Source organism: Meles meles, chromosome 10 (assembly GCF_922984935.1).
Source record: "Meles meles chromosome 10, mMelMel3.1 paternal haplotype, whole genome shotgun sequence".
Taxonomy (NCBI): Eukaryota; Metazoa; Chordata; class Mammalia; order Carnivora; family Mustelidae; genus Meles; species Meles meles.
Window position 1 is genome coordinate 95,888,791 of NC_060075.1, and position 139,458 is coordinate 96,028,248.

Here is a 139,458-nt window from a genome sequence, read left to right on the forward strand (position 1 = left end):
CTGCAGATGCCCTCTGAGCAGGATCCCATGGAGTCCAGGAGGCAGGGTCGCCACGTCCTTCCAGCAGCCGTCCATGCATGGATACCTGTCGTTCGCACCTTTATGTAAATTCCCACCAAACTTCTATTGGTATTGTCTTCACTGAAGGCAGGACAATTTTCCCCATTCACTCCTAACTCAACGAAACAATCTGCAGAAATTCACGGTGATGACTCGGGATTCCCTCTGGAAAACAGTTTACTCACAACAGCCTTTCAAGCAAGGCTTTTTCGGGAGAAAAGTCTTGCAGGAGCAATGGGAAACTATTTCCTCATTGTGCTTGTGTCCGTGGCTGGCGTGAGCGGTGAGTCGGGGCGACCGGCGGTGCTCTCTGGGATGGCTCGTGGAATGTCCTGCTTTCGTCATTGCTGGAGCTTCTGTCTCCGTGCCTGAGAATGTACCTTGAGGTGGGGCTCAGAAGACACTCGGGCAGCAGCGGCCGGGCCGGGTGGTCACTGGGGCAGCAAGACAAATGGTGTCACCGAGCGGAAGGCAGTTCAATGTCTGCTCTGGACATTTGGTGTTCATGTGAATTTCTGTTAAGCAAAAAACCCCAAAGTTAGTTTCTCACTTTAGTTGCTACAGGTGGAGGAGCTCGTACAGGTCTTGACTTAGGTGCCGGCCGGCGGCGGCTTACATCCGGCTCGTCACCATTTCCACATGGGATGGGCCGCTGTGTCCTGAACGGAGAGGCTTCCAAGGAATTTTCTCCTGCTTAGTAAGTGTCCGCTGCTCGACAGTCTTGTCACGGCACTTGCACTGGCATTCTGCAGCCCGGGGCTCCAACACACACACTCATGGGCTCCAACACACACTCACGGGGCTCCAACACACACACTCACGGGGCTGAAACACACACACTCACGGGGCTGAAACACACACACTCATGGGCTCCAACACACACTCACGGGGCTCCAACACACACACTCACGGGGCTGAAACACACACACCCACGGGGCTCCAACACACACACCCACGGGGCTGAAACACACACACCCACGGGGCTGAAACACACACCCACCCACGGGGCTGAAACACACACACACTCACGGGGCTCCAACACACACACTCACGGGGCTCCAACACACACACCCACGGGGCTGAAACACACACACTCACGGGGCTCCAACACACACACTCACGGGGCTGAAACACACACACACTCACAGGGCTCCAACACACACACTCACGGGGCTGAAACACACACACTCATGGGCTCCAACACACACTCACGGGGCTCCAACACACACACTCACGGGGCTGAAACACACACACCCACGGGGCTCCAACACACACACCCACGGGGCTGAAACACACACACCCACGGGGCTGAAACACACACCCACCCACGGGGCTGAAACACACACACACTCACGGGGCTGAAACACACACACACTCACGGGGCTCCAACACACACACCCACGGGGCTGAAACACACACACTCACGGGGCTCCAACACACACACTCACGGGGCTGAAACACACACACTCATGGGCTTCAACACACACTCACGGGGCTCCAACACACACACTCACGGGGCTGAAACACACACACTCACGGGGCTCCAACACACACACTCCCACGGGGCTGAAACACACACACACTCACGGGGCTCTAACACACACACTCACGGGGCTCCAACACAAACACACTCACGGGGCTGAAACACACACACACTCACGGGGCTGAAACACACACACACTCACGGGGCTCTAACACACACACTCACAGGGCTCCAACACACACACCCACGGGGCTGAAACACACACACTCACGGGGCTCCAACACACACACTCACGGGCTCCAACACACACTCACGGGGCTCCAACACACACACTCACGGGGCTCCAACACACACACTCACGGGGCTCCAACACACACACTCACGGGGCTCCAACACACACACCCACGGGGCTGAAACACACACACTCATGGGGCTGAAACACACACACTCACGGGGCTCCAACACACACACTCACGGGGCTCCAACACACACACTCACGGGGCTCCAACACACACCCACGGGGCTGAAACACACACACTCACGGGGCTCCAACACACACACTCACGGGGCTCCAACACAAACACACTCACGGGGCTGAAACACACACACACTCACGGGTCTCCAACACACACACTCACGGGGCTCCAACACACACACTCAGGACGGACAACAGCACAGCGAGAACGGGAAAGACCTCATGGGTCATCGCATGCTGCCCGGGACTGGGGTCCAGACCGGCCCGGGTTGGGGACTGGCCCCAGGACAGGGCCGGTGAGGACGGCCAGGGCAGGAGCCTCCAGCAGCAGCGACCTGCTTGTTTTCAGATGTGGGTCCTGGGGGCGCGGGGCAGCTCAGAGCGCGTGGGCTGGTCTGAAGTTGGCTCTCGTGGGAGGCCGTGACATGTTTGTGGCTTGGGGCTTGGGCCATACCACAGCCTTCCTCCTGGAAGCTCTAACTGCAGAGTATCTCTCGTGGGTTGAGAGAATGGACTAGGGGAAAATTCGGGTGTCCTGAGAAAGACAGTATGGGGGGGGTGGGACGTAGCCATGGAATAGGGCCGTATCTTGTATCCACACCCCAAGTTGGGCTTCTCTGGCATGAGTGGGTTACGGCACTTCCCTTCACTATTGTGAGATAAAGGTGAAGTTTAACAACGAGGCGGGCCGTGCCTCAGAGCCCTGGTCTAGTCAGACACGATGGATGGCTCGGTGTCCCCGGATGGAAGGAGGACCTTCCCAGGCCTGCGGTGGCTGAGGCCACAGAGCCGGACTTGGGGTCTCCTTTCCCGGACTGCACACCCCTCGGGGCTGCTGTGCTCATGGCTGGGCCCCCAGGACTCCTCTGGACCGTCCGTGCCCAGGGCGCTCTGCTGCTCCATCTGAGGATGCCATGTGGCAGGTGCACGCCACAGTTCCTGCAAAACCATCAGACCGCGGACGGGCAGGGCAGAAGGAGCAGCTTCATGGCAAATCTGTAAATGAGAAGCCTTCGCTTCCCCAGGAACACCTGTCCGGGCGCGATGAGGAAAGGCATCCGGTGGTGACTAGGAACAAACCCACACAACGCAGGAAATAACAAGATTAATGAGAGCTGTCCCGGCCCCCAACGCCTCCCGGAACTCGGAACTCTTTGGAGGAGACAGAGCCCGGGGCGTGTTCTCCCACAAGCAGGTAGAATATTGCTGTTGTGATGGCTCGCTTCAAACTAATCTGCATCTTTAAGGCAAAGCCAACTCTTTCATTGTCTTTAGGGAATGAATGAAGCTCTTGAGAAAAGAGCGTGAAGACACAGGGAAGAGGACGTGCCGGCTATCGAAGCTTCTGAAACCAAACAGGATCAGGAGCTCCAGTCCTGGAAGACGGTGCCACCAGATTAGATTTACAGGAGAAGGCGTCAGCAGAGGGGTAGGCTCGCAGAGCAGAGGAAGACCCAGGAAACAGGCCCGGTCGGAGACTCCGAGATGGAGTTTCCAAGGAAGGACTCGTTAATGAGCGTTCTCAGAACAAGTGGGTAGCAGCCTTGGGAGGGAGCATCCTGGATCCACACCTTCTATCACCGAAATTAGATTCCGCTAAATTTAGAATAAAGAAATACATGGAAAAGTATGATTTTAAAAACTAGCAGAAAGCATAAAATTATATCATCGTGGAAGACGGTTTCCTCAGCACCAAAGCAATGGGAGAAATCATGGAGGAAAAGTTACATTTTTAACATGAACATGTTAAACCCGAGTATCATTAGAAAGATCTGGAGTCAGATGGAGGAAAGCTGATTGTGGGTCTCTGCAGGGTGAGATCGTCATCGTCATTCGCGGGGTCTGGGGGGCTGTGAACACGGCGATGGACAGAAAGCTCTGGGTGTAGACACTAGCAGAGCTCCTGTCACGGCCACGTTCGGGCTCTGTGGCCCGTGGAGCCGTCCCCGACTTGTTTGTGGGAAACACCGTGACTCTTTAGAAGAATGGGGCAAGGACTTGAAGGGAAGAAATTGTCCTTTCCCAGGTTATCCTTCGGTTTGAATTCTTTGGTCCCGCAAGAGGGAAGTACACACAGTAAACAGCCATCTGATAAACGGGTCCCCTGCTTTAGGGTTTCTTAATGGACAAATCAGAGCTTCTTTGAATCTTTCAAGCCAGTTCGAGCATCGCGTAAAAGTGGGGGGAAGGACACGGGTGGTGCTCAATGCTGGCCTGGAGCCGGTGCTCCGCCGGAGTCCGTTCCTACAAACCAGCGGAAGCAAAGGACAGAGGGCCGCAGCCCAGGGAGCCCCGGGGGCAGGGACTGTCACCCCTGCCCTGGAGGACACCGTCTGGTGGGCACCGCAACCAAGAACTAACTGAATTCTTTAGAGGAGAATTCATCCTCCCCCTAAAAACCAGGGAAAGACACCCACCTCCCAATCCCCAGAGTTTCTGCTTCACAAGACCTGCGACTGTAAGTTCTTTCTCTGCCCTTGGAAATCCGTTCACAAGCACGATCAGCTTCTTGCCAACGTCACAAACCAGGGGTGTTCTTCTCAAGGACCTGGTGCAACCTCTGTGGGATGGAAACACCCAAGAAAGACCACACCCCCCGTCCCCCTGCCGCCGTGTCCGCGGGCTGCTGGCCCCTGTGGGCGCCGTGCGATCTCCCTGTTGCTCTCTCCATCCGTCATGACAACAGGAGGCGTTTACTCTTCTCCTTCTAAGACCAGCCAGTGCAGGCAGGGCCCCGCCCAGCACGGTTCTGTGCGTCTTGAGAACCACGTGGAACGGGGGACGTCTGCAGACCCTCTCAAGGGTGGGCTTTCTTTCTGGCTCCTCAATCCCTAGCAGGCTCCTGGGGTGCACATCACATTCTTGTTACTGATTCTTCAAAAATAAAGCGTTTTCCTTACTGCCTCTGAGAGCAGGTTTTCTGTGCTGGGAGAAGCTTCAGTGTCCCTGAGCCATGAGCTGTGTGGGCGGCGGGCACCACGAGCCTTCGCCAGGGACCAAACCCTCCCAAAATGAAGCGCCTACCACCCTTCTGTTGGGCTGTCATGCAAATTAAATATAGTGTGCAAAATCCAGGAGTTCCGACTGCCTTGTGCTCCTGTCTCCACACCGGGCGGGGAAATGAGGAGGATCCAGGTGGACGTGGGGCCCAGTCCTGCAGCGATGGAGGGAAAGCCTCCCATCCACCCACCACCAGGGGCTTGCCAGCAGGGAAGAGACTCCATCCCCTTTTATGTTTTTGGGAACATCTGCTGGGAAAGGTGGCTATGGAGTGCAGGCATGGTGCGCTCAGGGTGGGGAGAGGCGTGGGTGGACAGGTGATAGCTCCTTGGGCACGTGCTGTCAGGGGTTAGCCCAGAGGCTCCCGTGCCTCCCTCTGCATCCTTACATCAGTGTGAGGCTGGTCCACCCTCGTTGGTCCAGAGGGGCCTGCAGGACCTGCGCTGTATTTAAGCGAAGGGAGATTATATGTAAGTCAGGCGTCTGCAAGAGGCCAGGCTGGGAGGGAGAGGGATGTCCTGCTGACAGTGCTTCGCTCCTTCTATTGTGGGGCGTGCAGGGAGGGGCCTCTTCTCCTGGGAGACCCACCTCCTCCGGGAAGACCCCCACCCTCAGGATAGAGGGGCTGAAGCGACCCGTCTCCTGGGGTCTCCCCAAGGAGAAGCCTCCAAGGGGTTGGGCCCTTCCCCCTCCCACGGCCTCAGAGTCCCCTGCTCTCAGGAGGAACACGGCACTTTTCATCAAATTGGGCTGAGCCCAGCAGAGATTTAACTGGCTCCCCGGGAACCCCGTTCTGCCTCTTGGGTCCCGGAGAGAACTATTTTTAGTGACTATTTAAGTTTTGTTTTCTAAGGTGAATGAACTTGGCAAAGGCCCACTGGGGTCTCTCTGATCATGATGCTCCTGCAGTCAGAACCGGCCCTGCTGTCTGGGGGGGCTGGCAGCTCCTGCTCTGGCCCCCCGCCCCGTCCGCCGGGGAAAGCCGATGCCTGGCAGACAGGATTCTCAGAACGCAGCGGGGGTCCCGCATTTCTGGCTCGACCTGACGCGACCTCCCTGAGTTGGCACAGACCCCACAGGTTAGGGGCGAGGTCCCCAGTCTGACGGCAGCCAGCAATGGGGGCCCCACCTTTGCCTGCTGGCTATGAATTCGGGGCTCCCACAATCCCTGCCCAGGCTTGGTGATTTGCTGTTGTTTCAGCAAATGGTGCCTTGGAAGGCACCATACTTGTGATCGTGGCTTTGCCACGAAGGCCACCGAGGGGCAGCGAGAAGGTGGGGAGCACACACAGTGAGACTGGGGAGCCGCTGTAAGGGGCACGTGTGTCCTCACCGAGCCCCGAGCTCCCAGCCTCTTCCGTGTGGGTGGTCTGAGGCTCAAAGCATTGTCCTTGGTGCCGTCTGCCCAGGGTCTGGCCCTTCCTGCCAGCCGTGCCATCTGTGGGGTACCTCGTTCCCGTGACAAAGGAAATTCCTGGGGTACCTGAAGCTCAGGGTGCCCCCACCCCGGGACAGAGACCAGGGGCAGCCTTCACTTACTTTACAGGCTGGAGAGAGAGGCGAGGTGTAAATGAACCCCCCCCACGGGACTTGATTCCCTCCCTGACCTCCTTCCCTCCCGCTTCCTTGCTCCGCGGGGCTCTTGGGCAGCCACTGGTTTAATTCAGCCTTGGAGGAAACCGTGCGAGTTCAATGGCCCGGATGTGAGAAATCTCTAGCAGCATGAGAATCACTCCATCTGCTCCGCGCCCATACATGCAGCGATAGCGGCCTGCCTTGGTGGTACAGGCGGGACTGTGCACCCCAAGTCCACGTGGTGAGGCCCTGACCCCAGGACCTTGGCCGGGCCTGTATCTGGAGACTGGATTCTCACCGAGAGGTGATCAAGGTCAACGAGGCCACCAGGGCCCTGCTCCTCTCTGGCCAGTCTTGTAAGAAAAGGGACCAGGACACAGACATGCACGGAGGGACGACCCTGTGAGGCCTGGGAAGGAGACGGCCGTCTGCACGACCAGGAGAGGTCTCTGGGGGTCCGGCCCTGCCGTGCCTGTATCGGGGGCGTCCAGCCTCCAAACCGGGGACAGTGGAGGTGTGCTGTCCCCCAGCTGTGGGACTCCTTCAGGCCAGCCTGTGGGACAACAGAGTGCCAGGCTGCTGGGTGCTGGCACGGGGCCTCTGCCTCCAGGGGCCGTGGTGGGCCGTCGTCGGCTGGGGCATCCACGGACCGGGCTTTCTTGCGGCTCTGGAGGCTGGACGTCCCAGACCAGCTGCTGGCCGGTCGGCTTCCTGGCGAGGGCCTCTTTGTGGCCCACCACGGGGTGCAACTCTCATGACCTCTTCTAACCCGGACCACCTCCCACACCATCTCCTGGGGGTTAGGGCTAGCTGCATGAACGACCACCAGGACCCTGTGCGAGCCTGAATCTGGTGCTCGCGGGGCCCAGTGTGGCTGACCCCTGCTTCAGGTGGCATGTGCGGTGCCGGCTGAGCCCTGAGCACCGGAGGAACCTCGGTCCTAGCTACGCACCAGCTGCTGGTCTAAGCGCTGGTCTCTGTCCCCTGCAGGCCTCCTGTCTGCACGCGATGTGGCCGTGGGGGCTGAGCTGCACTTGGCGGGACATTAGGTCAAATCCAGACCCAGGAGCGACTGATTTTGAGTCCATGGTGGGACAGGCACAGTTTTCCTTCCTGGGGCTGCCGGGACCAAGGAACACAGATTTGGTGGTGGAAGCAGTAGATGTGTGTCCCCTCGCTGTCTGGGGAGCCGAAGATCCAGGTGTCCCCACGTCCTCCTCATACAGACTCCCATCTGGACTTGGGACCTTCCTAAGTGCAGGATGGCCTCGTCTCCAGGTCCTGAAGCAAGTATGCCTGTTTCCGGATACGGCCCTGCTCTGAGGTTCGAGGTGGACGTGAGTGTGGGGCGACGCTGGCCCCCGGATGTGTGGGACGTCTGTCCTTCCGCCCGTGTCCTTGGGCTCCCCCGCTGTTTATCTCCACACTGAACAAGGGGTTATGAGGTCGGTTCTTGCCTTTACGGTCCCGTTTTCGCGAGTGTCCCTCTCCTCCCTCCAAGGGACCTTCCTGTTCTCTTCCTTGTCTGTCTTTCTCTCTCCTAGCCTAACTCCTCCAGGAGCCCTGCCATGGTGCTCGGGGGTGAGTTTCCTGGGAAGGGCGAGCAGAGGACCGCGGGCCCCGGGAGGGCGGGTCAGCAAGGCCAGCCTGGTGTGATGAAGCCCACGCGGCCACGGCCAGAAAACAGGAGGATGCTGGTGAAGGGGAGATGGGAGCAGACTGCTGGGTGTGGCTCGCACGTCCGGGCACCCAGAACAGCAGGGGAGCTGTGCTGGCTGCTGTACCGGGTGCGAGGCCCGTCCCCCGTCCCTGTTGGGTGGTCCCAGCTGTGTCCCTCCCCAGCTGAGACACCTGCAGGCTAAGCTCCCCTGCTCCCCTCTCTGTGCATGCAAATCCTTGTCCCAGAGTCCACTCGGGGCCTCCCAGCCTATGGCAGGGCCTGGCCATGATAGCGTCTTGGGAGGGGGCTGCCATGAGGACCAAAGCCGGGCATTGTCAGAATATGAACCCCCCCTCACCCCGCCCCGCAGGCTGTCTTCCAGGGCAGCTCCAGGGGAGGCAGGTAGATTTTGAGTGGGGGGCCAGGGAGTGAGGTGAGATCCCCCCTCATTAGGTGAGACGGGCTGGGGATCCCCCGCTCAGCTCCGCGTGGAAAGGAAGCCCGCCTCTACTTCCTCTGTGTGCCGCGGCTTTGCAGCTCCGAGGAGGGTCGCGGCTGGAATCAGACCCCATGTGGGCAGGTGGTCTCAGAGCAGGAGGCCCGCGGGAAGTCGGTGCCGGGTACCGGGTGGCGACGTGAAAAACCACACACTTAACTGCTGCAGAAAGTGCTGAGAGCATCAGATCTATATCTGGATTGGAATGGCTTATTGGCAAAATATTGGAGCAGATGCCGGAGGGAGCAGCTTAACGGGAGGAGGGTGCCCGCTCAGTCTCCAGACTTTCTGAGTTCGGCACAATTTAATTTTTATGAAATATAACATCTCTTAAAAGGTCGAGAGCTACAGTATAAGCCATTTGTAGTTGTTAGAACAGTGTTTTTCTTTTCAAGATAATTTAAAGTGATCCATAAGGACTGGAGAGGACGGCGGTTTCCGGGAGTCTCGGGAAGGACACGCCGCCACCACCACGTCCGCCCCATGATTTAATTTGCCCTTCACACGAAGCCCCCCAAAATTGAATAATGGTCTTGCTCCTTGCAAAAGAAACCAGGCATCACAGAACCAGTGAAGAAAATTGATTCTGTCGTGTCTAATGAGGACAAAGCATTGCACTTGAAAGCCATAGGATTCTCGAGGCCCGTTTGCAAACACCTTCCCGGGATGCGCAGTGAATGTCAGTGAGCCGGCCCCGCTGTCTTCCCCGGGAGCCGTCTCAGGGCTGGCCCCTTTGCTTTCTGACCCCCAGCCGGCTGCCATTGGACACAGAGGGACGCCCGACAGACTGAAATCTGGTTTCTCTGCTGGGCGGAGCGAGGATAGGCCAGGAGAAGCCACGCAGCCAGGCAGCGAGCTTGCAGAGGGACATGTTTGCTCCGGGCTGACGGGTCCTGCTCGGCCCTGACTCCGCATGAGAAGCAGAGAGCCTGAATCAGAGGCCCCGGACGTCACAGAGCTGCCCGGACGGCGTATGGCTGGGCCCAGCTCCACGTGCCTGAATCAGCAGGTCCGGGCGCTGCATTTCTGGTAAGTTCCCCCATGACGCTGATGCTGCTGGCCTGGGAGCCATGTCGGAGACCCACAGCTCTCGATAAACACGATGACGCTTCCCGTTCAAATATAGCAACACGCACGATGAGCGCAGAGATGCAGCCTGGAGCAGGGGACACTCCGGGAGGGAAGAGAGAAGAAAGTCATTGCCCTCTCCTGACATCATGGTCCTGACGCAGAACGGAGCCAGGACCTGCAACGGTTGAGAATGAGCTGCCCTCAGGTACAGCCCACTCTGGCCGCTCAAAATTTCTTAAAACAAGCCCAGATGAGGTTTCCAACTTAAAAACAGCAACAACAACAACAACATAAACACACATGCTTTTCTTAAGTGTACCGACTTCTTCAAAGGTTTTATTCATTTATTTGAGAGAGAGTGGGAGTGTGCACAGCGAGAGAAGTAGCGAGAGGAGCAGAGCTGAGCCAGGAGCCCGACGTGGGGCTCGAACCCACGACCCCGGGACCATGACCTGAGCTGAGGTCCGGTAGGACGCTTAAGGGACTGAGCCATCCAGACGTCCCCTTAGTGACTTTTTTAGCCTTCGTACCCATGACACCACCCCTATGACAAAGGATTGAATGTTTCATCACCTTTTACACCATCCTCCTCCCCATCTGTGTCCCCCAAACCGAGGCAGCTACTGTCTGACTTAAATCTCCATCGATGAGCGTGACAGTTCTTGAACCTCCCCCAAAACTGAAGCCTGCGGCTGCCCCCACCCCCCAAGCCAGCTTCATCCCATCCCGAGGTCTGGCCGCGTGGTGCAGGGGACAGCAGTCTGACCTCTTAAGGGGTGCGGTGTGGGCTTTTAAAAACCTTGCCACTTCAAAGTAACTGTAGATTGGCAAGAAGTTGCAGAAATAGTGCCGAGAGGTCTCGTGTGCCCAGCAGCTGGTTTCCCCAGTTATGGCCTGCCTGAGTGTGGAGCGGTGGCTGCAGGAGGCCGTCCTTGTCCCTGGGGCTGACCCTAACCCTTACAGTCAGGTGGAGAGACTTCTCACACTTCCTTCTTTTTTTTTTTTTTAATATTTTATTAATTTGACAGAGAGAAATCACAACTAGGCAGAGAGGCAGGCAGAGAGAGAGGAGGAAGCAGGCTCCCTGCTGAGCAGAGAGCCTGATGCAGGGCTCGATCCCAGGACCCTGGGACCATGACCTGAGCTGAAGGCAGAGGCTTTAACCCACTGAGCCACCCAGGCGCCCCACACACTTCCTTCTTTATCAAAGTCGTCCATCTGCTAGAGTTCTCTTGCCTTCTCTGTGGATTTTACATTCTTCCTCCTCCTCCCCTCGTCCTCCTCCCCCCCTTCTTTCTTTTCCTTTTCTTCTTCTTCCTCCTCCTCCTCCCCCTCCCCTCCCCCTCTTCCCTCTTCTTCGGGGAGAGAGAGAGCGCATTTGCAGGAGGGGCAGAGGGAGAGAGACTCTCAGGCCGGTTTTGCACTGAGCACAGAGCCCGATGTGGGGCTGGATCCCACGACCCTGAGATCACGACCTGAGCTAACACAGAGAGTCGGGTCTTCACTGACTGAGCCACGAGGTGCCCATATGTAAGTCGTACAATAATCGTGTCCAACCCTGTAAAAGGCCTTTCTGAATCTGAGTAGAATAGCAGCAAACCCGTATCTCGGTTTGGGACAGAACGACCTCTTTTTGTGCCGGGTTTTCCAGCGGAAAATGCCGTGTTTTGCTAGCAGAGGCAACCAAACTGCATTTCCACGCTGGCCTTGCATCCCGTGACCTTACCGAACCCAGTCCCTGGTTCTAGGAATTCTTCCCATAGATGCCCTGGGTTTTCGCGTCGTCTTGTCATCTGCAGAGAGGGACACCCTCGTCCCTGCGTTCGATGTCTGTGCTGTCTCCTTCCTCTCTCACCGGACGGCCCCGGAACAGCCATGCCTCGCAGAGAGTGAGTGGGGGGACTCGGGTCTCCGGCTTGTTTCCAGCTCAGGGGAAAGCGCTCCTGGTTCCCCTGTGAACTACAGTTTAGGTTTTTGTAAATCCTGGTTATCGAGTCGAGAAATTTTCCTGCTGTTCCTAATTTTTTGGGTTTTTTTTTTTACTTTTTTTTTTTCAGTTTTGAGTTTCTTGAGAGTCTTTTTTTTAAAAGATTTTATTTATTTATTTGACAAACAGAGATCACAAGTAGGCAGAGGCAGGCAGAGAGAGAGGGGGAAGGAGGCTCCCTGCTGAGCAGAGAGCTTGATGCAGCTCGATCATGACCTGAGCCAAAGGCAGAGGCTCAACCCACTGACCGCCCTCCCCCACCCCCGCCGCAGGCACCCGAGAGCTGTTTCTGAATTTTGAATGTTGTCAGGTGCCTTTTTCTGCATCCACTGACGTGACCCTGTGATGTTTCTTCCCTAATTCGCTCATAATGTGGTGGTTACCTCAGCTGCTCCTTTGAGTACGAGTGGCCCCCGGAAGCCGGACTGAGCCCCACTCGGTCAGGGTGTGCACCTTTAAGAACAGGAAAACACTCACCGCTCTTGGTGACTTGCGTCTGCTTCTGGTTTGTCGCGGGTTTTGCATCTACGCCCAGAGGAAAGCTGGTTTATGTCCTCATCTCTGGGCGAGTGCTCGTCTGACCGCTATCAGGGAGATCTGGCTGCGCGGAGGAACCGGGCAGAGCGCGCTCTACTCGCTCTTCAAAGCCCACAGCCACTGTCGTGTCCTCGGGCTCCCACCGTCACGTCCTCACCTGCAGCGGTTCCCCATAAGGATGCCCCCCACTTCCGACGCTGAGCCGTTCCCCCAGCACAACCCCAGCCCCAAGACTTCGGGGCAAGTAGATAAGCTTTGGACCGTAAAGGACAGCAAATATGCGCTCAGTCACAGCCTGGAAAGCGGCCCGGCCCGGCCTGGAGCCTGAACAGGACACTGGGCCTGCGTCTGGTCCAGAGAAGGCGGAGAGGCCATGCTGGGGTCGAGGGCCTGGTCATCAGGTCACCTTGAGCGGGGACAGTGAAGGGGACCAGGCCAGCAGAGGAGGCGCCCGATGCCCGCCCGCCGAGGCAGGGCTGGCCTCGTTCATTGTCAGGGGTCCCAGGGAGCGGGGCTGTTACAGGGGCGGGGGACCCTTTCCGCCCCCGCGGCTCCGACCCTGGAAGGGGGCTGTGGGAGCCGCTGGGCCAAGCGCAAGAGGACGCCGGCTGGCTCGCAGGGTGCTGCCTTCTGGGTTCTTCCTGGAACCTTGACAGGACTGCAGAAGCTGTTTGGGGCCCGCTCTGGGGACAGCAGCCCTCTTGGTTGTAGCCTCCAGGGACAGTTCCCAAGCAGACTCGTGCGGGGCTACATATTGTGTCCTGAGTGGTTTTCCCTTTGTCATGGGAACAATTTAAATTCTGCACAAGGTCCTGCCTCGGTCAGGCAGGCGTCACTATTCCTGCATTTGGCAGCCGAGGGAGAGAAGCAGAGGGTCTGGATGAGAGATCAAGTCGGGGCGTCGGAGCCGGAAGGTCAGATCCACAATTCTCGTCTGGGTCGTCACCAAGAGGTTCAGACCAGCACCAGCTCTGGCGCTCCCAGACCGCTGGCCCTAATTGACAATTCCCGAAGTCCAGGCTTCTGCAGGATTCCCCAGTGCAGCCCAGGGTGAGAGCCCGCGGGGCCACGTGGTGCGGAAGCTGGCAGGTCACCCCTGAAGCCCCCATCACTGCCCTTCCTCGGTCTCTGCAGCATGTGGGACACAACCCGGAGCCCCAACTTGGGCAACAGCGGGGTGAACACAGTGGAACCCTTTACTGTGACCTCATATGTCATCCCTTCCAGGGGCCCAGAGGGGTGGTCAACACAGTTGTCGCTCTCGGGGACATGGACGCTGCTCCAGCCTGTGAACAACTTCCTAACACAGGAGAGGAGGAGGGGCGGGGGTGGCTCAGTGGGTTGAGCGTCAACACTTGGTTTCATCTCAGGTCATGATTCGGGGTCCCAGGATCGAGTCCCGCGTCGGGCTCGTGCTCAGCTGGGAGTCTGTTTGATATTCTCCCACTGCCCCTGTGCCTCCCAACTGCACTCTCTCTCTCTCTCAAATCAATCAATCAATCAATCAATATTTTAAAATGTGAATTTTATGGTATGTGAACCATATCTCAAAAGAGGAAACAGAACGTAAAATGAAAAGGAAACTGGCCAGAAATTATTTGCCACGTTGACAACAAAGAGTCCTTATCCTCAGTATCCATAAGGGGCGGTTGACATCCGTTTTTTTAAACAGCATGGAGACATCAATGAAGGATGCAAGGAAACAGCCTCACGTGAGGTGAAGCAGAAATTTCAAAGGTAGGACGGAGATGGAGAGATTCTGTTTCCCCAGAAAAGGAAAAAGAGATACACATCGTTGATTTGTTCTCATGGTTCCCCACATTTTTTATTTTTTTACATCTTCTGCTGTGTGAGTTAGTTTTCTATTTTCGAATCTGGAAAATGAATCTTTTAAGATGTGCCATGCCATTAACTCCACGGCCTTGGGGGCCGTGGCGGGAGCCGGAGCAGCTGCGGAGGGAGGGGCGTTCGTCCGCCTGTTTCTGGAGGACACCTACCTGCCAGGTGCTCTCCGCAGGTGGCTGCATGGTCACCCTCACGCCCAGAGGCTTGGTGGGGGAAGCTGAGCCGCCCCCCGCAGACGTGACTCACCTTGGCCACGCGGCCACGTCTGTGTGGGAGAGTGGATCACTGTTCCCGTCCGCCCAGACACGGAGACTCCTGTCATCTGCCACCCCCTGAATCGCCGTCCCAGGAACCTCGGGGCCTTGGGGAGGGGCGGGTGCCCGGGCAGGTGCAGGACGGTGTCAGGCAGAGGGAACCTGCCCTTCACGGCGGGGGAGACCACACAGTTCCTCACAGGAGCGAAGGCAAGGACAGGACAGATACCGTATCACAGGGGGGCAGTGGCCATGGGGCCAGGAGAACCCAGGCAGCCCCAGGGATGGGTTCCCCTCACAACCGGGTGGGGGGCTGAGCCACAGAGAGGTGACCACTGGAACACCCAACTCCAGGTGGGGGCTGGGATAGAACCGCGGAAATCATCCGAGTCCTGGCAAGGACTGGATTATTAAGGGGCCGTGTGGCGGGGTGGGGGGCGCTCTAGGGAATGAGGGTGCAAGAGAGGGATTTGGCTTCTGGAGCATCCTGCTCCCAATGCTGGCCGGGCCCCTGTGTGTGTGCCCATGTGTGTGCCCATGTGTGTGCACGCGTGTGCATGTGCATTTGTGCTTGGGTGTGTGTGCATTAAGGGGCATCCTTGGGAGCGTATGGGTGCCTGTGTGAACACGCGTGTCTCCGCATCTGTGAGTGCAAGCGTGCGTGAGTGTGCACATGCCTGTGCATGCACGTGTGTGTGTACAGTCGCACGTGTTGAGGATGTGTGTATCCCTGTGCCTGTGTGTGTGCCTGCCAGAGATGCACCTGGGCTGGGGTGTCCCTGCAGGTGTGCGTACATGAACCCGTCATAATGCAGGTGTGCATGACGCACGTTGCCGCTGACACTTGCTGGGAGCCCGGGTCTCTCCCTGTGCACGTACTGGGTTCTCCCTCTGTGCTGGCTTCTTCCCAGTTCCCTAAATTAGGAGGGCGCCCTGATTGCTGCTGTGGGACTGCGGGCAAACCCCCCTGCACCTCAGTGTCCTCTCCTGTCCTGCTCGGGGATCGCGGGGAGGACGGCACGAGGTGGGGCTCGGAATCCAGCCACCGTTCTATGTTCACCATAGAGATTGTGACAGTGCGTGTGTGTGTGTGTGTGTGTGTGTGTGTGTGTGTGTGTGCCCGTGCATGCAGGGAGCTGTATCCTCCGTACGGGGAATGTAGCTGCACACCCAGAGTTGCCCCGAACGCACACGTCTGACCTTTACTTTCCCCCGCTGAACACGAGTTCATGAGAGCCCGTCGGGCCATTAATAACGGCCTGGCCGTGCATGCACCGAGAGCCTCCTGTTTCTGTTTGTAGGAAGGTCTGACCTAGAAACTGGGAGGCCGCGCGTCTCCTCCGGCGCCTCCTCGAGAAGCCCTCCAGGTGAGGAAGCGGGTTTGGGCAACATGGAGATCCTTGCTCCGGCTCCTGCCCCACTGTGCCGGGTGCTGTGGGGTCAGCTGGGTCCGCTGTGCCCAGGCGGCCACGCTGCGTGCGGGTCAGTGGACAGGAAGTGTGCAACCCTGCGAGACCACGAGGCTTCTGTCGCCATGCAGTTCAATATAGAACACACCCTGCCTGGCAGCGCGATGCTTTTTTAAAAATTTTTTTAAAAAGATTTTATTTATTTATTTGACAGACAGAGACCACAAGTCGGCACAGAGACAGGCAGAGAGAGGGGTGGGGGGGGAAGCAGGCTCCCTGCGGAGCAGAGAGCCCGATGCAGGACTCGATCCCAGGACACTGAGATCATGACCTGAGCTAAAGGCAGAGGCTTTAACCCACTGAAAACTCCAGGCGCCCCGGGACGCACAATGCTTAATGTCTGCTCCTGTCCAGACCACAGCAAATGCATATTTTAAGGATGGAAAATAGTTTCCCTGCGGTGCACAGTTCGGTCCTTTCACTTCATGGGCTGGTTGAGGAAGGAGAGAAGCCCGGGGTCCTCCGGCAAAAAGACACATTTGCAGGCAGCTCTGGGAAATTGGTTAAAAAGCGCTGTCTCGAGCCCCAGCCCAGACCTACTAAACCAGAAAGTGGGTTGGCACGGGGCAGTCCTCCAGGGCACGCAGTGCAGCCCAGGTTTCCCAGCCACTGGCTTACTGTGGGGGAGTGGGGGTGAAACTCCCATTTGCATCATTCGTCAATGTGCACACACGCACACACACACGCGCATGTGCGCACACGTACTTGAAGGCTCTCTGTACGACCTCAGATAAAGGCAGTGAGCAGGCCGTCTGTGAATGAGGTATAGCTTGAACTTTGCTGCCCCTTGGTCCCCTCACCCCCAAAACTTGTAAAATAGATTTGTTTTGTCTGTTTCTCACAGAGCAGGGAACCCAATATGGGGCTCCATCCCAGGACCCTGGGATCAGGACCTGAGCCGAAGGCAGACGCTTCACGGACTGAGCCCCTCAGGCGCCCCATGATTTTCTTGCTGCTTTTTAGTGGGCTGTTGGGTCCTGAGCTGCCTTTCCTGAGACTGGGTGTTGGGGTCGTTTCCAGGGTCCTGTCATGGCACCTTCTGCACCTGGCTTTTGGTGTGTCCGTGCAAGACCCCGTAGGCTTGCAAAACCCAGAGAGTAGTTCCAGGTGACCCAGCACATGGACGTGTACATTGACAAGATGACATCAAATCATTTTCCCAAGAGGCTTGGCTCGGTGGACCCTCCTGCTTCGGTACCGCTCCTCAGTGCTCAGGTTTTTCCCACCTGCGGAGGCTGGCGGGCTTTTCCCTGTGACCTCCATGGGCAGCTCCCTTGGGACTAAGGAGCCGGAGCATCTTTTCCTTTACGTTTATTTGCCAATTACAGTTCCTCGCCCTTTGAATATTTGCCCGTCTGCTCCCCATTTTCAGAGTATGGGTCGTTGGTCTTTCCGAGGGTCGAGAGTTCTGTGGGTAAGTTGGGGAGAACTCAGTCTGAGATGTGTAGGCGGTGCACGCCTTTTCCTGGCTCGTGGCTTGACGGGCAGAAACTTTGCACTGTAATGTCACCACATTTAATCAGCCAGCATCTTGCTGGGTTCTTGCTGGAACCATCGTTTCCGGATGCAGGACGCAGGGATCACGATCTGAGCCAAAGGCAGACAGCCAACCACCTGAGTCACCCAGGCGCCCTGCATTCCTGATTTTCAAAGAAAATGTTTCTAAGATTTTATCCTAAGGAATAACGGTTTCTGAACATTTTTGCTAGGCACACATTACCGGGTTAGGATGTTTCCTCCCATTTGTATTTAATTAGGTTGATCATGAACGAGGGATGAATTTTATCCAAGGCTTTTACTGTTTTAATGAAGATGATCATACGGTTTCCCCCTTATTAATCTGTTTATTTGGAGAATGATATTTGCAGATTTTGCTCACGCTGGCGGCAGAAGAGCCCACAGAAGAAACTGGTATGTCCTCCTTGTGGTCTGGAAGCCTGTGTGAGTCGGGGGGGGACTCACCACTCACATCCGTGGCCTCCTGTCCCCCCAGTTACCGATCCAGCCCTCCCAGCGGCTCTAACGTGACCGGAGCTTCTGTTTCCTGGGGAGATGTCTGTAGGTCACATCTTTCCAGGACCGGTTTGGTGTGCTTTTAAATCTATTGGCACAGATTTACTCCTGGTGACGTCTTCATTTTCTCTGAGCTGCGGTTTTTCTGAGTAAGGCCTTTTCTACATTCCCGACGCCCCCCCTTGAAGGCCCAGCCTCTCTGCAGAGGACTCCCCGTGTTTAGCTGTCTTTTCAAAGAACCCACCTGGCTTTGTGGAGGTCTCAAGATTGAATACTTGCTTTCTAATTCATTTTAGACTTTATTTTTTACGAACCCCGTCCTCGTGTGATATTTGAATTTGTTCTATAGTTCTTTATTAAAAAAAAAAAAGATTTATCTTGGGGGGGAGGGTAGGGAGAGAGAGAATCCAAAGCCGATTCCACATTGCGCACAGAGCCTGACGCAGGGCTCGATCTCGTGACCCGGGGATCAAGACCCGAGCTGAACCGAGATCGGAGGCTTAACCACCTGAGCCCCAGGCACCCTATGCTTTAGTTCTGTCTCCAGACTCTCAAGTGTGGTTCTCAGCTTTTTATTTTCAACCTCAGTTTTCCATCAAATGCCATACCCACTGTACCTCTGAGGGGTCGGTAGGCAGTAATTTTTATTATTTATGTATTTATTATTATTGTTTTTAAAGATTATTTATTTATTTGACAGACAGAGCGACAGTGAGAACACAAGAAGAGGCAGACGGAAAGGGAAAAGCAGGCTCCCCGCTGAGCAGAGAGCCTGATGTGGGGCTCGATCCCAGGACCTTGGGATCATGACCTGAGCCGAAGGCGGACACTTAACGACTGAGCCACCCAGGCGCCCTTGTTATTTTAAGTATTTTAGTTGTTTCTGTTATTTTGTTTTGAGTCATGAGATACTCAGACGTACGGGGATCTTAACAACATTCTTCTATTTACGTCTGTTCTCGTTTTCTTGTGGCCGGACGAACGGTCTGGGATTGTTGAGGTTTCTTCCGTGTTGGACTTTTGCTGACGCTGTGTGTGTGCCCAGAGGCACGTGTAAGGGATCAAACCGGCGGGTTCACGGTGTTGTTCAACTCTCCTCTGTCTTTGCAGACTGCCCGTCTGCGTCGTCGCTACGTAGTGGAAACAGGTGCATTACATCACCTGTCCTGACGATCTGCTTCTCGATTTCTCCTGGCAGTTCCGTCAACTCCTAACTCAGATTCCTACCGCCTCTCTGTGGGTAAGTTTAGGGGGATTTTATCGTGTGGACTGAATGCTCATATCCCTGCCCAAAGCATCCGCAGCGAGCTGGAGTCAGGAGGCGGAGTCCCCTCGGAGGGTCAGTGCCTTAGCAGGAGGGGCCCCTGAGAGCCCGTGTCACCTGCTGCTCCCAGGGAGGGGATGGCAGCCCGGAAGGGGTCCTCAGCAGACCCCACATCTGCCAGCACCCTGGTCGGGGGCTGCAGTGTGCAGGTCGGCTAGAATCAGCCTCTGCCTTCTCGGTGGGGGTCCGAGCTGAGCCCACCCAGACCCGGATCTCCCCGGGGAGTTGAAGCGGCCGTCACCGTGTGTGGGCGTGTCCAGCCTTCGTGGGGCTTGTCCTATTGAAGGTCGTCTCGGTGGGGCTTCTTGGCGTCGTCCTCCGACAGGTCCGCTCCCGGTCCCCCTGTGTCCACTGTCGGTGGCCCATGCTTGCGTCCGGCCCCCCTAAGATGTAGCATATTCAAGAGTTTGGCCGCTTTTGAACTCTGTCACTTTGTCGCGACACCTCCGCGTCCTCGTAGAACACACGCACAGCCGGCTTGTGCTCCGTGTGCGATCCTCACGGAGTCTCAGGTCCCTCAGGCCCCAAGTCCACGTTTGTGTCTCCTGTTGCGTCCACCTCAGTCGTGGGCTTCCTTCCGTCATTCGTGAGGACTCAGGCCGGCTTGGGTCCCTCTGAGGACAACCAGGGCCGCCGAGGAGCCAGCCCCCCAGGAGACTCCCTCCCGTGTCCCTTCCCGACTGCCCGCGTCAAACATGCAGAAAAGCAGAGGGAGGTCTTCTCTGATGGAAGCGATTCAGTGAAAGCTGCAGGTGCCACGTCCCGAGCGTGTGGCATCCACAGCCCGGGATCAGGACACGCCTTTACCGTGTCACCCTCCATGAGGAGGGCAGGCCAGCAGACACTTACTGAGGGCCTGGTGTCGTCGGAGGCCAGCTGTCCCCACACCCACCCCTTGCGGTGCCCTCAGGATCTCCCGGGGACTGTTAACAGTGAGGACCCAGCAGGGCTTCTGTGTCGCAATTGATCCTGGTGTCTGTTGTTCCAGAACAATCCCCCAGCCTTCCCGTACAAAAGAAGGGCTTTATTTCCCCCCCACAGAATTTCCTGAAGTGGGTGGCCCGTGCTGGCTCCAGCGCCCGCATGGAGGGAATATCACCCCCAGGAGTCCTTGCTGGACGTCACCTCTCTCCCAGCCACAGGAGGGAAGCTAGGGACATGGAGGACGGCTCCCAGGGCTGGCCACAGCAGTCGGGTGCCTGTCTTCACAGTGGGGAGGGGTCAGCAGGGACATCTCCTTTTTTCAGATGATCCTGTCAAGGCCAGATGTGAGGGGGTGGCGGAGTGCTCCCCTGCGCAGGGAGAGGGCTTGCTCTGGAAAGGTCCACGGCAGAACCAAACCCGTGCGGTGTGCCAGACCAGACCCTGAGCTCTGTGGGCTTTTGCTGTTTGAACCATGCCCCCGCCCTGGGAACCACTACCCAAATCAAGGTGTGCCGGGCAGCCCGCTCCCGGCGCAGGCGCTCATGCAGGGGGCTGGGGACGGCGTGCCGTTACCCTGGCTGCCCCCAGAGCCGTGTTTGGGAGACATGATGCACACCTGTGCCCGCGTCCTGATGTGACCCCCACCCCGGGGACAGTGGTGCCTCCTTGGGGCTTTGATCCCCACCCACAATGACTTCTTGGCATCCCAAGTCCCTCCTTGGGGACTTCAGTTCAAGCCTGATGGCGAAGTGGTTATGCCTGCTCGAGGAGGCACGAAGAGCGAAGCGGGAGGCACGAAGAGTGAGTGGGAGAAGGAAGGCTCACCTGCGTCTTGTCCGACAACCTCTCACCCGAGGAAAGGCGCATGGACCAGACTCCCCCCCACTCGCCGGGAGCAGGGCTATGTAACGTGTACCTGGAAACGCCAGCACTGGCCTGCTTTCCTCTCTGTTTGCAGCTCGTCTTGACCTCAAAAGAAATATTCTTACAGTCATATGTGTATTTGCCTACGCTTTGCCGGAGCCAGTGTCCCTCCCTGCACGTTGATTTTTTCACTGGTCTCATGACAAACCTGCAACATGCTGGACTTCGATTGGACCTCCTCGTATTAAACTACATTTTTCTGATTATAAAAATTTGTCGTAGTGCTTTTGTAAACCAGGAACTCGTAGAGAAGGAGGGAAAACATCCACATTCTCTCTCACCAGAGGCACATGGCTTCACGCGCTGTAGCCATCCGGGGAGCCTTGCCGCACCGTTCCCGGGTCTGCAGCATGTTGGCGAGGGCGGGTCCCCTCGTTGGGTGACAAGGACACGGGTGATTCAGTGACTCGCCCTGACTCAGTGGCCCTGCACCCTCGAAACGCTGGACCTTCAACGTTGTGAGACTCGATGCACCTTAATCTGTGCACGTCCACCCGGTCCTGGTGCTCAGAGGTGAGCCCTGGGGCCCCAGGAGTGGGACTTGTATAATGTGAGTAAGAAACGGTCTCTGCTCAGGAGCTCACAAGGGAGGGACATGGATGAAGCCAAGGAATTGTCCCTCGAGACCCTACCAGTGTCCTGAGCGTGGCTGTTCAACAACGCAAGTCCCTTCTCCCACCACCTGGCAGCCCGAGGTCCCGGTCCCTCCCCACCTTGGCCTTGTATGAGCTGCCAGTGGTTTGGGGCTTGTGGCAGGGTAGCTGCAGCCTTTGTCCTGTCCCCTCGGGGCTGCTTCCCTCTGTGTCCTCTGCTCCTCCTCCAAGGACCCCTGTCCCACGACTTGGGGACCACCCTGAATGCAGGATGCCGGCATCTCAGACCCTTAACTACTTTCACCTACAAAGACCTTATTTCAAGTAATTACGTTCTGGGGCTCCATGCGGACATGAGTTCTGGGGGATCCCGCTCACCCACACTGCAAAGATGGACACTTCTCCAACACTCCTTTACCTTAGGGTGGACACAGAGTCCTGGGCTGGGACTCAGGGTACAGCGACTGCCCTGGGGTGAGCTCGCAGTCCTGGCAGGGCAGAAGGCTCTTGGCCGAGACCCCAAGTGCATGTGCAGAGGGCACCTTCCCACTCAGGGGGTGACCCTGAGCAGGAGGCTGGAGCCGCTGGGCTATCTTCTCGGGCACGTGGACAGAGCTGACCTGGAATGACCCAGAGCACAGGGGGGACTTCCCTGTGCTGTGTCCCTCCGGCTGCAACACAAAACACAACTTGGGCCAGCACCTGTCACAGATGTGGGTGAATGAGCCCTGGGCTCTGGTTTCCAAACCTCTGGCTGCTGCAAAGGGCAGAACTCTGGGAGGCAGGGGAGGTTTGATCCCTGGCCATGCACGGATGTCCAGGAACAGTTAAAAAAATCACCAGGAGGGCCTGGGGCAGCAGGCAGGGGTGCGGGGCAAGGGTGCTGGGCAAGTGTGCTGGGCAGGGGTGCTGGGTGGAGGTGCAGGACCGGGGTGCAGGGCAGGGGTGCTGGCCTGCCCAGCCTTGCCTAGAGTGCCCTCATGCTAACCGGTGCCAGCAGGTAGGTGTCCTGGTCAAGTCACTGCCAGGCTTTGTGAAACCGAGGTCAGTGGGGTCTTGCCCAGGGCATCTGCTGAGTGGGTGCCACACGCAGCTTTCCTGAAAGTTCTCCCGAGGATGCCTCTGCTGTGGAAACAGGCTCGGGGAAGCTCTGAGGCAGAAGGAAGCCTCTTTCTTTTTAGAGCAAGGAATGGATAAGACCCTCCCTTCCTCTGCGTTTTAGGGAAATCGAGCAGGCGACTGGGTGGCTGGAGGGAGGGCGGTCCCCCGTCCTAGCAGGAAACCGCGGGCCTGGATGGAGGACCGTCTGTACCAGTGCAGTGCGGAAGGAGGCTCCGCGCGGCCGGCCGGGGTCCTTGCGCCGGATGCGCCCTGGCCAGAGGCGATGGAGGGTCCCGGGCAGCGGAGCGGGGGTGGGGGGAATGGGGAGCGGCTGACCGCCTCCGCGGCGGCAGGGTGGGCGGCTCTGCCCCGGCCCCGCCCCCGCCCCGCGCGCCCGCCGAGCACCCTCCCAGCACCCTCCCCGCGCGCTAGTCGCAGAGCGCACCGCACCCCTGTGTCGGTTTTGGTCTTCCTGCGAATCCCAGATGGCCTTCTCAGCCTCTGGCTCCTATATTTAACCTATTTAATGAGATTTCTTTTCCAGTAATTCCTGAAACTGGTAATCTCTAATTGGGTCAAATTCTCTACCCACAAGCCAGGGATGCTATTTTTAGCGCAAATCCTCCCGTGAAGCTTCCCTGCCTTTCCGCCGCAGCTGTCAGAGCTGACTCTGCGCTGGGCTCCCCGACCAGGCCTTATTCTCAGTGTCTGCTGAGGAGCCTGCCTGCCCGCCTGCCTCCAGCCTCCCCCCACCTCAGTCCCGCCCCCCCCTCAGGAACATGGACACAAATCCACTTAAGGCTCGTGCCTGGTCCCGTGCCACTATAAATAGCCCAGACGGGAGTCTTTGGGTAAGGCCAAGGCTTGCCGTTCCCTGGCCTTTTGTCCCCACCTGGCACGTTCCCCTGGAGGGCGAGCACTACGGCATTGTTTCATGAACCACAAGGACCTGAACGTCCCCGGGGACCGCGCTGGCGGGCATTAAATGGAATTCATAGAGAATCCTGTCCTTGTCCTCCTTCAGCCAGGGGACCCCGCTCCGTTCAGGGGCACGCCACCTTGTCTCCAGGGTGGGAGGCCCTCGTCCTCGCTGACTGCCCCGTCCCCTCCAGGCTTTGGTCCAGGAACAGAGCGGGCTTTCCGGTCCAGTCCCCCTACCCACTGGGTGCTAGTAGGACCACACAGCGTCCTTCCTGAGAGAGCAGCAGGGAGCGGTTCTGCGCCAACCAGCAGTTGCTCTCGGACGATGCTCCGGGCCGGACTGACTCCCCGACTCCGCCTGCCAGCACCTTCCAGTACTCTTGCCCCAGCAGCCAAGGATCGCTGTCCCTTGAAGCCATACTCAGACGTCAAGGCACATGTGGCAAATATCAGCACCCTTTGTGGAGTCCTTTGTCATGCTCAGGATAACCAGGGACAAGCGAAAACCCATCCGGGCCCTGGAGCCTGGCAAGGACAGAGTCACTGCCTGACGAGGGAGGGCACATGTCCCCGCACGTCCACCATCCGGCAGAGGGTCCCCTCCTTTTCGGAAAATGCCTGCCCAGAATGCAGCGTCTTTTGGATTTAGTAGAAAGCGGTTGTGGTTTAGAGGAACTGGCTGGGGATACACTAGGTTCGGCCTCTTGAGGGAGGTGTGGTTACATCCGGAGGAAGACTCTTCCTTAGAAGCCCCGAGTGCAGTGGGTGGGCTCGAATGAGGGGCATGGCCACCTGAGAGCAGTCATGGTCATGCTGGCCTCGCTCCGGGGGTCATTAGACCCCTCCACTGAGCCCATGGCGAGTGGCCACCATCCTTGGGGTCATCAAGAACCTTTCCACCTGCCCTTGCTGACCTCCACCACAGCCTTACCCCGGGTTCCTTGGTCTCTTCTGCCCGGCCACGGTCAGCATCTGCTCCTTTGAGGCCACTCTGTCAGGAGCAGGGGGGCGGGGGGAGGAGGACACAGACCTCGCAGGACCCCGGGCTCCGGGGAGAAGAGCTCAGGGCCCGCAGCTCTGTGTCTTGAGTTGTCTGGGTCTCCAGAGCTCAGGGTTCTATTTCTGCCCACTGCCTCCAAGAGCACACCTTTCTGGGGGCTTGGGTGCCCCTCTGTGCCCCCTCAGAGGGCGTGCCTTTCTGTGGGAGCACTGGGCATGGTTTTGAACACATATTTATCGGTGGGATTCTTGGGCTAGCCCCAGCCTGGAGGCTGGTCCCTCCCACTGCCCAGGGGTCCTGCTCCTCTCGGGGCCGAATCCTAGTGACAACGAGATGGCCAGCATGCGCATCATGCATACCTCCTTCTGTCAGCCAGGTCTTCCCGCAGACCAGGCATGCAGTCCGGTGTTATCTGGTGCTTGTTGCTCTGGGCTGGCTGGAGACCTGGCACTGAGGCAAGGATGCCAAGTCTCTGGGGACCCCTGAGCCCGGGGCCAGGTGCAGGAAGGTGGCAGAGCTGGCCGTGAAGCCCCAGTTGGTCTTCCTGGCCATCAAGGTGTGGGGACAGCAAGGTGTGAAGGAACAGAGATGTGGGCCCTGTCTTGCCGCTTCGGCTGTGGGGCTCAGGGATCACCACCCACCCATGCAGCTCCGGCCCCTGGTTTAGCTGGAGGACACTCTCACCCTCTTTTTTGGCCACCTGGGCCATGCACCCCAGTGGCCTCAGCCAGACTGGTCAGCGTCCTGTTGTAGGGGGAGGGTGTGACCACTTATTGCCCAGTGTGGCCCTCAGTCAGCCCTCCCAGCCTCCAGTGAGGTAAGCAGAAGTGGCCTCCAACTTTTGGGTTAAGGGAGCTGAGATGGAGTCCTGTCCCGTTCTTGTGGAGGAACCCCGAACAGACCCCTGGGGCCTTTTCCATCACTGTCTACACTGCAATCCCCCCCACCCCCAACAACCAGCCCAGCAGGACGCATCCAAGAGAGGTGTTTGTGGGGCAAATGCTGCATCCAGCCTCCAGGGGAGAGGAGGAGGCTGAGCCCCCCATGGGGGTTCTCCTCACACCCTTTGATTCCTGGAGACAGCTTGCATTTCCACGGGGTTTCCAACAGACCCACAGGGGAAATTCCACCCCAAACACAAAGTGGGAGCCTGCGAGGAACACTCGTCTGGAAGCTGCGTCTCTGGCAGAAGTCCCAGGAGCTCTGTGAGTGTCCCCAGGCAGAAGCTGGATTACGGCGACTTCCCCAGCTGTTGTGGCCCTTTGTGTCCGGAGGGCCTGACACTCACTCATCCAGCTCACGGGGTTAGCATGATGCTCGCCCGGCCCTGTGTGCACAGAGCACACACAGCAGAGGTCGTCCTTGTGTCCACCGTAACCTTGTGGGCCAGGAGCCACGACAGCACCCATTCGTGGAGGAGATGAGGCCCAGAGAGGGTGAGCAGCTTGCCCCAAGTCACACAGCCCGGAGGGGTGGCACGCGTCTGTGCTCTTAGCCAGGACACCGCGCGACGCCCGACTGTGCTCCACGCCGGGCCCCTGCCACACCACGCCACACCTCAGCAGCTGGGAACCTCAAATGCAAAGAGACGGAGATTTGCGATCCACAAAATATCCAAAAAGTCCGAGGGAGGCCTGGCGCTGTTATTGCTTAAGGAGGCCTGCACTCCTGTCTCAGACGAGGTGCTGGCGATTCTTGGTGGTGTCCTCCTGGGCCAGCTGGACACACAGTGACCATGATGCTCCCCTCCCTCTGCTCACCTTCCACAGGGAGGGGCTGCTTCCAGGAAGGGCAGAATTTCCCATCTGGGTCTGTGCTCTGCGTGGACCCTTTATGCCTGGTCGACATTGACACTCCGTAACAGGCAACGTTCTTCAGGGTGGACCCTAAGCCTGAGCGCTAGCAGGCCAGGGCCCCCTCCTGAGGCGCCGGAGCCCCAGCGTGGACAACACACATACATTCTCACAGCTGTGGAGGCTGGAAGGCTAGGATCACGGGTCGCAGGCCCGAGACCCCTGGGCAGGGGGGGCCCTGGGGTAGGAGCCTCCTGCTTTCCTGTAACTCTGCGGCTCATGGGCTGACCGGTCTTCAGGCTTGCTCTCCTCCCAAGGTCCCCTTTGTATAAGGACACGTGTTATACTGCATCAGGGCCCACTCTAGTCTAGGGTGCTCAGCTTAATGATGTCTGCATGACCTTAGTCCCACAGATGGTCACATTCCGAGGTACTGGGGGTCAGGATTGCAGCATATGAATTTTGGGGGGACATGGTTGAACTGAGGACACTCACAAGAGCATGGGGCATGTGCACGGTTTCTCAGATGGCTTGCCCATCATCCTTGGATGCAACCCGCCCACTAGTGGCCTTGTCCTTTCAACCCAGCAGACGGGGGCAGAGAAGGTGAAGGGAAAGCAGCCCCCACTCTGCCCCACGGTGGTGCAGTGGGAAGCTCCCACAGAGGTCTGGTACCTCCCGTCTCAGTGAGAGAGGTGGGTGCAGATCCCTCCCCATGAATGTGCTAGTGGGCTGGGAAGTGCAGTCGCCTTGTGACCTTGACCCCAGGATACTTTTTCATCCCTTCATTCCCAGGTGGCTTGCCCGATTTTGGACAGTACTCAGCTTTCCTTCCCTAGTACCACTAGGACATAAAAATACCTATTTAACAAGAGAGTCTATACGTGATCCTTGATGCTTGAAGGACCATGCAGACTTGCTACCACTGGGGACAGGTGGGGGACAAGGGAAGGGAGATGGGACCTCGGGATGTCAGTTAAAAACAGAGGTGGGGCAGATAACTTCCAGTTCTCCCTCGGCCCCAGGGGCTGCCAGTTCCAAGAGGGGATGGGGACAAGTTACCCGGTGACCAGACAGAGCGCCAGGTCCTGGGGGCACTGGGAACTGGTGGTCGGGAAGTCAGAAAGGCTTCACAGAGGAGATGCCCTGCATAGGGAGGCCTGTCCAGGAGGCGGGACCAGGAGGCCACCAAGAGCATGCTGATGTGAGCTGTTGGGGATGGAACAATGAGGGCTCTTGGCCAGGGCGACCGTGAGGTGCCACTTCTGATGGGTTCACGTTGTGTCTTGTACAAAAACAGCCACTTCCTGTGGTCTAATACTCAGTTCCCAACCTTCTAGACCTTGAGCCCAGATAACAGCACATGCCAATGGCTCTCGCCTGGGAGCCTACTTGAAATCCCCACAGTGCCTGAAAAACAGACCCATGCCTTCCACACCGACTAAATTCTGGTGTCTGGTCACCTGGGAAGGACCTCCTGCAGAGGGGCTAGCCTCCTGGTCTCTGCTGTCTGTGATTTTGTGGGATCCCCCAGGTCCTGCTCCATGTGTATGGAGGGGTGGGCAAGAAGCGGCCAGGGCTCCTGGAGGGGTCAGCGGTTTTGCCCAGTCCTTACCTCTTTGTAAGCCTCCCGGGGCCAGCTGTTTACCTCTCCTGGTGTGTGTGTGGGGGGGGGGGGGGACAGAGGCACGCCCCCAGGGGCCCCTGTGAGCACCAAAGAAGGCAATGCGGTTGAAGTGAGGTGCAAAACCCCTTCCCGAGCACAGGAGGCGCTGGGTGGGGCCCAGGCACGCGTGGACACCACCGCACCTATAGTTGTCCCCTGCCAGAAGCGTACAGCCCACTCTCACTTGGGTTTCCAGTCCCCCCCAGGGAAAACTGCAGTGTCCCTTCTTGTGCTTCCCGCCCCACCCCTGCACCCAGGGCTGCGCCCCCAGCCAAGACTCTGGCCTGACTCGTCTGTCTGTACGGCTGGGAGGCGCGGTCCCACGCCACGCGCCCCCGCGTTTGCTCGCGGGGTTAGCAGGACCAGGGCTCCTGGGTCCAGTGCGGCGGCGCCGGGGGCGGGAGGGCCAGCTGCAGGCCCCGGGGTCCCACCGCGGGCTCCTCTAGAGTCTAGGGGTGTCACCCGCTCGGCAGGATGGAGCCCCCCGCCCCACCCCAGGGGATAGCGCAGGATTCGTGCGTTTCCCACGCCCCGAGAGACGGCCCCGCGGGCTGCGCCGCGCGCCGGCGGGGAAACTGAGGCTCGGGGCGCGGCGGGCGCCGGGGTCACGCGGCCCCTCCGCTCGGCGCTCGGCGGGGCCGGCGCAGCTGGGCCGCGGGAGGACCGCGGTCGGGCGGGCGGGCGGCGCACTGCGCAGGCGCGGCGGCGGGAGGGGACGCGCTCGGGGCGCGCGCGCGGGGCAGCCGGCGCCCCGAGTCTGCCCGCCGCGCCCCGCGCCTCCCGCCCGCGCCCGCCCGCCCCGGCGCCCCGGCCGCCGCCGCATGGCGCTGAGATGGCGGGGGCGCCGCGCGGCCGAGGCGGAGGCGGAGGCGGCGGCGGCGGCGGAGGCGGAGGCGGCGGCGCGGGCGAGCCCGGGGGCGCCGAGCGGGCGGCGGGGCCGGGCGGCCGGCGTGGGCTGCGGCCGTGCGGCGAGGAGTTCGCGTGCCCCGAGCTGGAGGCGCTGTTCCGCGGCTACACGCTGCGGCTGGAGCAGGCGGCCACGCTGAAGGCGCTGGCCGTGCTCAGTGGGCTGGCGGGCGCCCTGGCGCTGGCGGAGCTGCTGGGCGCGCCGGGGCCCGCGGCCGGCCTGGCCAGGGGCTCGCACCCCGCGCACTGCGTGCTCTTCCTGGCGCTGCTCGTGGTCACCAACGTGCGCTCGCTGCAGGCGCCGCAGCTGCAGCAGGTCGGCCAGCTGGCACTGCTGTTCAGCCTCACCTTCGCGCTGCTCTGCTGCCCCTTCGCGCTCGGCGGGCCCGCGGGCACCCACGCCGGCGCGGCTTCGGGGACGGCGGCCGCCGACCACGGCGTCTGGCAGCTCCTTTTGGTCACCTTCGTGTCCTATGCCCTGCTGCCCGTGCGCAGCCTGCTGGCCGTCGGCTTCGGGCTCGTGGTGGCCGCCTCGCACTTGCTGGTCACGGCCACCTTGGTGCCCGCCAAGCGCCCGCGTCTCTGGAGGACGGTAAGTGCCGCTGCGCGCTCTCCGTCGGGTCTGGGATACACACCTGCCTGGGAGGGACCGGGAACACCGGGCGAGCCAGGCGCGCATCTGCGGATTGGGGGGGTGGGGAAACTGAGGCCGCGAGTGTGGGGGGCGTTCAAGGTCACTCGGCGAGCCGAGGACGCGGTGGGGGCTTCTAGGGCTGGGCTCTTTTCCTAGTCGCCATCCACAAAGCTCCCCTGGGTGTGGGCTGTGGAGAGGGGAGCGTGGAGAGGGCAAGGATTGGCCCAAGGTCAGGCAGCTGGTGAGCGGCCAAGCCCGGCCAGAGCCCTGGCTGGCGCTCTTTGGCTGCACACATCCCAGAAGAAGAACGGAAAGTGGGCGCGGGATGGGCCCCTGGCGGGCAGGGTTCCTCCTGGCTGTGCACGGCTCTGGGCTCCTCTCCAGTGTGCCTGGACCTCGTGTGGGGTTGGCAGAGTCTCCCTTCCAGCCTGCGGCACTCTGGGGAGGTTGGGAGGGGACGGGGACTTGGGTCTCCTCCAGTCTCCCTGGCACCCGTTGTGGACCCGTTTCTGGTCTAGAAAGACAGGTTTGCCAAGGTCGAACAGGGCTCCAGTCCTTGCCACCGCCGCCCTGCCGGGGTCTGACCAAGGCTGGGAGCATCGGAACTTTGCCACTGCCTTCCAGGAGGGCCAGCGAGACGGTAGCGGGGGACAAGGACGTTGCCTGCTCCCCATGGGCTCCTCCCCAGCCGGAGACCCAGGAGACTGGAGGCAGGTGTCCTTGTGTGTGGGGCTCTTCCAGCCTGACCCAGCAGTGAAACCCACCCCACCCAGCGGGGCTTGGAGGGCCCTGAAGGAGGGTTTTGTTTCCGCCTCTGGCAGCTTTTGGCAGGAGGATGGGGGAATCCGATGTGGTGGGCAAGCCCATCGAGGGAGAGAATGTGGCAGATGGAGGAGGTGCGGGAAATGGGGGAGATGGGGGAGAGGAGGGGAGGCTGCATGGAACAGGCTCTGGGAAGAAGAAGGGGGTGCGGGGAATCCGACTATGGCCTGGGGGCACCGAGGGCCCCCCCATGAGGACCCAGGGAGGTGTTCTCAGACGGTGATGTCAGGAATGCCCATGGTCAGAGGGATCATGGATGCACAGGGTAGACACGGGAAGTGTATTTTGGGGACCTAGAGAGGCCAGCACGTGCTGGGGGCTGGGAGGGGAGGAGGAAGGAATGGGGGAAGGGGCCTGTGGAGGTGGGGAGAAGAGAGGGAGAAAGTAGGGGGACCGCCAGAAGCAGAGCTGAGGCGGAGAAAAGGGAGGAGGGTAGAGGGCTCCCTGCATCCAAGGAGGGGAGGGGGGCTCCGTTCTGGGTGGTTCTCCAGCAGGCCCCTGGCTTGTGGCCTTGCTGGCCATCTGTCCTTAGGAGCTGCTCTTGGACCCTCCCCCCACAACCTTCCCTTCTGTTATGTGTTTGGCCCCCATGGTGTGGGGCCCCCCAGCCGGACGACCTCCCTACCAGGACCAGAAGGGAGGCCCCGCGGCCAGGTCAGCTCCGGGTGAGGAGGGGAGGTCTGAGATCTGGTGTATGAGGGGTCCGGCTGGTTCAACGAAAGGCAGTACTATTGTCTTTTACCGAAACAATTTTGTGTACAGTTTCTGGTCACCCCTTCTAGAGAACTGAGGGAGAGGAAAGGGTCTGTGAAGGTCTTGGGCCCAGGGAGCTCTGCTCCAGGATAAGATGAGCCCCTGTACTCCCGGGGGGCAGGGAGTCCATCCTGTGAACCTGGATTCTTAGGGAGCAGGCGTCTGGCGTTTGCTGCTGCTGGCTCCCTGGGCGACGCACACCCTTCCCGCCCGGGCCTCAGTTTCCCTACTGCAGAGCTGGCATGCAGGTGGAAAGCCTGTGGGAAAAGCCCTTATTCAGAGTGTCCTGTCACCTCCAAGTTGCTTTGGCTTCCAGAACGTTCCTGTTCAGATCCACACGTTGCTACTGGTAGCGGCGATGTGGACAGACAGGTGGGGTGGGCGCCGACAAACATGGTGAGGGGCCTGGGTGCTGCCCTGGGGCTGGAGTCCTCCATGGGCCGGGAGGCCGGTGGGGAAGGTGGGAGGCTCACGTACCCAGTGGGGCCTCTGCTGCCAGCTGCTCCACGGCCTCCGGCTGCCCTGCAGTGCGGTCATGTGCCCAGAGCCCCATGTTCCTCGGGAGCTGGTTTGGGGCAGGACCTGAGGTGGAGGCCCAGAAGGACATGGCGACGGTGAGTGGAGGAGTCTGTGCAGGGTGGTTGCCTTTGCTGGACCTTCTGGGCGGAGTGTCCGTGCCGTGGGCGGGAGAGAACTGCTCCTGCTCGGGGCACAGAGGCCGGGGGGATCACACAGGGTTGGGGGTCTCTCAGAGCCTCTGCCCCTCCACAGGGAGGCTCTGGGAGGTTCCTGCAGCCATCCTGCCCCGCCCTGGTAGGCCCCGTGCTTTGGGGACCCTGTGGCACCCAGGTTGGCCCAGGCTGACAGGCTGAGAGCGCCCAGGAGGTCGGTGACTGCAGGGTTGGAATTCAGGTGCTGCTCGACTGCCCTTCCCCGGGAGGCAGCAGGACCTTCTGGCTCTCGCTGGGCCCGTGCTGCTGCTCTCAGCGAGGGCACAAGGAGTTTGGGGAGACAGTCTCATTCCCCTCCAGCCCAGCGCCCAGGAGGAGCTGCGTAAATATTGACCAGGCTGGGACCTTCTTCCCGCCCGTTCCCTCCTGCCCACTGGTTGTATGTACACACAAAGCATGGAAATTCGTTTTAATTTAACTGAGCGATATGTCAGAACCGAAGGCATCCTGTTGGGGAACCTTGAAGTCTGCTCAGGGACTGTGGGGTGGCAAGCCAGGCTGGGGTGGGCTGGAGACCTGGGGTGGGGTAGGGGGACATGGGAGCGGTGAGGGGGAGGAAAGGGGGCGATGCCACCTGTGTGACCCTGCTCCCCGGTGGCGGCACTGGTGGACTTGAAGAGTACAGCTTGAGGACGGATGAGTGTGCTTGGGGACCGGGGACGGAGGGGGGTTGCTGGCAGTGGTGGCAGACAGAATTGTGCATGCCAAGGTCCTGGCCTTGGAGTGGTGGTGGGGGCAACGGGGTATGTCTGGAGAGGAGCAGTGGGCTCAGTGCCCCCAGAGGAGACCCCCGTGGCCCTGCCCCTCACAGCTGTGGGTGTGCGCATCGACCAGCTCCAGCTTCCTTCCTCCTGGGTGCCCTCCCCTCCCCCGCCCAGGACGGCCCCAAATGCCCACTTCTTGGCCAGGGTAGGGCAACATTGCTGTATCTTCTTGGGCTCATCCGGGGCCCCTGCTGTGGGCAGAATGGCTGCCTGTCAGTGGAAGGGACATGTATTTCCATGTCCTCTCTCCCCACTCTGAGCCCCAGGCAGGAAAACAGAAAGCACCATCGGGCAAGTGGGTGTTGGCGGGAGTTCCCCTGCGCCCCTCCAGGCCGTCTGAGCTCTGGGGAGAGCTCGAGTGCTGCTGGCAGGTGGAGCGATGTCACCGCCATCAGAGCCCAAGTACACAGGCGACCAGGCAGCTCACAGCGCGGCGCGCCCGGGTGTGGGCTGCCTGCTTCCCACCTGGGTTGTGCCGACTCCGGGCGCTGGGGCTCCTCCTCCTCATGGTAGCCGGCTCGCCCCGCCCCGCCCCCGCACCCAGCACACCCTCCGCCCCGTCCTCCCGCTGGCCCCTCCCCCTGACTCCTCTAAGTCCCCTCACCCCCCCCCAACCCACCTGGCTGGGCCCCAGCACCGCCTCCCCTGGCTCTTCCCCCCAAAGGCTGCGCCCCTTCTCCCCTTTCTTCCTGGTGGGACCCTTACCCAGCAGGACCCCTCCTTCAGCTGGACTCGCCCCTGCTGGACCCCCTCTCCGGGGCCTCCTGCCCTTCCTGCCCTCCACCAGGCCGCCAGGCCCTTTACCCAGGCTGGATGCTCTTCCCCGGGGTACCTCCCTCCTCCTCTTCCACCTTGGCTGGGTCATGTGGCTTTGTTTGCTCACCTGCTGGTGCACCCACCTGCCTCCGCTGACCTCGTGCTGCTAGGTGGAGGCTGGAAAGGGGAGGTAGACAGGTCGGACCTCCTGGCTCACCCCGGGCCATGTGAAGGTGAGGAGGGGGTTTCTCTGCCTTGGTTGGCAGTGACCCCAAAGATAGCCTCCCGGCCTAGGCTGGACCCCCCTGCCCCAGGCCTCTGGTCCCCCTGCAGAGCTCAGCTCTTTCCACCTTGGGCTTCCTGTTGCTCTGCTACTCCCTGAGCTGCAGGTGGTGGTGGGTGTCCCCTCCAGGCCTCTAGGTCTGTGTCTAGTGGGCACCCTGCTGGGACACCTGATTCCCACCCCCACATCTACCCGGTCAGTCCCTCGGTTCCCTTCCCATAACCTGGTCTGTTTCCCTGGAGAGTCCAGTTAGCCTCCCTCCGAGCAGCTGGCACTAACTCAAAGAAGTCCCTGGAATGGGTCAGGCCAGGGCAGAGGAATTGGGCTGCTGGGAAATGGGGCCTGGACACGGGGACACATCCCGCCTTCAGGCAAGGGCTGGCACCTGCTCCTGGCAGAGTCCTGGGGACTGTTGTCTGCTGCTCCCCTCACACCTGTCTACTTTCACACACAAACACACCCGCTTGCACACCCACAGGCCGTGCTGGTGCACACCGCACGTCACCCCATGTGTTAGCATTACCACGTTTTCGTGTGATGGGTATGTGCGTGGAGCCCTCCTGTCTGTGACCTTGGGTGGCATCAGAGACCACCAGGAAAGTGAGCGAGGCTGGGCTTCCTCGGGTTGGGGGGTTGGGCGAGTGGCCTAGAACATGGGGAGAGTGACAGGGCCAGGCCCCCTGGCCAGCCTGGGTCCCTGCCCTGGAGGCTCCCGTCCTGGGCCCCCCAGCCCCCGATGCATGGGACGAGGGCTGGGGCAGCCTGTCCCTTACCGCCATGCCTGGGTCCTCCCTGGGCCCACCTCTTTTCCCTAGACCCTGGACCCTCTGCTTCTGGGCTGGGGGCATCAGCGTCTGCTTTGATCTTTGGGGTGCTGGGGTCCAGGCTGCCTCCAGGCCTGCCAGGAGGAAGGCACCCAGCTGATGAGGGGGGCTTCCCGCTTCCCAGTGCAGTCGGCGTGGGCCTCTGTGTGTGCACACGCGGGTGTGTGTACGTGCGTGTACGTGCGTGTATGGCCGAGCACACGTGTAATGCGCGCACCTTGGTGGCACATGTATGAGTTTCGTGCTCGTGTGTGTGCAGCCTAGTGCGTACATGCATGTGTTCACACACACGTGTGCATGTGCGTGTGTGGTAGTGTTCTGAGGCCTGAGTCCCACGGAGACCTGCGGGGTCTGAGTATGTGGGTTTGAGGCTGCTTACTGTCCCCGCCGCACCCAGGACCCACCTTGCCCCAGCCCAGCTTTGCGGCAGGTGTGTGGGCCTAGAGCTTGGGAGCAGGGACAGCAGCAGGGCGGTTGGGAGTCTCCGTGTGGAGTCAGGGGGCCTCTCCTCGGTGGGGGCTGGGGCTGGGAGGGGAGCCTCACCAGGTAGGAGCAGCCACGGTGACCATGTGAGTGGTGCGACTGCGACCCGCCCACGGGGTCCTGACGAAGCTGCTGAGGAATCCCGGGAAGTTACCTGGGTGGGGGGACAGGACGCCCACGGAGGGACCCAGGTGCGGGCAGATTGGACACTGATGTGGGGGACCCGAGTGCGGCGGGACGGGACGCCCACAGGAGGACCCCGGCACTCCTCTGCCACCCGGGTGCCGACTTGTCCTCGGGAGGCGCTCCCCGCGCACAGGCTTCCTAGCGCCTCTGCCCGTGTGAACGTGCGCTCTTCGGGGTGGGGGCCTTGTGCCATGCTGGCATCTGGGTGAGGGCGTCTGCTTTGGAAGGTTCTGCAGCCCCGGCCACAGCGACCCCGCACCATGGCCTTCTGCGGGGCTGTCAGTGGTGCTTCTCCAGGGGTCTTTGCCTGGTTTCCTGTGGGAGGGAAGCACTCCTGTGAACGCCTTGCCTTCAGGAGATGGAGGGATCTGGAATCCTCACTCCGGGCGGAGCCCAGCAGCACGAAGGACCAGAGGTGGAGCCGTCTCCAGGATCCATCCATTTGGCTCAAGGGCTTAAAAATATCTCCGATTTTTATGTTGCCATAGATCTCCACTTAACAGACACCAGGGGGCGTGTCCCCCCCCCCCCCCCCCCCCCCCCCCCCCCCGTGATCCAACAGGGCCCTGGGGGGCCGTGGGCGGGGCTCATTTCCAAAGTCCGTTGTGTTCAAGCCTCAGACCTGGGCCGTGGTGGGAGAGTCCCTCTGTGGCTAGAGCAAGTGGGGGTCCAAAGGTACAGGAGGACGTCGGAACGTCCCAGGGCTGTGGCCAGGAGGTTGGGGACACAGAGACCCAGCAGTCCCATGGTGTGGACAGGCCGTGCCTGAGCAGGCGGTGAGCCGGGGCTGGGGTGCCGGAAGGCCCTTACGCCAGGAGCCGTGCTAGTAAAGACATCAGGGGTCACAGAGGAGATGCCACTGTGATCTCGCCGTGCCCCTGGGAATCTGCCTCTGGGTGTGGCAGCCACAGCCCAGACAGCCCTCAGCTTCAGGGCAGGAGCTCACGAGAGCCCATCGGGATCGTTTTTTTTTTTTAAAAAGAGGCTGTTCTTTTTTTTTTTTTTTTTAAGATTTTATTTATTTATTTAACAGAGAGAGACAGTGAGAGCAGGAACACAAGCAGGGCAGTGGGAGAGGGAGGAGCAGGGAGCCTGATGTGGGGCTCGATCCTGGGACCCTGGGATCATGACCTGAGCCGAAGGCAGATGTGTAATGACTGAGCCACCCAGGTGCCCCTTGTTTTGTTTTTATTATGGAAACTTCCAACACACACCCCAGTAGAGTAGCGAGGTTAACAGAGCACTTTCCTGGGGGCGGGCGGCAGCGTGGACACCTGTCCGTGTCCTTCCCTTCCTCCTGAGGATGCGAATCTCAGAACACTTTCATTAGTTAGACCACAGAGACACTCCCAAGCAATGACGTGAGCTTAGAAACACACTCTGAGCGATGTGGGAGAGCCGGATGGGAGCACGGGGAGGCAGGACCCCATGGAGCCCCTCTGCGTGCAGTGGGGTGAGAGGGACCCCGCTGACCAGACGCATGAGACCTTGCGTGGCATGGGGCCGTGTGTTGATTTAATAAATGGGATGCTCTGTGTGAGGTGGGGGCTCTGGGGTGCAGGCAGAGCTCCACCCTCTTTGTCCTGGGGACGAGCTGCCCCGGGGGAGGGTGAGCCCACCTGCCCGCCTGCGCCGCCCGCAGGAGAGGCTGTCATCCTGTGCTGGGCAGTGGTGGGTGGCAGCTTGAAACTGGAGTGAGTTCAGGGGGGATCTTGGGGCATGGAGGGGAAGGCACCTGTCCCCACACTCTGAGAGTTCCAGGCTGGGTGGCCCAGGCTGCTGGACAAGACCTGGCTCCGGCGTGAGCTCAGAGAGGCTGGGGTGGGGGGCCGGGGAGGCCTCGCGGGGACACTGGACGATGAAGTGCAGGCAGGTGTTCAGAATTTCTCGTGTGCACCATGTGCTCACGTGACCGGGGCTCCTGGCCCTGCCAGAGAACTTGGCCAGGAGCTGGCATCTGATCCCGGCTCTGGCATGGGGGCGGTGGGTGAGGTCCTGCAGATAGCTGTTCCAAGCATTCCTGAGTGATGGCGAGGCTCTGCTCTGCTGGCCGACCGTGGGGGTGTGGAGGACAGGGTCGGAGGTGCACCTGCTGGGATCGTTGCCCCGCACCCTGAGAGCCACGAAGCAGCGCAAGTGCTAGGAATGCTACGGAAAGATCACGGGTGCGGGGCACACTGTGGGCTGCCGTGTCCTGCGGCGATCGAAGCCATGCTTCTGGTGCCATCCCTGACCGGCAGCGCGGGTGCCCGGGAAGCCCCAGCCGGGTTGCTCGGGGCAGGAACCCCAGACACAAGGTGGTCTCCTGCTTTCCCACCTCGGCTTTCAGGTGGTGGCCCTTAACCTCTTGGCCGGGTCTATAGCTCTGGGGTCATGGCGGGAGTGGAATCACTTCCATGTGCCAGACCCAGTCCTGTTCAGTTTTCATCCCCCTCAGGCTCCGCTCAGAGCTCATGTCCCCCGATGTGGTCATTGTCCATGTGGGAGGGGTCTGCCTGCCACGGTGGACGTCGGGAGAGTTCATGCTGGTTGATGACCAGGGCTCCAGGAACATGTCGGCTTTTTCCGTCTCTGCACCGGCTCTCCCCATCATCCGAGGGACCCAGGTGCCCACTGCGGGGTGGGGCTGGGCTGCTCACCTAGGGGCAGAGGGCTGATGAGCCTGTCTGTCCATGCACACCTGTCTCCAGGTGATCTCATCCTCCCCCCGCGCATTGCCTGTCTCCCTGGCAGTCTGCCCCTGTCCACAAGGCAGGGGTCTACTTTAACTCATTCCTGCCCCTCCTGGCAACACAGGAGGGCCCCTGGGCAGCTATCCCTGCACGTACCCCCTGCAGCCCATGTGCCCTGCTGATATCCAAGGCTGTGCCTCTCGGTCAGCGTGCAGCGGAGCTGACAGGAGCAGGACTTCCTGCTGAGGCAGCGGAAGACCACGCTGTCCAGTCCCGTGGTCCCCGTGCTCTGCAGTCAGGTGGGAGGAGGACAAAAGACGCTGAAATGCTGTGGGCTGCTTTTCCTGCCACAAGCAGGCAACCTGGTTGACAGCTTCTAGAGGTTTGGTCATTCACAGTGATGCTGGTTCCCTGACCAGAGTCCACTTGCCCACAAGCCACGGCCATTACTGCTTCAGACATGTCTTGGGTAGTTCCCAGAGGGGTCAATGTGACACCTGCAGAGCAAGCAGGCCTGAACAGCCTGGAGCATACAGAGGCCCAAAGCCCAGCTCATGTTGTGTTTGAGTGGACGGATGAATGGGTGTATGGATGTACAGATGGATGGATAGATGGGTGCGTGGATGGATGGATGGATGGATGATGGGTGGGTGGATGGGTGCGTGGGGATGGATGGATGACTTGGATAGATGGGTGGGTGGATGAGTGGTTGGAAGTCTAGATGGATGGCATGGATGGATGGATAATTGCGTGGATGGGTGCATGAAGGATGGATGGAAGGAAGGATGACGTGGATAGGTGGGAGCACGGATAGATGGGTGGGTGGGTGGGCGGGAGGAGGACGGACAGATAGGTGGGTGGGTGGACGCATGGGTGTGTGGAGTTCTTCCTGGGGTGTCCTTCACAGCCCATCTAGGAAGGGTGGGGATGCAGGCAAAATTGAGAGTCTCCTCTGTTGTGTAGGCCTGCAGGGGGGCCGAGAGGGAGGGCCTGGGAAGGACAAGGACCTGCCCCCTCCCCCAGTGCTGATTACTGATCCCAGGGCAGTGAGATCTGGTCCACACATGCACGTGTCTGCGGGCCATGTCGCCATGCCACCGGGGGCTCCCCCCAGGCTCAGCCTGCTCAAGAAGGCATGTCACTTCCCATGTCAGGCTGCATCGAGGCCTTGCCTCTGTGTGCCTCTGAGGGTCATGGGAAAGCTGGGGTCACTGCCCACCCATCTGACCCCAGATGTGGGGACTGGAAAACGTCTCGCAGGATCCCATCCAGACAGCCCGGAGCAGGTGGCAGTGCACATCTCCCCTTGTCAGCAGCATGTCCCGGCCTGGCCCCTCGCTATCTGTGTGCCCTTAGTTATTCATCCAACAAACATCAGGGTGCCAGGTTCACGAGAGGCTCCATCCTAGGCTTGGGGGGCCGTCGGCAGGCCCGACAGGCCAAGACCCTCTCAAGGGGCAGACGGGGCCGGGAACGTGGTGAGTAACTGAACCCTCGTGTGTTGGAAGCTGGTAACAGCTGTTGCAAACAGCAGAAGGAAGGAGTACAGAGCTGGCTCCCGGGAGGCTCTGTGATGCACAAGGGCTCAGAGTCTGCTGCTCTGAGAAGGTCACGTCTGAGCTGAGCCCCTGGAGGCTGGGCATGAACCAGCATGGTGGGAAGAGGACTCCTGCCCAGGGAGAGGCTCTGAGCAAGGCAGACCAGGCCGGGAGCGCATGAGGAGGACAGGAGGGCTAGGGCCCACGGTGCTAGAGGCCGGGTGTGTGGGACAGTGCATGGAGGCCAGGTGTGTGGGGCAGGTGAGCTGAGGCCAGGTGTGTGGGGCTGCAGTGTGTGCACTGGCTCCTTCAGCCCGGGGCTGGCCCCACTTCAGCACTGGTGTGTCTGTGGAGTGGATGCTGGTGGGAGTGGCGAGGACCAGTTCTTGGCCCGAAGCCATGGGGTCGTGCGGCTACATGCCATGGACTCTGGGGGTGTTGGTTGGGGCCTTGCTTCCCGGGACCTCCTCTCCTCCCACAGTCCCCGCCAGAGGAGTGCTGAGCAACCAAGGCAGGAGCACAGTGCGTAAAGGACAAAGAGGGGCCTGGTGTTCCTGGGGGCAGCATGCCGGGGTGTGACCTGGTGTCCTGCGTCAGGTGTGGGGTCAAGAGCAGTGTGTGCCACAGCCCTCACGTGGCCGGGGAGCAATGAGGAGGGACTGGGCCTGGCAGCCCTGAGACCCCCAGAGTTAACAGCTGGAACTGGTGGGGGCCCGTGGAGGGGCGAGGTTTCCTCAGAGCCACCTGGGGAGGAGGGGGCCTGCCATGGGATGAGGGGCGGCTTAGGGCGCGGACCTCCAAAGGCCAAGCTTGGGGCCCCCTTGGCCTGTTTTGCCTGTGGGAGTCTGGCTGCCAGTGTGAACCGACACCACGTCTGGGCCACACCTGCCAGCAGGTGACTCTGGGCACTGGTCTCTGTGTTGTTACCCTCATCATGGCTGGTGGTGAAACCTTTCTGTGGCCCATTGGGCGGTGGCTGTGCCTGATCATGGGGTAGAGGTGAGTGAGGGAGGAAGGGGAGGGCAGATGGGCAGCAGACACTCAGCGACCAGCCTCTGGGCCTCAGTTTCCCTGAGTGGATCATCATGGTGGGAGGAAAGGGAAGGAGTGATGCGGGTGTGTGTAGAGAATTAACCCGGTCTGCCCTCACTCTCCTGGCCGCTTCTCCCTTGACCCCATGGTCTGCCCGGTGGCCTGTGTCCTATCTCTGCCCCACCTCCCTGGGGACACCACATTTCTGCACTCGCACTCCTGGCCGGGTGAGGCCTTCCTCTCTGGAAAAGCCTTGTTTGCTGGCCTGGGAGGCAGGGCTGGTAGCGTCTGGCCCCGTGCGGTACTGTCCGTGGTGCTGACCCCTCCGCGTGGAGGTTGCGGGGCGCCGGGTCGGGAGGGCGTCTCAGGACGGTTGGTGCCATGTCCCACGGGGTGTCCTGTGTCTCTCTGGTTCCCTTGCCTTCGAAAGGTTCCTTCGAGGCCAGGCGGGGGCACGCAGAGCCAGACCAATCACGTGTCCACCGGGAAGAGCCGTGTGCTCTGTGCGGTGACGCAGGACTGTTTGGATGTTTGGAAAAGTGCCTGTGATGGTGCTTGTGGGCGTCTTAGCCACGTGCAGTGTGCATTTAAATATTGACTCTGCAGAGCTGCCCTCCATCCTTCCACGCGCTCTGGGCGTCCTGCCGCCTGCGACAAGTGGCTTTGTGAACAGTGTGCACTGATGATCCATCTGCAGACAGAGCAGATGGACGGCCTGAGGGGACACTGCTCTGGTCACCAGGACACGGCATGGGCCCCGGGACGGCCACGCTGGCCCCCTGCCCCCACCATCCTGGGCCTGCTGAGGGGCTGGTACAGGCACCGCAGATGCAGGTCCCCCTGCCTGGCACCTGCTTCAGGCGAGGAGCGCTCCCACGAGGGTGGAACAGCGGGTTTAGAGGGACACGTGTGTGTGGGACGCTGTCCTGGTGGTACGTTCCTGCGTCCTTTGAGACATGATCTCAGCAGGCATACGTGAGCCTGGGGTCCCCCGCGTGCTGGCAGACTCTCCCGTGTTTTGGGGGAGGAGTTCTGTGTGAGGCCCTGGGGATTTGTGTCCCTGGCTTTCTCCTGTCCTTTTCACCTTTTGGAACAGCTCTGCTGTTTGCAGCTGCGGCCCTGTGTGTCCCTCCTGAGGGACATGTCATTGAGGCTGTCACACTCCCCAGTCCTCTGTGCCAGTCTGCCTGCTGAGTCTGTGTCCCTCGCCTGCTCCCAGCTCCAGCTTCTGGCCTCACCAGGTGCTGCGGGTTCTCCGTCCATGTGGCCTTGTGGTCTGCCCTCCCTTGTCCTGCTGCTTGTCCCGGGCAGGGCCCTCTGGCCAGGGACCGCTGCCCACCTGTCTCTGTTTGTTTCGTCCCACTTAATTGTGTGCGAGTCACAGAGCCTGGTGGAGAGCAGTGGGGACGCCCGGACCCTGTAGGAAGTGTGTGTGTCCCATCAGATGTCGAAATCCGTGCTCTTTGTGGAGGCCGAGGGCAGTGGCTTGTGCGATGCTCATACACACAGCAGCCCCTTGGGGAAGTGGGTGCAGAGCCTGGGTTGGTGCCATGGCCCTACTGGTCCTGGGCCCAAGACTGGTGGCACAGACCAGCAGAGGAAGCTAGGTGGGGAAGTGGGGTCTGATCCTCTCTGGGTCTGCCACGACCTGCAGCACGGCCATTGTGGGCTTCCGGGTGGTCTGGACGGGTCGTGAGTTAAGGTTGCTGAAAGCCGACATCCTGCTGGGCCCCCTTCCTGGTCCAGCAGATGCGAGCCTCCGAGTCTGGGCTGTGGCCGGTGCCTCAGGCGGGTCTTTCTCGCTGCCCCTTCCTTGATTCTCATCCTTGGAAGGGAGTGGGCGTCCAAGGGTGTGGGCCGAGCAGGGGCTCCGGACGCTGTGTTCCCTGGACGGTCACTCATCCCGACAGCTCCCTTCGTGCTCCCGTGTGATGTGGTCCTTTCTTTTGCTTCCCATCTGCTCCCCTACACTTCCCCATTTGCGAGCATCAGATCTCTCCTGGCGTCATGTTTTCTCGGATGCTGTCCTGGGGCGGCTGTCACGTGCAGCCCAGCCCAGCGGCCTGAGCGGCAGATGTCTGTCCCTCTCAGGCCTGGAGGCTGGACGTGCGGAATCCCGGAGTGTCCTCCCTGGGTCCTCCCAGGCTTGTTCCCCTGCATGCACGGCTGTGTCCTGGACCCTTCGTGTTAGGGGGACACCAGTCACACGGGCCTCCCCAGTGACCATGTTTTAACATAATGACCCCTTGGAAGACCTTATGTCCAAATGCAGCCATGCTCTGGGGTGCTGGGGGGGACGCTCCCTGCATGCCGTTCCGCTCTGTGACTGCAGGAAACGGCCGTGCACGGTGGGTCCCGCCGGCACACCCCGCCATCCTAGGCTGCACGGTGGTCACACGGGAGGCTCGGTGGAGGGTGTGGGAGCCGCTGCCTGGCTAGCGCCCCACGTGCACGGTGCTCTTGTTCTCTCCTTCCAGCTTGGTGCCAACGCCCTGCTCTTTCTCAGCGTGAACATGTACGGGGTGTTTGTGCGGGTCCTGGCTGAACGCTCCCAAAGGAAAGCCTTCCTTCAGGCCCGGAACTGCATCGAGGACCGGCTCCGGCTGGAGGACGAGAATGAGAAGCAGGTCAGTGCGGTGGGGCTGCGGGCTGCAGGGACGCCGGACATGGGGGCGTGGGGTGGGGAGCATGGGGATGGGGGGTGGTGCATGGGGGTAAGCAGGGGGGAGGGAGCACAGGGGGAGCACGGGTCAGGGAGGAGGGGAGTGGGGAGCACTGGGTGGAAAGCACAGGGTGGGGAGGGGGGCACGGGCTGGAGAGCACGGACCTGGGGGCACAGGGCTGGGTGCGGGGTGTGGAGGGTAGTTTGGGCCTAGCGTGTGGGTCAGGGAGGGGGGGAGTGCGGGCCTGGGGGGCGGGGCAGGGAGGGGGGAGTGCAGGCCTGGGGTGTGGGGCAGGGAGCACAAGGTGGGAGCACAGAACACAGGGTGAGGATGGTTGGGGCGTCGGGCCCAGGCTGGCCCCCTCGGTGAGTCCGAGGAGACCGGACTGCAGTGGGGGCCCCTAGATGTGGAGATGGAGGGTCTGCCACCCTGTGAGGCCCCCAAGCCTCAGTTTCCCCATAGGTGAGACAGGTGCGCCCAGGTGACGCTATAGGGCTGGGAGGTCAGGGAGCACGGCAGAGCCCGTCGTGGGGGGTCGTTGCCCTGGAGGGGGAGGAGCTGTTTGAGTAAGGACTGGGGGGGTGTTCTGCTTGTGGGGGCGGGTGTTGGGGTGGGAATCTGGTGGAATCCGCTTCTGCAGAGCTGGGAGGTGGGGGCGATGAGGCAGGTCCTGGCTGGCGCTGGTGCAGGTGTGCTGAGCCCTGACCTGCTGGCCAGAGTGCCCTACCGGGAGGCAAAGCCTGCAGTGACCCTGAGGGTGTCCCTGCGCTGGTGGTCGTCATGGCAGCCCTGCAGCAGCAGCTGGGCCGTTAAGCTGGGGCACACCTGCCTGGCTCCTACCACAGCCTTGCTGGGGCAGCAGGACCACCCCCAGTCAAAAGGGTGAGAGGGACCACCCCCCACCGCCCAGAGCCACTGTCAGCCGTGTGTCCCTGGACTTGTCCGTGTCAGCGGTGTCTCCTGGTCCACTGCTGTCCTGGGCCCCCATGATGGTCTGGGAGCTCCCGCCAAGGCCCATAACCGGGGGACGGGGTTTCCAGGCTCTATCGGAGTGTCGGTGGCCGAGCCTTGTGTCTGTGGGGGCGGCAGATGGGCTTGCTGGGTATGCACGAGCCCACTGGGCTGCAGGTGCCAGGCGTGGAGTATGGGCTGCACGTTTAAATGCACGCACGTGTGTTTCTTTATAGACACCGTAACAATACTTAGTGTTGACCGTGAGGGTGTGTGATGGTGTAGAAGCACACGGTGTGTGTGTGTTCGGAGCGTGTGTGTGTATCAGTGGATGGACTTGACTGTGGGAGTTACATATCTGTGTGTACGTGTACGTGCACACGTGTGATGTTCATGCATGTGCATGTGTTGGAGGCACACATGCGGATCTGTGTGCATTTGTATGTGTCTGTACATATATGTGTGTGTGTGTGGCATGGGTGCAAATGTACGTGTCTCTGTGTTCACATCCACACGTGTGGGTTTGCATTCGTGTGGACTCTGGTTGCCGAGGTGTCTGTATGTGGACAGGGGAATCTGTGTATGTACACACGTGGGGTGTGCATGTGTGCACACGTGTGTATAAATATGTGCAACAGATTTATACATGTGTACTATGTACATGGGTGTCGATATAAGTGTGCGCACGTGTGTGCATGCGTGTGTGCAGGTGTGTGTGGACGTGTGATGTGTGGGTGTGTGCATGTAACTATGTATAAGTGTGTGGAAGTGTGCATGCACACGTGTGGCTGTGTGTCTAAGTGTGTGCGTGACTGAGTCCTCGGCTGGGTCCCGAGCATTTCTGCTGCTGGTGTCACGCCCACTGATGAAGAGGCTCTTGACCGGTTCTGAGACACTCGAGTGTGGTGCTGTCATCCCCCCTTGAGCGCCTCCTGACGTCCTGGAAGAAGCGCCGTTTGGGGCCACCCCCGTGTGTTTCTGAATCTCCCTTTGCCGTCCCTCCTGGCTCTGTCTCCTGTGGGCTTCCTTTCCAGTGACTTTCCTTGCTGGGTGTGTGTCTGTTTTCATGTCTTCTCTTACGTGGGCAGCCTGTCTCCCAGACTGCGTAAGGTTCCAGCCCTAACGCGTCTCCCGGGGCTGCGTGCGCCTCCGGACTCGGGCTCGGCCGCTCGGCGATGGCTGCAGTGTGGACACGCCTGCGTGCACGGACTCCCATCCTGTGCCCTGCATGTGCCGCGGCCCCGGGAGCCAGGGGTCACGCGTGCTCCTGCCATCACGGGGCGGTGGTGCGGGCCCAGCTCGTGTGCTCTGCGTGTGCTGTTGCACGCGGGTTCGGAGCAGCTCTGCCCAGCAGGGCGCCCGGACGCGTGGTGGCTCGGGGCTGCGGTTTTTATGCGGGAAGTCTGCTCCGCAGTGAGCGCCCCCAATCCCGCCAGCTGGCGCGGTGCTCCGTGTCCTCCAGGTTTGGTCTCTGAGCATCTTTTCCCACGTGGTGGTCATGCTGGCGTCCGGATAACGATATTTTCGGCCTTTTCCGCCACGGGCCCACCAGTGCTTCAGCTGTAGCCCGAGGCGGCCGCTCCGTCTTCCGCAGGTGCATGCATGTGACTGCGCTCTCAGCAGTGACTTTTAGTCCCACGTGTTAGAAACGTTATCCGCAAGAGCACCGTGGCTCACAGAGGCTGGGCGTCCCCTCAGTTATGTTGCGGAGGCAGCAAATAGGACATCACTTCTTTCCCTGGGCCTGGGGGTATTTTCCAAATCATGCCGTGCTCTGTTTTATCTCTGCGTTACCCTCAATGGCGCCCGCCAGTCTGTGGGTGGGGAGCAGACGCGGGCCCAGTGGTCGGGTTCTGGGGCGTAGACCGGCGATGCCTGCCCTACACTGCTAGGACCGTGCCTCCCGGCCGCTGGGGCATGCAGATGGCCGCTTGTCCGTGTGCTTTTGTGCTTCTCCGTGGCGCGTGCTTTTGCATCCCTCCCGGCCCTTGCTCTCGCTGTCCCTGTGGCTGCAAACGAGCCGCTCGCTGTGGAGAGGCTGGGCTTCTTCAGGAGGGATCCCTGTGTCTCCAGCTCTGTTTCGGTGGCCTCGCTTTGCTGTGTGTAAGAATGCGCTTGTTCCTAGTTCCAGAACTATCAGTTACTTCTCTTGGTGGTTTCATCTGGTGCTTCGGGAACAGGAGGGTGAGTGCTGACAGGTCCCTTCCGTGTGTCCCTGGCCTTCTCAGGACTGGGTAAGTCAGGACCGTGACCTGCATGCCTTTCCTGTTGGAGCCTGGGGTTTGGGTCTGTCACACAGCAGCGGCTCCCAGGAGAGCTCCGTCCCCTCTCCTTGGGGTCGCTCCCTGCCCCTGGCTGGCCCAGCTGATTTCAGCTCCCGAAGCCCAGTCTCTGGGATGGCCCAGACAGGCTTGGCCCCTCTTGGGGGCTTCAGGTACCTGCAGGCACCTGGCCCCTCACTCCGCCTGGGGACGGCCCAGCAAGCAGGCCCAGGGCAGCAGGAGGTGGCTGCGGCGGCTGTGGGTTACAGGTGAGGGACATGTGACCGAACGGCCTTCTCAGGGTCGGTGTCTGTTTTCACGTTGTGACTCAATTAGCGAAGAACCCAATTTAATAGCCGCTTTTAGGAAAAAGCTCCACCCTGAGCTGGAAAGAGGGCACACTGGTGATGTGTGAGGGGATATTAGCAGATGTGCTCAGATTCCGGGGGCGGGGGGGGTAGGGCCACACCCCGATTCCGAGGAAAGTTTCGGAGGATATGCCCCAGTTCTGGGAGGGAGTCCTGGGGGGACGCAGCCTGATTCTGGGACAGGGTCCTGGGGGATAGGGTTTGGTTCTGGGAGGGGGTGCCGGCTGGGATGTCCAGCTCTGGAATGACCACTGTGTGGTGGCAGGTGAGCCCACTGGCTTCTGCAGGTGGCGGCAGATGCTGGGGTGGGGGGGCGTTTAGGAATGGGGTCTCGGGTGACGTGAGCTGGGGGAGGGGTGTAAGCAGAAGCCGATGCCGGTGTGCGCGGTGCGTGGTGGTTGGGGTGGACCTTCACGTGTGGCCTCAGCTGTGAGGACCCGGGAGACGAAGGAGGCAGGGTAGTGTGGGCACACGGCTGCATGCGGGAGCTCCGATGGGTCCTCGCAGGAAGGAGAAGGGCTCAGGCCGAGGTGAGGACTTGGAAGCAGGGGCGGGCGCCGTGAGCGTGCACGAGCAGGGCCGGGGAGGCTTCCCGGAGCAGGACACGTGGCGCCTCAGAGCACAGACCAGGTGCTCCATCCTCCCCTGGGCTGTGCCTGCAGGACTGACCTGGCTTGGGTGGCAGCGGGCTTGCAGGAGGAGGGAGAGGGAGGGAAGAGCAGGGCCCACGCTGAGGTGCAAACCCCTGGTGTTAGAACCTGTCTGTCCCAGCGGCGGGACAGGACACCGTGGGACGCACGGCTCTGCTCCAGAATTGGACCGGAAGGCACTCGTCTGTGATTTGCAGATCTGATGCCAACACGTTCTCCACATTGTTCTGTTCTGCTTTGGGGTGGATCGTGGGGTGTTTGGTGCCCCTCTGTAGGAGCTGCTAGTCGCTCCCCTCCCCCCACATTGTCATTTAGAACTAACAGCCTTGTGTCTGCGGAGACAAATCTGGAGGACAGTACAGCTGGTTTGCTTGCAGGACCTGAGTGAGCGTTCCTGCCCTGCCGGCAGAGCCACGGGGTCTGGGCGAGGTTGGGCAGGGCCGTCTGCCACACCAGACGCCTACCCTACTTCTAGAAGCGTCTCTGCCGTACGTTGAGAAGCTCCCTGAGTTGCCAGTGTCCCCCTGGCTGACTCCTCTGGGAGGGACTTGGTGTGTGGAGACCAACCCTCCCACAAATCAGCGTGGACACGGGCCACTACAGCCCCTGCGCCGGGTCGTGGCCGAGCACAGGAGGGTGTGTGATCCAGAATGTTCTTCCTGCCCGAGTTCACACCCCGATGCTTCTGTGCTGTGGTCTGGTCTGTAAGGAGTTTATTCCATTTTCCAATCTGGGGCTGGCTCAGCGTTTCTGACTCGGGAGTGACAGAGTAGCCATGGCAGTGTGGGCACAGTGGAGGCCCAGGGCCCCCAGACCAGCCATGTCCCCCCTTCCCACCCTTGGGTGTCCTGAGCCACGCTAGGCTCGGCTTACGAATGCCGAAGATCTAATCCTCCGAGAGGACTTGGAGGGTCTTTTCATAGGGGTCTTTCACTTTCAGAACAAAAACGTCCAACGTTGGGTCTTTGAAACAGAAAAGCCTTAGAGCAACTGACTGGGAAGAAAGAACAGACACCTAGAGGTCTCAGGGACGGGCAACGCGGCTGCAGACAGAGCCGAGCTAAAAATAGATACGAGGGAAACACTCAGGAGGCGTCGGCACCAGAGTATTTGAGAACGTAGACGAGAGGCGCCAATTCCCACAAGGTGTCCACTCCTGAAACTGATCCGAGAAGCAAACGAAGGGTTGGGAAAGCCTGTGACCTCTAACTTGTCGACTTGGTGCTAACAGTCACCTCCGGGTCGGGCGGTTCCCCCATGAGCCACATGGGCAACCAGGGAAGATGCCCTCCCTGCCCCCATTGTCCTGGGGACACATGCGGAGGGTAACCCTCCAGAGTCGCCAAAACGCACACAGGGGGAGTGGCCCCTGCTCCCAGGGCCGTTTTTGTGGGTGCGGTCACCCTGAGGCCCTTGGCCTCCTGGCGCCGAGCGGGGAGCGGGTTGTGTCTGGACCCCTCGGCACACTGAGATGCCGTGTATGGAGCTCTGAGGGGGCTGCAATGACCAGGTTGTCATCCCCACGATTGCCCGGACTCCACGGAAGCAGAGCTGAGGTCATAGTGCTCAGCCCCATGCCCCTGCAGCACCTCAGGCTCAGGTCGGCACCAGCCCTTCTGACTTGTGCCGTGGGGTGCGGCAGGCACGGGACACCCTCCGTCCCTTCTCCCGCACGGAGCCCGCTCTGGAGAGCAGGGCCTGCCCAGCGTCCCTTCGGCCGTGCGTGCGGGGTGCTTGCGGTGGGTGGTCCCACGGGAACAGGTGGTCAGCCCTCCTTCCCCCCGGACACTTCATTTCTGCCTGCACACGAGGCAGGTGCCTCCTGGGGGGTTCTTGAATCCCCTCGGGATTTTCTCAGGGCTCGGGCGCAGAGACAGATGTCGCTTTCTCTTCCTCTCAGGGCGCTAGTCCTGTCAGACTAGGATCCCACCCTTTGGCCTCTTTAAACCTTACTTACCTCCTGAAAGCCCCTTCTGCAAATACAGTCACGTTGGGGATTAGGACTTCAACCCAGGAATTCTGAGGGGACACGCTTCAGTCCGTGGCACCTGCCAAGTTCACGCAGAAGTCAGGTGCGTGGTGTGAAGGTGAGGAGAGGCTGGCCTTACGTCCTGGCTGGGTCATGGTCATGAGGCCCCCTGGCGCCCGGGACTAGGTGGGCCCCCGGCCTCGGGGCTCCCTACGTGGCCTCTTTCCTGGGTGCCACAGGAAATAAAACTGAGCAGTTGGAGGCGGAGAAGCAGGCCCGGGCAGATGGAGGGGGCCTCCGCATCTTGGCTTGTGGGGTTGTAAGTTTGACAGCTGAAGCAGTTATGGGATTCCCCTGTGGACAGTCATCCACAGCTCCACACATCTGAATGCATGGCTCATGGCAGGCTCTGGAGATGCTGGGCTGCTGGGAGGCTGATGCCAACCTTCACTCGGCAAGACTTGATGTAACTGTGCGTGGGACACAGGTCCTGCCAGTCTCCGCGGGGTGAGCCACGGGGATGATGGAGGGGGGCACCCATGGGATGTATAGTGTGGAGAAGAAACAGGGCATTATTTGGCTGGGGCTCTGAAGGATGTGTAGGAGTTTTCCAGGTAGAGGCTGGGAAGTGGGTGTTCAGGCAGCTAGATGGGGGGTCACTGGTGTTGTATATGACATAGGGCAGCAGGTGGTGACTGCATGCTGTTCTGTGTTCCTTTGGCTTGGAAGGGGTCGTGATGGGGCTGGAACGGCTGCCCTGTTGAGACCACTTGGGAGTCTCAGCATGTTCCTGGCTCCACACTGGGGTCTAACCTTGAGCTCCGAGGCTGTCACAGCTGAAGAGCATGGGGATGGGGTGAGAGGCCTCTGAAGGTCACCCCGGAGCTCCCTGGTGACCTCCTCCCCTGACACTCCCCACCCCCAGCCAGGACGCCTGTCAAGACCCTGATACGAGCTCAGCCTCATGCTCTGAGCACAGGGTCCTCCGCTCCCCAGGCCCTCCTGTTCTTCAGACACTGATCAGTCATGATTCCAGAACACGGTCTGGCCGTTTACAAAGCCCAGTCCCGGTTCGTCATCGTAACAAGGAAAATGGGCGTGTTTGATCGTCCCCTGTTGGAGGACACGTGTCAGGGATCTGGGATGGGTTTTCCACGGGGTCTGTCAATTCCTGCCACCCTCAAGAACTACAGTTGTTACTTATTTTTTAAATTAAGAAGAAACAAGCCTCACTGATCTATAGTTCACACACCATCAAATTCAGTTTAAAGGTCGAAACTACTGCCTGAGTTTCCCATATTTACAGTCATCCTCACAACGATCTAACTGTAGAATGTTTTTGTCGTGCCATTTGGCAGTGACTCCCCACTGCCCTCCCAGACCAGGCCACCCCTTGGTCTGTGCTGTGTCTCCGTGGACTTTCTTGTTCCGGGCACTCTGCAGGAACGGGGTCATGTGGTGCGCGTGTGGCCTCTGGCCTGTGGCTTCCCTCCCTGAGCACGGGGTCTGGGGACATGTCCACATTGCAGCCCGTGAGCCAGAGCTGCGTGGACGTCCGGTCGTCCCCACTCGGTGCCTGTCCCCAACAGGCTCCTGAGAACGCTCCCGTGTGAGTGTCGGGTGACAGTGGTTTTTGTTTCCCTCGGGTGGATGGCCCGGAGTGGAGTTGTGGGCCACGTGCAGGCAGTTCGCACGCGGCTTTACCATTTCCGTTCCCACCAGCAAGGTATGAGTGTTTTCTTCACACCGGGATTCATCGTTTTCCCTCAATGGAGCCTTTTAGTTGGCGCTCATTACAGGTGTATGTGGGGCTGTGAGCCACAACACGGAGGCATCCCGTGTCCTCTCCATCTCGCTTTCCCGGCAGCAGGGGACTGAGCAGGGGCGGCCAAGACACAGAGCACGCCTGTGCTGCATGGACCCCCACACCTCCTCCCCGCTGCCAGCTTGGAGCTGTTGTCCGTGTCCGTAAATGTGTCATCTCGGAAATGGACCTGCGTGGAGTCCTGTGGCATGCAGACTCGGAGTTGGCGTCTTCCACGGTCTGCCGAGGGTCCATCAGGTTCTAGCTGTCAGCGGCTTACCCCCTTTGCTTGCCAGCCGTGTTCCGTGGTGTGGATGGGCCTCCGTTGGCCTGACCGCTCACCTGCTGGAGGACATCTCGGTGGTTTCCAGTTTGCGGCGATTGTGAACGAAGTTGCTGTGAACCTTCCCGCAGTTTTTTGTGTGAACGCGAGTTTTCAGTGCTCCAGCGTGAACGTCTGAGAGTACAGTTGCTGGGCCATGTGGTGGTCGCGTGTTCAGTTCACTGAGAGATCGTGAAGCTGCTCTCCACAGTGTTTGGATGACGCTCCACTCCCAACACCAAAGCATGAGGAACCCCGTTTCTCTGCGTCCTCACCAGTGGGTGCTGGTGTCACTGGTGCTGTTGTAACACTTCTGATAGGTGTGCACCAAAGCATCAGGGCGACCTGAATTTGCATTTCTCTGGTGGCTGTGACACTGAACATCTTTTCATGCGGTTATTTGCTGTCTCTGTGTCTTCTTTGGAGAAATGTCTGTTGATGTCTTTTGCCCATTTTCTAACTGGATCGATATATGTATCATCTGTCTGTTTGTCTGTCTGTGATCTACCTATTTGTCTACCTATTATCCATATGTCTGTCTCTCGTATGTATCATTTGTCTTTCTACAATCATCATCATGTAGCTCTCATTATGGAGCGGTGAGGGTTCTTTATGTATTATAGATACTAGTTCTTTTGCACGTATGTGGTTTGCAAACATTTCCTCTCAGTCAGTAGCTTGTGGTTTCATCCTCTTAACGAGGTCTTTCGCCGAGCAAATGGTTTTGATTTTGATGAAGTCGGATTTGTCAATTTACCCTCTTATAAATCCTGATTTTGGTGTCAAGTCAAAAACTCTGTGGCCCTAGATCTCAAAGATTTCTCTTACATGTTTTCTAAAAGTTTTATAGTTTAGGTTGAAATATATACTCTGAGTTAATGTTTGCATCATGTGTGAAGTTTAGATCCAGGCTCTTTTTTTTGGGTCCGTGGGTGTCCAGTTGCTCCAATGCCATCTTTTGAAAATGCTACATGCCCTCCATTGCCAGTTTTATTGAGATATAATGGACATAAAACATCATCCAGGTTTAAAGCATGATGATCTGGTATATGTATGTGTTGGGAGGTGATCATCACAATAAGCTTAGCTAGCCTCCTTCAGCTCACATAGTTATACACCCCCTCGCCGATGGGAAAATTTAAGATCTACTCTTCCAGGTTTCCAGTATGGTTAGCTACAATCACATGCTGTACATCACATCTCCAGAACTGACTTATTTTATAATTGGAAGTTCAGACCTTTTGATCCCCGCCATGTCCATTTTGCCTCCCACCACCTGAACCTCCGGCAACCACACAATCTCTTCTTTGTATCTGTGAGTTCAGCTTTTAAAGATTCTGCATATAAGGGAGACTCTACTGTATTTGTCTTTCTCTGTCTTACTTTGCTTTGTGTAATACCCCATAGGTCCATCCATGTCACAAATGACAGAATTCCCTTCTTTTTTTACGACTGAATACTAGTCCATTGTATGTATGTCCTGTACTTGTTTTCATCCATCCAGGGACACTTAGGTTATTTCCACATCTGGACTGTTGCAGGTAATGCTGGGTTGTATCATAGTTCTGTCTGTCTCTACTGAATTGCTTTTGTACCTTTGTCAAAAATCCATCAGGTGCCTTTGTGTGAGTCTTTCCAAGGCTTGTGCTCTGTCCCATTGCTCTGTGTGTTTCTCCTTCCACACAGTCTTGGTGATTTTGATGATATAATCTCAAAATCAGGTAGAGTGATTTCTCCCATTTTGTTGTTCTGTTTCAAAATGTTTCAGTTATTATTGTTTCTTTGCTTTTCTGTATAAGTTTTAGAATAATCTGGCCTTTGTCTACTAAAATCTTGCAGGGATTTTGATGGGCTTTGTGATAAGCCTGTCTATCAATTTGGGGAATATTGACATCTTTACCATTTTGAGTCTCCCGAGTCCATGGACATAGTATGTCTCCCCATTTATTTGGATATTCTTCAGGTTCTTTAACCATTGTTTTGTAGTTCTCAGCATGCAAGTTCTATATGTGTTTTGATATATTTACTCATATTAATTCCATTTTTTGAGTAATTGCCAATGATAAATTGTAGTTTTGGTATCAGTGTCCATGTGGTCATTCTTAGTGTATAGAAATACAACTGATTTTTATATGTTGATCTTGTATCCTGCAACTTTCTGAGCTTTTGTTTCTGTTTTTGTTTTTCGATATTGTTTTGTTTTGGCATGGTTGTGCATAATCCTTCATATTTTTTACGTGGATCATCATATTATCTGCAAATATTTAGAGTATTATTTCTTTCTTTCCAATATGTGTGCCTTTCATTTCCTTTTTTTTTTTTTTAACCTTATTTCACTGACTGTACTTTCCAGTGCAGTTGAATAAAGTTGAATAAAGGTGGGAAAAGCAGACATCCTTGGCTTGCTCCTGGTTAAAAAAAAAAAAAAAAAGTTCAGTGTTTCAACATTAAGTGTGATATAATTTGTAGGCTTTTTCTGGATGTTCTTTATTAAGATGAGGAAGTTACCCCCTCTTTCTGTTTTTCTGAGGATTTCATTAGGAATTGATGTTGAATTTTGTCAAGTTCTTTTTCTGAATCAATTGTTGTGTGATTAAAAAAACCTTTTTATTTAAATATATGTTATAGTTGCAGTGTAATTACAACATACAACAATGTTACCTTAGTTTCAGGTGTAGAACATAGTGACTTGACAAGTTCCTAGTTATGCTAGCTATGCTCACCACAAGTGTAGATACGTGTTTTTTATTCTTTATCCTGTTGATATGGTGTAACATTGATTGATATTTCCATATTGAACTTGCATTGTATCCTCTGATTAAACTTGGGTCAAGTGTTATTATGATACGCTAATATTGTGTTAAGGGTGTTTACATCTGTATTTTTCAGGGATATTGGTCTGTAGTTTTCTTTTTATTTTGATCCAATTTTAGTGTTAGATAATATTAACTTTATATTGTGAATTGGGTTGTGTTCTCTTGGTGTAATGTGGTATCATATTCAGTAAAACCATCTGGATCTAGAGTTTTTTTTATATGATTTTTTAAATTAAGAATTCAGTTCACTTAATAGATTACAGAAGTATTCAAATATTTTATTTATAGTATTTATTTATTACTGGATGAGTTGTTGTGGGTTATGCTTTTTGAGAAGTTTGTCCATTTCTTTGGAATTGTCAGATTTATGTGTGAAGAGTTGTTACTATTCCCTTTATCCTTTTGGTGTCTGTAGGGTCTGTAGTGATATAATTTTTTCCTGATTTTGTGTATTTGTATCATGTCTGCTCTCTCTCTTTCTCTCTCACTGGTTTTGTTAGAGGTTTGTATATTTTATTGATATATTTAAAATATCACATTGTTTCATTAACTTTGTTTTTTTCCCTGTTTTCAGTTTCACTGATTTCTTCTTGTGTTTACTGTGCTATTCCTTCCTCTAATTTTCATTTATTTTGTTCTTCTTTTCCTATTTTCTTTAGATGGAAGCTTAGATTATTTATTTGATAATTTTCTCTTTTTTAATGCAAGCCTATAGTCTCCTAAATTTCCCATTCAGAGCTGCATGCCACAGATACTGGTGTGTTGTATTTTCAATTTCATTCAGTTCTGTGTATTTTTAAAAATTTCTTTTGGGATATCCTTTTGGCTCCTGGATTGCTTAGAATTATTTTGTTTAATTTCTCAATATTTGGGTTTTTTTCCTACTATTGATTTCTAGTTGGAGTCCATGATTTTCAAAGGCCATACTCTATTATTTGATTTCTTCTAATTTGCTAATGTTTGTGTCATGATCCAGGTAGGATATGGCTTGTCTTGCTGTGTGTTCTGGGAGTGCTTGAAAAGAATGTGTATTCTGCACTTCTTGGCTGAGGTGTTTTATAACTGTTGATTATATATACTGTTGTATGATGGTCTTCCTGAGCACTTTCGTATCATTGGTGGTCTTTGTTCAGCTTTTATATTGCTTAATTTCCCTCAGAAGCCCTCAGCTAACGTTGCAGATTTGTCTCTTTCTTCTTTTGGTCCTGTCAGGTTTTGGTTCACGCATGTCACAGCTGTGTTGTTTGGTGCATGCATATTTAGGATTGCTGTGTGTTTGGGTGGATTGACTTTTATCATGTGTAATGTCCCTATCTGACTTACAGTATTTTTCCTTGAAGTCTAGTTTATCTGATAATAATACAGACACTCCTGTTTTCTTTTGATTAATGTTTGCGTGATATATTTTTTCCATCATTTTCCATTGAGCCCGACTATTTTATATGTGAGTTTCCTGGCAATTCTATAGAGTTGGGTCATGCTTTCTTAATCCGGTCTGCCAGTGTCTGTCTTCTGTGTGTTTAGGACATTTATTTTTCATGTGATTATTATGTTAGAGCAGAAATGTTTCATTTTATGTTTTGTTTTCTGTCTGTCTTCTCTGTTTCTTTTTCCTGCCTTCCTGTGAGTTACTTGAACATTTTTTTTTTAGAATTCAGTTTTGATTTATCATCGTGTCCTTGAGCGTGTGTCTTCCTCAGTGGTTTTACACTATGCGCATAACATCGCATTCTACTGTTGTTGACATCTTACCAGATAAAGTGCAGAAACTCCACCTTCCCGTCCTTCAACCTCATCTGTGAGAAAACCGTCTTAAGTCTTTCTTCCTTATACATTTAGAGTCACATCAGGCGGTGGTGTAATTCTTCCTTCAACCAGCACATAAAGAAGGGAAATATATTGTACTCATGCGTATTTTTGCTCGCACCGTGTTATTTCTTCCTCCCTGATTCCCAGAGATGCTTCCTGTTCTCCTTTTCTTTCTGTTTGAAGGACTTCCTTTAACCATTCTTTTGGGGCAGGTCTGCTGGTGACAAATCCTCATAGTTTCCTTTGTCTGAGTTGGTCTTCATTTCTTTCATTCCTGAAGGGTTCTGGGTGGACCGTTCTTTTCTCTCAGCACTGGAAAAACGTGCCACTTTCTCATGGCCTCCAGGATTTCTGATGAGAAATCTGCTTTAATTCAAACTACCTTTCCTCTGAGGAAGAGACATTGTTACTCTCTCATTGCTATGAAGACCACTCTGTTGTCTTCTTTTTCTTTCTTTCTTTCTTTCTTTTTTTTTTTTTTAAAGATTTATTTCTTTATTTGACAGACAGATCACAAGTAGGCAGAGAGGCAGGCAGAGAGAGAGAAAAGAGGAGGCAGGCTCTCTGCTGAGCAGAGAGCCCGATGTGGGGCTCAATCCCAGGACCCTGGGATCATGACCTGAGCCGAAGGCAGAAGCTTTAACCCACTGAGCCACCCAGGTGTTCCTGTTGTCTTATTTTTCTGATGTTTGGTTATGTTGTGTCCTGGTATGGACTTCTTTGGTTTGTCTCTGTTGGGGTCTTCCCAGTTCCCAAGTGTGGAGGTTTATGTCTTTTGTCAAATTTGTGAACTTTTCATCCATTATTTCTCTGAATATTTTTACAGCCATTTTCTTTCTCATCTTCGGTGATTCCGTTGACATGAATGTTGGATCTTCTATTACAGTCCCATGGGTCACTGTGCTTTTGGGATTTTTTCTCCCAGGCTTTCTCCTAGGCTTTCCTTTATTCTCTGCCACCTGTCGAGCTTTTTATTTCATTATTTTTTTCAGTTCTAAAATTTCCATTTAATTCTCTTTTGTATCTTCTGTCTCTTTGCTGGAGTTTCTTTTTTTTTTTTTTTTTTTTTTTTTCAAGTGTGTTTGTGGCTGCTCATCGAGTTACTCTTGCAACAGCCGCTTTAAAGTCTTGTTAGTTACTCTGATTATTGTGTTCGTCTGGGTGTCACTGCCTGTTGATTATCTTCATTCATTTGCTGAGACCATTCTGGTTCTGAGATGCTGAATGGTTTTTAATAGGAACCAGGACTTTTGGGGTATAATGAGTGAGACTCTGGGTCCTGTTTGGACCTTCTGTTCTGGGCTGGTTTTCTGTGACTCCTTCACTTGTCAGGGGAAGGGGTCACCACTTGCAGGTGCGGTGGAGAGTCCGGGCTCCACACCCGGCCTTTGCTGGGGCTCGTGGTAGTTCCTCCTTACTGCCACACTGGAGGGGTGTCTGGCTCCTGCCTGGGAGGGAGGAGCAGGAGAGCCCTTGTTCTCCCCTGACTTGAGCAGCAGGCTGTGTGTACTACTATCCAGAAAGGCCGGGCTGCTGGTGCCCTGGTATGCCTGCTGGCTCCTCCCAGTGGGGGAATGTGGCGGTGTGTGGGAGTTTCAGTGGTCTGTCTGGAGTGGGACAGTTGTCTACAGTTTTCGTCTCAGGAGGCTGCCCCTCTCCTGGCCTTCCAGCCAGAGAGAGCTGGGTTTGAGGGGAGTATCCTGGGTGCCTGCTGGTGTTTCTGGGTATTTCTGGGCTGCCCTGTCTCCAGCTCCCAGTCTGGGGGACAAGGAGAACAGACTGCCTAGGGTCTCACCTCTGGGCTGCTCCTCTGTCCCCACGTCTGTGCCTCCTTCCCTCTGCCTTCCAGAGTCTTCTTGTGACTTTCACATGTAACACCTTGGACTTGAGTACACGTAGCGGGAGAAGGAAGGCAACGTCTCCCAGAAGCAGAGTCCTCCCAGCTGTGACTCAAATATCGAATTTTTTTTTTAGGAATCATGCATTTATTTTCAGCTCCATTTTGATAGTCAAGGTCAGTGTCGTCATGTTCACAGGACGCTGGGATGCTTTGTATGATCGATGGATACTTTGTAGGTCCATCTTCATAAACCTGCCCTTCTGATTTCTGGCTTTGTATTTTATTGTGCCGGTTAGAAGGCATCCGTGTTGTGCCGCCTGATGCCGTGTTCACAGTGCTCATTGCTGCCTGGGGCTTTAAGGCTAGGTTCGAGATTGGGTGTGGATTGCAGGTAATGTCTTTATGATGTCAGAGAATGACTCTGTCCCAGGTTTTGCTGTTTTTAATCGGGGATGGGCACTTGATCTTGCCAGATGGCGCTTTGCTCCCTATGGGAACGTGGCCTGCCTTTACTCCCGGTTGTGTGTGTGTCGGCTTTAGGTACCGTCCGTAATCTCGTGCTCGGAGCTGATGCTGAGCCTCTGGCCGGCAGCCTGCCCTTAGGAATTTCATATGACAAAGACTTATGCAGGCAAGAGCGCTCTTTCCCCCTCATCTATGGGTTCCCGGGAGTCCCTTTATGGTTGATGTGGCAGAGCTGATCTGTGTGACCCTGACAACCCAGTCTCCATCTGCTAACTGACCTGCCGTTGTTAGTGCGTGGCCCTCATCCTCGTGAATCAAGATGGTAGGTAGAGAGCCGGACATTGTGACTGTATTCCCAGCAACAGAGGGAGAAAGGGAAGAACAGGCTCTCTTTAAGGAACATTCCAGTAGCTCTCACATGACCTTTCATATTCCATCTCATGGGCCACCTCTAGCTGTGAGGGGAGCTTGGACCACGAAGTGTTTATTTTAGGTCACCAAGCCCCAGATGAGAGGAAGGGGATAGTCGGTCGTGCTAGAGGTGGAGAAGGGATCTGGGGACAGTGGCCAGCTCTGCCTTCGCCTCTGATGCCCCTGATGCCACTGCCCAGCACGTTGCCCTCCCTTCTGCCCACTCTGCCTTTTCAGGCCCTCCTTCCCTCGTGGCGCAGCCCTTGGTCTGTAGCTGTCTCTGTTTCCCTGTCCTAAGTCCAGATCGTGCAGGGCAGGTGAGGTGGTGGACAGACGAGGTCCCAGAGCTGTGTCCTCAGCCAGGATCCTCGGAGAGAGCAGTTCTAGAGCGTTAGGAGAATCAGGTATGTGTGTGATGGACGCGGGGGAAGCAGCCTCCCTTGTTAGATCTGATACACCATTTTTATAGGAGCTGATGAGGGATTTCAGAGCCAAACCCTGGACAGTGGGACTTGGAGGTTTGGCAGGCACGATGGGGAGTGGGGCCCCGCAGTGCCGTGACCCCTGACAGTGCCGTGACCCCTGACAGTGCTGTGACAGACAACACCTGCCTGTGTATCCGTCTCATGGGTTGGAACTCAGAAAGCGCTGGACTGACCCAAAAAGGCAGAGCTGGGATGCGAGGCCAGGCCGTCGTCCTTTTCCCCAGGGACTCTCCATGCAGGGCACTCCCTCAGGGGGTAGGTGCCACCCCCTGAGCCCCTAAATGTGGCTCGGTGGCCTAGGCTGCCCGGGGTGTGGGGCCCTGTGACACTGGGTCCTTCCCAGGAAAGAGCGTGAAGCTGTGTATTCTTTGGGCCCTTTGTGGGCGGCCTTCTATAAGGTCCAGCTCTGTCTATGTCCCCGCCTTGTGCCGTCCAGCATTTCCAGAAGCTTCCAAGTGTGTGTGCGTTGCTGATGCTGCTCTGGGCCTCTCCATGTGGCGGTGTGTGTGAACCCTGCCTGAGCTCCTTCTGCCTCTGGGCACAGCCAGCCACCCGCAGACCATCTCAGTCTCACCCCCCAGTCCTCCCGGCTAAGGAGGGGCTTGGCGTTCACCTGCCAGACCGCAGTCACCCACCAGCTCCCACACCCTCTGTCGTGGCATTTTAGCCCCTGGGGCTGTCCTCACACGCTCAGCCTGGGCACGTCCACGTCTGGAGTCCACGTGCTCGGCCAGGACTCCGAGGCCTCTCCCCACAGCTGACCTGATGTCCAGAGTGGCCATGGCCATCGCACCGTTGTGAGGGCCCTCCTCTGCGTCGGAGTCTGTCCCTTTGGCAGTCGTGTGGGTGGACCTCAGGGTGCAGCCAGGCCTCGCTCCGGGCACAGGCTCCGGGCCCGAAACCAGGGCCGGCCTCCCCTGACCCACGCTCGGCTCCGGCCACATCTCGTGGTGCTGGGCCCGGCCTTCCCCCTCGGCAGCTTATGTGGAAACACGGTCCCTGCGGAAGCGTCTCAAGTGTGTGGGGTATGTTGTCGCAGGCCCATGAAGGGCTCTGTGGAATCCGGAGCCTGCACACCCTGCCCCAGGCCTCCGTGGCCATTTCCCAGAGGACTGCTGGGCTCTGGGTGACTGTTGTCGCTGCTGCCGCTCCCACCGTCCTCCTGAGGTCGTCGCAAGGGATTGTGGCTGTTCCGGGCAGAGACGTGCCCTCACGGAATGGATCTGTGGTCCGGCAGGGTCACTGGCTGCCCGCTCTGGGCTGGGGGATGCCAGGTGCCCGAGGGCTTTGCTGGAGCTTCTCTGGGAAGGGAACTGGCTGCCGCTGAGGGCCTGGGGCCAGAGCAGAGCTGCCTGGAGGGCTGGGGCGAGGGAGGGAGGGAGGGGCTTCTCTTGCCCCGTCTCTGCCTGTTTGCTGTTCTAAGCCGGCTGTCCTCCCTAATTCTACAGGGGATCGCAATGCTGATTTTTCTCCCTTTGCTTTCGGAAGCAGGGTGGGAAGGAGTGTGAGAGGGACCGTGGGCGGGGCCTCTGATGCAGGTGCGCCTGGCTGGTCAAGGGGGGGGTGGTTTGAGGTCAGGCAAGGACCCCTGGGAGGAAGAGAGGTAGAGTCTGCATGAGGAAACTGAGTCTTCGGAACAACGATGGAGTCTCCGGGGCAGCCGTGCTCCTCTGGAAAAGCCTAGATGTGTATTCCACTCTCTGCGGGATAAGAAAATCTGACCCCCACAGAGAACGAAGAAATGAGAAGACAAGACCAGGGGGAAATGCAGTGTTGTCTGTCTGTCTCTGTGAGGTCAAGGGACCGTGTCGGTCCTGGGGAATGGGTTTTTGCCGCCCATCTGGAGGTCCGTCTCTGTGCCGTGTTGGGCAGTGGGGTGGCGAGTGAGGCCGGGCTATCCTGTGTTTCCCACCTGTCAGCCCTGCACAGGGCAGCTGGGGCACGTGGGTCGGGGGGCAATGGAGGAGGATTGCCACGGTGGCCTGGGTGCTCCGGCGGAGATGCGGGCCCCTTCCCAGTGCTCTGGGAGCGAGTCACCTGGGTAATGACCGGCTGGGCCTGGGCACAACCCACCAGGGCTTGGGGGCCAGGCAGGATCTGCAGGACCAGAACGCGTGCTGGCATGCGGGAGGAGGTGTCTGGGCCCTCATGCAGGCAGCGCCCCGGCACCAACCTCGGGGTGATTGGGGACTGGCGGGGAGGCCCCCGCTGTGTCACACGGGCCTGTCTCTCCTGTCCAGGAACGGCTGCTTATGAGTCTCCTGCCCCGGAATGTTGCCATGGAGATGAAGGAGGACTTCCTGAAGCCCCCCGAGAGGATTTTCCACAAGATCTACATCCAGCGGCACGACAATGTGAGGTAGGGCGACGCCGGCCTGGCGGTGGAGGGCCTCGGGGAGCTCCAGTGAGGGCGGTGTGGGAGGAGGAGGAGGAGGAGGAGGAGGGGGAGGCGACTGCAGGGATGGGCGTTGATGGAGAAGGTGAGGGGAGGGGATGGTGGGAAGCGAGGGAAGCGGAGGTGACGGATATGGAGCTGCTGAGGGAGGTAGAGAAGGAGACGGAGACGGGAGGCGATGGTGGGGTGGGGTGGAGGAAGGAGGGGAGGGGCAAGCGTGGGCCGGTAGGGGTGGAGCGTCCCCGTTTGAGGGGAGGAGGGGCGGGGTGTGGGTCGGGAGGCCCAGGTGAGCACCTGCCGGCCGGGAAGCAGGTCCCACGGAGGGCGGGCCAGGACACCTGGCGGACAGTGTCACAGCCGCTCTGCCCCCTACTCCTCACCTCCTGTTTCCTGCGTGGGCTCGAGAGTGGAGACGGTTGGCACTCTGGCCCTGAGCTGGTTTGGGTGGCGGAATTTGGGCTGGGACTTGGCCCACATCGGGGTGACAGCTGAACGTTCTTCTGCTCGGCACCGGGGCCTGGGGTTGGCCTCCTGTTGCCCACGCTCTCCCTCTCCCGGCAGCCCCGGGAGGTAGGGATTATTCCCATTTTACAGGGGAGGAAACAGCCGTGCCCCAGACACACTCTGGTGTTTGTGTGTGTGTCTTTAGAGACCCAACTAAAAATAACTGTGTTCCATTCCATCGTGCCTTCCCTGGGAGAGCATTTACACTAGCTAAGTGTGGCACTTTACATAGGTGTCACTCAGGCAGGCGCTGGTGGCTGCGACGCGGCCCTGCAGACACCACAGAGTAAAACCCTCCTGGTTGTGTTGAGTGCTGTGGACTGAGTCCCCAAAGGCGCTGACATCCACCTAGACTTCCCCTTCATCCCCTTTCTCTCTCCTCGGTGGGTAAGGACAGGGCACGGTGACCCAGCCCCCTGCTGAGACAAGACCACCAGAACAATCCAGGGAGGGCCTGAGGGAGGGGCGTATGGCATCTGCACACAGCAGGGAAGGCATCAGACGTCAAGGACCTCCTGGGGCAGCAGGTGGGGGTGGTGAGTCTGGTGCTCAGTGCCCTTGATGCCTTTCTCTCCCTCTTTTCTGGCCTGGGACAACAAACCCCCTTGTGCAAAATCACCATTTCCCTCCACCCACATCCCCTGGGGCGAGCCACATTCCCAGCAGGTGCACATGCGACAGCTCTGAGATAAGAGAGGAAGCCGAGACTGGGTCCCTGTCCTTGATGGCACGAGTTCCAGCCTGGCTCCCCTGGCCACCCTCGCACAGGGTGAGAGGTGCCTTCCTCCAGCCCAGATGTGAACATCTCACTGTCCTCCTCCCTATCCTTGTTAGAGTCCCTCACTGGTTCCCCACCCCACCAGGATTAAAGTCCCAAGTCAGTACTCCACGCACAATTAATAGGCGATGCCTTCAGGAACAGTGGCGTAAGAACATCTGCAAATCCTCTCCTCCGTAGAAGCCTTGACAGTACTGACAAAAACTGTCAGAGTCCACATTGTCAGAACACCGGAAATGAGCCAAAGCCTGAGGAATCCAGGAGTGGGTATTTAAGAGAAACAGCTAAATCTTGGTAAAAACAGCGAGCTTTGTAGAGTTCCACTTACCCTGTTCGCTGTTTTTTGCTCTGCGATGGCTTTGAAAACCACCCGCTGCAATCACAGTGAAAACCTGTCCACTGACAGCCACCTGAGGGGACAGAATGGGGTTAGGGTTTTGACAAATTCTCAGAAAACTGTCCTTATTTGACTGTCTGGGAATTCCCTGGAAAACCTTGCTCCAGGCTTGTCTTTATTTGACCTGACTCAACACTCAGTGTGAACAGCTTTTGCCCTGGGACATTTGTTAAAAACAATCAGTGACAATTGTTTTAACATCATAGCTGTCACAGGCAGTGATAGCAGCGGAGGCCAGCAGCAGGGCACTAAAATCTTAAAACTGGGGAATGAGATGTCTGTCAGGGGCTTTGAAAGGCTCTGCGAATGTTTCTGGGAATCAGAAGATCATGCCCAAGGGTAGGGCTGTGTGCATGCTCAGAAAGGACCACGAGGACTCTGGGCTGTCCTTGAAGTCTTGAGACTGACCTTGAGGCTGTCTGCAAGCAGGAAGAGCAGACTCAGACAGAGCTGGAATCTGCTTGGCTACATGCCCATCATCAAAGACTGAGAGACTTACTGGCTGCAGGCATGTGAGGAAATTTGTCTAGTCATTAACTGACCATTAGGCTAACCAACCAGAGATTTTAATGGCCTCACATGAGAATTTGTTAGAAAAGTTACTGAACAACAACAACAAAATGTCACTGAACAGATAACAACATAAATAGCAACAAGAACAATCCCAATCCTGGGGGGGGAGGCATTCTGATTTTCAGACTTGCCACATTATACTATGCAGTTTTCCATAAAAATATATACAATGTGCAAAAACCACAAATGTATGGCTCACACGGGAATGAAAAAAAGCATTCCACAGAAGCTGTTCTAGAGGAAGCCTGTACATCGGACTTCTAGACAGAGCTAATCCCCCATTTTTAAAAAAAGTTTTTATTTGAGAGAGAGAAAGAGAGAGAGAGAGCGAGCATGAGTGGGGAAGGAACAGAAGGAGAGGGAGAAGCTGACTCCCCGCTGAGCAGGGAGCCAGACACAGGGCTCCATTCCAGGACCCTGAGATCATGACCAGAGCTGAAGGCAGATGTTTAATTGACTGAGCCACCCAGGGGCCCTGAAACCACCTGTTTTACATACATTCAAAGAACAAACTGTGTCCAAATAAAGAAGAACATGAGAAAGACTTCCAGAAATTCGGACTTTGAAAAATACAGTGCTTAAAGCAAGAAGGTCACTGCGGGGTGGGGGAGGGGGTTCCACATTGAGCAGATGTGAGCAGGTTGAAGAAAGAATTGGTGAACTTGAAGACAGTTGCGATCGTGGAACCTGATGAATGTAATGAAGAGAGGGTGATGGAGAGAGAACAGAGGCTCAGAGACTCCAGGGGCACTGGCCAGTCCAACAGCACACCCATGATGAGTCCCGGGGGAGAGGAAAGGGGCAGAAAGAATATTTGAAAAAGAATATGGCTCAAAATGTCTCAGATTTGATGGAAGGCTCTCACCTACCTGTTGAAGAAACTTGGTTAGGACACACACAACGAGGACACCACTAGACACATCGTAATTGAGCCCTAAGGGCCAGACACTGGGAGCAAAGTGGAAGAGAAGGCGTGTCACAGGCCCACAAGACCAATGTGTGATTTTTCACAGGGAGGGCTGGAAGCAGGGGCTGGGGTGGCATGTTCAAGGGCGGAATTCTGTACCCAGCAGAATCACAGTGAGGGCACCGCTGTGCTGCGTGAGGCGGAGGGAGGCTGTGTGGTGGGGGGTAGGGGGTGGGCCCCGTTGTTTAACCCACCCCGCTCTGTAGGAAATGGACGCCCCCACACCAGGCTTCCGTTCCGCAAGGTAAGGCCCTGTCTGATGCACACCCCAGCTGGGGCTTCACAGCGAGGCTCAGACAATACCAGGGCTCTGTCGCCTTGTCAGCTGGCAGGAGGGAAAATGGCGAGAAGGCCCACTCGCACCCTACAGGCACGTGCCTTGTGCTCACTGGCTGCTGGTCACTGGCCTTCTTGGGCTGGGGGCAGTTCTGGTGGCCGTGGAGTGTGCCCCGCCCGTGTCCTGGGGGGTCAGCTGGAGCCCTGTGGTCGCATGGGCATTCCTGCTTCCCCCAGCCATGTCTATAATGGGAGCACGGACACTTCCCTTCCAGCCTGCCCTGAGGAGTAAGCAGGTTCACGTTGGGGGCTCATGAGGGCAGCCCTCTGTGCGGCTCTGGGCTCCCCGCGTGCCTGTCGGGGAGGCAGCCTGGTGCCTTTTTCTTGCAGCATTCTCTTTGCGGACATCGTGGGCTTCACGGGCCTGGCGTCGCAGTGCACGGCCCAGGAGCTGGTGAAACTCCTGAACGAGCTCTTCGGCAAGTTCGACGAACTGGCCACGGTAAGCACCACCCCCGTAAGCGCGGGTCCCTGGAGCGGCCGGTGGGGCCCCAGATGGCTGTGCCTGGTGGGCTCCAGGGTACCACAGCTCCCGCCCGGCCACCCGAAATTCCTTTGCACAAAAGAAGGTGTTTGCCCACACGTACCCCGAGTGCCTCTGGCTGGGTCTGAGCTGGAAGATGCTGGCTGGGTCGTGAGGCCCTGTGCAGGCTTCCCTGCGTTGAAGGTCACATCTGGAGTCAGCTGGTGACGTGTGATGATGACAGGCCCCCCCCGCCTGTGGCAGGAGAGTGCTGGCTTGCTGAGACCTCCCTGGGACAGGTCACGTTCAGCCCCGCACAGGTCAAGCCCAGGCCTCGCTAACCAGCCCAGCCTGGGCTTTTCGTGTGGAGGCAGCTGACTGCCTGGTGTTCCTTGAACCTTGACCTCTTCCCTGTCCTGTAAGGACTTGGGGGGACCCAGGGCCATAGAGCCACGCCCACCTGCCCGGCCAGCCTCCCTGGAGGTGGATGCAGAGGGGTCCTGAGCAGGTGGTTGTAGGGGAGAGGAAACTCTGCTCAGAGTAAGGGCTCTTCTCAGGGAAGGTCACCGTTAAAGGGCTTGCTAGAAAGCGTGGACCGACATCGTCACACTGGTTGCAGTCTCGGCACTGAGCACAGGCGGGAGAGCGCTCAGTGTCGGGGCGAACGGCATGCGGGACCTGGACGCTGGCCCCTGCCTCCTCCCTGCCGTTTCCTTGACGGGCAGCACGGGTCAGAGACGTCTAGCTGTGATGTCCAGATGGGTTGTGCCAGAACCCTTCCTCCTGGGGCACGCCGGCGAGGTCCCTAGCCTGTGCTCCGTGGGACCCCGTTGGTGGGAGGCTGCTTCCTCTTTCCCGAGGATGAAGGTAGGAGGCAGCTGGGCACCGCGGGCGGGCGCTGCTCCTGGCCGTGAGGTCGTTCCGCGGGGCGTGGAGCGGTCTGTGCTCAGGGGTCGGGACGCTGGGCTCATGCCCTGGGAGCTGCTGGGGCTCCGCCCACACGAAAGGTGCGGGTGCCTTCTCCCTATCTGACACCTGTGGTTTTGGGGAAGTACATGCAGGAGTGAGGAGTGTGAGTGTGTCCTGTGTGGCATGGGGAGTGTGAGCGTGTCCCGTGTGGCGTGGGCGGCTCGTTGGCACGTGGGAGCTCAGCACCTCCTGTGTGTGGGTTGGAATGTGTGTTCGTCCGATTCCCGGCCGCCCGGTGGCCCGGGGCTCTCTTGCTGCTGCTCTGTTCTTTCCTGAGCCACACCTGCCTCCTGCCCTCCCGAAGAAGCTTCTGGATGAGGCTTCTGTGGCCACTGGGCTGTCGGAGCACCTGCTGCTGGTGGAAGGCTGTGCCCTACCCCCATTGTCCCCGCCTGTCTTTCCAGCGACCAGAGGTCCGCATCCTGGCCGCAGTGGGGTTGTATTTGCTTGGTGACTCGGTGATGAGCAGTGCCACCCACCGGCCCCCCTCACCCCCTGCTGTCCCCAGGGGACTGTCACCACCCCACTCTGGTCTTCACAACAGCACCTGCCCCTTCCCCCAGGACAGTGGGGTCTGTAGACTCTCACTCAGCTGGTGTTCTCACTCTGCATCTCTGCTCACGTCCTGGCTACTCGTTTTCTCAGGCGCCGAGTGAGGGCTCTGCTCTGTCGGCGTCCCCTTCCGTCCTGCCCGCTTTGCTGCCTGCGTTCTCAAGCTCTGCTGTTTGATTCCTAAACATTTAGGGTTCTTGGGTTCTCTCGATGGATTAACGCTGTCTTTTTTGGAGGGGAGGGGCAGAGGGAGAGAGAGACAGAGTCATAACCGACTCCTGCTTCACTTGGAGCTGGATGAGGGGCTGGATCCCAGGACCCTGAGATCATGGCCCGAGCCGAAGTCTAATGTTGGGCACTCAACCGACTGTGCCACCCAGGTGCCCCTAATTAATTCTTTTTTAAGAAATGACCCTCCTGGGACTCCAGGGGAGTTCAGTCAGTGAAGCGTCTGCCTTCGGCTCAGGTCATGATCTCAGGGTCCTGGGATCGAGCCTCGCATCAGGCTCCGGGCTCAGGGTAAGAGTCTGTTCTTCCCGGTGCCCCTCGCTCCTGCATGTGTGCTCACACTCACGCTCGCTCTCAAATAAATGAGATCTTGAAAAGAACTGTTCCTCTTTACCTGGAACCTAATTTTGTCCTGTGTTAGTATGTCCATTCCAACTTCCTTTTGATTATTGTCAGGAAGCGTCTCTTTCATCCTTTTCCACACATCCCCTCCCCCCCGCCCCACCATCAGTTTGTGTCTTTTTAAAGGGCTGGGTTTGCCTTTTCTACCTGGAATCTGACAGTCCGTGTTCGCCGGGCTGTGCAGCCCACCGTGGTTCATCCCCTCTGTTCCTTGTCATTGTTTTACTTTTCCTGCAGGTCTGTGTGTTCTGTGACGTGGCCCTTGGGCCTGTGGCGGCCGACGCGTTGGCGCCGTAAGTGTGGGGACTGCTCGTGGACTCTGTCTGTGAGGCTCACGGGACACGCCTGCCTGCTTGGCCCTTGTGATGTTATGCACATTGTACGTTTTGTCATAAACCCCGTTCTGAGTTGTTACCGTTTTGCTTGTTCCCCTTTGATGCAAGAAGGCACAAGGGCAAGGTCGTGGGGATTCGCTCCGCCGCTCTCAGCCACGTGGGATCGGCAGGCGTGTCTCCACGCAGTTCTGCTGCCCAAAACAGGGCGCACGGGCTGGCCACGAGTCCTCGGTGTCTGTGTTTCTGAGAAAACTCTTCGTTTTGTCCTCATGTGTGGAATTTCTTGTCACTGGTGCAGAACATGGCCGACAGGCGTTTGCTCCACTGCACTCTCGCCGAGGACGGCGCTCTGGTCCTCCCAACAAAACATGCAGAGGGCGTCTTTTTTCTCTGACCGCCCGCAAGATTTTCCCTTCACCGGTGGCTTTAAGCGATTTGATTTGGACGTGCCTCCGCATGGTTTCCTTCCTGGGGTTTGGGGTCCCACCTCGGTTGGTTTATGGTTCCGTCATCTTGGGAGGAAGCTCTTGGGTTTTCCTGATGGGCCTTGCCCTTGACTGTTGTGACCTGCCTCCGTGAGGGCGTTAGTTATCTTGGTTTCTCCGAGTGTTCCCATGGAAACCAGTCCGAGGGCGGAGCTCGCCAGGGTGTGTGTTCATGTCCATCCTTCCTGTGCCCGTCCTTCCTCCTTCTCCGGCTTCCCTTGGGCTTGAGCCAGAGGCTGGGACCCTCAGGGCAGCTGCAAGGACTCACTGGGACCCTCGCGTCTCGTGCCTTGGCTTCCTGGCCCAAGAAACGTGAGAGGCCCGATGGCCCGATGGCCCGCCGTCCCTCCCTGCCCCGCTGTCCTCGTCCTGGGAGCCGCTCCGAGCTGTTGGTGCCACGTGGCTGGAGTGTGCCCGCCCGTAGGCTGGGGGTCATGGCTGGGTGGCCTCTTTCCGCAGACGTGCTGTGCACGCGCCATTGGGCTTGCACGCGCCATCGGGCTTGCATGCAGTGAACCGACGGGGGAGCGAGGGGCTCTGGCTGGCACATCCAGCGCAGGAGGAGGCTGGAGCGGGGCCAAGCGCGGTCAGGACCGGGACCAGTTGGGAGGAGGATGCAGCACGCGTGTCGTCCATGCTCTGCTTGGGCTGACCCCAGGGCGGACGTGAAGCGGTCGGCGTGTGTGTGGGATGGCCCGAGGGGCGCGACCCCCGCTTCCAGAACATGGGTGCACTCATCGGTGTGGGCCGTCAGGGGAGGCTGGAGGGATGGTCCCAGAAGGACTGTGGTTCCCGCAGAGTCGTGTGCCCCGAGTTTTACTTTTTGGAGCTTCCTGCATTGCTTGGGATGAGACTTTCTTTATTTCTTAATGAGCAGGAAATCAACATCGTTTCCTGAAAAACCAGTAGGTGTCTGGATTTCCGAGGAGCCTGTCGTTTCTGGGAGGCCACCTGTAGAAACTCGCCCTCACCCTGCCTACTGGCGGCCGCCCCGGTGCTCCTGTGAGGTCCCTGGGAGGCGGGAGTGGCAGCGAGAATCAGGGCGTCATGCCTCGGGCGCTGTTTCCTTGGGCAGACACTGTCTTTGCTGCTGGAGGGCTGGCTGCATGCCCATGGGGCACGCGGGGTTGTGGTGGCCCAGGGACCACCCAGGACCGTGTGAGAGCATATCCCTTGGGGGCCCTTGAAAGTGGAGTCCCAAGCAGACGGCTCGAACGGCGCTGGTGTGTCCTTTCTGGGAGAAGATTCCGTGGTCCCTGGAGTGTGACCGTCTCTGCCTGGACCATGGGTGTTGGCGGGGGGCTTGGGGACCTTCTCCCCAGGGTCACTCGGCTGGTCCTTCCTGCTCTGTCTGCTTCTGGGGGCAGAGATGTAGCTCAGGGTCGTGCCTTCACACGGGGTCCCCGGGGGGGGGGGGGAACGTCCACTCCACGTCCACGGTGGCTCAGAGCTGTGGCGTGGCTCCTCCTGGGAAGGTGTGGGGAGCCCGGCTCATGCGTGGCTCCTGGGCACGTGGTCAGGGAAGATGCAGGGAGAGGCATGGTGGCCTGGGCGGGTGGCCGTGCCTGCCGTGCAGGGAGGAACGCGGGGGCCCCTGTGTGACACGGAGGCAGGGCTCACTGCGGTGTGCCTACTGTGGATAGTCCAGCCTAGATGACGGGAGCAGCCTGCACGGGTCAGACCCGGCCCTGCCCTCAAGGGCTCCAGAACTCGTGTATGGAAATTTCTCTCGTGCGTGGAGGCAGGGAGCATGGCAGCCTCCGCTGGACACCCATTCCCCCCCCCGTTGACACTGGCCGACGTCTGTCCTGTGTTGCTTGGTCACGCCTCTCCTCCCGGTCCTGGACATCACCACACCTTGTGCCCACAGCCTTGGCCCCCGCCCTTCTCTTGAGCACGACTGGCCACAGCGATGCCTTGTCCCCCGCCCAGTGGACTGATTCCCTCTGGGCCCCGTCACCTGCTTGTCACGTCAGGTGTCCTCCCCTCAGCAACCTTGTTCCAGGCGGGTACGTGTCTGGGTATAATTTGTGGAGGGCACTGACGGCCCGCCCAGAGCCGGTGCCACATGTCACAGCCCCTCAGTCCCAGAGGACGGGCACAGCAGGGTGTGCGGGAGGCTGAAGGGCCGGGGGAGCATGGCCGGGGCTCGCTCGGGGTTTCCATGGAGGGAGAGGTGAGGCAGGTGAGGGGACGCGGACGCTGGGCTTTGGGTGTACCCTGTCCTGGCAATCTGGCCTGGGGGATGGCCGGCGGGTTTGTGGCTGGGTGTGGGGGTGCAGAGAGGACGTGGGACTGTGGACTCTGGACCCCTGGGGTTGGTGGAGTTGGAACAAGCAGGACCTAAGTCAGCAAGGTCCCTCGATGCCCATCAGGACACAGCAGAAAATGGGAACACGCACATCGGACCCTTGGGGGCGGCCCCCTCCTGTCACCTCCCCTGAGCCCGCAGGCCACCAGCGCTGGGGCTCAGCTCCCCGGGTTTTTCCTGTGTGTTGGGGAACCATCTAGGAGCTCCAGCGGTCTCCCATTCCCCCTGGCATGCCCATCACCAGCTCCTGGCCAGGTGCAGCGTGGCTCGTGGTTCCTGTGGCTTCCACGTGTGTGACCCCCCGCCACCTGCTTCCCATCACGTCACACCCGGGTGCTGGGGCAGGTGCCCTTAAGGTGGGCCGCTTGGCATTTCACTGGGGTGCGTGTTTCCTGTCATTTTTCCCGCTCTTACTAGCTTGTGATTCTCTAAATAGAAGAATGTTCACACGTCCGCTGATGAGTGATCCTCCAAAACCATACATGCTTGGCTTGCCGCACGGGTCCGTTTTCCAGATGAGGGATCTGTGCCCTAGAACCCGCCAGGGGCGAGCGGGGAGGTTCTTCCTCCTGGTCCTCCGTTCCCGGTGTTACTGGGATCTGTGGACTGGGTGTGTGTGGACACCTTCCGTCCATTCCCACTGCTCATGCTCACGCCTCCCACCCATGGGTGCCTGTCCTAGCGCCTCCGGTCTCCCTTGGACAGGACTGTCCCCCACCCATGTCCAGGGACAGTGCCACACAGACGTGGCTTCTCTGGGAGCCCGGCTTCCTTCCAGAGCAGATAGGTGGCCCGCTGGTACTCGGCATCTCAGGGCATGGGGATGGGCATATTTTTTTGAAAAATAACACCAAATTCTGAGTTTGTGTGGATGTTTTCAACTCAACAAATAACTTCACTCCTTTGATTTTCAATCCCGTGTCTCTGCTCCCTTGAGGCTGGAAGCCTGCAACAGTGAGGTCATTGGCTTGTTTTCGTGGGTTTGTATACCGTTGGGTCAGAAGAAGGTCGTCAGCGCCAACACCCACAAGACCGCCACGTGTGGTTTAGGTCTCTGCCAGCTGTTTCTTTGTTTTGTCCTTGGCCGACATCCCACTGGACACGCAGTCATGTCCCCTGGAATAATGATCTGTGTGGCCACATTCGGACGCGGTCACCTTAGGCTTGTTTCATTTTGGTTCTGGGCATCGCTGTTTGCAACTTAATTTTTTTTACAAGGAGATTTATTTAGGTATTTGAGAGAGACGCAGAGGGAGAGAGAGCTCCCAGCAGACTCCCCATGAAGCACAGAGCCCAGTGTGGGGCTTGAACTCACGGCCCTGAGATCATGACCAGAGCTGAAATCAGGATTCAGACACTCAAATGATTGAGCCACCCAGATGCTCCTCATTTTTAAAAGCGTGTAAACTGTTTGCACGGCTCGGTTCCTCAGTGCAGACCCGAGACCAGGGGTGCGAGGGAGGACCGCCCTGCCCGCGTGGTCAGACATTGTGCTGCACGTGGGGCTGTCGCTCGGGCGCTCTCTCCGCCCCAGGCACTAGGAGCAGGTGCGCACGAGTGACAGTCTGCTGCCGGGAGGTGCCCATGACGGGCCTGTCTGGGGTTGTGAGACGGTCCCACAGCAGGACAGATGTCCGCTCCTGGACGGTCCCTCCTGGCAGGCAGAGGATCTGGGACAGCAGGCCCCCAGCTCATCCAGGGGCCCGTGCAGACGAACAGAGCAGATGCCGTAAGTGGAACGGAAGTGGAAGCGAATGGTGATGTGTGCCCCCTCCCAGCCATCGTCACTGCTTACGTCATGGATCCCTGCCCTCTGAGGCCCCCCAGCTGCCGCATGGCAGAGCTGGCCGGTCAGAGCTCGTCCATGAGCCTGCAGTCCCCACCTGGCGGGCTCAGCGTGAGGCCTTCCCACCTGGATCCCCCTACAGCCATCTCGGTTCCGCCGGCCACTCTGTCCCCTGGCCTGGGGGGAGGGACAGTCTGTATGCGGAGGACAGAGGTCTTGGGAACAGCTGTCCTGTCGCCGTAAAGGTTTGGGCTTAGCTCCAGCAGCCATGGGGAAGATTTTAAATCAAAACACTCCAAGGTCAATGAAAACACCTCTTTGGTCTCTCAAGCTGGACAACGACAGCCGGGACATCGGACAACAGAAGGACAAGACGAAGCGTTAGCCACTTACTGCCCCTGTCTGCTGGAGGCTGTGTCCTGGCTCGGCCCTGCAGCAGCTGGCGAGGAGGGGCGAGGCTTTGTGCTGGGGGATGGTCACCAGGGTCACGTCTGCCGCTGACAGACTGTAATCAGGAGGCCACGGCCCCTGGACGCTTCCTGCTAAGTGGCTTTGCCCCCTGCCCTCATGTGGGGATCGGCCACGCAGAGCAGTAACGGTCACACTCGGGGCTCCCTGCGGGCACCTCCCCACCTTCACGCAGCTCACACGCACCTGCCCGTCCAGACACAAGACACGCAGAGAAGGGCAGGAGGCTGCGAGGGGGCCCCGCAGGGATGCCCCATGCAGGGGCTAATGGGCACATGTCACTCTTGAGGTACCAGGCCCGGGGATGGGTGCCCCTCCCGAAATCGTCAGCAAGAAAAGTGCCGTCCCCTCTGTGGGCTCTTTGGGGGGGGCCTAGAACCCCAGACTGATCACTAGGAGGACGTCCCGACAGCCAGGAATGGGCTGAGGCTTGGCAGCGGCTCCTGGTGTCATGCCTGGGCCCTGGGCTTGGGGCCAGGGAGGGTGGGAGAGGAGCTCCCTGTCGCTGGCCTGCTCTGACGGTTGGGGACAGGGACGGTGGGGACAGTGGGTTCCATTGTCCAGCTTCAGTGTTGCCCGCTGGCCTGGAGGTCTAGGGAGCATGGCCAGAGAGGCCTGGGGGCTGACTCCCAGGGCCCAGGCCTTGGCTCTGCAGTGGGGACGTCTGCCACTGGCCATCTGCCTCTGGGCTCCCCGATGTCGTCCATGGGACAGGTCGCCCCCAGCATGGTCTTCCTGTGGGACGCCGGGACATACTTTCAGAGCGAGAGCCATGGGGCTCTGGGCATGCAGGACATCTCGGGACCTGTGAGGTTCTCCTACCCGGGATGTGCTGGTGAGGCCGGCCCCTCGCAGACGCCCACGGGCCCAGGGCCCACAGGACGCCCGCAACGTGGAGAGAAGCCTCGCTTCTCAATGCGTGTGTTCGTTCTGGGAAACGTCCTGTGTTCCCATGAAATTTGCTGTGTGAACGGGCAGGGATTTGCTGTCGCCTTTCCGTGCGTTAGTGTGTTTTGTAGAGCGTCTCCGCTGTATGTCGTGGTGGACGTCCGCGGACAGGACCCGCTCACGGGAAGGAGTTTTGTGAGGCCGTCCATTATTTTGGGGATGTGAACGGGAGCTTTCCGGGGGCGCTGAAACCACAGTCACAGCCATAATCACGGCCGAGACGGATGGGCTGGCCCACGGCAGGCGCCGGAAAGCCCCTCCCCAGCGGGACTGAGGGGGGTGCAAGCCCTCGGTGTTGGATAAATGCCGTGGGGGACGTTCTGGGTGTCCCTATGGGTGGCGAGGTCAGGGTGCAGACCCTGGCGGTCTCTTTGGGGCTCAGGGCCCTGGCAGCTGATTCTTTGGTGACAGCTGCCCACATGTCCCTTGGACCTCCCCCTCAGGGACACTCGGAGGTGTGCACCTGCCCGACGGCGGCTGGCGTGTGTGTGTGTGAGGGGTCTGACGTGATGCACAGGACCCATCACGAGGCCGTCGGAGCAGGAGGCCGGGAGGGACGCTGTGCCGGGCACCTGGGGCAGAGAATGTCCCCAGGAAATCAGCTGGCTCTGACTTGGGGCAGCTTCCCAACCTTGAACGGGGTGCGGATTTGGGCAGGTGGGTGAGAGACGGGCGGGGTGGACGCTGGTGTGGGGACAGGCCCGCGTGCCGGCGTGCCCCGGACCCAGGTGCGTCACTCATGTGCGCTCTGTGCTCTCGGCCCAGGAGAACCACTGCCGCCGCATCAAGATCCTCGGGGACTGTTACTACTGCGTGTCGGGCCTCACCCAGCCCAAGACCGACCACGCCCACTGCTGCGTGGAGATGGGGCTGGACATGATCGACACCATCACGTGAGTGAGCGCGGCCCCGGCCCCCTCGCACCCCCACGGCCTCGCGGGCTGTGCCAGCCGGTCCGTCCCGAGGGGCCGGTGGTCCCCCTGGCCGCAGAGAGCCAGGCTGCACAGTGAGGCGGGGTGGGGGAGCTCCCGCCTGAGCTGGGTGCCGCGAGACCTCCCGTCTGCGGTTTGCTGAGACATGTCCTCGTCCGTGGCCAGCCGGGGCGTGGTCCGGGATGCATCAGGGGTGCAGGAAGGTACCAGCTTCAGCGCTTAGCCAGACAGGACACCCAGGGAGTCAGCGGGGAGGTCTGGGCTCCAGTCCAGCCAAGTCCCACTGAACGGAGCTGCACGTGCTTGTCTTCGGGCGCAGGGGTGTGCGGGGGCTCTCTGCCGAGGGGGCTCTGAGGGAGCAGGGTTGCCTCCTGGGAGTACCACGGGCCGGCTGGACCTTCCAAGCCAGCCCCGTCCCGTCAGAATGGGATGAAGAGTTAGGGACCCTCTATCGGTCCAGGGAAGGCATGGGGCCAGGGGGCTGAGCTGGCGGACGGACCACCCATCTGAGCCAGCATGGAGCAGTGGGTGCGGTCCAGGGAGATGAGGTTAATGGGGACCGGTCGGTGTAAGCGTCCACACTTGGAGCCAGGAAGTGGTGATCACATGGTTGTACGGGAAACACGGAAGAACAGAGACAGAAATGCAAACCAGGAGGCTTGGCGGGGCTGACCTCACAGACGGGCCCTGCAGGGCAGGTGTGGGGGCATCCACGAGCGTCCAGGAGGGGGTCCCCGTGCCAGTGGTGGCCGATCTGTGGTGGAGAGAGATGCCCAGCGCTGGGGCTGGGGTGGAAGACAGCCCGGGGACGCCAGTGGTCTGCAGCTGGGGGGTCCTCTGGGTGGACGGGGGCTCCAGAGCAGGGGGATGATTGGGGCCAGTTCATGCAGACCCCGTGTGCGGTTCTGGGGAGCTCAGGATCAGGGGATGCTGCTCGTTCCGGCCTGGGGCGACACTCAGCAGCTGCACATCCAGTAGTGTTGCTCACTGTGCAAACATGACAGTCCTCCCACGTGTGCGCTCAGGACGGGTTGCGAGGGGCAGGCGTCTCCTGCCGCTGGACGGGGCGGCGCCGAGGATGGTAACAGGGAGGGGAGGGATCTCCTGGAGGGCAGGTGCGTTCAGGCCCCACCCCCTGACTGGGTGCTGACCACACCCGGGGCTGGAGAGGGGTCGAGCCCGTGTTCCCCGTCCAGCAGGTGTTGGGAAGGTTTCAGTTTCTGTGATGAGGACCACACCAGGCACTGGTGTGGAGGTGAAGGCCCAGGGCTCCCACCCAGGCAGCGGGAGCAGCCACGGGGCTAGGGCTCTCCCAGTGGGCGCCCGGCCTCCGGCGCTCTGATGCCCGCACTCCCCAGGGAAGCGTGTGGGCAGCTCCTCCGCACGGCCCCTCCGGCTGCAAAGTGTCAGACTTGCACACCAGGCCGGCGTGCAGGGCGAGGCCAGGCGTCTTGGTTTGCGGTGCTGGATCAGGGAAAGTAGATGGCATGGGCTCTGCCCTCCAGGACCCACCCTTGAGCTGGTGTGGCCGCCGTGGCTGCTGGCAGACCCTGACGCAGCCGGCCGGAGCAGGGGTGGCCCAGGGTGGGAGGCCATCTCCGTGGCTCTGGAGGCCACTCTCCCGTCTCCTCTGTTCGCGGCACACGTGTCTCGATGAGACCGTTCCCAGCACACGGTTTACTGCGACATGAGTGTCTGGGTAACTGTGTGCCTTCTGGCACCAGGATCCAGACGTGAGGCAGAACCTTCTGGAAGAGGTGAGGGTGTGCGGGCGGCAGGATTGGGTCCCCGTGCCCTTCGGCCCTTCCTGGTTGCCTTGGTGGAAATGCTGTAAAACGAGCAGCAACACCATTTCCTGTTTTCTTGCTCACGTTTCCTTGTGTTCCTTTGCAAATTTCAAAAAAAAAAAATTCCAAAATTTTAACCCTATCTTGTTTGTTTGTGCACCTCTCACTAGAGGTTGACCCATGACTGAGAAAAGTTAAAACTGAGAGAAAATGCATTTCATATGCACCAAGTTTGGTAGGTGTCAGGCCTCCGAGTAAACTTTGCTGTAAATCCCCGACTCGCGGACTTCTAGATGTGCACCGGGCACCCTGGACCCGACAGGGAGCACTCCGGTCCCTGCGGTCCAGGCTCCTCGTGGACCCTCTCCCAGTGTTTCTGCACCTGGGTCTGCCGGAGCGGGTTAGCGGCTTATGGGCTGTGGCCTTCATCCAGGTAGCTGGGCGGCTCTCGGAGCCCATCCGTGCTCGTTCAGCCGGCCTGGATTGCACACAGGGAAATGGAGACCGGGAGAGGGCAGGAGTTGGCTGGGCCGATGGGATGTCCCAGAAGTCAGGGCTGCCCCGCTCACGTGTGCTCCCCATGCGGAGTGGCCGCCTTTGCCCATTTGAGGTTCTGAGAGCCAAAGCCTCTGGATGGCCTCCTTGCCAGGCCCCATGTCCATGTCCTGTCCATGTGTTCCAGACAGAAGACCCCATGGTCTTTATTTCATTATTGAAGCCCCTTGTCTTCTTTTAGAGTTTCTAATTAAGATGTTTTAAGGGACCCGAGTCTCTGGTCATTTGGGCTGCCAGCCTGCCTGGTGGCCAGGGTGTGGCCGGGAGCAGTCTCTGATGGACCCTGTTGAACCCTCACCAGTGATGGGGCCTCAGGGATGGGGGTGAGGATCTGGGAGGGCTTCCTGGAGGCCGCATCTCAGCTGGGCCTCATCGTATTCGGAACAAGGCAGGCGAACCCACATCAGTGCCAGGTCTTGGAATAGGAGGGAGATTTGTCATTGAGCTCCTGGGCTTCCTGCTGTCCTGGGTGGGGTGGGGTTGGGCTTCTGCACGTGGCGGGGCCGCAGGGCATCTTATGCTGGGAGGGGACAGAGGGCAGGTTGTCCAGCGGGCCATCCCTGTGTGTCCGGTTTCCTGGTCTCTCTTCCCCCTCGTGACAAACCTCCTAACTGCGGGGCCCTCCGTGTCCCAGACCGCGGCTCAGCCTCCTGGCCCTTTCTGGTTGGGCTTTGCCATGGAGAGGGGAGGCCCGTTGGACACACCTGCCAAGGGTCCCCCTGTGGACAGGCTGCCGTCCCACGGCTCAGCGCTCCCTCCCACAAGGCCTCATTGCACTCCTGTCCCTTGGAGCCCCCCGAGAGCCCGCTGCTTCCTCGACGGCATGTTTTAGTGTCTCCGTAATAACGTACCTTCTGCTCGCTGGGGGAGAGTGGAAAACACAGGAAGACAGCGTCGGAGGGCCCTGGCACTGCCGCCACATGTCGCCTTTGTTCTGACTTGGACACTGTGTGCCTCTGACCGTGGCGGCGAGTCCTAGAGCTGGGGAAGGCATGCATGGTACCCCTTGGACACCCCCACATGACCGCTCGCACAGAGCTGCCTATGGCGGGCAGTGCCCCCGGATGCCGCAGGGACTCACACTGGCCTGTGTTCCCCAGCTGGGGGGGTGACCTCCTCACCTGGGCCTGCTGCCTGATTTCAACATCCACTTCTCATCCCATAAAGTCTACTCAAGGGTCAGGTCTGGAGCTTGGGGTTAGACCCTGGCCGTTCTCAGGATGCTGCTGGCGGTCGTCACAGTGGCCTCTGGCCAGCGAGCAGGCACGAGCCCCTGACCGGGTCAGGGGATACAGAGCAGGTTGGAGGTCCCAGCTCGTGTCCCATGGGGGCTGCTCTGGGTGCGGAGGGACAAGGGATGGCATGGACACACCATGAAAAGCCCGGGGGCCGGGGAGCTGAGGGTCCCTGCCTGGAGCAGCCCTGCCCACCTGGGGCCATGCTCGGGGATCGTGGTCCCGTGCTCCCACCTCTCTAGGCTCCCCTGCATGGCGAGCTCATGGGTGCGGACGAGGGCCCAGCCCCACACCCACGACGTGTCTGTTGCAGGTCGGTGGCCGAGGCCACAGAGGTGGATCTGAACATGCGTGTGGGGCTGCACACCGGCCGGGTCCTCTGTGGGGTCCTCGGCCTGCGCAAGTGGCAGTATGACGTGTGGTCCAATGACGTGACCCTGGCCAATGTCATGGAGGCCGCCGGCCTGCCCGGGTGAGTCGGGGCGAGGTGGTGCACTCTGGGCCGGAGGGGCCTGCACGGGGCCCCCGGGATCCCTGGGCTCCACAGGAAGCCGGCGGTGGAGAGGAGGCCCGGTGGTCGGACCACCCTGTGCTGTCGCTCCCCGGGGAAGGCTGGTGTGTTTCCACATGTCCGTGCCATGCTCCTCTGTCCTCGTCTTCCTTCAGACAGTCCCCAGCGCCAAGGCCAGGTGCTCCCGGGTGGCTGGGAGTGGAATGGAGCCGCAGGAGAAGGGCTCCGGGATGCTCAACGCTGAGCGTCAGTGGCGCTCGCCCCTGTGGTGGCCTGTGTGGTGCGTCTGTTACATGTGTGCCTGCAGGGACGCCCCTGGCTCTGCCCCTTCCATCCCCCACTGCCTGCCCTCTGCCTGCCCCAGAGGCCGGCTGTCCCTGGGATGCTGCCTTCCTCTTCCCTCCTGGATGGCCCATGGGGGACGTGGCTGAAACAGGCATTACCTGTCCCGACACTGACGCTTTTCAAGGTGGGCTCAGAGATCGTGCCACTGTCCTCTGTGGGCCTGGCTGTCTCTGGGCACCTGACTCGTGGACCCTCACAGCCACCCACAGACCTGTCCCTCCCACACGCCATCCGTCATCCTCCACCCGTCCATTCTGCAAACACCCACCGCCTGCCACTGGGCATCCAGAGAATGTGGCCAGACTCCGAGGGGTGGATGGACGGACGGACAGATGGAAGGATGGAATTCATCACCTTGTGACTGCCCATTCCTGATTTCACGCTGGGACCCCTGCAGCTAGGTTTCTGGGCTCTTCCTCGAGGCTTGATTCCCTGAGCAGTCTGCCTGGAAGGACCACGGCCAGGCTGGGGCGCAACAGAAGGTCTCACACACGCCGCCGTGTGGCCTCGAACTGCCATGACTTCCCCAAACTCGTGTGCCGGTGCACGGGCCAGGCTGCCACAAGCAGAGGACCTGGGTCCTGAGCAAACTCTGCCTGCTCCAGGGGTCCCGGCGGAGCCACGGCGGGAGTTACCTGCAGCACCCCCACCCAGCTCCAGACCTGCGTCCCCTTCCCCTTCCAGCTGGGACTGTCACACGCATAGCTGGGTCTCCAGTCCCACAGGACTGAGAGGCAGTGGACGCTGGGCCTCTCCTCCCCGTCTGTGTCCAGGGAAGGGGCTCCCGGGCTGACTGTCTGGGCTGTCCAGGCTGCGCCTCGGCTGGAACCCCCGGGGGCGTCCACTCCCACCATGTGCTTACGCCCGAGACCCCTGCTCCGTCCCCGAGCCTGGAACGCTGGCTGCTGACAGTTCTGCAACTTGGCAGCTGGGCGCGCCTCCCATGCCTGTTGCGGGTGGAGGACCCTGCACGCAGGAGCAGATGCCCATGCACCTCCTTGCAGATCTCCTCGGTGCTGGGTGTCCCTTTGCAGTTCAGGGCCAGGCTGGCGGGTGACTGTGTCCCAGAGCTCGGAGGCTGGTGGCAGGGGCTCTTGTGCTTCGGTGCCTGGTTTTCCCTGCAGGAAATGGAGGGGACACAGTGGTGTGGGGACTCTGGGCTCACAGGAGCTGCTTTGCACGCTGTGGGCGGTGGCTTTGGGCCTCCTCTGGGAGGAGCCAGAGCTGTGGGGTTCCCGGGGGCCACTGTGGCTGTGCTCAGGAGATGCCCACTGAGGGTTTCTGCTTCTGTCACCCGGAAACACACTGGGGTGAGCACGAGGGTCGTCCCACCTCGTGTGGGGGAGGGGCAGCATGGTATCCTTTCCCCTCCCCCCACTGCCTCCCTTCTGCTGATGCTGGGCCCCTCTGCAGGCCAGTACAGGCTCTGAGCACCCCCCACACACAACTCCCCCCTTGCTGGGCTCCCTCCCCCTCTTCTTCCCAGGTGACCCGTGCCGCCCGGTGACCCGGGGAGTGCCCCTCCGGGTCCTGCCGGTGGGGAGGGACGTGTTTGCCGCCGCTGCAGGCCCCGGGCATGGCTGTGCTGATGTTTTGCAGGAAGGTCCACATCACGAAGACGACCCTGGCTTGCTTGAACGGGGACTATGAGGTGGAGCCCGGGCACGGGCACGAGAGGAACAGTTTCCTGAAGGCTCACAACATCGAGACCTTCTTCATCGTGCCGTCACACCGGCGGAAGGTGGGCTCCGGGACCCACTTGCCTGGGCTTGGGCAAGCTCCTGGACCCCCAGTCGGGGCCCGGGGTCCGCTCAGGCTCTCAACCGTCCTGCATCCTCCCTCTTCCCTCATCTTTACCCCGCTCCTGCAAAACAGGTCAGGGATGGGGTGCACTGAGCAGAGGGGTGCTGGGCACGCAGGGGGGCCTGTGACCATCATGTGGGGCACTCGAGGTCTCTGTGTGTAAGGAAACCGACCTGGACATGATTGGGAGGTGGTGGCTAGTCCTTCCAGCGTTCAGGGTAGTGATGGAGGGCATGGGGGAGGGGCTCGGAGATCAACTGGGGGATACAGGGTACAGGGGAGGGGCTCAGGGCACAGATGGCCTCAGTACTCCTTCAGGACATGAGCAGGGGGGACAGGAGGGAGAGCTTCAAGCTTTGCTGTCCTGTGTCTGTGGATGAGGGCTGTGCTATCCCTTGTGCCCTGGGGACCGTGGCTGTGGGGGGCTCCAGGCCAGGACAGGCTGGGCTCAGTGAGCTCACTCTGGAAGAAGGGGGAGGAGGGTATGGCAGGTGTTGGTGGTGTGGAGGAGGGCCGGGTGAGGGGTTGGTGCTGGACCCCAGGATAGCAGGAGTCACCCATGTGGGTATGGAGGGTGGGTCTGAGGGTCAGGGAACCTGGAAGAGAGTGGGTGGTGGTCCGTAGCCGGCTGCTGGCCCAGCCAGTGATGTCCAGGCTCCAGGATCCCCCCGTGGCCTGGACCCAAACCTTCCCACAGCTCCACGGGATGACTGAGGCCTTGCTCTGGTTTTCAGAGGCCCCGGGTGTAGCTGAGAGCCGTGTGCTGTGGGCCCGGCTTGCTTGTTCCGTCCACTTCTGTTTGTCCTTGAGCACACGGTCCCTGTGACCTCCCTGTCCCCATCAAGTTCCTGCTCCCAGCCCGGGGACATGGGGCGCAGCACGGGTCTGCTGACCGGTGTCTGCGTGCCGGCTGCCGGCACAGATATTTCCAGGGCTGATCCTCTCTGACATCAAGCCCGCCAAGAGGATGAAGTTCAAGACCGTGTGTTACCTGCTGGTACAGCTCATGCACTGTCGGAAGATGTTCAAGGCGGAGATCCCCTTCTCCAACGTCATGACCTGCGAGGACGACGACAAGGTAGAGGGGCCTCCCGCCCCTGTGGGGACCTCCCTGCCTAGGGCTGCCTGGCCCTGTGTGCTTTCCAAAGTGTAAATGCTGTTCAAAGCCAGGCTGCTTGTGTTTTCCTGGAAAAATCTTTCTATCGTCTTGCTTTTTTTTTTTTTTTTGCAATTTGGCCTTCCATGTGTTTGTGGGTAAACGCATGCGTGGACCCCAAGCAGCTGTCCCTGAGGTTATCCATGCTGGTCAGATGCTCTGCTGTGAGGTCTGGAGCCTTGGAGATGGCCCGTGAGCCCCGGCGCCATCGGGCAGGCTTGTCTCTGGCTGCCCCCGCCGCTGGGTCTTCTGCTGTGCACCTGCTCGCCCCTCTTCGTGTTCAAAGCCGTCAAGTCCATGGAAGGTGGCCTCCCCTGGGGGTGCCTGCCTCGTGGCCTGGCTGCCAGGATTTCCCCCCTTTCCTCTCGGGTTGGTCATAGCTGTCTCTGGGTGTTCTGGTCTTCTGCTGGGTTTGGGGGGGCAGTGCTGCTCCGTGGGGGTCCCAGAGTCCACTTCAACCACGTGGGTCTTGTGTCTCAAGGGGCAGAGACCTTGGTCATCTAGGGCAGGGGTTGCATCTCAGGAGCCCGGGATAAGCCTGGAGTTCTGCCCCTTTCCCTTCTGTATCCTCGTGTCCTGGGCCCCCCAGCCCAGTGTGGCTCACTTCCATGACCCATGTCTGTTTCACGAGACTGCGCTGCTATCCACCTGCTCCTGTTTTCCTGCCATCCGGGATATTGTGTGGTGACACGGAATTCCGTCCCTGCAGTTCTGGGGCATTTCAGGAAGAAGCGAGATTCTGCCTGGCACTCCTGGGGGGTTCTTGCCACACAGGGTTTTTTGTGGTTTTGACTGTGAGCTCACATTTGCAAGAATTTTGCTGGAAAGTCTTGAAGAGCTGCGCTGACGTGGGTTCTATCGAGACTGGCCTTCTCCTCGGCCACGTACCCACGGGTCTCATGTGCTCGGTGGATTCTGGAAGTCCCAGGTGGGCAGACATGTGCAAATGTATTCCTGTGGGTCTCCTTGGTGCAGACCTGGGTCTAAGAGTGTTCCCCCATGCAAGGGCTCCCCTCACTGGTGTTTGTGACGGGGCCATTGGAGGCAGGCTGTCTTAGAGCTTTGACCTCACTGCCTGCCACGCTCTCGCCCCGTGTCACTGTGGTTGGCTCATGAGGGATAATGGGCTCTCGAAGCTATCCCGGGTCTCAGATGGCAGCGGTACATCAGCCGCCTGCCCAGCCTGGGTTCCCACATCTGGATGTTCTCTAGTGACTTCCCTTTCTTACCAGCTTGCTGTGCATTTGAAAGTGCACACTTGTATGAGTGTGCGTACTTAGGTGTATGCATCACTGTGTGCACACGAGTGTGCATGGACTCAATTGTATGAATCATGCACACACGTGCACTTGAGTGTGCATGCATATGTCCATGCAAGGGTGTGCTGATGTGAACACTGATGTATGCACGAGCGTGCACATGTGAGAGCACATATGAGTGCACGCACACACATGTGTGTGTCATGTGCATGTATGAGTGTGCACATGCGAGTGTGCTCCCATGTGCATGCATGTATCACTGGGCACACACAGGTGCAGGCACACATGTGATTGCGTGCATGAATGCATGCATGGAAGAGTCCACAGGAGTGTGTGCATGTATGAGTGTACACACATGAGTGTGCACGCACACGTGTGCCTGCGTGTATGGGTGTGTGCATTCATGAGTGCACACATACATGCATGCACATGCATGTGCCGGTGGGGATGAGTGTGTGAATGCATGTGTGCACATGTATGAGTGCATGTACAAATATGCATGCACGCACCAGTGCGTGTACACAAGTGTGATGCACACGTGCGAGTGTGCATGCACGACTTTGTGCATGCAAGTGTCCACATGAATGTATGTATATGTGCACACACGTGCCTGTGTGTGGGCTGTGCATGTATGCATGTGTGCAAGCATGAGTGTGCACACGTGCGTGCACGCATGTGTGTGCATGTATGAATGTGCGCACGTGTGTGCACGCACACGTGTGTCTGAGCATATGGGTGTGTGTGCATGCATGCACATGTGTGTGTGGCCCCTTCCCTCCCTGTTGTCTGCAGTCGCTGCTGGATCCCTCACCCCCGTCCTGCCCCTCCTGGGAGCACAGAGCCATGCCAGGTTTCCTCCCGTCTCGCTCATCCTGATCCTAGCCCAGCCTCTGACACTCCGAATCTCTGAGTGCGGGGGGGGGGGGGGGGCTCCCAGGTCAGGCTCCGCCCACCTTGAGACTCTGCTCCTTTATCTCCGTGTGCTCCAACCTCCCTCTTTGGGGGACACCTGCTGCCTCACTCTTTACCGGGTGTGTAATGCACCGTGCAGGTGTGCGCCCTTGCCATCGTCCCTGTCACCATACCCGGTGCCCCAGGGTCCAAGGCCGAGCCCCCCAGCCATCCTGTGGCTTCAGGGCTCCCCATCTGCATGCAGCTCCCCGAGCTGAGAGGGTCTCTGCACCTCTGGTGAGCTGCCTGCCAGTGCGTGGGACTCCTGAACCCCAGGCTTCTCCCCTCGTCTGGTCCCTCCCCCATAGCCAACATTCCCAGCCTCCGTGGCCTGGGCGGTTCCCCTGCTGGGGAGATAGAGGCACAGCCAGGTAGTGGGCTGGGGGCCCGCGGCTTCCCTCATTGCCATCTCCTCGTGAGGACTGAAAATAAGTCCCACCGGGCAGGATAGCAGTGTCTACACCATGGGAGGCCCCCCAATAGTTGGGACAGGGCAGTGACAAGGCTGGTGGTCTGGACAGGGTAGAGAAGCGCAGAGGCAGGGCCGGCCTGCTAGTCAGGGCACCTGGGGAGGTGACCGTCTAGTGACCTGAGGGACAGGCCTTTCTGCCTGCAGACACTGTCCCCATGGCCCCCAGAGCCTGCATCCCCTTCAGGACGAGGTCTCTCACTGGCCCTGCGTCCGCTCTTCTGCATCCAGGCCTGACTCCCGTGCGGGCGCCCTCGCGTGTGGTCAGGGTGGGCCCCGCGGATAGCGCTGGGCTGGTCCGTCCTGCTGCTTAGCGCGTGTCCCGTGTGTGGATTTAATGAAAGTCAGCGGGATGACCTACATGTGGTTTGGTTGCTTGTTTTCGTCACCTGCCAGTACGGCATCACAAACATTTCTCATATTAATAAATATTCCTCTGAAATATGATGTTTATGTCACTGTGGGGGTCTCCAGCCTGAGGACAGACTGTGTGTTGATTCTACGTCCATTGACGTTTAGGTCATTTATGATTCTTTTGTTTCTCGGGTGGCGTGAATAACTCACAGCGTTTTTCTCACGGAGCTCGCGGACGTCTGTGATCACCTTGGGACACGCACGTCTGTGGGTCCCGGGTCCGCGAGAGCAGCGTGCGGTCCGTGTCCACACAGCTCCCTGTGCCGTGCCCAGCGCTGCGGGTCCACACACCTGCTCCCGCCTCTGTGTTTCCATCCTGGCCAGCAACTTTGCAAACACCGTTTCTACCATTTCAGTGGGAATTTAACAGAGAGAACGTTTCAGCTCATCCGATACTCATCCTGGTAACTTCCTCCTCCGCTCTCGGGTGTTCTTGGACACATGGTCAAAGTCGTGACTGGCTCCTTCTCCACCGCGTACTAACTGTTACCAGCAGGAGAGGCACTCTTTTTCCTTCTGGCTTTGCAGACTGTCACTGTGACGCTTTTGGTCAGAAGCAACCACCCACGTGAGCAAGTGTTTGCACTTCTGAAGATGAGTGGATGTGGAATTTCAGGAACTGCGTTCAGTAGCTACTGGGATGGCCCGTCCAGGGGTTTTCTCCCTGACTTGTATGGTGACGGGGCACAGGAACCTCTGGCGTCTCCGGGACGCTGAGTAGCTGCTCTCGCTGTCTGAGCCACGCAGTCAGGAAGCCCGAGCTGTACACGCAGCCTGTGCTCATCTGCTCTCTGCCCCGGACAGCGCCGGCTCCCCTCTCTGCCAACATAGTCACGCGTGGGCCCCTCTCATGTGGCTTCCAGTTGTTGCTGGAGTGGACGCTGTGAGCCCTGTGGCCACCAACAACCCTGGGCAGGTCTGTGTCTGTCAGTCCTGGATGGGTCAGCCCAGGGGCACAGTGGCCGTCAACCGCTCACCACTCACCACCTGGCACCCCGGCTCAGGCAGGCGCTCCCTGACTATGGTCAGGTCTCAGGCTAGGTCTGCCATCTGGTGACAGCGTGCACGGTGCTGGGAAAGCCAGGCAGAGTGTGGCATCCTTCCTTCTCAAGCCTCAGCAAGGACTGTTCGAGCATGGGCATGGGGTCTCTCAGTGCCCTCCGTGCCCCTCCCCTCCTGTGTGTCCCGCCCGTTCCAACAAGAGGTTCTGCTCTTCTCACTGAGGGAACTTTGCAGCTGCTTCACCAAGGCCTTGGGCTCCCAGGCCTGGCCTCGCCCTTGCTGCGCCCCATCCTGGGTGGGGAAGCCCCCCCGTTCCCAGGGTGACCGTCATTTCTAGAAATGATTTCTAGATATCACCTGTGAAGTATATCTTCAGGTCAGGGCCTGGAGTTCTGGGGCATTTCTGCAGCATGAGGGTCGACCACAAGGTCCTGAGTGGGCCTGGGAGAGCAGGGAGGGAGGGAGACAGGGGTACAGGATGGGAGGGAGCAGCCACATGCTGACTGCACCCCAGAGGGGCCAGTGTCGGGCAGGGCCGTGCGTCACAGTGTGCTGTCCCCAGCTTGTGCGTCGTGGATGGGAGGTGGGAGATTCGCTCGTCTTTGCTGCTCTCCTGCCTCAGGGAGCAGCGTGTCTAAGCCGAGCCCCAGGGAGTGCCCTCTTGCCCAGCCCCACCCAGACGAGGCCATCACTGGGCACTGCAGGAGGAGCCGTCCTTCCTATCCCCCAGCTCACCACCCGTGTCTCCCAGCACCCGCATCCCATGGCAGGGGGCGACTGGGAGTGGAGGGGCAGACAGGCACCAGCCCCCAAGGACGACCCTTCACACACAGGTGTGCTCAGACGTCCTGCTAGCCAGCAGTGGGCTCCGTGGCATCAAAGAAAACCCCAATCATGGCAGCCTGAACTTAAGAGAGATTAGCTTTCTTAGGTTTTTCTGGGCCAGCGTGTTTCCAGCTCCTCCAAGCATGAATGTCTCAGGTCATGTGAGAATGCCCCTCGGGGGCCCCCTTTGTTCTCATGTGTCAGACCAGGAAGTTGGAGCCCAGAGAGGTTAAGCAGCTCACTCACGGTTGCACAGCCCCTGGTTTTCAGGTCTGCACCGAAGCCGCCAGCCTTCCCTTTCACAGGTGCAGAAAGACTTGGGCAGCCAAGTTCCACAGCAAAATGAGCACCAGTTTTCTCTTAACCTTGATTTTGAATCATTTTCCAAGGAAATACATGTTTGTTGTGGGATGTTGAGAAAAATATGGAAAAGAGGGAGACCGTGATCCCGCCCACAGGAGGTGGCCACAGCTCCCGTCCGTCCCATCAAAGAGGCCGCAGGTCAGGATGCGGCAGGTCCTCCTGTCTCGCTGCCCGGAGTCCCCTGCATGCCCAGGATGGCGCGGCCCCCCACAAATCAGCCCTGCCCTTGTTGGCTTCTGCAGACCCGGGGCTGGCAGGCACACACCTGCTCATCCCGGAATAACTAGCACCGTCGTGGAGATCCAGGGGCCGTGGTGCCCGTCGGCCTTTCCGTGCACGCCGGGTGCTCACGGGACCCGACCCGCTGTCACGGGAGGTGGCGGGTGTGGGCATTTTTATCGTGTGCAAATGCGTTAGGTTTGGGGGGGCGCATTCATGGGAGCCCACCAAGGGTTTGCCGGCTCCGTGGGCCCTGTGCACAGGCGGGTCTTCCTGGGCTTGTTCTCGGGCCCCAGGGAGCCCGGGGCCGAGGAACGGGAAGGAGCACGTCCACAGGCTGGTGTTTGCATGGGAGCAACGCATGCTGCCCGCAGAACACCGGCGGCTTGCTTCCAAGCAGGGACTGCGGGAGGCGCCTCAAGGTCCATACCTGTTCAGCGTTTCCGCAGCTTTCTGGGGGTAGGGGTGACCCGCCACCCTGACTGCATGCGCACCAGGCAGCCTGCCCAAAGAGGCCCGGGGCCCCGGCGGCCTCCCCCAGGGTCGCAGCTCACCCAGCGTCCACACGGACCCAAACAATAGCATGGGCTTTGGTGACCAGTGTATGTGGCTCTGGCCTGTGTCATCTTGGCGGCCACACCCCAGATCTGGAACATTTCCTTCATGGCCACGGTCTCCCTTGTGCTGGGGTCACACCACCGCCCTCCCCAAAGCTCTCCATCCCGAGACTCACACTTTAGAGTGCCATATACATCCTGTGACCTTCCTCTTTCTTCAGACTCAGCACAAAGCCTGGGGCAGGGGCGGGGGGGGTGGTCAGTCCAGGCCATTCCCACCTCCCCAGCTGCCTCCTGGCCGTGGCCCGATGCGTTTCACAGTGGGGAGGGTCCCCACTACTGGTCTGGCCTGTTGAAGGACCTTTTGGTTGTTTCCAGCTTGGACTGTTGCAAATAAAGCCGCAGTAACCGTTGACGTTCAGAGTTTCACGCGCACATAACCGCGTATTTGCTGGGGAGATGCCAAGCTGTGCCGCCGCCGGGTCTTCGTTATTTGTTTTATTTATTTATTTTTTAAGAAACCGCCAAACCGTTGGCGGCGTGATTGCCCCATTTCACGTTCCCGGCAGCCACGTGTGAGAGATCCTGCTTCTCTTGCCAGCCCGTGGCGCCGGCACTGTTTCCAGAACGTTTTGGCCGTGCCAATAGGTGTGTAGTGACGCCTTAGGATTTTACTTGGCGTGTCCCTGGTGGTTAATCATGCTGGCCGTCGTTTCCAAGTCCTTATTTTCTGTGCACATAGTTTTCTCTTCTGTTTTTGGGAAATGTCTGCTTTGCTTTCTAATTCGAGTGATTTCTTGGTGCTGTGGAGTTCCGATTCTTCGGTCACACGTGTGGTTTGTACGTGTCTCCTCCCAGCCTGGGGTTTGTCTTCCACAGGATGGACGTTTTAAATTGCGAGGATGTCCAGTTGACCGACGTTTTTCCTTGTGAACGGTGTTTGCGTTTGGTGTTGTAGGAGCTCTCTACGTAGCCCAAACCCTGAAGATTTTCACGTTTCTTCTAAGAGTCGATACTTGTTTTATACCTGTTTTATACTTAAACCTATGGTGCGTTTTGAGTTCCTCTTTTATAAGGTGCAAGGTTTGGGTCAAGGTTTACTTCTTTGCGTGTGGACGTGCATTTGGTCCAAAGCCATTTGTGGAAAAGACTACCCCTTCTGCCATTGAACTGCTGTTGCCTTTTTGTCCAGAATCATTGCCCATACTTGTGGGAGGCTGTTTCTGGGCTGTCTTGTGCGTTCTGTTCCTCTGCCAGCAGCGAACTCCAGAGGAGCTACGCAGTAAGTCTAACCTTGGGTTGAGTGATTTTAAGAAAAATGTCTTCTAATCCATGAGCACGTGTCCCTCTGTGCCCTGAGATCTTTGATTTCTTTCACGAGTGTCACTGATACTGATGAAAGTATGTGATCGAAAATGATGACGGTGATGAGAAAACTGATCACGTTTTCAGCATACGAGTTGTGTATGTGTTTTGTTAGAATCGTATCTAGTCCCTCATTTTTGCCCGTGATTATAAACGGCGCTAGATTTTAACTTTGGTCATCACATGCTGATTGTTAGTTTAAGAAATATCTTTGTTTATTTATTTGTTTATTTTTAGAGAGAGAGAGAGAGAGCATGTGTGGGACCAGGGGAGGGGCAGACAGCGGGAGAGAATCTCACTGCACTGAGTGTGGAGTCTGATGTGGGGCTCAATCCTGCGACCCCGAGATCACGACCTGAGCAAAAACCAGGTCAGACGCCCAACTGACTGAGCCACCCCGGCGCCCCAGTAAATAGACTTTTTATGTTTATCTTGCATCTGGTGACCTTGTGGAATTCATGTGTCCTAGGACTTTTCCTCCCCTTGGAATTTTCTATGTAGACCATCATGTCATCTGCAAACAGGGCCAGTTTGGGTTCTTTCTTTCTAGTATTTGCCTTTTATTTCCTTTTCTTGCCCTATTGCAGTGGCTGGGTCTCTAATGCCGCTGAAAGTCAGGGGGAAGGTGTTCCATCTTTCACCAGTGCGTAGGACGTTAGCTGTTGGGACTGTGTAGGTCTCCATCTGGTTGGGGAATTTCCCTCCCTCCCTAGTTGTCTGACCGTGTTTATCAAGAATGAGTATTGGATTTTGTCAAGTGCTTTTTCTGTATCGATTGAGGTGCTATGGGATTTTTTAACTGGTGGTTAATAGGGTGTTACCGTGGTGTAGGCATCGGTGTACGGATGTGTAAGCAGACTTGCGTCTCTAGGAAAGGTCGTGGCCTGTGCCGCTGTTCATACACTACTGAATTCTGCTGATGTTTTGCGGACAATATTGAAAGCCATGGCATGTACTCTTCCTTTTTTTGTAAAGTCTCGGTCTGGTCTTGGTGTCAGGATACCACCGAATTTATGAAGTACGTTGGAAGGTGTTACCTTTTCTGTCTTCCGGAAGAGATTGTATAGAATTGCTGTTAATTCTTACTTAAATGTCTGGTGGAATTCTCCAGTGAAACCCTATGGGCCTGGAGATTGAGTGATTAGGAGTTTTCTGGTTAGGAATTGAATTTCTTTAGTAATTACAGAACTAACCTTATACTCTTCTGCGTTGGGTGAGGTGTGGTCGTGTGTTTTGAGTAGCTCATTGATCTGAGTTGTCAAATCAGCGCGTGTCACTGTTCACAGTAGTTCCTCCTTGCCTTCCTGACGTCTGCGCGGCCTGTAGTGGAATCACATTCCATTCCCGCGTTTGTGAGCGCTGTACTCTTTCCTTCTTTGTCACGCCTGCTAGACGTGTGTCCACTTTATTGACATTTTTGAAGGACCAACCTCTGTTTCATTGCCCCGCTGGGTCCCGTCTCTATGCACACGGGGTGCCACGTGAACGTCGCGTGTCCCCATTTGCAGACGCGGTGGTCCCAGTGGGGATGACAGGCTCCGTGACCTGGGATCTCAGCGCCAGCAGGTGGGGGAGCCCAGACCGTGTCCGAGCCCCGAGCCCGGCCCCCCAGCCTGCAGCGGGCGAGCCCACGGGCGGGAGGGCGCTTTCTCCGCAGCAGATGGGGTAACATTCTTTCCTTCCTCCGTGGCGCAGCGGCGGGCATTGAGAACCGCGTCGGAGAAACTCAGAAACCGCTCGTCCTTCTCCGCCAACGTCGTGCACACGGCGCCGGGCACGCGGGTCAACAGGTATATAGGCCGCCTCCTGGAGGCGCGCCAGATGGAGCTGGAGATGGCGGACCTGGACCTCCTCACCTTGAAGTACAAGCAGCCGGAGCGCGAGCGCAAGGTAGGTGGCCGGCCTGGGTGCGTGCGGGTGGCCGGGCCCTGGCCGCGGCCCCGCGCTTGTCCTGCTGGCTCGGGGCAGCCCTGCGTGCCTCGGGCCACCACTGCCGCTGACGGCTGGGCCCGGTGTCTCCTAGTACCACCAGCTGCCCGATGACTACTTCACCTGCGCTGTGGTGCTCGCGCTCGTCCTGGCCGCCGTGTTCGGCCTCATCTACCTGCTCATCATCCCGCAGTAAGTGCAGTGGGCCCCGCGGTGGGGGGAGACAGGCCGGGACCCCCCTCTGGGTCCGCCGCCGGCTCCCCCGTGGTCCCCACTTGCGGGGATGGCGCCAGCCAGCTGCGCCGCCTCCCGTGTGTGTGGGGCGCTCGCTCCCGCTTGTCCCTTGTCAGGCGAACAATCCTAAGACACCCGCCGTTTGTGGCATTTCCATCCGCACCACGGGTACACTCGACTCCTGGACTGATGTTGAGGGAGAAAAAGCACACGGGATTCTGGGTGTGCATCTGTTGCAGACACGTGAAAAAGAGAAAAAACGGCTTCTGGAAAAGGAGGAAAGTGTAGGAACTTAATGACATTCGGTTATCCGAAGTCAAAGTGAGCTTGGTTGGCAGTTCGGTGGGAAGACCCACTCTCCTTCCGGACAAACCACTTTCCTGACAAGTCCTCCCTAGAGGAGTCTCTCCCCTTTGTGTTTCCAGAGTTTCCAGAAAGCACAGGAAGCTGCCCTGTCCCCAGACCTGGGAACACAGCGGCCACCTGCTGGCCCTGTGTGGGGACTGAGCTTTTTCTAGAAAAGCTGCTCCAGATGACATCCAAAGGGAGGGCAGTGTACAGTGGCCTGTCCTTTGGGAGGGAGGACTCACGGTGCACCTAGCCGGAGGGAGGTTGGGGCAAAGACAGGAAGGGACATGGCGGAGAGCTCAGGGGTTGGAATCACAGGCTCTCCTTGGGCACGCCACGCTTGGCCCTGCCCACAGTGACCTGTGGCTTCTGTCCTAGGAGCGTGATTGTCCTGCTGCTGCTGGTGTTCTGCATCTGTTTCCTGGTGGCCTGTGTCCTGTACCTGCACGTCACCCGGGTCCAGGTGCGTGTGTGCGTGCGTGCGTGTGTGTCCCATCCCAGCGCATCACCCAGTTCACTGTGTGAGCACCACGGAATGAGGGAGGCTGGCTGGCGGGGCCACGTCTGCTCACCTGCAGACTGGGGACAGCAGGGTCCTCACTATCCTGCGGGAAGACGGCGATGGGAGGCAGGTAGCCCCACGGTGCCCTGGGCACCCTGGCTGGCTGCGGGTCTCGTGAGTGCCTTGTGCAGACTCCCTGCCGTCTTTACTTAAGTTTTTGTGTCAAATTTCACGAGTGTGACTCTGAAAAGAACTTGGCTCTTTTACCCATGAGGTCACCTGTTGAATATTGCAAAATGTGCTTAAATGGGTTAAATAAAATTTCTCATAACAAAAATGACTGCGAAGCCTCTGTGAAGAAAACGATAGAGTGTACTTGAAGCCGATAAAAGAAGACCTAAATAAGTGTAAATTCTGGTTATTTCTGGGATGGAAGGATTTCCTAGGACAAAAATGTCACACTGGCTGATTGTGCTCCTTTCAGCGCTAGAGTCACAGCGTGGGGTACGTGGTAGCAGGAGGGGTTCTTTTTAATTAAAGACCTTTGTTTTTGTTTCTTTTAATGTGGGCAGTTCGTTGACCTGGGAGGGGAAGCAGGAGCCCAGCCCAGGACTGGCAAGGAGGGGAGCCGCGCCGGGGTCCCAGCCGCTCGTAGGGCGCTCTGCACCGTCTGCTTCGTGCCTGTTCATAAACGCCTGTTTTTACAGTAACGTTTTGTGTGGTTCAGTGTTTTCCAGGATGCCTGACCATCCAGATCCGCACCGTCTTGTGTATTTTCATCGTGGTCCTAATCTACTCCGTGGCCCAAGGCTGTGTGGTGAGCATTGCAGCAGGGTGAGAGGAGTGAGATTTGGAGGGCGGTCGAGGGGGCGGCCGTCTCCTGGTGCAGGGACACCGAGCTCCTTTAACACGTGCAAATGATGGAAGCTCTGCAGAGAAGCAGGACAGACTGGGGCCAGAGTGCCAGGAGGGAGGTGGGGAGAGAGTTCCAGGGGGGAGGTGGAGCTACAGTAACAATAGGGGAGGAGCGGGGGCACCCAGAGGAGGCTGGTGGTCTGAGGACGACATCGGGGGTCTCCAGCCCCTGGCCCTGCCCACCCCGCTGTGAGGAGCTTGGATGGCAGAGTAGGAGGGAGGGTCCTAGGCCCTCTTGAGGCCCTGGGGTGGGGGTAGGGGGTGTGGGTCACGTGGGGGGGCGGGTCACTAGGGGCAGGTCACCTGGGAGGGTCACCTGGGGTGCCTGTCCCAAGCCAGGGGCTGTAGCGGGCTGGAGGTGGAGGGTGGGCTGGTCCTAAGCAGGTGTCTCCCCACTCCTCTGTCCCCTCCAGGTGGGCTGCCTTCCCTGGACCTGGAGCTCCAGCCCCAACGGGTCCCTGGTGGTCCTGGCGCCCAGCGGCCGCAACGCCCTGTTGCCCGCCGCGCCCTGCGAGTCGGCGCCCCACGCCCTGCTGTGCGGCCTCGTGGGCACCCTCCCACTGGCCATCTTCCTGCGGGTGTCCTCGCTGCCCAAGATGATCCTGCTGTTCGTGCTCACGGCATCCTACATCTTGGTCCTGGAGCTCAGCGGGTACACCCGGGCCTCGGGGTAGGTGCGCTCCCCCAGCAGGACACACCTGGGTGGAGTCGCGTGCGCCCGCTTGGGCCCTGCCTGCTCCGGCGCACGGTCGGGAAGCACCTGGGCTCTGTGGCTTCTCCATGTGTCCGTCTGGGCCCCGGTCTCCCGGTGAGAGTGGCTCCAGCCTGGGTCCGTGGCAGGTGCTGGTGAATGTGGCATCCAGGGCTGCACAGGACCAGGTCTGGGGCTCTCCGTGCTGACAAGCTTCCCTTTCTTGTGCCCTGCAGAGGCGGCGCGGTCTCTGGGCACAGTTTCGAGCCAATCGTGGCTGTCCTGCTGTTCTCCTGCACGCTGGCCCTGCACGCGCGGCAGGTGGACGTCAAGCTGCGGCTGGATTACTTGTGGGCGGCACAGGCAAGACACGCCCTCTCCGCCCCGTAGGGGGGTGGGTGGCTCGGGCAAGACGTGCCCTCTCTGCCCCATGGGGGGGGTGGGTGGCGCGGGCACGATGCGCTGTCTCTGCCCTGTGGGGGGCTGTGTGACAGAGGGGCCCCTCGGGAGCGGGTAGGGCTCGTGTGGGTGGAGGAGGCAGGGCTGGGGCCCGGGAGGAGAACGGGCCCAGGGGCAGGCAGTGCTGGGCAGCTGGTGACCGTCTGGTGGGCCCTGCCCGGCGGGCACTTGTGTGTGGCGGTGTTTCGAGCAGTGAGCTCCCCATCCCCAGAGGCATTCCGTCCCCTGAGGCAGCGGCGCAGAGTGGCTCCGCCTTCGCTGGGCTGCCTGTGACAGCGGGTCTCCTCAGGGTCATGGGAAACTCTGGAAAACACCGACGCCTGCACCGTGCACCCCAGATTTAGTGGGTCTGCGGGTGGGGGAGGGCGGGAACCTCCATCATTTGCAAGCGCGCTGGCAAATTCTGGCAGTAGAGGCCTCCAGGGGAATGGGGAGTGCAGATGCGGGAGCTGCCCCTGGTCCCCGAGGAGGGAGGTGACGACAACTGGAGGCTCGCTCCACCCACCTGCAAAGTGACCAGCACCCAGGGCACTTCTGGGCCATTCCTGGGACGCGGGGCTGGTGTCTCCAAGACCCGCTCGTCACCTGCCGCGTCCTCAGCCTTTGAACAGGGAGGCCATCCGGGTTTCAGGGCCAAGTTCAAACTTTCTGTGCCACATGCAAGCTTCTTGACGCTGGGCAGGTTGCTTCTGCTCGGCTCCCCCGTCTCGGCGTGGGGAGGAGGCATGCCGTAGGACGGAGGCCCGGGAGTGTTAGCCCTCCAGGGTTTTCTTCTTCCAATGTATTAAGAAACAGCTTTGCAGCGTTGGGGACATGGAATTGTGTTTGTTCTCGGGGGGTGGGGCCTGCAGGTGGGGAGCGGTGCACAGATGTGTGGGGCCCGCACCCAGCCGGCTGGGACACAACTGAACTGGGATGACCAGGGGTCTGAGTGGGGTCCGGGGCAGGTGGGAGCCTCCTCACCCCGGGAGCCTGGTGTGCAGCCAGGGACCTCACAGGGGGTCAGGGCACTGGGACACCTGCGGCCCAACACCGAACAGGGGAAGCCCAGAGAAATGGGGGGTGAGGTCGCCCATGCCGGGGAAGGCCGTCTGCATCATTCAGGCAGCAGTACAAATGCTGATCCCTCCCGAGACCAGCGCCGACCCCCCAGAAATAATGTTCGCAGGCCGTCTGGGCACCCTGTGGCCCAGTCCAGGTGACATGTAAACTGTTCATCCCAGGGCAGGATAGGGTCACTGTAGTTTCCCACATGGTCGGGGTTGGTGGCAGGCCTGGCGTGGGACAGGTGGGCTCGGGCCGTGGAGCGGGACCTGCCTTGCTCACCTCCAGGGACGCCCCGCCTGCACTGGCTGGTCCAATTCTTCCTGGCAAAGACAGGTCGCGGCCAAGGACCTCAGGCCTTGGGGATGCGTATCCAAGATTCCGAAGGAGGATTCTGTTACTTTGGGCAAATGAAAGAGGGAAGACACACGCGTGTGTACGCACACGTCTATTCTGCAGACATATGTGTATCTGCGTGTGTCTACGTACACACACACGTATGCTGGGGGAGGACGTGTCTTAGTTACTCTGTTTTCCGTGTCACCGGGAAGGGTTGCCTACATGCAGCCCACAGACGTGTTTTTCCAAGGATGCATAACAAGAAATGCCAACTCACTTTCCCGTAAACCCAGCAAAACAAGGCCATTTCTACACTTCGCCTGTCTGCCCTCTGTCTTGCAGGCATCACGGTGTTTCACACTGTTGTGAAATGACCAGGCCAGAGCTGAGGGATTAATGAGTGACTGACCCTGGGCTGGCCACAAAAACCTGCGTGGTCGGGCTTGCCTCTCTCTGTGTGGCCGTCACGGTGCTTTTGTTCCAGAACTGTGTTTTCTTTGGACTCCCTAGGAATTTTGATGGTAATAGGGCAGCGGATGTCTGTACCAGAGAATGCTTGACTTGGGAGGGTGGTTCCTATTGGTCCTGGCGCCATATTGGTGCTGCTCAGTGGAGGGCAGCCCAGCGTGTGTGTGATGTAGGAACGGTTCTGCGTATTGTTGGATTCACTTGGCCAAAATTCGGTAAGAATATTTGCATCCCCGTTCATGAGTGTTTTTGTTCTGTAGTCTTGGAGGGCAGACAGGGCTTTGAGGTCCGAGTGAAGCAGGCCTCAAGAGTGGGGACGTGTGTCTCCCTTTTCGGGTTTCCGGAAGAGTCCATAGAGTTGGTACCATTTTTTCCTCAGATGTTTGGGGCTGTGAAGCCCGTGGGCTTGGATTTGTTTGTATGTATCCAGGGTGAGAAGATTTTAACCAAAATCAGTGTTTCTAAAGGTAAAGGGCTATCAAGGTTTTCCATTTCTTTCCGAGGCTTCTTTGGAAATTTATATTGTTCCCTGAACGTTGTTCATTCTGTTGTCACAAAATGGTTTTTATCCTTCCGTCCTTACCCGTTTGCCATCTATAGGATTTGTGGTGACGTCCCCTCTGTCCTGCTGAAGCAGAATTATGTAGACTCTTTTTTTTTTTTTGATCAGTGAGACCAGAAGTTCATACATTTTACTGATCTTCTCAAGAAATAGCATTTGAGGGGCGCCTGGGTAGCTCAGTGGGTTAAAGCCTCTGCCTTCAGCTCAGGTCATGATCCCAGGGTCCTGGAATCGAGTCCCGCATCGGGCTCTCTGCTCGGCGGGGAGCCTGCTTCCTCCTCTCTCTTTGCCTGCTTCTCTGCCTACTTGTGATCTCTGTCTGTCAAATAAATAAAATCTTAAAAAAAATAGCATTTGGTTTTACCGATTTTCCTATTATTTTTGAGTTTCCCGTTTCAGTGGATTCCACTCTCCTCTTTATGTTCTTCTGATGACTTTGGGTTTACTTGGCTCTTCTAGTTTCTCAAGATGATTTGTATCTTCTCTGATTCCGGGGTTTTGTTATTCATTTTCCTCCAAGAGCTGCTTTAATCCCATGAATTTTGACATTGTATGTCATTTCATTTTCCTTTGATTCAAGGACTTTTTGGTTTTGTGTGTGTGTGTGCGCGTGTGTGCGTTTAAGGTCTTCTTTGGACCAAAAGTTTCAAAGAAATACATTCTTCTTTCGAAGGTTTCCCAGATCTTCCTGTTTTTGACTTTCTACTTAGTTATATTGTTATCAGAGCTTATGCCTTGTAGCCTTGAATCCTTTAAGTGTCCTGAGCATTCTTATATGGTCCGTGCTCTGTTCTCTCGCTGTTGGGTGGTGGGTTTTTAAGTATCAGGCCGGCCGAGAGCGTTCCTTAGTCCCCCAGTCCCTCACAGACTTTCTGCCCATCCTGCCGGTTTTTGAGAGAATCATGTTGAAACCTCCCACTGTGCCTGTGCACGGAAGGCAAACGCCTTTTGAAAGGAGCTGCGCTGCGAAGGGGACAGCTTGAAAACAGCATGTTGCTTGTGTCTCTCACGCGGTGACAGGGACAGTGTGTACCGCCCACACCAGCTCTTTCTCACCCGTACTTAGCGTTTCTGGGTTGGTAGGAAAATCTCACAAAAAGAGAATTTCAGTGGGTTTTCTCGTATTTGTAAAAAACACAGTAACACAGCTTTTTCTGATTAATTTGTAAGAAGATGGACACTTAACCAACACACATCACGTAAACCTTTGCATGTGGAGATGCATTAAAAAAAACAGTAATTTTTTTACTCTTCTGATGGAAATAAATGTCAGTGAATTCCAGGTCATTTGAAAGACACCGGACTTAGAACCAAATCTTTTGATCACAAAGCGATAAACCAAGATTCTTTATTTTGCAAAGTTCAAGTGCATTCACTTGCGTTGTTTTCTTTAAAGGAACCTTACCACTAACGATATTTGGGGGAGAGCAAAATTTCTAGTGCCGTTAACAAATAAAACCGCTCCCTTAAAAATACGGACTTCCTCTTCATCTCACCCTGCAGAAAGCTTCTCTTGCATCTGTCGGTGTGCATGCGTTGAGAGGTAGACGTGCACGTGTCCAGGGAGAGGTTCCGGCTTCCTTCTCGCACCTCCCTCTCTCCCATGGCTGCAGCCTCCCTCCTGCAGGGGCCTGCTCGTCTCCACTCAGTCTTGTAGCTTCTGGGCTCCCTCTCCCATGTCCCCTGCTGTCCGATGGCGTGTTGCGAGGGGGACACAGCCCGTCCTGTTGCCTTCCCCAGCACAGCACCCAGAGGAGGCCCAGGGCTGCTGACCCCGCCCCTCATCCTGGCCGCGCCGTCCCCTGTGCTCCAGGCTTCCTTGTCCTTGTGCCTGGCTTCTGCTCTGCCGCCGGGATTCGCCACGTCCCACCTTAACTGGGGGAAGTTGCACTGAGTTAACAGTAGCGGACAGTTCCAGGCTTAGTAGGTACTACACGCACCCTAATCCTTGATAAGTAAGGGTGCGACCCTGAAATGGAGCATTTTCCCTCCATTTTATGATGAGGAAGCTGGAGCCTGTCACGTGGCCATGAAGTGGGACCGGAACTGGGGAGGGTTGCCTCCAAGCCCAACAGGCATCCCTGTGTCACTGTTGCCACCACCACAGGCCAATGTCCCCAAGCCTGAGGCAGCCCGAGAAATGTTCTCCAAACTGCTCCTTTTACAAGTCGGGCTGGTGCCAGGTTTGGGAGCTCGGGTGAGTGACCGACGGCCATCTGGTGGTTTTGGTGTCTGAGGGCTGGTGTGGCTGCTGCAGCAGGGCGGGAGTCATTGCTGCCAGCTTGGTTAGTCTGTGCAAAGGCCCTGTGGTCCAGAGGTCCTCCACCTGCCAACAGCATACCCTGGGAGAGCCCCCTTGGGCCGCACCACCTGCTCCGGGGAGTTTGTGCTTGGCTGAGTCCCGTTGGTGATGTATCTGTCCCAACCCCAGGTTCCTGCAGGTCTCCCTGTCTCAGGGCCCAGGATGTCAGTGGTGCTGGCAGTGCGGAGATTCTAGAGGAAATGGGATTGGCTGCCTGGCTTTGGGCGGCCTGAGTGACTGACAGAGGTGGCAGATGCCTGTGAATGTTCTGGGGCACGTTGGAGGCTGCCTGGGGGAGCCTCAGGTGCTGCAGGGGTTGGGGTCCCAGAAGGCGGTGGGGAGTGTACCCTGGAAATGGGGTGAACCTCCCACTGTCCTTTGAAAGTCACAACCGATCGGGGTGGGGACTTACCCAGAAATTCGTGGCTCCTCTGGGCCCCCAGGATGGCGATGCAAGGACTCTGCCCGGGGCGGGGTGTGGAGACGAGCCTGTGTAGATTATGGGCCGGCGCCCTAAGAGCCGGGTGCTGTAGGAAAGCTGCACCCGTGACGGGTGTGGGGCAGATGTCATTTAAAGCCATCAGCATAGGTGTGGCACGGGCAAGTAGGGACTTGTTGCCAAGGATCAGGTAGGGGTCGGCAGACAGAAAACCGCCAAGGGGAAATGTCAGGGGTGAGGGGTCCGAGGGGTCTGACCTAAGAGGCTTCCGGCTGAAGGCAGTGACAGTGTTGGGGGTCCCCCTGGGAGTCAGGGACTGGGGAGCCCCGTCTGATGTCCCGGGTGGGGGTCGGGCTGGACTCCGGGCTCTGCTGAGACTGTGATGCCGAGGAACTCAGATACCCATGAGGCGCCCGGCTTGGGGGTCGGTTCGGGGTCCGCCTGGTCTGGGGCAGTCTGTCACAGGGGGTGCCCAGCGAGGGGAGGAGGCCACGTGGGTGATGGAGGCTCTGCCCCCCAGGCAGAGGAGGAGAGGGACGACATGGAGAGGGTGAAGCTGGACAACAAGCGGATCCTCTTCAACCTCCTGCCGGCCCACGTCGCCCAGCACTTCCTCATGTCCAACCCCCGGAACATGGTGAGCGGGGCACGGCCTCCCGCCCTGCCAGGCGGGGCTGCCTGCAGCTGGGCGCCCACCCGGGGGGACCCTCCCATCACGTCTCTACTTGGAATTGCCAAGCATGGCTGCTTCTGAGCCTGGGCCACCCTGAGGCTGAGCGGGGCCCCCTGTGTCCACCCGCTCGGGCACTAGGAGGCTCCGGGGGAGGAAGCCCCCTCTCTCGGTCTCGGGACAGAGCAGAGCACCCGCCACCCTGCATGGAGGGAGAATGGGCTTCAGGAACCCGCGTTCAGGGCAGCCGGGGGTCCGAGCTTGCTGCGGAGGGAGAGAGGAAGCCCCCGCAGAGCAGGGCTCCCACGCGCCGACTCAGTACAAAGAGGCTTGGTCAGCGTTTTTGATCCTAAAGGCACAGGGCCCAGGGCTCAGCCTGACCGGCTTTACCCAGAAGCTCCCAGCTCCTGGGGCGGCACAGAGCCCCCGCGTCCTCACCCGCCGCCCCCCTCCCCTGCCCACACCTGCCGCCCCGCGCTGAGGCTGACCTCACCTTTGCCCCCAGGACCTGTACTACCAGTCCTACTCGCAGGTGGGCGTCATGTTTGCCTCCATCCCCAACTTTGACGACTTCTACATCGAGCTGGACGGCAACAACATGGGTGTGGAGTGCCTGCGCCTCCTGAACGAGATCATCGCTGACTTTGACGAGGTGACCGAGCCGTGGCCCCCAGCGTGGCGCGTCCCCCGCACACAGACCTGAGGTGGGGCGCGTATTCTGTCCCCTGGGGGGATCCAAACCGACCCTGACCATGCAGGAGAGGCCTCTGCTGCCTGCAGGCACTGAGTTCTGGTGGGGGGCGCTGGTTCCTTTCCCCTAATTAGTAAAGGCTGGTCTTGGCTGGTGGCTTCACTTCCAAGATGGAGGAGAGGGGCGGGCAGGAGCCTGAGGTCTGCTCCCTGCCCCAGGGCGTCTCCTCAGGGTGAGTCTCGGGCTACTGCTGTAGGGCAGGGTGCTCCGCTTTGTCCCTCCTGGGCTCCTCTTTCCCACGCCCTCGCGGGAGCCCCTCAGATCGGCCCAGACCTTGTCCAGTGCCCACAACGTAAGAGACACGCTGCTTCCCAAAACAGGCTCGCCGTCTGCCCTGGGGCTGCACCCACAGTGGCTTCTCTTGGATGTTACGTAATGTTTAACAGTTCTGTGTTTTATACCAAGCTCATGGACAAAGACTTTTACAAGGACCTGGAGAAGATCAAGACCATCGGGAGCACCTACATGGCTGCGGTGGGGCTAGTGCCCACGACCGGATCCAAGGTGGGTGATGTCCGGGGCTTTGCTGCCCAGGAACTGGGTCCCAGCTCTGCCCAGACTTCTCTGGGACTCTGTGCATGTTCCCTGATCTGAGCGCCAGTCTGCCCTATAACATCGGGTCAGGACAGTGGCCTGTGGGCTGTCCATTCAGGGACCAACCCTCCCCAGACTGTGTCGCATGGAAAGTCAGCCCCAAGGCCAGTCTCAGGGGGCTTGCTCTGGCCTGCCCTGCCCCACTGACCCTCCCTCACCAGCCCTGCCTCTTCCTCACTGGCCCTGCCTCCTCCCTACCAGCCACACCCCAGCCCTGCCAGTGCAGCACCATGGAGTGTCCCCTTTCCCAAAGCAGAATTGTGAATAAAGTTCTCAGGTTGCCCTTAAAAAAAAAGCAAGAAAATAAAGATAGATGTAAAAAAAAAATGCAATGAATGGAAAGCAGTTATAAATATGGGAGATGCTAATTCGACTCTATCAATGATCACTTTAAATGTGAAAGGAAATCTGCCAATTAAAAGAGACTGACAGAGTGGCCAGAAACACAGACCTGACTAGGTTTGCCACAAGAAACACACTTTAAATATAAAGACACAGATAACTTAAGAATATAGGGTGTAGAGGGAGGTCGTATTCCAGCACACATAAACGAAAATTTAAGTGGCAATCTTAAGACAAAACAGACTTCAGATCAAGGGAAATGATCAGATAAAGAGGGAGACTGCACGATGGTAAAGCAGTCAGTGCCCTAGGAGGACGTAACTGTCTTTAACATGGACGCGCCTAACAACAACACGTCAAAGTACACAAGGCAAAGCACAGATGGGACTGTGAGGCGCGACAGACGGACCCGCTGTCATGGTGGCAGACGTCAGCACCCTTCCCAGTCATGGGGAGATCCAGCATCACGAGGTGCCTGCATAAAATCCGCACCTACCGGCGGCTCCATGCGACAACAGCAGAACGCACATTCTTCCCGAACTCGGGTGGGACAGTCACCGAGACAGACAACATCCTGGGCCACAGAACGCACCTTAACAAGTTTAAAACTGTTGAAATTCTACAGAGTGTGTTCTCAGACTGGAATGGAATTGAACTAGAAGTCGATCGGTGGGGAGATACTCTGAAAATTCCTAAATATTTGGAGGTTAAGCAACACTTGTCCAGATGACATGGGTCAAAGAAGGAATTTCAGGAGAGGTTTAAAAATGTTTTGAACTAAATAAAAATGAAAATGCAATTTATCAAGGTCTGTGGGATGTGGCAAAAGCAGCCCTTCGAGAGAAATTTATGTCACTGAAGTACTATATTAGAAGACAAGAGCAACCCCAAAGCAGTCATCTGTGCTCGCGCTGTAGGAAACTACAGAAAGAACAATAGAAACCTCCAGTAAGAATGGGGAGGGAAAAAATCAGAGCACAAATCAATGAAATTGAAAATAGGTGGGCACTAAAGAAAATCAATGATGGGGCGCCTGGGTGCCTCCATCGATGAGGCATCCAACTCCTGATTTTGGCTCAGGTCATGATATCAGGGCTGTGAAGTCCAGCTCTGCGTTGGGCTCCCTGCTCAGCATGGAGTCTTCTTGAGAGTCTCTCTCCTGCCCCTCCCCTTGCTTGTGCTGAAAATATACAAACAAACAAACAAATAAATAAAATATTTAAAAAAAAGAAATTCAAGGAAACTAAAATCTGGGCTTTTGAGAAATCAATAAAGTTGATAACCTCTGGCTGTGCTAACCGAGGAAGGAAGAAAACACAATTCCTAATATCAGAAATGAAAGATGGGCCACTTGTACTGAACCAAAACATGAAAAAGTATGTTATGAGCAACTCTGTGCCCACCTGTGTCATAATTTCGATCAAATGGACCAATTCCCTAAAAGCCAAAATCTCAACAAGGGGAAATTAAAAATTCCCTAAAAGCCAAAACTCAAACAAGGGAAAATTAAAAATTTCAACAGGCCCATGCTTATTAAAGAAATGGAATCAATAAGTAGTAACCTTCCAAAAGAGGAGTAGATCCAGATGGGTCCACTGAACATTTAAGGAAGAAATTATACCAGTTCTCTAAAAATCTCTTCTAGAAAGTGGAACTTTCTAACTCATTTCTTTCTAACTCATTCTATGAGTCCAGTATTACAATAATAAGAAAGTCAGATAAAGAAACTACAAGGAAGGAAAACCACAGGTCAGTATTTCTCATGAGTAGAGATGGGTACGTCTTCAACAAACATTAGCAGGTTGAATCCAACATTGTATGAAAACAGTAGAGCACAAGGAAGTTGGAGTTGGATGTCAAGATACCAAAGCTGGTGCAATGTTTCAAAGTGAGTTCATGAAATTTACTATGGCAACCAGATAAGGAAGAGAAATCATAGGTGACCATGTCAGTAAATTCCTGCAGAACAGTCACTTGACAACATCCAGCACCGCTTCCTGATTTTAAAAAACAACTGTGGGCAAACTCTACGAATAGGAACCTTGTCAACTTGGCAAGGAACATCCACAAAAGCCCGGTAGTTTTCCATCACATGTGATGAGAAACAAAGCTTCCCCCTCAGGTCGGGAATGTGGTGAGAATGCCCCGTCATCACACCTATGTGACCTTGGTACTGGAAGTCTTAGCTAGTGCCCTAAGACAAGAAGAGGAAGTAAATGTATGTAGACCGGGGAGGAAGAAATAAAACACTCTTCACAGATGACATGATTATGTAGAAAGTGAAAAAGAATCCACAAAATGTATGTGATAAGTAACCCTAAGGCGGTAGTAGAAAAAAAGATTAACAGATAAGTCAGTTCCCTACACACCAGCAATAAGCAAGTGGAATTTGAAGTTAAAAACACAGTGCCATTGATCGTAGCCCCCCCCCCCCAATTAAATACTAGGTCATGTTTAACAAAGTAGCTACAACGCTATCTCTGGGAGGAAAACAATCTTTGATGCAATAAATCAAAGAAGATCTAAGTAAGTGAAGACGTAATGTTCCTCTGAACGTTGGAAGACCCATGGTCTAGAGGTCAGTAGTGGCCGTCGATCTTACGGATTTACGCAGTCCCACTCCAAAGTCCAACAGGTTGTTCTGTGATGTTGACCAACTGCTCCGGAGTTTACCTGGAGGTGAAAGCCCCGGAGTAAGTTGATGCAGTACAGTAGAACAGAGCGGGGTTGGAAGGCTGACACTCCACTTCAAGGTCAACCAGAAAGGGTGCCGTGATCAAAACAGTGTGGTGCTGGGGGAGAACAAACAGCTAGATCGATGGAACAGGATAGAGCCAGACAGACCCATCAGGAGAGTCAACAGATCCCCGACGAGAGGGCAGACGGAGCAGAGGTAGCCATCAACACACAGTGCTGGGACACCCGTACATCTGTCTGTGTAGCCGGATGTTAACGCAGGATGTGCTAAATTAACTCATAATGGATCTTGGGTCTCTGTGTAAAAGGCAGGCGTGTTAGACCTAGAAGAGAGAGTAAAAGAAGATCTAGGTGACCTTGGGTTTGGTGATGAGTTTTTAGATACAACACCGCAAGCATGATCCGCAGAAGAAAGCATCATTCTGCTGGATGTAATTAAGAATTTAAAATTCCGTGTGAGAGATACTATAATGAAAAGACAATCCACAGACCAAGGGAAAATCTTTGCAAACCATTATCTGATAAAGGACTTGGATCTAAAATACACAAAGAACCCCTGGGGCACCTGGATGGCTCAGTCGGTCAAGTGTCCGACTCCTGATCTCAGCTCGGGTTTTGATCTGAGGGTTGTGAGTTCAAGCCACACTTTGGGCCCCAAAATAGATACCAAGAACTCTTGAAACTCAGTGATAAGAAAACGAACAAGCTGATTAAAAAGTGGGCAAAAGATTGAACAGATCTCTTGCCCGAGGAAGGTACCCGTGACAGGTAAGTGTAGGGAGATGCTTTGTGTCACATGTCATCAAGGAAATGTAAATCAAGACAGAGAGACCTCACTGCACACTGATCAGAATGGCCAGCATCCAGAACCCTGGGACACCCAGCGCCGGCGGGATGCGGAGTGACAGGAAAGCCCCCCATGGCTGGTGGGGATGAAGAGGGGCACAGTGTGTCTAGAAGACAGTCTGGCCATTTCTTACAAAATGAAACAAACTCTTAACCCTGCGATCCAGCAATCACAGTCTTTGGCATTTACCCGAAGGAGCGGACAGCATGTATCCACACAGTACGTGACCTGGGTGCTTACCGTGGCTGTATTCAGGACTGCAGAAGCTTGCAAGCCACCAGTGTCTAACACACCGTGGTCCACCCAGACAAGGAGGCGCTATTCAGTGCTGAAAAGGAACGACGTGTCACATGATGGCAACACGTGGAGGAAACTTGGATGCATTTTCCGGAGGCAAGAAGCCAATCTGGAAATGCTGATGCTATAGGATTCCAGTTATGGAACGTTCTGGAAGAGGCACAACTGTGAAGATGGTCGAAGGATCGGGAGTTGCCAGGGGGCTGGGGGAGGGGGATGAACACACGGGCACGGGGGACGGGGTGAGGGACAGTGAAGCTGCTCTGTGTTGTGGTACAGTTGTGGGTGCACGAAATTCTGCGCTTGTGGAAACCCACAGGATGTACACACATACCTCCAAGCCCAGTGTGAACTGTAGTATTTAACCATTGTGGGTCACTGTGGGTGCTTCGGTGGTAAGGAAGGTCCTAATGCAGGAGGTGACTGGGAGGGGAACCATGTGAGGGAGGCAGCCGACAGGACTCTTACCAAAAGAAGACAATGGACGGTTGTCATCGTTTGGTGCGAGAGAGGTCGTGTAGCAGCACAAAGCAGTGGGAGCCATGGGCTCTGCGTGAGGGGAGACCGCCCTGCTTCCCTGTGCACCTCGGGCCATGGCACCCCCTGCTCCTGTCTGCAGGGGTGTCCAGCCCATTGAGGGGCTGACCCTAAGCCAGCACCCAGCCTGCAGGTGGTGGGCCGGGCTGTGCCTGCAGGGTCTGGTCCCTGACCCCCTGCGGGGGTGGCAGGGCACCTCCCAAGCATCCCTGGCTGTCAGCCTTGCCCTCGCACCCCAAACATGGTAACCTCCGTCTGCTCATGCACAGGCAAAGAAGTGCATCTCCTCACACCTCAGCACACTGGCCGACTTCGCCATTGAGATGTTTGACGTCCTGGACGAAATCAACTACCAGTCTTACAACGACTTTGTGCTCCGCGTCGGTACGTGGCTGCGGGTGGCCACCACTCGGGCCGGCACCCTGCGCCCACCCGCCCCCCCGGGCTGGGGGCCTGCCCGCCCCCACCTACTCCATGGCCCAAGAGGGAGGGTGGGGCCTCCCAGGGGCTGGCGTGGGGACACAGGGACCCTGCCTCGGAGCGCCGGCACCCCAAGGGGCACCGTCCAGCTCTCGAGACACCTCTGCCACATGCGGCTGGAGGAAAATGCCCCCAGAGGTGGTTCTAGAATTCAGACGTCTAGTGTCCAGAGAAACATCTAAGAGCCGGAGGCGTTCTGAGGCTCCGAGCACAGCTCTGTCTGAGGCCTGCCCGGCCTGCGAGCCGCATTCTGGCTTTGTCCTCGGACCGGAGCTCCGCCATCCATGCAGTGATGGGCTGGGAACAGACACTACCTGTGCCCAGGGACCGGGTGGGGTGTGAGCCCAGGCCCTTCCGCCCAGCAGGTGGGCTTTGTCTGGTCCACGCCCCCGCAGCCACGGGGTTGGGGGTGGTGGTGTGGGGGGAGCAGCCGCTCAGGCCCCTGTCGGGTCCCCAGCTCAACCCCAGGGCCATCCCGCCGCCGGGCCTGAGGCACAGATGAGGCCAGTGGCCGCCGGCTTCATTAGCACCCGTGCCTAACCCGGAAAAGTCTGCATGGGAGCAGAACAAGGCGACACGTGACGTGGCATCAGCAGAGCCAGGAAGCCCCGTTGTGGGATGGCTGCAGGGGTGACTGGTGCTCTTCTGGCAAGTTGGGCCCTGAGCCACGTGAAGAGACGGGGCCTCTGCTCCCTGCTTCAGAGATCCCGGATAACTGAACAGCTGTGGGCCCCACACCTTGAATGCCCTGCAGGGTGGCAGCCCGGGAAACCATCAGGAGCAACCGTGCCTCCTGGAAAGGGACTGAGGGGGGACTCACTGCCGTTCCGCAGTCTGAAAGGCTTCCTGGCTGCGGGCTTGCTGGTCCAGGAAACGGGACGCTCTCTGCTCCCAGGGCTCATGTGTAAGCAGACACTGAGACACGGGCCCCCTCTTCCCAATGAGGTGGGTCCCTACTTCAGGAAGGGGACCTGGGCTAGGTGACCCCAGGAATCCATGGCCCTGAGAGGGGCAGCTCCTTCCCCCGGAAGCCCTGCCGGTGCTGACGGCACACCGTGGCTGTCTTCCAGGCATCAACGTTGGCCCTGTGGTGGCCGGGGTGATCGGGGCTCGAAGGCCACAGTATGACATCTGGGGAAACACGGTCAATGTGGCCAGTCGGATGGACAGCACCGGTGTCCAGGGCAGAATCCAGGTCAGTCTGCTAGAGCTGCCTCGGGCACGAGGCGTGGGTGCTGTCCTGCAGGTGTGAGGCAGGTGCGAGAGGCTGGGGGAGGGAGGCGGGGTGGAGAGGGGAGCAGCTCAGTGTCCCTCCCCCTCCTGTCTCTTCTGGGCAGGGACACGAAGCCAAAGCCTCCCAGCACAGTGTGTCTGTGCCCTGCAGGGCAGGACCCGAGACCCGGGGGGGTCTTGGTGTGGTTTGTCCTGTGGCCCTGGGGGTCGGCTCCCTTGTGGCCACATGCCAAGTGAAGGGCACGGTGAGTGCTGGCGTCCCAGCGAGACCGTCCAGCATCCAGGACTCTGCCCACCTGCCCAGCTGCCTTCCACGGAGGGGCTTCCCTGGGTGCAGCAGCCCCCTGCCCCCCGCCCCCCAAAAGGTTCTGGGACGGTGCCTGCCCTTCCCTGGCACGCACAGGTATGAGCGGCTCTCGGGACCCCCCCTTCCAACCCTGCAAACCCAGGTCTGCCGGGGTCCGCACTGCAACCCCCGGGGGCCTCGGTGGAGGGGAGCCTGTCCCCTAGTGTGGCAGCGGTTGGCCTCTGGCCTCCCACTGGGCACTCTGAGAGACACTGGGTCCAGCGCTGGCCTCTCCCTCTGGCCTGATCCCTGACGAGATCCTCTGAGACCTGCGTGTACCCAGGTGGCGGCCCGCTCTCCTAGGAGCGTGTGTTCAGTCCCCGCCTGGTCGCTGGAGGGCGCTGCCTCCCTGTTGGGTGCCTGGTGGGCCCTTGGGGTCTCGGTTAAGGTTTAACCGTCAGGAGGCTCTGCTCACAGGGGCCACAGCTGTAGTCCTCCTTCGAATTTCTTGTATTATTGTGAAACACACACGATGTTTTCACCAAGTTCACCATGCAGGCGCATGCCGCGTGGAGGTGCTAAGTCGCGCCGCCGTCCAACAGCCCGTCCCAGGACACCGGGCCTCCCCGGGCCAGGTCACCCCCAGGGGGGACTTGGCAAAGCCCCATCCACTCTCCAGCCGCTCACGTGCAAGTTTGCAGTTTCCACGATCACATTGTGGCAAGCACCTCCCCTGCTCAGCACCAGGCCTGTCCCCTGTGGCCCCCAGGGCCATTCTCCAGGACGCGGCTGTTGCTCAAGGCCTGGCCTCCCCTGGCTGCCAGGCTGCTGGCGATGTGCCTCTCCGGTCTGTGTCCCCCGGCTACATGTGGGGCGCCCCCTTCCACAGCTCCGCCCCCTGCCTGTTCGCGGGTCCCCGTGTGGACTAAGAGCGAGGGCAGATCCACGGGGGTATCTTGGATGACCACAGCCCCATGTGCCCCCGTTCTGACTCAGGCATCTGCCACACGGCGTCCCGGGGGTCTGACAAGCCCTGTGAACCCCCACGTGGCCACTCTGTTTGCTGGGGTGGTCTTCCCACGTCCCCCACTGCTGCCTTCCTGTGTGTCCGTGTCTGGACTTCCCGAGGCACAGAGCTTTCAGCTGCCTCATTAACGCCCCGTGCCCCAGAGGCCCTGCGGTAGGGGAGCTCTGTGCAGACGGGGCCCCTCCCCTCCATCCAGCCCGGTGTCAGTGTCCAGGGTGCGTGCGCCAGGGCGGGACCATTGTCAGAGTGGGGAAGACGCGATCTGTCCGTCGGGCCGCCGGTGCTGCCCAAGGCACCGCTCCCGCCAGTGGCCCCATACATGTGCCTCCTCCTGCGTTGACAAGGAGCACGCTCCCACCCCGTTGCTCCTTTTAGGAGTCCTTCCTCCACGTCTGGCCCTTTCTGTGAAGTGCGTGCGGGACGCCGATGTTAGCGATCCAGCTGTGCTTGTCCCGCTCCTCTGTGTCCGGGCCGCAGGTGTGTGCCTGGGGTGCTCTGGGGCTCACACTCCGGACACGTGCTGTATCTGTGTCCTGTCCAGCCAGCCGCGCACCCGGGCCCTCCCCTCCAGAGAGCACTGCTTTCCAGAGCCTGCCCGGGGCTAGTGGGCGGCTGGGCCCCTCGTGTCCCCTGGCACTCTCTAATGTCGGGGACAGGTCACAAGGGGTGGAAGAGGGAACACTCTGGCGACCCTGCCCCCGGGATCCTCCCCTGCTGACCCCAGGGACGCTCACCCGCTTTCCTCCGCTGCAGGTGACCGAGGAGGTTCACCGGCTGCTGCGAAAGGGCACCTACCGCTTCGTGTGCCGTGGGAAGGTCAGCGTCAAGGGCAAGGGTGAGATGCTAACGTACTTCCTGGAAGGCCGGACCGATAGAAACGGCTCCCAGGCCAGGTCCCTGAACGCAGAGCGGAAAATGTGTGCTTACGGGCGACCTGGCCTCCAGACCAGACTGGGCACAGGCCCGCCTCCAATGGCCCCCATGGCTGGCCCCCCAGTCAGAGCCGGGCTGGGGGCTCTGCAGGGCTCGGGGCTCCCACCGGGCCCTCACGGCCAGCACCCGCCCCCTGGAGCGGCTGGGAAGGAGGCTTAGGGGAGCCCACACTGGCTGCTGGGGGCTCCAGCAGGGACCAGCCCGGCCCACAGAGCAGGGCCTGCAGCCAGAGGTTGGGCTGCAGAAGGGGTACCGTCCCGGCGTGACCCGAAGCAGCTGGGCAGCGATGGGCTGGGCGAGCCCTGCCCACCTGGATGCTGATGCTTTAGGGGAACAGCCCCCTTGGTCCTCTCCTAGGTGGCCAAGGAGCGGCTGCCTGGGGTTGGCTGGCTCAGTGTCCGGCGTCGGGACCTAGCGAACACCCGCCACGGCCCCAGGCTTCGGATCAGCGGGAGCCATGGAGCTGTGGCTGGCCAAGCGGGAGCACGTCCTGAGAAGGCCTGCAGCCGCCCGGGCCGGGATCCAGGCCTCGTGCGCTTGTCAGGGCCAGAAAGCCCGGCCCCCGGGCCCAGACGGGCCGGGCCTGCAGCGCGCAGTTTGGGGAGAAGCCGCGCAGCACAGAGGTAGGCTGCTGGCCTCCTTCGGGAGCCCTTTCTCGAGGGCCAGAGGCGGGTCTTCTGGAATTCTTGGGGCCCCGAGCCACGTCTCTGTGTCGTGACCAGCATCATCCCCGCTCTGCCTGCCAGTCGCGAGATGTCCCTCAGCCCCCGGATGGCCTTGGCCCTACACACCCTGGCCTCACTCGTCAGGGAAGGCGCCGAGATCGGGGCTGCTGGGCCCTTGCTGCCCCCGTGTCCGGGGCTCCTGCTCTCCTCACAGCAGCACAAACCTGCATGGATTTAGAAACAAGCGAACCATACCTCGCCACTGAGAGAAAGCTCCCCGCGGAGCAGGCGGCACCCGGACGTGGGATTTTGGACTGAGTTTGGGGGACACCTGCAGGGAGAGGCCTACAGGGGACTCTGGGGAGGCCTGGGGGTCTCCCATGTGCACAGGTGCATACCAAGGATGTGCTGCTAGGGGCGCTGAGTGGCAGCTCCGACCGCAGGAGGAAGGCAGCTTGGCACCAGCCAGCAAGGGCTGGGCTTACGCTGACTGAGCCCCTGTGCACATCCCCGGGCTGTTCCTGTGGTGGGCCTGTGAGGCGTGAGGTCCTCCGTGAGGCCTCAGCCCTGCCCATCTGTGGGGCAGCATGGTCGGCTGCTGGGCCGTGTGTGGATAGGCCAGCGATGCGGGACTCAGGACGGAGATGGGTGGGTGGACGGCCTCCCTCCTGAGAACCAGCTCTGCGAGGGGCCACCGAAGGCCATTGCTACCATCGCTACCGAGAAGGACTCTGTGGCCCAGCCATCCCTGCTCGCCTTTAGAGGGATATGGCATGATTCCTTCAGGGGAAACCGAGTCATCTTGGGAGTCCCATGAGCATGTGGCCCGTGTGGTGAGCCCGTCTGTGCCAGGCTGCAGGACTGAGGACCTGGCCGGGGTCCTGGAGCCCGCCTGCTGGTGGCCGCCAAGCTTCCACCAGTTGAGGGGGGCAGCGGACCACACTGAGGTCCTGACCCCGTGCCCTATTACATGGCAAAGGGACTTCACAGACAGAACTGAAGGTTGGGCCTTAGGCCGGGGCAAGATCCTGAGCTCTCCAGGTGGACCGCCTGCCTCCTCGAAGTGGACGCAGAGGCAGGGCAGTCAGGATGGCCCAAGGATGAGGTTGCTATTTAAAGATGCGGGGACCCAACCATCAGCCATCGGGGAGAGGAGCTGGCTGCCCCTGCAGAGACACGCTGCGGACTCCTTGTCTACCCGTGTGACCCGGGGGCAGGTGGATGCCAGCGAGAGTCTCGTGGCCCCCAGCCCTGCCGGTCCCGGACTGGGGGTCCACAGGACCAGGAGCTCTGGAGCTCTGCCTTGTGCGTGGCCGCAGCAGGAGGCCATGGGACCACCCACGGCGCTGAGGCCCAGCTCCCAGGAGCACGCGACACGTCGGTCATCAGCAGTCCAGACCCTACCGTTCCCGAGGGCGCAGGAGCCACCACGGCGTCCCTCAGAGGCGGGTGCACGATGTCTTCCTCTTTATTTGTGATGAGACTGTATGATCTTGCCTTATTTATTTTTAATTTTGTACAGTATTCACGGGCAAACATTAGCCTTTCGAGTAGGGTTCTCTCTAAATTATTTACGACGCTCTGTAAATAGTGCACTGTTTCAGGGGACACCTGTTCACTCCCACCAAAAATGAGAACAGCCCCCCCAGTCCCATGCGCATGGCCCTCTTTACCCAGATGTGTGACATCCCTAAGGCACCATGCCCCTGCTTGGGGGAGCCTCAGCACTATAGGGGGACCCGCGTGTCCCTCGTGCACCACTTTTACACCCAACCTCAGTAGTGCAGAAGGCAGCACCAAACTTCCAGGCGCTTCCACGGACCACCGGGCCTGGGGGGTCCGCTGCACGGTGTGTGTAAGCTACAGTGTGGAGCCCCCACCACCACCACACCAGGCCCTCCCAGGCTGCACATTAGTCAGACCCCAGAGCCACAGCGCTTCCAGACGCTTCCTGTCTCCAGAGGCAATAACTAACCTGTGGAGACAAGGCCAGTCCAAAGCCAACGGTGATTCTAGCATAAGCCATGCACACAAGTTTGCCCGTGTTCAACCACGCCATGGGGCGGGCGGGGGGGGTGCCGACACCCCTGTGGCCGCCCAGCCCCTCCTGCAGACCCAGCTCAGGCCCCGAGTTCTGTGGGGTTTGTCATCGGTGTCCCAGGCACAGGGAGCCGAGGGCCAGCCTCAGCCCTGTCAGTGAAGTCACTCTCGGTTCAGGAGCAGGTCTGTGCACACCTGCGACCCTTCTAACCTGTCTCAGCGCTCACACGGGGTGCAGTGAGCCTCCGGGCCAGACACCCGTCCTGCCTGGTGAGCCTGCTCCGTGTGTTGGGTCTGGGCCCTGATGGGATCCAGATGATACGAATGCCTGCTCTCGTCCCATCAGCACCCAGAAGTAGTGTGAATCCCCTCCTTTGTCCTGCTTCTGAAGAAGGAGGGGTTCTGTGGGCCTCATCCTTGTGTGTCCCAGACAGGTGGACCCGGCTTCATTCCAGCTTGTGTTCCTGGGATTCCCCAAGTCTGGGGTCCTGCGGGCCCCTCCCTGTGTGGCAGGCTCCGCCCATGACACGCATGCGCCGCCCACAAGGCAGGGGCTCTCTAAGTGTGCACCTGCTGCTGCGTGGGAGCTGGGCGTGGGGGATGCGGGGCGCCCAGTCACATGGGAGCCGGGTCTCCGAGATGGTGGGCGCCCTGCAGTGTGGGAGTCGGGTGTCGGGGATTGGGGGGCACCCCGCCGCGCACCAAGCAGGTCTCTGACTCAGCGGGTCACAGAGCACTGTTAACACTTGTAATTCTGAACCATGCGGGCCTGTTGGGTCCATAGAAAGTCACCCCGGACACCGACTTGACCTGATTTTGTAGCGGCTTCAGTTTTAAAAACAACAAAACTTAAAAAGCAACAAATCAACCTCCTTAAAGGAAGTTGGTTTCAAAATGTTTGGTTTGGGGAATGACTAAGGGACAGGGAGTGGTCAGCTGGAAGCCGGAGGGCACCGCCACGCCCCTGCACCTGCGTCATGTCCCCCTGGCTGCAGTGTGCTTTGAAAGCTGGGTGGGGAGTTGGAGCCCCAGCGCTCTCCAAGGGGATGTGGAGACCATGTGGGGACGCGACCTCTTCCCACAATATCTGGGTTTGCCTTTCCGTCTGTGAGTCTTAGACTGGGCTGGGTTGAAGTCTGGTTCAGGGACTGGGTTACTAGGGGTGGCCCGAGGACCCCCTTCCTGGAGGGCGGGGTGGGGATGAGATAGACGGTCAGGAAGGCTGTTTGGCTCAGCCTGAGGAATAAACTCCAATTATGCCAATTGAATTTTGCCAAGATGGACTTGGGAGGTGGGGGGTTGGCACTGACAGGCAGCCCCCGGGACGTGAGACAGAGTCCCTGATTCTGGGTGGTGGGTGGTGAGGAGCCAAAGGCAGTCCCTGTGCCCGGAGACGGTGTGGACCCCACAGCTGTGAGTGTAGGTGTGCAGAGGCGCCAGAGTGGGAGGGACGGCCTGCTGTGGCCAGGAGCATGAGGCAGGGCCCCTTAGCTCCTCCCTGTGCCCAGGGCCAGACTACACACCCTCAGGGCGCTCCCGGGACACCCCAGCTCCTGGGTGCGCACACTGGAAGCCGGTCCTGGGATGCTGGGGCGCGTGGGTCACCTTTATGCCCAGTTCAGCGAAGTAAGCCTGATTTCAGAGGCCACGTTTCGGGACTAGACCTCCCTAAACAACCTCATGGTAATGACTCACACATTTGCATTTCTTAAATTTCCCTGAAAATTGTCATCTATCCACTCCCCATCAGATCTGCTCATGGAGAGAAACAGTAACTCTTCCGCTGGAGCCATGCTGCACTCACATCTGTGTGCGTGTGTGCACACATGCGTACGTGTGCATGCATGTTTGTGAGCGTGTGATTGTGCGCATGCATGTGTGCGTGTGCATGCACGCATGTTCGTGTGATTGTACAGTGTGTGCATACACATGTACATGTGCGTGCATGTTTGTGAGCGTGTGATTGTACACATGCATGTGGGTGTGTGCACACGTGTGTACGTGTGCATGCACATTACGAGCATGTGATTGTACGTGCGTGTGTGCGTATGCATGTGCACTGTGCATGGTTATGTGTGTGCACATGTGGGTGTGCGCATGCGTGAGTGTGCCACACCTGGCAGGGAAGGGTGTTCTAGACATAACCCTTTCTCCCTTTATGAAATCCGTGCATTCCTTCCTACACTGGATTGTGTAGGTTCCGTGCTAAAGCCGCAGGAGAGGCCAGTAGTCATTAGCGTGTGTAGTGAAAATATCTCTTCTGGAATTCTCCACGTGGCCACAAACTAAGGGAACCGCCATGACCAAGACCCACATCTACTTGGCAGCCCCAGAGCACCTTCTCCACCTGTCACCTGTTGGTCGTTTACGGCCCCCACAGTGTTGTGAGGAATCTGGGGCTCAGAGAGGTTATTGACTTGAGCAAAGTCACACAGCACGAGTGGCAGGACCGAGACTCATGCCAGCCTGTCCCAAGCCCTTGGTTTTCCATCCTACTCAGTGGCTCTTTGCTGACACTGTGCTGGGTTTGATGGAACCCCCTGGCTGGTCTGCACCAAAGTGCCCACTGTGGTGGGGACCCTGGCAGCCTGGTTTGTAGGGTTGGCCCCACTGCCTGCCCCCGGGTGCGCCCTGGGGAGCTCAGAATGCTGTCATCAGCAGTGGACCCCCCAAGGACACTCAGAACTAGCCTGAGAAGTCCCACCTTGTGTCGCTTTCTATCCTAAATCTGTGTCATGCCCACAGCCTATCCTGTCTGAGAACACACAGACTCTCCTTCAGCAGGAGGGATGGTTGCCCATATCTTTCTGCACGGCCTCTCTGGCATCAAACAGGGGAAGGGGGCCCCAGAAGCTCCCAAACCACACATGCCTACCCACGTGCATGAAGCCAGGTGGCCCCCAAGTGCTGATCCTAAAGCATGTGAGGCCTAGCAGGCCGTGGGTCGAGCTGCCGTCTCTGCTCTCTCTCCCCTGGTGGCCGAGTTATCCAGCGTCTCACGCCACAGGCACAAGCTGGGTGGTCAGTGCCCCTTCCTGCAGGTCAGATGGCCGTGCGCAGGTTTCCCGGAGAATGTGTGGAAGGCAAGACGGGGGTTGCGGAGGCTGGTAGGAAACGGGGCTCCCTGGCCCCGACTGCTTCGACTCTGGGCACTCAGACTCCGTTCAGAAGCTTGGTTTGCAAACAGCTAGCATCCTGCCCTGAGAGCTGTTGTTTAAACAGAGAGGTTGTCCTAGACTAACGCGCGGGAGAGCTAGGCGACTCCGGGGCTCCCTGAGCGTGTGTGGGGATGTGTGTGGGTGTGCGCAGGAACAACCTTACAGAGTGCCATGTCTGTGGGCTCGCGCTCCCCACAGCGCGGCCTTGGGCCCACCAGCAGCCAGAACTGTTTCTTGCCTCCCACCAGCAGCACCCCCCAGCCCCCCGGGCCCAGAAGCACACGTCTCAGGGGACTGGCCCCTAGTTGTGGGAATCCCAAGGAAGCCTGCCACCACTTCTTGCATACATGGGGGTGCCCGCACTCCCAAGTGCCCGTCCCAGGGGGGCGCGTAGGCTTGCCTCCCCCCTGTACTAACTGGGCTCGCACGCATGTGCACCCCAAATTGCATGCCCTGAGATCCCCACGTATGTGAGACCCACTTTGAACTTGGAAACACGCAGCATGCGCGGAGGGACGGGCCCGCCTTGGGCCATCTGCCGGCTGGCCGCAGAGTGTCCCCGCGACCCAGCGCAGCCTGGGGCCCCAACCTGTGTGGCCGGCGCCTACACTGGCCACACAGCGTCTCCCAGCCCAGAGCCCCCGTCCCCGTCCCCCTGGCTGCACGACTGCACACCACCTTGCACAAGGAAGGTGACGTATTGATCGCAAACACCTTAAAGTAGCTTCATTCTCACCGAAGGTCAACCCACAGCCCACCCCTGATTCTCTTGCCTCGCCGAGAAAGGCCGTATTCACCCCTGCACCCTTACTGTCCAGCTGGGGGGTGGGCGCCGCTCGGTGGAATGCAGGGGCGGGGGGGGGGGTGGGCAGGGGGACACGCTCGCCGCCCACGGAGCTTGCTTGAGAATGGTTCTGCAGACCCAGAACCCTGGGATGGGGTCAGACGACGGCAGCTCATGGTCACCAGGTAGCTTCTGTCGATAGATTTGTATAATCAATACGGGTCTATTTTTATGCCAGCCCACACTGTACCTTCCAGTCTTTTCCAAGATTGTTTGACCGAGACAAGTCACTGAATAATGGGTCCTATTTTTATTAACAAACCAGTGAACAGACTGACATGTTAACGTGAATGTACATTTCTTAATTGCGACTTTTCTACTGAGTGTTTGCACTATACTTTCTGGAACCTTATTTAACAAAAATAAAGGAAAAAAATTGCTTGACTAAACCCTGTGGACATTTTACTTGCAAACCACGGGGTCGTGTGGCCTGTGTGAAGACGTGCCTTCCTCAGGGGAGACTGTGATGTTCTCCAGAGTCGGCGCTGCCCCTGGGCCGGGCTCTGCTCTTCCTGTGACCGCGGGTTGGGGGGCGCATGGGGCTCGGCTTCTGCTCCCAACCAGAGACTCCACGGAATATGATTCGTACTCCTTGGGGTTCTCAGACCGGTCTCGGACTAACCAGTCAGGGACTGTTGTTGAAGGCAAACCAAGGGTGGATAGCAGGGGTGGGGGTGGGCCATCAGGAGGCTGAGCCAGGACAGTTCCTAAAACCGGGGTCCACGGGCCAAGGTCAGGTGAAGGTCGGGGTCTAGTAGAGAAGAGGCCATGAGGCACCAGACCAGAATGTCAGGGAGGGTTTGCCACAGGCCAGCCTCCACCAGGACACACCTAATGCCATGATCCAGAAAAGCCCCGTCCTACCCCCAAGAGGGGGCAAGAGAAGCAGATTTGGTGCAGAGATCACAGGGACCCGTAGCTGGTGGGGAGGGGAGGGACTGGGCCAGACTCTGGGGAACATGATAATGTGGCCCAGGCTCAGCACATCTGGTAGAGTCCAAGACCCCGTCAGCAGGGGAGGGATGGCTCAGCAGGGGAGGGATGTGGGGAGTGGGGTGGAGGAGTTGCCGGGCTCTGCCTCCTCCGAGGACACCCTGAGCCCCAGGGCAAATTTCCAGCCCCTACTCACTGGGCATCTTCCTTTAGAGGTCTGGCACATGCATCACAGGGAATGCACCTCCCTGAGAGGTGTGTGTCTGAGAGAGACTGACCGTTCTTTCAAGGAATGGCTCCCCCAGTTACGGGGCTGCCTTCAAGTCCAGTCTGCAGTGTGGGCGGCAGCTGGAGACACAGGGAGGAGCTGATGTTGCATCCCTAGTCCAACGGCCACCTAGAGGAAGAACCCCTTCCTCCCCTGGAAGGACCTCAGGCGGTTTCTCTTAAGGCCTTCAACTGATTAGATGAGGCCCACCCACATTATCGAGGGCAATCTGGTTTTAATCAAAGTCCACTGCTGGAAGTGTTGATTTCATCTAAACCGTACCTTTACCCTGACAGCTAGACTGGTATTTGACCAAACTGGGCACAGCAGCCCAGCCAAGCTGGGACATAAAATGAATCATCACAAACCTGTATCTTTAGGTTCAAATAAAAGCAATCCAGAGTAAAGGAATTAAAAAAAAAAACCCTTATGAAAAAAACATAACATCGCCGGAGACACCGGGCGTGCACAGACTCCCAAGAAAGGGCTACCAGAAAACAGTGGACGCTTGTCCGATAGAACCATCCGTGAGACAAATGCACGGTGAGAACACGGAGGAGCCGTGTCACCTTCCCAGTTGGTACGTGTTTCATTTATTTTTTATGATTTGGTACATGTTTTAAAAGCCATCATCAAACTAGCAAATCTGAGGGCCCCCTCAGACACTGCTCACGGGCCTCCGCCACTTGCTGGGGAACCGCACAGCACCAACACCCTTGAACACACAAAATGACTTGTAGGAGGCTAACAAAATTGGTAGACATCTGTACAAAGCGCTCTGTGCCAAGCGGGCTCTTGTGCGGACTTGCACAAGCGGATCCCAAGATCCCACACTGCCATCCCCAACCCTGTGAGTGGGGTGCAGCATAGCCCTGCTTGTAAACTCGGCGAGGTGACTGGGCGCGCTGGGGCCCAGCCAGCCCTGAGCAGGGGATCCGCAGCACGGACAGGCTGGGTCCCACCGAGGCAGCCACGCACGCACGGGTGGGCCGAGGGCCCTTGTGCAGCCCGGCACAAGGGCCCTTTGTGGCCAGCAAAGGAACAGAGCCCCGGGTCCTACACCCCCTCATGGAGCCTGGTTCCCTCTTTCTTGCCCAGATGCACAGGGTGAGCATCTGCTTGGTGTCTGCTCAGAGAGCCCAGGCGGAGGTGAGCATGGGTTGTTTTCAGCCTTTGTTTTGGAGCAGAAAATTAAAACACCAGGTGGTAAGACTTAAGTGAAAAACGTTGCACAAACCAGATGTCCACAGCGAGGCCACCTGAGCCCCGGATGCCGGCAGCCCCTCAAACCAGATTTCTGACATGGTGACACGGGCCATGAACATCAAATATAGACACCCTGGGTAAATAGCTTATTTTAGGAAGAAAATGTACCATTCCGATAGAGATTAGATTAGAAAGGGATTCCTTCTCATTTCAGGTTAAACAGAAACCACACGAGGAGAGGCATCTTACGGTCGCTAACTGTGGTGCAGGTGCGGTCCTGAAGATGACCCCTGCTCAGAGACCCCATGGAGTCCCCGTCTGTGCAGCCTGAGCCGGCAGTGCCCATGTCCTGAGTGCTGGTCTGAGGCTGCCCTCCTGCTCATTCACAGCCCGGGTCCCAGGGACATGGAGGTCACGGAGGTGGCTGGCGTGGACAGGGCACCCTCCCCATGCACCACGTTCCGGCTTCGGGTGGTGGACTCGCTCCTTCCTTGGGCTGCTTCCCCACCACATCTTTGTGTGGCCAGAACACGCTCACGGTCCACACTGTTTTACTTGTGAAACGCCCCGCAGGATTGCATTTCAAACACCAGCTAGAGGGCCTATGCCCCCTGCTTGCACATGTTCCTTTGCACAAATATAAGAATGTGCACAAATGTAAGAATCCGTTGTGCTAACACGCAACAGGAACGTCTAGGAAAGTATCTTACCAACAAACCACTTCCTTCTGAGCCCTGTAATTCCCGAGCTTTCAAGGACAACTTTCCCGAACTCCCTCCATCCTCCCTGGCCTCATTCTGCATCTGAATTCGTCAAGGGGTGTCAGCGAGACAGAGAAGCCGCGTGATGACACATCTGGGTCCCTTTGCATCAGACGCAGATGCTCAGGAGAACCATGAACCTGCTTCCATTACTGCAGGTGCAAAGGGTTTGCACTGATGTGTCCCCCCGCGCGCAATTCCAGGCACACTTTCTGCTTTGTTGTATTTGAAAAACTAGTAAACTTATCATTTCCATAATCCAATAATAAATGTTATAATGAAGGAAGAACCGGGTCAGGACTCTTAAGACCATGCAGGCCCACTGGACAGTAAACCCGCTCTTCCCGCACGTCCACTACAGCAGCATGTGGCATTCGAAGTGACTCACCATGTGACTGCAGCCTGTTGCCCCACCCCCGCCCATCCCCCCAGACCTGTGAGGACTGGCCTCCTTCCTTTCCGGAAATCTCTAGACAAACGCAGGGAGAGCCTGGTTCTCGACCTCGCCCATCCTGGGCCTCCACGGCGTCCTCCTGGGTCCATCCTGTCTGTGATTCCTTTCGGGATGCCCTGCATCTGGAGTGCCCTGCGTCTGGAGTGTCCTGCGTCCGGGGTGCCCTGCATCCGGGATGCCCTGCGTCCGGGGTGCCTTCTGATTCAGTCTCATGGGAAGTTTTATCTTCATCTCTGAGGGTGAGGCCACCGCCGTCAGGCCTGGAGGCTCAGCCCTGGAGATGGCCCAGAGTAGGGCTGGGAACAAACACTCTCTTTTCATTTTCAGAAGGAAAAAAAAAAAAAGACTAAAGACAAAGCACCAAACTTTTTTTTTTTTAAGATTTTATTTATTTGACAGACAGAGATCACAAGTAGGCAGAGAGGCAGGCAGAGAGAGAGGGAAGCAGGCTCCCCACTGAGCAGAGAGCCTGATGCGGGGCTCGATCCCAGTATCCTGGGATCATGACCTGTGCGGTGTCCACGCAGTGCCCTAGCTGCCCATCTGCACCAGGAGGCTGCTGCGGGTTTTCTGCACCAGTTGGAGTGGCCCCCCACACCCCGCCCCAGCCCCAGCATGGAAGCGCATCCAGCTTTGCCGTGGGGCCCCAGCGGCACAGGCACCAGGCGCTGGATTCCTCACCCCACCCCCACCGAAACCAGCACCCAGAAGCTGCCAGAACTGCCTCCCACTTGGAGTCCCAGGTCTGATTCCCCTGGAATGGCATCCTGAGCCTGCTGGGTGTGCAGCCCAGCCCTGTGTGGGTGGCTGGGTCACCACGCTCCCTGGTCTCTACGTGCAAAATGTCATCCTGTTCCCTGGGTGGCGCTGGGGAAGCTGGTGGGGTGGTGGGCACCCCTAGGGTAGGCATCCACGTTGCCTGCTGGCTCCTGCTCCCTGTGTGCCCCACGCTCCGGTGGCGTCGCCCAAAGCCTCGCTAACTGCCCCACCCCCGTGTCGAGAAGCGCATCCCCGGGAGGGCAGGGGACCAAGTGGGACCTGAGCAAGCCCTGGGGAGGGCTGGGGTTTGCAGAAGGCCGGACAGATGGGGGGCCGGACGAGTCAGTGAGGCCGAGGCAGGCGCTCCAGAGCCCCTCAGCCCCTGGCCCCAGCACCGAGGGGCAGTCGTCCTCCACGGTGAGCTCGTGCTGGGTGGCCTCCTCGATGTCCTGAAGCAGGCGGATTTCCCACTGCCTCACGCGCTCCGCCTGGGGGAGGAAAGTCATCTCCTAGAAGGCCCACATTGCAGGAACACCTGCCGCAGCTGCTGGAGGACAGCAGAGCCCCCCCCTCCGAGGACAGCAGAGGTCCCCCTGGGCTGCACGCCCCTCCTCACCCCTGCCCCTCGGCTCTCAGGCACCCCTGCTTCCGCGGGCTGGGGACACAACTGCACCACGGAGAGGCAACGCCCCAGAGGGCCCGGTCTCTGTGGGCACCGGAGGGGTGGCTAAGGACCAGGGAACTGAGTCTGACAAGGCAGAGAGGAGGCCGGACGGCTGGGGCATCCGGGGGGGGCGGGGGGGGGGGCATGCCGGGAACGTCCCGAGGGGCAGAGCAGACAGCCGTCTTCCCAGGCTGCAGCAGGAGAAGGGCCCAGGCCAGGGTGGGGGACACAGAGCAGGATGAGCCCTGCTTCCGACGGAAATGAGGCCTTGGCCTCGCAGAAACAGAGGTGGGGGGCAGGACCAGACCACAAGGGGCATGTGCAGGGACAGGATGGCAGAGGACAGTGTTGGCAGTGGAAAGACTGGGGTCCTCAGCCACTCCATGGAGGGTCCCCCACACATCGAGGTCCTCCAATAGCCTGAAAGTGTAAAGAATAGAAGCAAACCGTGGTGGGGGGAGGCGAACGAGGGCCAGGAGAAGCTGGCATTGCCCGCAGGGGTGTGGGTGGCAGGGGGAGTCGGGAGAGCAGGGCTGGGGGAGAGGCCGCCAGTGAGCATGTGAACCCCTCCCAGAACCCGCACAGCGGCTGGAAGCCCAGGGCCTGCATGAGGGATCCCAAGGCTGCAGAGGCTGCCCCACCCACGGGATTGTCTCTGAAACGTGGTGAGAATCCCCCGCCCCTCCCTCGGTCAGCTCCAGAATATTCCAGCCTCGATCACACCTCTCCTGGCAGCAGGTGGGAGTATCGGCCTGTGGGACCCGGCACTAGGGAGGCACCTGGAGCTCGGGGGTGGCCCCGCACTGGAACCCCAGCCAGGAATGCAGGCAGAGCTCCGGTCAGGGTCAGCTCGGCAGGGCCCGGCTCGCCGCTCTGACTGGGCACGGCCACAGAGGGCAGGCTGGGAGGGGGCGTCAGGAAAGCTCCCCGCCAGCAATGCCCCAGAAGTGCGAGTGAGGCCAAGGAGAGAGCCCTGGGCAGCCAGCGAGAGGAACCAGCAGCAGAGTCAAGGCGCCCTGCGGTGACCTTGGAAAGTGCAGCCCAGCGCCCCTCTGAGGGGCAGACGAGGGGTGAGAGAAGAAAGAGGAGACGGGAAGAAGCTGTCCAGGCTGTGCCACACTGACTTTCACAGAGCCCCCGCAGGTGGAGCTGAGCCACGGCTTCTGAGGCCACAGAGGGAGGGAACCGACGGGCCCATGGGCGCCCACACGTTCCACCTCTGGGGAGCAGACCTGGACAGCCGGGGTCAGCTGCAGCCCCACGTGAGAGGCAAGATGGAAATCCCCTATCAGTACCCTTCTCAGAACTTTCTAGAACTACAGAGTGTCACAGGAGAGGGTGAACAGGCTGAGGGGCCAGGACGCAGAGCTCAGAGCAGGAAAGGGCCTCCAGGAGCCAGGGGGACATGGAGGGAGGCCCGGGTCTGCCCTGAGAGGAAAGAGCCAACAGCTTTCTGGGCCCACCTGCACACCCCTGAGAAGGCCAGGAGGGTTCACAGGAGCTTGGGGAGCAGATGGGGATGGGGGGACACAGGAACTCCACACAGGGTCACACCACCACTGAGCAGGTGGGGCAGGACCAGGACATCAGAAAGGCCTGAGCAGTGAGGGAAGCGAAGCTGCCCTTTCATCAGGGGTCCCCAGCCACCTCCACAGGACCCTGAGCCCCCAGATGGGGATGGGGTGGGGACTGGTCAGGGACATAGCCAGGGACAGGGTTGGGGTTAGGGTTGGGTCAGGGACAGGGTCAGGGACAAGGCTGGGGTCGAGATTGGGTCAAGGACAGCGTCAGGGTTGGGTTGTCTGGGTCAGGGACACAGCCAGGGTCAGGGTCAGATCGGGGACAGTCGTACCACAGCCTCCAGCTTCTTCAGGTCCCGTCTCCTCCTTCCAGCCATGTTGGGGATCCCGGGCAACCCCCAGGATCGAGGCCAGCTCCCTTCTCTGTGGGACTCCGCTCTCTGGTGCTACTGCCAGGTGACCGTGGCCAGTGCGGGTGGATCTTCCTCGGGAGATGGGGGCTCTGGGTTGGGCCCTGGCTGCCCGCTGGCTGCCCCGCAGGCAGAGATGTTGGGAAGCCGTGGCGTCTGGAGAGCGGCCGTGGGGCTGAGCCCTGTCCAGGGGACCAGGTGCTCCCAAGAGAGGTGTGCAGGTGGCGGGGACCCAGCCTCGGGGGTCTCTCTCGGGTGGGAGGGGACGCAGCCTGCTGGTCTCCTGTGCGGCCTGGGGGAGGCTTCCTGTGGGGTCTTGTGCTTTAGGACCTTTCTCAAGGGCTGCTGATGCCTCGGTGAAGAAGGGCCTCTTCTTCCTCAGAGGGGCTCACCCCGGAACCTGCTGAGACAGAACACAGATGTCGCTCCCTAGAAGATCCGGGCAGGAGCCTCGGGATGGGCACCAGAGCCTGTCGGACAAGTCCTCCTCCTCCTCAGCCTCTGCCCTGGGCACAGGGCTCCAGTCCTGCCCCCCGTGGGAGCTGGGAGCACCCAGAGTGCGCTCCCACCGTGCCTGCCTTCCCACCCACGTCACCTGTTCTATATTTTGGTCTTAAAAGAAAACATTGGTCCAAAATGTGGTGTCTTAATGCTGGGATTGAAAAATAAATGGTTTCCAGGTAAAAACACTTTTTTTTATTTTCAGGAGAAAATTGTAAAATGTTGTCAGTGAAATCATTTTGACATTTACCCTCAACATGAAAGAGCAGAGCAGTGGGGGGACGCGACTGTTCCCTGTCCCGAGGGCGTGGTGAGTCGGGCAGGGGTGTGGACACCGAGCATCACAATCTCGAGCCCCTGATTGCAAGCCCCTGGATCCCAAACCCCAGGCTTGTCATCATAAGGTCGTGGTATCCACACGCTCCTTGAAAAGTTGTCATGTCAAAACGACCTGACAGACTTGGCAGCTTGTGGTTTGAAAGAAGTCCTCGTGTGTCTCTTAAAAGAGGTATTAATTCACGCTGTTAATCAACACTGGCTTTGAGCCAATCCCCTACCAGTCTAGGTAACGTTCAAAGGAATGCTGATTTTATGTTGAACGCCAGCGATGGAATGGGGCAATGTATTCGCAAAGTACAGATCCAGTAAGGGGATAATATCCAAAGCATGCAAGGAATTCATACAACTCGGTGAAAACCCAGACGATCCAATTAACACATGGGCAGAAGACGTGAGCAGACATTTCTCTAAAGAGGACATCCAGATGGCCAACAGACACATGAGAAGATGCTCCACATCACTCATCACCAGGGAAATACAAAACAGACCACTGTTAGATACCACCTCACACCTGTCAGAATGACTGAAATCAACACCACAAGATGCCGAGAAAGGGACCCCTCATGCACGGTTGCTGGGGATACACACTAGAGCAACCACTCTGGAAAACAGTATGGAAGCTCCTCAGAAAAGTGAAAACTTGGAATCTCATGTGACCCAGTAATTCCACTTCTGGGCATTTAGCCACAGGGAAGGAAACCATCATCCTAAAAATGTACTGACCGGCCCTGCCACATTCCCTGCAGCCTCATTCACCACGAACAGCCGCGCTTTGCTGAATCCCACTCCCACGGGACCATCTCATGCCCCCGTTTGCTAGCGGGAATAATAGTTTCTGGTGATGATGTCCCTTGCGGGCAACGCTTCCCAAAAGTATTAGGAAAGCCATTGCCGTGCATGGTGTGGGAGGATCTGGAACTTTTTCTCCAACAGCAGATAGAAGCGTGAAGATGGAGGGACTGGGACGTTCCTGGAAGCCTGCAGTCTTGGCAGCTGCCTGCCAACTGGCTTCCACTCGGGGTGAGACAGTGCCACCAGTCAGCGGAGGGCACTAGTGAGGTGTTTTCCTTGAACTCCTGCTGTGCATTTGTGCCTGAAGGGATGTATCTGGTAGTGAGTCTTGGGGGGAGGCAGAGCTGAAAAGCGTATTAATGATAGTGGAGTAATAAAGGAGTGAACTTCTCTTAGAACCAAGAACAGATGCATTTGTTGCCTTAAACGTGAACCTGATCAGAAATGCTACAAGGCTGTGGGGAAGCTTCCTAGCCAGACTTTGCTGCGTAACAAATCATACCACCCCGAGGGGCATAAGATGGACACTGGTGATCACGGTTTTTGTGGGTGGGGAGCTTGGGCTCTCCCATGGGGCTGCTTTCAAGTTAGAAAACTGGACAGTCCAATGTTAGCCTTCCTACAGTCCAGCTCCCCTCGGAGGCTAACACTAGTCATTTGTAAAACAAAACAAAACAAAACAAAAAACAAAAAAATGTGGAATGCACATCCTGTGTACACAAGAAGTTCGTATTTCATTAATGGAATCCTAATACGGGTGCTTGCGTGGCTTGTCACCTCACGGACAATGGGCCACGTCCCTGACTCTGAACAAAGAACGTCAAGTCGCTTTTCTGAGCTTGGCGTGGGAAACACAAGAGCAGAGCTAGGGGTTTAAATTCCCCAAAGGGGCTTGGAGGTGGGCCAGGCAGAAGAGGTCCGCCAGCGCGGTCTGGTGGGAAGGGGGCGTTGTTCCCGGAACCGTGTTCAGCGGGGCGCACTGGAGCATTCACAGTTGGACACCAGCGAGCTCTCCGAGCGTTCTTCCGAGGTGGGTATAGCATCACCAGGCAGCTGGGAGAAGCCCCAGCCCAGGTGAAACAGAAAACAGGTCTGGCTTCACATCCGGAGGGGCGGGACTGCCTGCAGGGGAGTCTCCAGGACCCCAGGGCTAGGAAGTCAGGCTGAGAGCCCTGCTGGCGAGAGGAGGTATGGGGGTGGGGGTCAGTTCCAGAACTGCTACTCTGTAGCCCTCTGGGAGCTCTTGGTACAAAGTTTCCCTTCGCAAAACCTTTAGAAACTGATGAATGTGAACTCTAGCCATCCTGAAAAGCTGGATTCCCTCCAGAGAATGAGTCAGATCAAGGAGGGCCAAAGTGTTTCCCAGAGTGGCTGTGTGGTCCCCAGCCTCCCGGGCACACAAGGTGTTCGAACGCTGCCTTTCTAACACGTGAGCAAGGGCGGTGGGGGGGTTAACGTGCATTCCTTTCACGGCCAGCGACAGCCGTGAAAATTATCACTGATAAAATTATCACTGAATGCGACGGCGAGCATCTTATCACTGAATTACCGCCGACTTACCGCACGTACATCTTCTTGGCTGGTTAGAGGTTGAACCCCTGTAGTGCCTGTCAGCAGAAGCAAACAGAATCGGTTCGCTTATTAACAGACTGGCCCTCAGTCAGCAAGCTCACAGGCTCCGCACCATCTATGGGAGGCTGCCCCGGAGACAAAGGGATTCGGAAAGATCCAGAGCATTAGCACAGCAAAGACAGCCGGGAGGGATGGGTGACCACAGGAGTGCCTCTGCGGTTAACACTGGAAGAGGCCAAGTTCATGGGGAAAAACATCGGATGAGTCAAAAAACAAAAACACAGTGTGATAAAAAAAATAAAAGTCGACAGTTTGCTGCTTTAAGTACCTTTGCTCCGGATACCACAGCGTCGGCAAAGAGCAAAATCCACAGAGAAGGACGGAGAAACAGAAATAAGCTAGGAACCGAGGCTGCTTCTCAGTGTTGGGTTTTTTTTTTCCTCTTTCTTTTTTTTTTTTTAAGCCCATGGTAGATCAAAGAGAAAAAGAAGAGAAATGATCCAAATCCCATGGAAGACCATCCGCGCTTATAAAGGGAGATGAAGCTATTCTACTTCTAAGAGGGACGAGGCTCACTGCAGAGGAGGGTGTGTGCCAGGCGGGGTAAGGGGACGGGAGTGCATTTCCTGCGTAGCAGAAGCCACCCTGAACTGACTTTTTCGTGGACAGGAACTGAGAACCAGTACACAATTGCACGTTCCATAAGAACAATTTGAGGGGCGCCTGGCCGGCTTGGTGGATTAAGCATCTGCCTTCAATTCAGGTCATGGTCTCAGGGTCGTGGGATCGAGTCCCTTGTGGGGCTCCCTGCTTAGTGGGGAGTCTGCTTCTCCCTCTCCTTCTGCCGCTCCCCCTGCTTGTGCTCGTTCTCTATCTCTGTCAAATGAATAAAATAACAATCTTTCAAAAAAAGAACAATTTGATACATTTTTGATAGAACAATGCTCTAGCCCTGACAGCTTACAGAGAGAACAGTGTGGTTTTTCAGGTAATACTCAGCACAAACAATGCAGACATACATCTGGGAATAGTACGCGGATGAGATGGGTTTTTTTAAATGAGCGGGGAAGGGAGTTTTCTTTCATCATGTGCTGTGGTTCCGATGGGTCAGCCATTTAGAAAAAAAAAAAAAAAGTAGCAAAGCCACGACCCTACCTTCATGCCTTACATGAAAATAAATTACAAGGGACCGAATATGATACTCTTTAAGAATTCAGATTGCTAAAAAGAAACAGAATAATTTTTAAAAATCTGAAACAAATTGGATTCTTACATCATCCACCAAGATAAATTCCAACTGCATATAAGATATGAATGCTGTGAGACATGACATGAAACGGGGTCACTTTTGTTGAGGGGTTTAGCCAGGGCTGGGGGCCACCAGCAGGGGGGCTCGTCCTTGGTCCTTGGGGTGAAACCAGCAATTTTGAACCCAGCCAAACCCCACTTACCCCAAGCCCCTGCAAACTGCTACCGTAAGAGATTTGGTCCAATTCTGCTCAGCCAACCTGATTTTTCTGCTGCCAACACCAGTTAAAATTCTAAGCAACATATACATTCTCCATTGTCTTAACCCCCCCCCCCAGTTTGGTCCCCTAAGGGGACACAATTTGGGTTGCTCCCTGAACGGCCATCAGTTCTGCCTCCTTGCCGAGAAGGCACAAACACAGAGCTATCAAAGCACTGGGAGGAAACGTGGGTGGCTTGCTCTGTAAACTGGTCAGAAGTGAGGTTTTCAAATCATAACTCATGACACAGAAGCCATAAAGGAAAATAAATTGAATAAATATAAAATTTTAAATTTTTGTAAAGAAAAACAGATGATATACTCAGTGGAAACAGACCTCCCACAGTTTCTGTAAAAGATTAAAAAGAGGCTAACATTCCTCCAACCCAGGGGAAAAAACATAACCCAACCGATAAACATGAAAGGACCCTTCATTTTTTTTTTTAATATCAAATGTTTTTCTAATATACTAATAAGATGTCTGTTTTGGGTACAGGCTCTCCCCCCCCCCAAACTGAGGGAAAGTAAGGATCTAATGTTCTAGAAGAAGCTAAAAATAACAGGTTATGGGGGGCCTGGAGGGGGACAGGGGCCACTGCACACCTGCTTAGCCCTCGTATTGCGACGCCTAAAAATGAAGACGGGAGAAGGGTCCCTCCCCGTCTGACAAGGCATGGGGAGACTCAAGGAGACCTGGGCAGCCCCCCCGGCTGGGCTGCGGTGTGGTTGGGGGCGTCCTGCACCCTGGGGAGCCTCCGAAGCCCAGGGCTCTGAAACTCCCCCCTGGGGACCCTACCAGTCTTGCACCCCGCTTTTCCTTGCGCATATGGACCAAGTATTGCGAGGGCTCCGCCCCTGCTCCTGGTGCTGGCCCCCTGCCCCCCACCCCAAGGCCACACTGGACCTAGCCCCGCAGGACAGGCTTGGCAAGGAGGGAAAGGGGAGGAAGGGTGGGGGTGTACGGGACACGGAACCGCACTGATGGGTGGGGTGGGGCGCATGTCGGTCCCCCAGACCGGGGAGGCGGGCAGTGGTACCTGTGCCCTGGGCTCCATCCTGCCTCCACGGGAGGATGCGGCTGTGAACCCCACGCCGGCGCCCAGAAGCCCCCTCGGCGCCTCCCGAAGGCCGGGCGGGTGAAAGCGACCCCACCTGCTCGCATCCCGCACCTGTGGCTCTGCGGGCTGCGCAGACGCAGGGCGGGGCGTGGGCGGGGCGAGCCCCGAGGGTCTCCACCTGGCGGGTTCCCACGCGCACCTGCTTGTGTTTCCGGCCTTCCCGGGGCCCCGTGGACGCCCAGACCTCAGCTATCCACGTGCACGCTTGCGTGCCAAGCGGTTCGCCTGCCTCTTCACTGCATGCTGAAGGAGTGGACACCGTCACCCTACCCTCGCACTCAAGGCAAGGGTCGTGTTCCAGGGTCTTCGTGTCCCCGTGGCCAGAGGTACGGAGCTGAGAGTGACTCACAGCTGTCCGACTCCCAAAGCCCTCCCTGCTGGGAGACTGCTTCCCAGCCTTCACGGGGTGGGCGCCAGAGCCCCTGCAGGGCCCCAGGGGCGCCGAGGTTCTGGTGGGCAGCCCTGCTGGGACCCGGACTGGCATTGCGGCGGCTCCCTGGCGCGGGGGCCGGCTCTGCCTGGGCGAGCTCCCCCCACGGCAAGCACCTCCGGGAGTGGGACCGCGCGGGAGGGCAGGCAAGAGGCCGGTGCCCAACCGACCAGGCTCTTAGCTATCATTAGTGAATAACAATTTAAAAAAAGTCTCGCCTGGTACAGTCTGTCCTTTTCCAGATGGGGAAAGTGAGGGCCACAGTGGGGAAGAGTCTCTTCCAAGTCCGGCAGGAAGCCAGGTAGGTCTGCCTTGACAACATCCCAGGGTCCTGTTGTTTCCTCACTGTGTCAGGCCCTCTGAGGGTCCCCTGCCCAGGGTACCCTGCTCTCCTGACCCCAGCGTCCCCCTGACTTCCTGGCACTCAGGCACACTGCTCTGAGTGTAGCATACGGTTCTTTTGTTTGTGTTCACGACTAAAAACAATTTCGAAATCTGCAGTGTGTGCCTAGGGTCAGGTTAGTTGGGCACACCAACGTCATCTGTCGCCATCACCCTTCACTGCCGCCATGAGCAGTGCTGTGCGGGGAAGCTTGGGAGTGTGGGCATGCGCAGGGGCCCCTCGGGGGCTCGAGGCCAGCCTGCAGAGGCGTTGGCCCCATTCCCTGCTCCTGGTCCCCACTGGGAGCCGAGCATGTTCCTAGAGCGGGGCTCAGAGAGGCTGTGTGCTGGGAGTTGGATGCCTCTCTTTGTACAGAGGCTGACTTCGGGCGCGACTCAAATCCAAGTCGTAGATGCACACGTGCCTGCTGGCCTGCCGCCTGGAAACCCGCATCGTGGGTACAAATAATGCTCTTGGGGCACGCAAATGCAGTTCAGAGCCTGGCTCTTGTCCTGTTCCAGGCTCGGGCTTTGGACAAGACATGCAGGGATGGGCCAGGACAGTGACAGCCGCATCACTGGGCTTAAAGATCAGGTGTGGGGAAAGCCCAGGAGTGCTTGGCACGTGGGAAGTACCCAGCAGCTGGTGGCATTGGCATTCACTGTACCTACTTCCATCAGGCTTTCCCTGCCACCTCATGCTGGGGCTTTCAGACCTCCGGCAAAGCAGACTACCGATTGTTTCTGCATTGGATATGTACTTTCTGTGTTTTCTGTATATGATGATGTTTTGGCATCTTAAGACCTTTCTGGCTGGGGAGAGGCTGCACTGTGTGGAGTTAGCCAATCCTTGAAGATAGAAAAGGAACCAGTGGGAAGCATGCCTTCCATATGGGAACCAACCAGCCCAGAGCCACACCTCCTCCATCTGGACTGAGCAGCCAGGTGCCAGGCAAGTAGGGATACCCTACAGCTTAGACCCCATTGAAATTATTCAAGGTAGCGAATGCTAAGCCACTCACACTGCCCTGCTCCGCCTTTCCCATGCAAACTCTGGTAAGGGCTATGGCCAGGGCTTTCCCCTCCTCCCGCTTCTGCCTCCTGACTACCCTGGTGCCTCTGGTAGTCTTGTGTGGCGTGTGCTGCCTCCTGTCTGCAGGACCTGGAATATAATTAACTTTCCTCCCAAGCCCCAATCCTCTCTACTCATGTGTCCCATTGACTTTACTATCCCATCCCCAACACATATGTTCCTAAAACAGATTCTAGGCAAGCAGTATGCTCAAGGTTGCTTCTGACCTCAGGCTGTAAGTAAGAGGCTAATGACTGATACTTTTTGTAAACCACTATAGAAAGGAAAAAAAAAACACCAATAAATTTCATTACTGATCAAACAAGCACAAAACACCGTAGCTCAAGTACTGCTTTAAGTGTATTAACATTGGTAAAGATAAACTGTCAAAATACCTTCCAAGACGGAAAGCACCAGCTTTACTTGTGAATCCTACTGAACATTTAAGAGAGAAATTACACCGATCCTTTACAATCTCTGCCAGAGGATAGAAGCAGAGGGACTGATTCCTAACCGAGCGTGACCATAATACCAAAAACAGATGGAGACATTACAAGAAAGGAAAACTACAGATCAAGATCTTTCATGAACATAAATGAAGAAATCCTCAACAAAATATTAGCAAATCAAATCCGACAATGCATAAAATAATGATACGCCGTGGCCCAGTGAGATTTATTCCAGGTGTGCAAGGCTGGCTCAGGAGTTAAAAATCATCCAGTGTTACCCATCACATCAAGCTGAAGAAGTACTGCATGATCATATCAATAGCAGTAGAAAAACCATTTGACAAAATCCAATATGTGTTCATGATAAAAGCTCAACAAACTATGAAGACGGGAGAACTTCCCCAGCTTCATAGAGAATACCTAGAAAAACCTAAGTAAAATCACAGTTAATGGTGAGAATCTTGAAGATTTCACATGAAGATCAAAACAAGACAAAGTTGTCCCCTCTCACCAGTGCTTTTTTATTTTTTATTTTCAGCATAACAGTATTCATTGTTTTTGCACCACACCCAGTGCTCCATGCAGTACGTGCCCTCCCTACCTCCCTATTACCCACCACCTGGTTCCCCAACCTCCCACCCCCCGCCCCTTCAAAACCCTCAGGTTGTTTCTCAGAGTCCATAGTCTCTCTTGGTTCATCTCCCCTTCCAATTTCCCTCAACTCCCTTCTCCTCTCCATCTCCTCATGTCCTCCATGTTCTTTGTTATGCTCCACAAATAAGCGAAACCATATGATACTTGACTCTTTCTGCTTGACTTATTTCACTCAGCATAATCTCTTCCAGTCCCGTCCATGTTGCTACAAAAGTTGGGTATTCATCCTTTCTGATGGAGGCATAATACTCCATAGTGTATATGGACCACATCTTCCTTATCCATTCATCCGTTGAAGGGCATCTTGGTTCTTTCCACAGTTTGGCGACCATGGCCATTGCTGCTATAAACATTGGGGTACAGATGGCTCTTCTTTTCACTACATCTGTGTCTTTGGGGTAAATACCCAGCAGTGCAATTGCAGGGTCATAGGGAAGCTCTATTTTTAATTTCTTCAGGAGTCTCCACACTGTTCTCCAAAGTGGCTGCACTAACTTGCATTCCCACCAACAGTGTAAGAGGGTTCCCCTTTCTCCACATCCTCTCCAACACACGTTGTTTCCTGTCTTGCTAATTTTGGCCATTCTAACTTCACCAGTGCTTTTTAACTTCATGGTGGAAGTCCTAGCTGATGTGATAAGAAAAGGAAATTAAATGGATACTGACTGGTAAGAAGTCCAAAAATTGTCTTCGCCAATGACAAAAATTATCAGTGAAAAACCTCCTGGAATTAGTAAGTGCTTAAAGCGAAGTTGTAGGGTACCAGGATACGGAGTCAATCCTTTTTGGACAAACCAACAATGAACAAGTGGAATTTGAACTTGAAGACTTACATTAGCACCCCCAAAATGAAATATTTGTGTATAAGTATAACAAAAATCTGTGCAAGACCTGTATGAGAAACTATCAGACTGATGGAGGATCTCACACAAGTTCTGAGATGGAGAGCTGTCCCATGTTCATGGATAGGAAGACTCAATGTTGTTAAGAGGTCAGTTTTTCTCAACTTGATCTAGAGACTCAGGGTGATCCCAGGAGAAGCTGCAGTACATTATTTTGTAGATATCCATAAACGGATCCCCAAGTTTAAAAAAGAGGCAAAAGACCCAGAATAGCCAACACGATATTGAAGAACAAAGTGAGAGGAGTGATGCTATCCGACTTCAAAACTTACTGTAAAAAAACAAACTTACTGTAAATCTATGGTATTGTAAGACATGAATCTATGGCGTAGAGGGGATGTTGGTAATTAATAGACAAACAGAGCGATGGAACAGCCTAGAGAGCCCAGAAATAGACCCACAGAGATATAGTCAGGTGGTCTGGGACAAGCAAATATAACACAACGGAGAGATTATCTTTTGACAAATGGCACCGAAACAACTGGATGCCCACGTGCACAGAAATGAACCTAGACGCAGACCTTACAGCTTTCCCAAAAGTAAGTCGAATGGGTCATAGGCTTACGTGGAAAATGAAAAGCTACCAACTCTTAGAAGACGACACGGGAAAACTCAGATCGCCCTGGGTACGGTGATGAGTTTTGCGACGCCGAATGTATGATCCGTGAAAGCAAAAGTGTAGAAGCCGGACATCATGCAATTTAAAACTTGTGATCTGTGAAAGAAAGTGTAAGGATCATAGAAGAAAAGCCACAGACCAGGAGAAAATATTTACAAAAGATGAATGTGATAAAGGACTGTTATCTAAATGTTAAGAGAACTCTTAAAACTCAAATGCAAGAAGACAAACAACCTGATTAATAAATGGCCAAAGGCCTTAATGGAAACAGTCCCGAAGAAGAAAAACAGATAGCAAATAAGCCATGAAAAATTGCTCCACATCACACGTCATCTGGGGAATGCGAGTTAAAACAAGGAGATATAAGTAAACACCAACTAGAATGGCCAAAACCAAGATACGATCAACACTAAATGGGGGAGGAGCATGTGATGCCTCTTGTGGTGTGAGCAGGGCAACGGCACCCCCCATGGCATAGATCACATCCATGCTGGGACGTAGGGGAGACGCCCCCGGGGACGTCCGCGCTGTACCGTAGGGGACATGACCCTTTTCGGTGCAGGGCCCTTGCTCTCTGAGTGGCTCACAGACTGGCAGAGCTGTGTCGCCTCTGCCTGGTGGGCAGCAGTGCAGTCCTTTGTAATCGCCTCTGGGGGGGTGGCGGAGGCCCTGCTGCCCCATGGGCGGTTTGTCGCATTGGAAGGGGATCCTGGCCATGGAGGTTGGCTGATGGGGCTGTAGACATGTTACTGAGCAGGTGTGGAGAGCAGCCCCTGGTCAGGCATCAGAATGGGGACTCCCTCTGCACAAGCCTGCCCTGGAGGTCCCGGGGCCGATCTGGTGGAGCACATTCTCCTCTCCCGACCATCTAACGAGACCACAGATCTCATGTCCAGGGGACGATCATCAACGCTCAACCAAACGAGCCCCGCCTGAGAGCCGAGCAGGGATCCAGGCGGATGCTCCTGGTTGCACCTGATCTTTATACGCGGGGCAGAGGGGAGGTGTAGCGGCTGGTGGGACTCTGTCTGGGGAGCACGAAGACCGAGGTGGGCGTCCGTCAGCTCCTGCAGAGTTCTGCCTGTCACCCACCGGCCTCCGTGCCTCTCCACTGGCCCCTCCCCAGCTGTCCACCTGCTTCTTGCAGGCTAGCCTTCAGCAGGAGGGGAGGAGGGTTTGCGGAGCCTGAAGCTCAGGCTTGAGCAGGCCTCGGGGTCCCCCGGGAGCTTGGGCACCCGTTTCAGAGCTCACCAGTCAGGGTCTGGGTGGGGCTGCGAATGTGCCTCTCTTCCCAGGCCGCAGGTGACGTGAGGCTGGCTAAGCCATGACACTGGGGCCGTAGGTTCAGGTCAAGGTCAGGGGAACCCCCATGTGCTTGGCACTTGGTACACCACCCCCAACAGAGCCCTGGGTTGTGCATGCAGTTGGGAGGCCTCCATCATGGAGGGCCATGTGCTTTTCCTGTCCTTTCCTGCATGTGCCCCTGGGGCCCTGGCCCCGTGCACACCCGCAAGCTCCTGGGCTGTGTGGCCGGATCCACTGCCGGGATTAGCAGGGGGATTCAAAGGGGGAGTGGACGTGCCTTCGGTTTGAGGACAGTGCCTTTCCTCACTCAGGGAAGGGGCAGCCAGGAGACAGGACAGACAGCCACCCTGAGTGGGCTTGCAGGAATTTACATCACCCCCAATGTTGACTGAGGACACAACATCTTTGTCTCCCCCCCCCCCCCCCCCCGTAAAAACAGCTCCCCTCCCTGGGAGGGGCCTCCGATTACAGCATTCCCTGCCTTTGAAGGTCTGACTTCGCCCTTGACCCTGCATTGTTTTTTAGAGCTCCAGTTGCCCAACCACCCGCGGCTGGTGAGTCAGTGGTGTGCTGTGTGCGGGCGGGACTGGACCCGCCGAGTGACGGGAGGGTCTGTGAGGTTTCATCATCTGGAGACGTCCCGTCTCTGCCCATAGCGGCCGCGGGGACACAGGGTGCTGCTCAGGGTGGTGGAGGTTACGACCCCTTTGTTCAGGGCTCCCAGTGCCCTCACAGGCCAGGAAACGGAGGCTCGGGGGGATGGTACGAGGGGCCAGGACATGGAAATCCAAGGTGCGGACACAGGAGGACTAGCCGGGCAGGCCCCGCACCTCCCCAGCCTGTCCCTCTCCCCGCCCCCCACCCCAGCTTTCTGCACAGCAGGTGATGCCTGGCCCAGCAGCTCCCTCATCCAGGGTACCATGCGTGTGCGGAGTTAGGATGGAACTGGCAGAGTCACGCCTGCCTCTGGGGTCACACGGAGGGATTGCTGGCTGTGGGCCACTGGCTCTGCCTGTCCGAACCAGGAGCAGGGGTTTGCCTTCCTGTGCAAGCATAGGGTGCACCCTGAGAGGTGGGGTGGGTGGCTCTCTGTGGCTGGGGCTCCCCCGGGTTGATGCTCTTTCTTGCCGAATAGATGTAACACAGTCCATACTCGGGACAGAAAACTTCCCCTCTGTTCCCCCACACCACCTTTCCATCCTGTCCCCCAAATACAGCCCTGAATCCCACTGAGCTGGTGGTTGGTGGCCCCCCCACCCCGACATCAGATGCTTGCAGGCTTTGATTCAGGCCAAGTAGGTCCACGAAACCCTGGCTCCCCAGCACCCCACCCCTGCTCTCCATCACTGGTCAGTTGAGTGAGGGGGGCCCCCATCAGTGTCCTGTGCATGGTGTGAGGGCCCTGTGAAGCCCCTCACTGCCCTCCCAGCCTGGCAGGAGACCCACAGGCAAGCTCAGGCTTACCTGGCCCTTCAGCACAGCCAGTCCGGCGTGTTGCATGCTTCCGAGACACAGAGGAACCCCCAGCAAGGCTCCTCAGAGAAGAGGACATTCAGTGGCTCCAAGGGATGGGGAAAGGGCAGCAGGGAGTTCTGGGAATCCAGACCCACACTGGGAAAATGGAACAAGCCTAGGAAAGGGTCCGTGGAGACAGAGATGAAACTGTGCCCTGCTTCCCGAGGGACGGGGTGCCGGGATGTGGCTGCCCCCCTCCAGCTGTGTCTGCTCAGCTCCAGCCCCGCAGACCCTCCCCTAGCAGCACCCCTCCCCGCTCCCGAACCAGCTGCCCTTTCCTTCCCGGAGACACTTGTGGACCTGTGCGTGGGCTGTTCTCCGTTCACATCTCTGAGAGCAGGGCTGTGTTTCCAGGGTGGCTGGCTTGCACTCTGTCCCAGGATGTTGGCCTGAAAGAACATCAGCGGGATGGTCTCAGCACTGGTCTCTGCTCTGCAGGCCTGCCCCCCTGGATCATTCCTGAGCTCCCATCTGACCTCTGTACCCCTGGACCTGCCTAAATCCTCCCATGGTTGCCCAAGCCCGTGTCACCGTATCTAGAGCCTTTCCCACCTGTTCCCTCTGCTGTCATTCCAGTAACCAGGCAGGAGAATGCTGGGTCCTTCCCTGAACACACTGCCCCCTTCCCCATCCCCTGCTTTACCCACTTGCCTGCAGTGTGGGCCCATCCTCGCTGTTTGGAAGGCCCTACTTCCTCTCCAGCACCTGCCTTGGCTGGCAGCTTCTGTGGGAAGCACCCAAGCGTGGCTCAGTGCCCTCTGTCCTGCTGTTTGCCACCACCCTCTGGACTCTCCAGGAAAACACTTATCTCCAGCACCAAATGCATGCACCTCCTGCCAGGCAGCATGGGGCTGTGGGGTAGCCTGTCCCCCTTATCCCGGCTGCACCTGCCACAAGCTGTGAGAATGGCTCCTACCCTCTGTGTGTCCTCTGTTGGGGGAAGGACAGGGTGCTGGAGGAAGGGCCCTTTGTTCTGAGGGGTGGCTTCAGAGGGGGTCAGGGAGAGCCCTGAAGAATGTGCTTAGGAGGTGGATATTGGACAGCGGGATGGTGGCGCAGAGGGAGGTGGACAGGGGAGGGGGCTGGAGATCCTGGCAGGAAGCACAGTGAGGAGGGCATCAGGAGAGGTGGCAGTGACTTTCTGTAGGGTGGGGTGGGGACACGAGGGCTGGACGCTGAGCAGGAGTCCGCGGGATTGAGGAGGCAGGTACGGCTCTGAAGGCACAAGCCTCCAGTGAGGAGGGGCGCCCTGTAGTGCCTAGGAGGGATGACTGGGACTCTGATTGGGGGTCATGGAAGTTGAGGCACAGACTTGGGGGTGTGGAAGGCAAAGCACCAGGGGCAGCAGGACCCAGGAGTCATGGATGCACTCAGGAGCAGCCAGCCCCAGGACAGACAGAGGGCCCACAGAGGTCTCCAGGAGGAACTGTCCCATTGTATTGTTGTGGCCAGAGAAGGGGAGAGTGCGCTCTCTGGGCTTTGGTTTGTGGCTACTGTGAGGCAAACAGTGGAAACATTTGGGAATCTATTTACATGGAAAGGAACTTCCACTACGTGCTGAATAAGTGAGACTTGGGGTGGGGGTGAGGGCCTCACCGGGCAAGTGCACAACAGGGTGAACTGTCCAGGGCGGGCACCGGCCCACACACAGTAGGCGGGCTCTGAATGTTTACCCGATGG

At 57.8% G+C, this 139,458-nt stretch overlaps 2 protein-coding genes and 1 long non-coding RNA gene across 3 annotated transcripts; 1 reads left to right on the forward strand and 2 right to left on the reverse strand.

The window, feature by feature from the left end:
* Window positions 1–29,003: 29,003 nt before the first annotated feature.
* Window positions 29,004–118,036, forward strand: ADCY1 (adenylate cyclase 1). The gene is made up of 20 exons (XM_046020936.1): window positions 29,004–29,669; window positions 43,033–43,182; window positions 61,610–61,728; window positions 65,650–65,761; window positions 75,032–75,159; window positions 79,089–79,247; window positions 81,231–81,372; window positions 82,357–82,512; window positions 91,710–91,904; window positions 92,038–92,135; window positions 92,904–92,988; window positions 93,755–93,844; window positions 94,356–94,612; window positions 94,870–94,996; window positions 100,767–100,883; window positions 101,422–101,568; window positions 102,073–102,171; window positions 107,251–107,365; window positions 108,532–108,656; window positions 110,761–118,036. Exons 1-20 carry the CDS (start codon window positions 29,004–29,006, stop codon window positions 111,097–111,099), a joined length of 3,426 nt encoding a protein of 1,141 aa, XP_045876892.1. The 3' UTR covers window positions 111,100–118,036.
* Window positions 118,037–121,941: 3,905 nt separating this feature from the next.
* CCDC201 (coiled-coil domain containing 201) lies at window positions 121,942–130,935 on the reverse strand. The gene is made up of 3 exons (XM_046020267.1): window positions 130,486–130,935; window positions 124,545–124,658; window positions 121,942–122,516 (listed from the first exon to the last, which is right to left on the reverse strand). Exons 1-3 carry the CDS (start codon window positions 130,933–130,935, stop codon window positions 122,115–122,117), a joined length of 966 nt encoding a protein of 321 aa, XP_045876223.1. The 3' UTR covers window positions 121,942–122,114.
* Window positions 130,936–134,551: 3,616 nt separating this feature from the next.
* Window positions 134,552–138,164, reverse strand: LOC123951858. The gene is made up of 3 exons (XR_006820525.1): window positions 138,079–138,164; window positions 137,728–137,893; window positions 134,552–135,054 (listed from the first exon to the last, which is right to left on the reverse strand). It is a non-coding gene; the product is annotated as an uncharacterized LOC123951858 (long non-coding RNA).
* Window positions 138,165–139,458: the final 1,294 nt, after the last annotated feature.

Excerpts from the sequence above, each read along its gene's own strand:
- ADCY1 (XM_046020936.1), top strand. The coding sequence starts at position 29,004 with ATGGCGGGGGCGCCGCGCGGCCGAGGCGGAGGCGGAGGCGGCGGCGGC. Across the intron at positions 94,613-94,869 it reads GGGTACACCCGGGCCTCGGG|AGGCGGCGCGGTCTCTGGGC; the intron begins GTAGGTGCGCTC and ends TGTGCCCTGCAG. Across the intron at positions 94,997-100,766 it reads ATTACTTGTGGGCGGCACAG|GCAGAGGAGGAGAGGGACGA; the intron begins GCAAGACACGCC and ends TCTGCCCCCCAG.
- CCDC201 (XM_046020267.1), bottom strand. The coding sequence starts at position 130,935 with ATGCCAGTCCGGGTCCCAGCAGGGCTGCCCACCAGAACCTCGGCGCCC. Across the intron at positions 124,659-130,485 it reads CAGGTGCGGGATGCGAGCAG|CACCAGAGAGCGGAGTCCCA; the intron begins GTGGGGTCGCTT and ends ACCTGGCAGTAG. Across the intron at positions 122,517-124,544 it reads TGAAGAAGCTGGAGGCTGTG|GCGGAGCGCGTGAGGCAGTG; the intron begins GTACGACTGTCC and ends TTCCTCCCCCAG.